Source organism: Pelobates fuscus, chromosome 2, assembly GCF_036172605.1.
Source record: "Pelobates fuscus isolate aPelFus1 chromosome 2, aPelFus1.pri, whole genome shotgun sequence".
Lineage (NCBI taxonomy): Eukaryota > Metazoa > Chordata > Amphibia > Anura > Pelobatidae > Pelobates > Pelobates fuscus.
The window spans coordinates 381555172-381699350 of record NC_086318.1 but is presented as its reverse complement, the minus strand read 5'-3'; the positions used below and the strand labels follow the sequence as shown (position 1 = coordinate 381699350).

Here is a 144179-nt window from a genome sequence, read left to right as displayed (position 1 = left end):
TACACCCCCTTAATTAATCCACACCCCCCTTAATTAATCCACACCCCCTTAATTAATCCACCCCCTTAATTAATCCACACACTCCCTCCCCTTTAATTCTTTAATGGCCATTATCCACCCCCCCTTTAATTAATTAAGCCCCATCACATAAAATGACTACTTACATTTTGATGATGCCTTGACCGACTGGGTGCCTCACTGCCCGGATATTGGATCCTTCCGCTGGATAGTTCCGTGAAGGCGGGCTGACGGCGCTGCGCACGACGTCATCACGTTGCGCGACGCCGCGGCCCGCAACACTCCTCCCCCTTCTCAACCTGGAAGTAAGTCCTGCCGGGCCGCAAAGGTGCTGCGGCTGTGCGCAGCCGCCGCAGCGTAATGATGGGGGGTGACACATGACACTGGACGTCATGGCACCCCCCTAGTCAGTGGCACCCGGGGCGGGCCGCCCCCCCCGCCCCCCCCTTAGTACGCCACTGGCAGGAAGTTATATCATGCCATGCGGAGCTGCCCTGATCAGTGTTACAGGCAGCATGAGGCACATGAAGCATTCCCCCAGGATAAAGATTCCTCCCTCCCTGGCCAAAGGGAGGGGGGAATATATATCCTTTTTAAATCTGTTTTTTTTCTTAATTAATAATGTTTTTAGCATTTATCCCCCCACTACTACCCCTTAACAGCTCCTATACTTCCCCCCCCCATCAACCACAGCCTCACTACCCCTCTACACCCCATATACCCCTGATCCATCTACAACTCCTATTACCCCCAGGTAACCACTACAACTCCTATTACCCCAAGGCACCCACAACTACTGCTTATCACCCACTGCAGCCCCCTATACGCCCTTGCCCCCACTACAACACCTACACCCTGCATCCACCACAGCCCCTACCCCTTGTGCCCACCACAACCCCTGCACCCACTACATTCCATACCCCCAGACACCCTCTAGATCCCCATACCCCCTGTACCCAATACAGCCCCTTCCACCCTGCACATACTACAGCCAATACCCTCCTTGCCCCCTCTACAGCCCCTAATATCCCATGCCCCCACTACAGCACCTTTTACCCCATTACAGTCCCTACTCCTAGGCACCCTCTAGGTCCGCATACCCCTTGCACCCACTACAGCCATTACCCCACTTGCCTCTTCTACTGCCCCTATTATTCCATACCCCCACTACAGCCCCCTGCACCCACTACAACTCCTACCCTCAGACACCCTATAGATGCTTTATACCCCCTGCACCCACTACAGCCCCTGTACTTATTACATCCCATTCACCCATTACAGCCCCTACCCCCTGCATCCATTACAGCCCTTACCCCACTACAGTCCCTACCCCCAAGCATCATCTATATCCCTATACCCCCTGTACCTGTTACCTCTACCACCCTGCACATACTACAACCAATACCCCCCTTTCCTCCTCTACAGCCCCTATTATCACATGCTCCCACTACAGACCCCTATACCCACTACTGCCCCTAACTCCAGGCACCTTCTTAATCCCTATACCCCTTGCACCCACTACAGCCCCTATCAACCTGCACATATTACAGCCAATACCTCCTTGCTCCCTGTAAAGCCCCTATTTTCCCCATTCCTATACTACATTCCCCTATACCCTCTGCACCCACTACAGCCACTACCCTCTGCAGCCCATACCCCCCTTACCCCTTAAAGTCATTATTAAACCCTTGCCCCCTCTACAGCCCCTCCCTAGCATCCACTACAGCACCTACCACTCTGCACCCACTACAGCCCCTACCCCAGTGCACCCTTTACAGACCCTCCCACCTACGCACCCTCTTGAACCCCTATACCCCCTTGCACCCACTACAGCCCCTATTAACCCCTGCACCCACTACAGGTCCTTACACCAGGCACCCTCTAGATTCCCTATACTCCGTGCACCCACTACAGCCCATACCCACTCTACAGTCCCTATTAACCCCAGCCCCCTATACCCACTACAGCCTTAGTGGTGGTTATTATTATTGTATTTACAATAACTCCCCTGCATTCAAGCACATTCACTCTCCGTACATATACACCCCTGCATTTACAGACTGTGAACACACATGACCCAGCATTCATAAACATATATCCATATGTTCACGTACTCTGACACTGCACACACACAAATTATTGATTCAATGCATCTCTATGAGGAGATGCTGATTGGCGCAGCATGGCATTTTGCTGCTCATGTTCAATTTCCTTCCAATGCTTTCCTATGGGAAAGTATTGGATTGTCTGAGATCTAATTCGATTATCTCAGCCAAGGAGAACACCCAGGCTTTTTAACGGGGGAAAGAGGGGGAGGGGGGGGGGGGGGCAGGGACTTAAACGTCTATTTTAAACCCATAGTGTCAGGAATACAAATTTTTATTTTTTGACACTATAGTGTTCCTCGTAACAGTTAACACCTGATTTGTAATTTAAGACGCAAAATTTGGAGGCCTGCATACCCTTTTATACGTATTGCCATGCTACGTAGACACATAAAAATTACTACCCTATTTAAAATCAAACAACAAAAAGGACAGATGTGGTCAGATTCAAGAAATCAAATGAAACTAACCGCATCTCTGGAAATAACTATAGCGGCAGTGTCTAGGATTATAATGCTGGCTGTCGGTAACAGGTGTAGCTGTGAACCGCTAAGGGTGTCACTATAGACCCATGAGCAGAAAAAATGCTATTAAATACCAAAATGAAGTATATACAAAAAGTTACTGCTAAATGCAAAAAATAAATAAAGTATATACAGTGGTACTAGGATTCCACGCCTGTCAATAGAAGGATATGTATAGGTAGGGATATAATGAGCCAAATGGCAACAGCAACTCACCCCTAATTATCAGCTTTAATATAGTGCACTATAAGGAGATGAGAAAAATCCCCAAGTCCCAACCATAAATACCTCCTATAGAGATAGTAGTAGATACAGGGTAAACAGAGGCTCCAAATGAGGCTAGTACAGGGGTGAAGGGAGATTGAGGAGGGTATGCAGTGTTAATAGCAGTCAAATTCGGACTGCTAGTTTTAAATTTAAACAACCTCTCTCCCTGTAAATCCTGTACAAAAAGGATTATAGGTCCCCAAATCACAACCATAAATACCTCTTACAAAAAAATACTAATGATAGGTAACAGGTGTAGCTGTGAACCGCTAAGGGTGTCACTATAGACCCATGAGCAGAAAAAATGCTACTAAATACCAAAATGAAGTATATACAAAAAGTTACTGCTAAATGCAAAAAATAATAAATAAAGTATATACAGTGGTACTAGGATTCCACGCCTGTCAATAGAAGGATATGTATAGGTAGGGATATAATGAGCCAAATGGCAACAGCAACTCACCCCTAATTATCAGCTTTAATATAGTGCACTATAAGGAGATGAGAAAAATCCCCAAGTCCCAACCATAAATACCTCCTATAGAGATAGTAGTAGATACAGGGTAAACAGAGGCTCCAAATGAGGCTAGTACAGGGGTGAAGGGAGATTGAGGAGGGTATGCAGTGTTAATAGCAGTCAAATTCGGACTGCTAGTTTTAAATTTAAACAACCTCTCTCCCTGTAAATCCTGTACAAAAAGGATTATAGGTCCCCAAATCACAACCATAAATACCTCTTACAAAAAAATACTAATGATAGATACAGAGTAGACAGAGGCTCCAATTGGAGCTAGTACAGAGGTAAAGGGAGATTGAGGACGGTAGACAGTCATAATAACAGTCAAATTCGGACTGCTGGTTTAATTTATAAAGCCTCTCTCCCTGTTAATCTAGCTAGACAGGCATAGAAAAGAAAGAGTAAATCAAATATACATTAAGTGATTAACATGGTGCTAAAACCACCAGTGCCCAGTGCTCATATCCGTGATATGAGGAAAAAACAAATTGCCCAACGTACGTTTCGGTGCTAAAAAGGAGCACCTTCGTCAGGGGCTAACATTAGACTGTTAATGAGTCTCTTTTATATGTGATGTGCCAGGAGGCATGAGTACCTTTGACCAATAGGAGCAGGGGGAGTGTGATATCAGCTGTACTACATTCACTCTAATCTCCAGGGTAACATGAGATGTTATTGGGGGCGGGGCTTGATGCCGGTCACATGGTCCGACGTGTCAGACCCTATCCATCTGAAGTTAGTGGGCGGGTCGTGAGATGAGATGGGCCGGCCAAACCCCCATTTAACCCCATATATACTGTGACAGCTCTAAAAACTCACAAACCCTGGATGTAAAACACTGCAGAAATGCAGAAAATGAATGTTCCGATATATCCGGACCTGGTACAGTCAATTCTGCATCCCTATGGTCCTATGTAAGGTATTCATGACAAAAAATTAATAATAAAGATGAAAAACATGACAGAGTAAAAAATAAAAAATAAATAAGTAAAGAAATATATACAAATCTACACTAAACACTACACGCTATATTACAAAATGTACAAGTGTATCAGGCAAAAATAAGCTTAATTAGATATAAATTGCAAATATGTCAGAGATCAATGGGGGTGTGGGGACATAGTATCCAGTCTGTTGCACTCAATCTTCGATGAAGGGTGTGTATGAAAAACCCTCGTTGAGTCCAGATGGTGACAATGTTTTAAGTTTATAAATCCCAAAACTCTCCCTTTGGAGTAGTTTTTTGTCTAAATCTCCCCTTCTTGGACCCAGGGTGACACTTTCAATTCCGCAAAATCTTATCCCCTCAGAAGACCCCCCATGATGGAGTTTCAAATGTTTTGAAACTGGGGTGTCAATTAATCTTTTTGGGTTAATAGAGGTCACGTGCTCCCTTATCCTCAGTTTAAACATACGGGAAGTTTTTCCCACGTATAATTTGTTGCATGAGCATGAGAGTAGGTATACAAGACCTTTAGATTGGCAATTGAAAAAGTGGCGAACTTTAAATTCTTGTGTCCCTAGGGAGTCTGGAAAGGTTTTCGAAGGACGGCGTATGAATTTGCACGCCTTACACTTTCCACATTGATATGTGCCTAGGACTGGAGACTTTAACCAAGAAATTTTCTGGGTGTTCGATTTCAGGTGACTTGGGACTAGGATGTCCCTAATGTTTCGTCCTCTGCGTGCTGTTACAGACGCCTTAGTTGTGATCACCTTCTGTAGGTGTGGGTCTTGGTGCAATAGGGGCCAGTATCTATCCAGGATACTCATAATTTGATGCCAGCCTGCATCATAATTCCCTATGCATCTTATGGTTTCTTGATTAGACTGGACGTTTTTATCAGTTAGGAGGTCTTTACGGTCTACCAACAGTGCACGTTTATATGCGGATTTAAGGCATCTGTTTGGGTATCCTTTTTGTTTAAATTGAAGCTGTAAGGTTTTTGCCTTCAATTTAAAATCGTCTATAGTGGTGCAGTTGCGTCTTAAACGCAAATACTGCCCTATTGGGATACCTTTTTAAGGGAGGGTGGATGGTGACTTGTCCACTCCAATAAGCTGTTGGTTGACGTGGGTTTCCGGAAGAGGGTAGATGTGAGTACCCCCTTGTCTGACAGACAGATAGTTAAATCAAGAAAATTGATTTGGTTACCACCTAACTCACTTGTCAGTCTCAGATTGATGGAGTTAGAGTTCAGAATGTTTACAAATTCTAGAAAGAGGTCAGGGGTGTCTGTCCATATGATCAACACATCGTCGATGTAGCGTTTCCATATTTTTATACACTTAGTGTATTTTGTCATGTGTTCATTAAATACCATTGTACTCTCCCACCACCCCAGGTGGAGGTTAGCATATGAGGGGGCACAAGCCGTCCCCATAGCAGTGCCTCTCACCTGGTGGTAGTGTTTACCCTGGAAGATAAAATAGTTATGTGTCAGAATGAAGGACATCAAGTCTTGGACCAGTTCATTATGTCTAAGTGAGACAGGAGGTTTGCTATCAAGTATTGCTCTAAGATGTCTTAGACCCACCTCGTGTGGTATTGAGCTGTAAAGGCTCTCCACGTCGAGACTACACAAAATAGCGTGGCCATTGATCTTAATTCCTTCGATGGTATTTAAAGTATGCTTGGTGTCCCTTAGATGTGAGGGAAGTTCAAACACTACTTTTCTTAATATCTGATCCACATATAAACTTATATTCTGGGTCAGATTACCTCTGCCAGAGACAATGGGTCGTCCCTTTAATATTGGTTGTTGCTTATGTACCTTCGGGAGTGCGTAAAAAGTGGCAGTAACCGGCCTTTTAACAAACATAAAGTTGTATTCGTCCTTAGATATGAGTGATAGTGACAGTGCCGAATCCAAGATTGTTTTTAATTCGGTTAGATACTTCTGTGTAGGGTCACATGTCAATACCTCATATGTCTCGCTGTCATCGATTAATCTATATACCATGGATATGTAATCAGATTTATTTAGGATGACAGTGTTGCCTCCCTTATCGGAAGGTTTAAAGATCACCTCATCCATTTCCCTTAGTTTACCCAATGCAATGTTTTCTTGTGGGGAAATATTGCTATTAGGTTGACTAGGGAGTTCTTTCGGATTGATCTTATCGATTTCTTTGCATGTTAGCTCCACGAATAAGTCTATATATTTAAAATCAGCCATATGTGGAGTGAACCGGCTCTTCTTTTTCAGATGTGTGAAAGGGGGTTGTTTTTGTATAGACTCATCATTGCATACAAGGAGATCCACTAGAGTATCCAGTGCATCTATATCAGAAACTTGTAGCCCTAAGTCTTTTGCCCTTTTTTCATCTTTAATGCGGTGGATTTTGTGAAGGGCCAGTTTCCTTGCAAAGAGGTGTATGTCCTTTGTCCAGTTGAACTTATCAAAGTTAGACACTGGAACAAAGGACATACCCCGCCTCAAGATTTGTATTTCATTTTTGGTGGGAGTGTAAGAGGATAAGTTGATTATTTGGTTATCTGGGGTTTGTGTTAATACCTTCTCCTTCTGAACTGTTGAGGGGGTCTGCCTCTGTTCCTTGTCCGAGGGGCTAGGCTTTCCTCCATATTGGGTTGCCCTAAAAAAGAGACCCCACCTTTTTTCAATATACTTCTGGTATTACGTTCAACCGGAACCGACATTCCCCCTTTAGAGGAATTTTCAGAGTCTGAACCACTCGTCTCATACTCTGATGTTGAAATTGGTTCAGAGAAACTCCTCCTAAAATTTCTGCTTCTCTTGTATACATTCCCACTCTTGAAATCATTATTATCCCTAATGAACTTGGAATGCTTACGAATTTTTATGTTCTGTTGGAATTTATCCAAGTTATCCCTACCTATACATATCCTTCTATTGACAGGCGTGGAATCCTAGTACCACTGTATATACTTTATTTATTATTTTTTGCATTTAGCAGTAACTTTTTGTATATACTTCATTTTGGTATTTAATAGCATTTTTTCTGCTCATGGGTCTATAGTGACACCCTTAGCGGTTCACAGCTACACCTGTTACCGACAGCCAGCATTATAATCCTAGACACTGCCGCTATAGTTATTTCCAGAGATGCGGTTAGTTTCATTTGATTTCTTGAATCTGACCACATCTGTCCTTTTTGTTGTTTGATTTTGTATATATGGGGTTATGCCCCTTCTTGAGACATCTGGAGTCTCTAATTGGTACACCAGTCTCTGAGTAGACACTCGGCATTACTTCCTCGGGTTATCCGGGGTTGTCGGCACAGGTGTACACCCAGAGACACTGAACTTTTTGTTCTCTGTTTTCCTACCCTATTTAAAAAGAAAAAAAAAACAACATGTATTTAACTATACTCTGAAGACTTACACCAGAGCTCACAATGAATATGCACACAGAAACATTCATTCACTTTACATGCACATACAATCAAATACACGGTACATCTACACCAACATTTATATTGGTCTACAGGGGGCCCAGGTCCTAATTTTGCCCAGGGGCCCTGACCACTGTAAGTCCGTCCCTGGCCACCAAGGACATCCATCTCCACTTTTAGGGGTTTACCGAGATACCCCTACACACCCAGGTTCCGAGCTACCAACGTGCTGGAACCTACCAAAACCAATCCAAACATACTATTGATCCTGAACTTAAAATATATCCCACATGCTGAGCCAACCTACCCTCCAATTTCTCTCCATCCCCCGCCACAGCTCAGAGCTTGACCTTCTTAAGCCACCTGAGCGCCCCCACCCCGCCTGAATAAAGCCTGCCAAAGACTGTCCTGAAAACCTAAATTCAAGAAATCAATGCCCACATTTGAAAGATGCACCTCATCACGCCGGAAATAACCTGGAAGCATCGCTTCTAACTCTCGGTGCCGAAACGATTAATGTAGACTACCATTAAGAGATTGATCTTGCATCGACATCTAGCAATCGCCGTAGGATCCCTAGCATAGCACCAGTGAAGACGCGGAACCATTTCTGACCAAATAATAGTCACACCCGGGGCCAACCCCCTAATCGTATCCACATCCCTCTTCATGCTACGCACCAATTCCCTCTAGGGCTTCAGCCCCAGATCATTCCCCCTGGCGTGAATCAAAATTAAATTCGATTGACCTAGCCTTCGAAACAGCTCAGGACAGACATCATTCTACCCAAATCCACAAAAACCGAACCAGTGCAGACAAACCAGATCCTGTGGAAAACCCAGCCGCCTGCCTTGGTAACAAACTGCGACTCTCCGTGCAGACCAATAGATGAAGGAGTGGCCTATCAGCCAGGTGACCCATCCTGTAGGAATAAAGGAAATAACTTACCACCATAAAATCTAACCAAACCTCTGTCCAAAATCCCTGAATCACACCAAACGATCAGGACGCACATAGGAACCTAACTGATTCCCACTCCCCGATCTTTTTCACCAACTAATCACCCAACACCAACCGAGCTGCCTCCATTGCCGCCCCGATACGAAAGGAATGCGTACTAAATTGCAACGCATCCAAATCCAACTGACCCAAACCTAAATGAAAAACACGAGCAAACTGAAACTTTTACAATGAAAAACCATCCTCATGTAAGAGGAAAGATACACCCAATGTTGGAATGGACTGCCTTGTACTCAGACAAGTGCAAGTACAAAGACATCAGTTTTCGAACACTGAAGATGAATGGCCTGGAGACCACCTCCCTGAAGCCAGCTACCACTTACCAGTTCAACGACTCAATATTCCCCAAAAAAGGCCCAAACAAAAGCAACCGAAAACAGCAAATCCTCATGACGAGAAAAACAAATACCCAGTAATACACTAACAAGCCGGTGAAGCAACGCAAAAGACACTGGCCTCCGAGAGTCTGGAGCCTTCTTCCCTTTCTGAAACCTCTAAGGGCATGACAAACCAGGAACTTTTTTGTCAGGTCCTCCCATCCATTTAGTTTAAAGAGTAAAGCCAAAGCTGCCAGAGAAGCCTCAGGAGCAAACAATTGACAAAGAAACCAAAACAGGGCTTAGAGACGAACTTCCCCTAAATGCTGCCCCCGTGTACAAGAAAATGTTCCTTCCCATGCATCCCAAACCTTACTGTAGGCAGCCCACGTGCCAGGCGCCAATTAATCCCTGATGAGGACTCCAAGCAGGAAGTCCCTAGCTGCCACATTTCGTCCGGACAAACCAAACCTTCCATCTGCACTCCCAGAGCTTCTGCCCGAAACCTCGCCCACTGGAAACGAAAGATAATCAGCAATTATGTTTAGGGAAACCAGGCACATGACGTGCATGAAAAACAACATTAAATAGCATGCAACTCAAAACAAAACGCAGAAGCAGTCGAACAACCGGGACCGAAGAAGCCGATAAGTTATTCACCACATCCACGACTGCCATGTTGTCGGTAAAGAAAACTACCTGCCTGTCCTTCAAAACATGCCCCCATAATGATAAAGCAACCACCAACGGGAACAATTCCTAATAAGCGTGCTTGTGGTCCAGTCTGCAGCCCATTTTTCTGCACACCATTGGCCCACGAAGTAGGCCCCAAAACCACTCCCTGACGCGTCAGTAAACCATTCTAATTGAGGCAATGAAACTGCCTCCTTCCGAAAGAAAAACCTCCGAATAAAATCATGAAGGAACAAGTCCTTCTTCATTGGACCCGAGACCCAGATAAAGTGATGCGGTAAGTTCACCCCACAGGTGGCCTTGACCAAGAACCGATTGAACATCCTACCCATAGGGATCACCCAACAAGCAAAATTCAGTCGCCCAATTAAGGACTGCAAAGCCTGCAGAGTCACTTTCTTAGATCCACGTACTTCCGCCATGATCTCACGAAGAGTGACCAGCTTATCCTGCGGTAATCGTCATTCACCAGCCAATCTCGAGCCCGAAGAAACTAAGGCATGTAGAAGGCCCCACCGTCTTGTCGCCCACCAATGGTACCCCGAAAACGTGAGCCACCCATCTCAGCGTCCTCAATCCAATTAAACAGGTATCCAGACCAGAGGGGCTGACACACAAGAAGTCATCCAAATAATGTACAACAAACTTGGTGCCCGCCGTCATCTTAACTACGCACTCCAAAAAAGTACTAAATTCCTCAAAGTAAGCACATGAGATGGAAGATCCAATGGGCAGACAGAGATCCACAAAGTATTTTCCATCAAAAAAGCAACCGAACAAATGATGACACGCTGGGTAAATGGGCATAAGCCGGACTGCTGATTCCACATCAGCCTTAGCCAATAACGCCCCAAGACCCACTTCCCTAACGCGTAGGAAACCGAACAGAACTTTTTACACACAACCCTTGGTTAGTCAGCAACGGACCTCAGATTATGAAAACAGCAAACAACCGCCCGCTCTCTAAATGGAATGACAAACCCTCCAGTAAACTCTTCCTGTAGCAGCGCCGCATCCTCTTGGTTTCCGTATCTGCTCAGCTACGAAAGCATCTCACCGGCGAGAACCCCAGTAGCAGTGGATGGGGCTGTAGCGCCTCCTGTACCCCCCTGAATTGGCAGATTTTCCCCGCTTGAAACAGCAATTGAAACTGTGAGCGCCCCCGCAACCTGAGCATTTGTGCTTAAATCAGCATGTGCCTCCCCATTTACACTGGCCCTCATTGAAGAGCCAGCAATACCCCTTTCTGTGAGCCGCCGACGAGGTGGAAGAAGAACCGGCGCCAGCCCCAACCTGAAAGGGGGCCGCTTTTTGTGCCATTCTCGGCTTCATCCACAACGGCAGGTCCATCTGATCCCACCGCATATCCAAATTAGCTGACAACCGCTGACAGAACTGTTCGTTGTACTGTCACCACGCGAGTCCACTGTACTTTCGATAGGATTTCCACACTCCATCTAAATAGCAGAACAGTTGCGAGCATTTATCAGGCGATTTCTCTCCCAGCACGCTAGCCAAGATGCAAAATGCCCTCACCAGTTGACAGATGTTTTAGGAATTTTTCCGATACCTAAGCCATTTATCCTCCTGTTCTTTCTTCAAATCATTCTTATCCTCCTCCTTCAAGTCAAGATATTCCTCCAAGGGGTGAAGAGAAAAAATGTCTACGAATTCGCCCTTCCATATCCGCTCTTTTACCTCAGGCTTCAAGTGGCAGCCCAAAGGACCCGCGAATGGAAACTGACACACACAAGCTCATTGATACACAGCCTGATAGACAAACAATCTCACCGATTTACATAATCTCATTGACATAAAAACACAAGCTCACAGATGCACACAAATTTGCTTACTGACAGACAATCTCACTGACACACACAGACAAGCTCATTGGTATACACACAAACGTAGTACAAACTCTGACAAGCACAAGATTACTACAGACAAGCTCACTGTCACACACAAACATGCTCACTTACATACACATGCTCACTTACACACAAATGCTCACTACAGACAAATTCACTGACACACACATGCTCACTACAGAGAAGCTCACTGACACATACAAGCTCACTCACTAGCAGCCACACACACAAGCTCACTCACTAGCAGGCGCACACACACAAGTGCACTCACTAGCAGGCACACACGCACCCATACGCTCACTCACTAGCAGGCGCACACACACACGCACAAGCTCACTCACTAGCAGGAACGCACGCACAAGCTAACTCACTAGCAGGCAGACACACGCACAAGCTCACTCCCTAGCAGGCACACACACTCACTAGCAGGCACACACACACAAGCTCACTCACTAACACACACACACACAGAAGCTCACTCACTAGCAGGCACACGCACACAGAAGCTCACTCACTAGCTTGCACACACACGAGCTCTCTCACTAGCAGGTGCACACACACACACACACAAGCTCTCTCACTGGCAGGCACACACATGCTCCCTCACTGAGCCTGCATCCTGCTGCTCCACCGTCCTGGCTGCGTATCCCGGGGCCTGCCGCAGCCAAAATCTGCACTGTCCTGCTGACTGCCGCCATCACTCTCTATCCTGGCTTCAGGCTCCTGCCGCATAGGGCTCGGGTTCCTGGTTTGCCATGGTTCCACTTCAGCTCCAGGACTCAAGCATTGTGGCGGCCTAGTCCAGCGCGCATGCCTCTGCGTCTGGGCGGCAGGTGCTGCTGCTCCCTCTGCCGACGTCCCCAGACGTTCTTCAAGCCAGGCAACACCACGCTCCCTGACAGCCGCTCTGACACCTTCCAAAATTGCCTCCATATCACTATCTGCAACCCTGAAATCCATCAGAAAGACAAAAAACTGGAAATCCACACCAGCCTCGTAAGGCCGGTCATGGCCAGACTGGGGATACAAAGCAGCCCTGGAAAAAAATCTATGCCAGCAGGCAGGCACACGCACACACACAAAAGCTCTCTCACTAGCAGGCACACACACACAAGCTCTCTCACTAGCAGGCACACACACACACACTCTCTCTAACTAGCAGGCACACACACACACACACACACAAGCTCTCTCACTAGCAGGTGCACAAACACACACACAAGCTCACTCAGTAGCAGGCGCGCGCACACAAACAAGCTCTCTCACTAGCAGGCGCACACACACAAGCTCTCACTAGCAGGCACACACAGGGAAGTTTGAGCCGCGAGGCAAGCAAGGCATTTGCCTTGGGCGGCACTTTCCAGGGGGCGGGAAAAAAGCCGCCCCCAAATGCCCTGGCAAATGTCTTGTTAGCTTTGCGGCTAACTGACAAGCCAGGCGGACTGGTGGGTGGCGCTGGCGGGCGGCCGGCGAGGGAGCACTTTCCCCTGAGCTGTATGACATCATATTCCGGCTCCCAGCATCACTCTGCGGCACGCGAGGGAGCTGAGCAGATAGCTCAGAGGAAAGTGCTCCCTCGCCAGCGCCGCCCGCCCGACCGCCCCGCAGCCCCACTAGACCCCAGGGAAAGGGAAAACCCCACCCCCCCAGCATTCCCAAAGGTAAGGAGGCTGGGGGGGTTAAATTTAAAAATAAAATAAAAGTGAGTGTGTAAGACTGAGTTTGTGTCTGTTAGTGTGTGTCTGTTAGTGTGTGAGTGTGTGTATTTAGAAGGCGGGGCAGGGGGGAAGGGTTGGGTGGGGTTGGCGCATGTGCTGGGGGGGCACCTGAGGATACAACATAAAACCAGGTTACACCACGGGGCTCACACACTCACACACACACACACAAGCTCTCTCAGTGGCAGGCACACACACACGCTCTCTCACTAGCAGGCACACACACACACACATATATATATATATAACGAACAATTCAAAGATAGCACTCCAGGGACTTAATAAAATGTAACTTTTATTTTTCTCACTAAAACATCAAAGGTGTCAACGTTTCAGCTTGATCCCCTCAAGCTTTCGATGTCCTGACGAAAGCTTGAGGGGATCAAGCTGAAACGTTGACACCTTTGATGTTTTAGTGAGAAAAATAAAAGTTACATTTTATTAAGTCCCTGGAGTGCTATCTTTGAATTGTTCGTTGAATTTTGGCTGACAAGCACCGGGCATTGGACTACGGATCAGGTGGAGTGCAAGATTATTTGTTTTTTTTTTTATATATATATATATATATATATACACACACACACACAAGCTCTCTCACCGGCAGGTGCGCACACACACACAAGCTCTCTCACTAGCAGGCGCATGCGCACACACACACACAAGCTCTATCACTGGCAGGCACAAACACACAAGCTCTCTCACTAGCAGGCGCACACACACATACACGCAAGCTTTCTCACTAGCAGGCGCACACACACACACACACAAGCTCTCTTACTAGCAGGCACACCTACACACAATCACTGTCATAGCTGAAGCTTACCTGACACTGGTAGGTAAGTTATAATTTTGTGGCCTCTTCCTTCCAACGAGGTCACCAACGTGCGGGAGGGCGAGGCTTGTGTGCGGGAGGCGGAGTGATCTTCGGGCGGCAGGGCTTGCGGGTGATGGCGGGGCATTCAACCCAAATCGCTGTAAACTTTGCAGGGAGACTGACAGATCTCCCTCTGGCCGCGGGAAGCCTAATTGCAGCCGCACCAGCCTCCAGCTCCTCCCTCTTTACTCCCCTAATGACATGAGTCTGATAATCAGGGCTGGCAGCCTGGCCCCAGGTGCCGCGGCCCACCGGGAAATTTCCCGGTATCCCGGTGGGCGATTCCAGCCCTGCTGCAATATGGCTGGCTGCAATATGTATCTGGCGTTTGCAAAGCTGCAGATCCAGATCCTATCCTGCCAGAGTGTCTGCAAACCGATCTCAGTCAAAGAGTTCTTCTTTAATCTGTTTTTTTCAGTCTGAGGTGGTGGCTGGGAAGAGGCCCAGTCAGTCAGTTCTGCTACCCTGCTTCTATTCTGTCTATGGCCCCTAACACCAGGAACAGGTCAGGGGGAGCGTCATTTCCGGCATCCTCTGTCTTCCCGCCATTTGGACCGGAATAGACGGCGGGCTCCTGGATCTCACCGCCACGCCGCCATCTTGTCCCTCAACGCAGGGCCGGCCTTAGGCATTTTGACGCCCTGTGCGAAAAATCTTCACAGCGCCCCCCCCCCCGTCATCCATGTATGCTGTAATGTTTGTGTTGTCTGTGTATGTGATAGTAGGTGTGATGACTGTGTGTGATATGTATGCTATGTGTGATATTTGTAATGGGTGTATTAACAGTGTGTGATATGCGTGTATTGGTTGTATGTGACACACACACACACACACACAGAGTCAGACGGCCATACACACACACAGGAAGACATCCACACACACAGACACACACAGGCAGACAGTCATACACACACACACAGACACATACAGGCAGACAGTCTCACACACACACACACACAGACACACACAGGCAGACAGTCAGTCATACACACAGACACAGACAGTAATACACACAGACACACACAGAGGCAGACAGTAATACACACAGACAAACACGCAGACAGTCATACACACAGACACACACAGGCAGACAGCCATACACACAGACACACAGAGGCAGACAGCCATACACACAGAGGCAGACAGCCATACACACAGAGGCAGTCATACACACAATCACACACACAGAGGTAGACAGTCATACACACAGAGGCAGACAGTCATACACACAGAGGCAGACAGTCATACACACAGAGGCAGACAGTAATACACACAGACACACAGTGGCAGACAGTCATACACACACACACACACAGGCAGACAGTCTCACACACACAGACACACACAGGCAGACAGTCAGTCATACACACAGACACAGACAGTAATACACACAGACACACACAGAGGCAGACAGTAATACACACAGACAAACACGCAGACAGTCATACACACAGACACACACAGGCAGACAGCCATACACACAGACACACAGAGGCAGACAGCCATACACACAGAGGCAGACAGCCATACACACAGAGGCAGACAGCCATACACACAGAGGCAGTCATACACACAATCACACACACAGAGGTAGACAGTCATACACACAGAGGCAGACAGTCATACACACAGACACACACACAGAGGCAGACAGTAATACACACAGACACACAGTGGCAGACAGTCATACACACACACACACACACAGGCAGACAGTCTCACACACACAGACACACACAGGCAGACAGTCAGTCATACACACAGACACAGACAGTAATACACACAGACATACACAGAGGCAGACAGTAATACACACAGACACACACAGAGGCAGACAGTCATACACACACACACACACAGACACACACAGAGGCAGACAGTCATACACACACACAGACACACACACACAGGCAGACAGTCATACACAGACACACACAGACACACACACACAGGCAGACAGTCATACACAGACACACACACACAGGCTGACAGTCATACACAGACACACACACACAGGCAGACAGTCATACACAGACACACACACACAGGCAGACAGTCATACACACAGACACACACAGGCAGACAGTCATACACACACAGACAGTAATACACACAGGCAGAGAGTCATACACACAGACACACAGAGGCAGACAGTCATACACACACACACACAGACAGTAATACAGACAGGCAGAGAGTCACACTCACCTGACAATCCCACAGTTACCTGTGGAGTTCATTGAGGAGGCAGTGCAGCTCCTGGTGACTGTTTGGTGGGGAAGCAGGGACTCCTTCCTGCTTCCCCTGCAGCAGTTTTCCGGCGCTTTTAGCTCCGCCCCCGCCGCACGGTAAGCTCCGCCCCCGCTGCAAATTTTAAAAAAAAAAAAAAAAAATTTTTTTTTTTTTTTTTTTTTTTTTTTTAAATCAACGGCGCTCCCTGCTCCATGGCGCCCTGTGCGGCCGCACAGCTCGCACACCCCTAAGGCCGGCCCTGCCTCAACGATGCCGCCAGTATCCGACCTCCTGCTCACTCTTCCCTGAACTGGAGAAGTCCTGGCAGTGATGATCCGCTCCCCTCGCTGCCGACCACGCCGTCTGGACACCAGACTCGGTGACAAGCTCGTAGGAGGCCTGGTACGCCGGACCCTCCTACCGCCCTCGGGCACATCCTCTACCGTCTCCGACCTCGTAGCTGACGCCGGGCCTCAAGACCGGCGATCACCTCCTCCAAGGATCCGGCTCCATGGGACTCCAGGTACGCCTGTAACAAGGCTACCACCGCATCTCTGGACACCGCTGCCATTCTCCCGATACCAGCTAAGTATTCAATGAAGATTTGAAATGGAGTGAAAATAGCTATTTGAGCTATCTAATTATCATAGGCGTGCGCACGGGGTGTGCCGGGTGTGCCTGGGCACTCCCTAATCCCCGCGGCATGCCTATGTATTGAGACCGGCAGGGGAGATCTCAGGATCCCCCTGTCGGCTCATGCAGAGCCGGCGCTATCCAAACGCCGGCTCTGCTCTCAGCCTCCCTCCCCACCGAGCCACAGGCAGTGACGGAGGCAGGAGAGGACCGGCGGAGCTCAACCAGCAGCTCCGCCGGGTTCCTCTCGCGAGATCTGAGCGTTGCCGCGGCAACGCTCAGATCTCGCGAGAGTGAACTCTAGCCCCGCAGGCTAGAGTTCACTCACCACTGGACCACCAGGGAAGGATGGCAGAACAAGGATCCCCCCTCCCAGGCATAAGGTAACAAGGGAGGGGGGATATTAACTGATCTGCCCCCACCTCCACTGGACCACCAGGGAATGTAGCAAGGAACAAGAATCCTCCCTCCCCACATAAAGTAAGAAGGGAGGGGGGATATTGAGTAATGAACCCCCACCTCCACCCCCCACAATCACCTACACACATAAAGCACCTACACACATACAGCACCTACAGACATACAGCACCCACAGACATAAAGCACCCACAGACATACAGCACCCACACACATACAGCACCCACAGACATACACAGCACCTACACACATACAGCACCCACACATACACAGCACCTACACACATACACAGCACCCACACACATACACAGCACCAACACACATACAGCACCTACAGACATACACAGCACATACACACTGCACCTACAGACATACAGTACCTACAGACATACAGCACCCACAGACATATACAGCACTTACACACATACAGCACCCACATACACAAGTGCACACACACACACAAACAGCACCCTCACACACAGTACATTAACAGCACCCTCACAAGCGCGCACACACAAACACCCTCACCCACATAGTACACTACCAGCACCCTCACACACACATCACACTAACAGCACACACACACACACACACACAGCAGTGTATGTGTGTGTGTGTGTGTATATATATGTGTATATGTATATATACACACATATATATACATACATACATACATATATATACGCGGCGTGTGCTTGTGCTTTAGGGTGCCCACCCTAATGCAATAGGCTGCGCACGCCTATGCTAATTATTATTATGCAGAATATAATATTATTGCTTTATTAATTTTATTACAGTCCTTGGGGAAGCTAGCAACACTACACCTCTACCCGGGAACTGGTGAGTACCCTCCCCTTTCTCCCCTTTTTAATGAACCCCGGGTGCCACAATGTATCCCCTTATCCCTGCCAGCAGTCATGTCCTCCCTTCCTTATGTTTCCAGGGAGGTACTGGACAGAGGTAGCAGCACATAGAATCTGCACCCTCCAACTGCTCCCCTCTTCAGAAACAAGTAGGTGAAATGTTCAATTAAAATGGCTTATCGCCTAAAATGTCCACTATATATATCAACCCTAAGCCCCACCCCTTAGACTAACTGACAAGATTCCAATTTCCATATGCTTGCCTCCTACCCATGTCACGGCCCATTCCATCTTTGCTGTTATATCGGCATCATTAAAGGAAGAAACACATAATTGTATAACACAAGCCAAGACAAATGGTTAGAAAACTGCAAACCTATATCTGTCATGGCAGGTTCACTTTAATTCCTTTTCTATCTCTTCCTGCTCGGATTTAAAGGGCCCTGCAACTCTGTCAATAAGAGAGGAGGTAATTATGGTATGTATTTGTTTTTCTTTTTTCTAATTTACAAAGTATACGATATTGTGTAAACTGTGTGTATTCTACATCTTACTGCTGCTACTAAATGTTTCCTCCTCAGTGGTCCCTCTAAAAGTTATGTTGAAGTTTAGCAGCGTTGTATTAGCTCAGCAGCAGCATGCTTTGTCTGTGTTTTCCTATTTAAGTTTGCTGTTGGTGGATCTGCAGTGTCTGTTTTCACCTGGATAGATGGCCGACTACTGAAGCGATACTTGTTTGCAGAGACCTTTGTATTTAGTGAGAAGAAAGACCAGACAGCTTACTTCCTCTCCTGGGCCAACATATACAGATCAGGCACCAGCGACTTTTACTAAGAGGTCCCCCCCCCCATCGGCACTGTCCATTATAGTCTTCCACTGTGTAACTGACCACGTCTTTATAAGGATTCCCCTGGATGCCTGTATGCTCAATCAATTGTCAGTTCCATTTTACCATGCCACCTGGTGTGTTCCATCCCTCTGTCTGTATAGAGCGAGGTGCCAAAGCTGACATCACAACATTAGGATGCTGGGCATGTTTAGAGATTTAAACATCTTTTGGGGTTGTAATCATTCTGTTGGTCTAATATAAAGGAGTACTCAAAGTAACATGACCACTACTCATGTATAATGGTTATATTTCCAAGAGTTTCTAGGTGCCGACTCAGTCTGTTTGTCAAAACCAGAAGTCCTTGACTTTGATAATGCAGAAGTGTAACTTGCACATGTCAGCGGAAGGGAGGGCAATCCCTTGGTTTCCAGGAGAACCCAATACATTCTATATAACATCTATAAAACAGTGTGACAAAAAAAACAAGAGACATGTGCATAAGCATTATACTGAGCTGTAGTGGTTATGGTGCTTAGAGTAACCCTTTACATCTAGCCCTTAGCACAGCAATAGTTAACCCCAAGCTCACAGATGTTTTTGAACTACATTTACCATGATGCATCGCCTAGTGGTAATCTCATCTAAAATACAGTAACTCCCCCCCCCCCCCCCCCGCCACCCAAAAAAAATAAAAAAAATAACCGAAAAACATATTCCTTTTTTTATTTTTTTTTAAGACCACTTCAAAGTCCCTCTGACCTCCTCCAAAGGAAAAAAAAAAGTGAAAAACACCAGCTGCTGCTCGTTTTCAGAGCTCGGTAATGCAGTTTTAGCGAAGGCACTGCAGCTTCAGTCCAACTTGTTGACCGGTCTCAAGTTGTTGAATAGCTCAAATACTTATCATATTTGTGGTCGCTCCACACAGCGGGCTTACTCTGTTGTGCATTAAAACGCAACTGGCTTTTGTCACTCTCTACTTTTCCAACAACACATCTAAGCACGTTTGTATCGTATTGTACATATTCAGATAGCATGTTAGTTTATAAATTTGCAGACAGACCTCTCTAAATCTACTGTGATTTCTATTCTCTGTCAAACTAATGTCAGTTATCATGCCCTATACTGAACCGCCATGAGACTGGTTAGTAGTAGTATCTAAAGAACTGATAATAATAGATAAGTATGTAATCATCTAAGAGAGGTCAAACAGTATATACTAGGAGAGACAAAAAGCCAATTCCCAGTTGTATTAGAGGTTGGCAAAGCATCATGGGAGTTGTAGTTCAACATTGGGGGTTCGGCTCTTTGACCATGTCTGCTATATACATCAGACAAATTATCTGTTTTGTTAAGTAAATATAATTTTTTGAGTCATTAAATATGTGTTGATAGCTAATTTTCCCAAGCCACAAATGTGTTCCAGTAATTCAATCTCCATGTAATATTCATTCAGTGAAGCATTTTGATTTCTTATGTACTTTTTATGCTTAATTCTATGCAAATTGACCATGTATTTTCTTACAGAAAGATCGACAGATGAAGGTCAAGTGACGACCCGTGCGGAGCTGCCGTCCCAGACTTGTTGGGTTCTATCCAAATAGCACCATGAGATGCCTGTTCGAAACCAGCTGTATCTCCAGTCATTAAAGGACCACTCTAGTGCCAGGAAAGCATACTCGTGCCCCCACCCTCAGGGACCCCCTCCCGCCCGGCTCTGGAAAGGGGAAAAGGGTTAAAACTTACCTTTTTCCAGCGCTGGGCGGGGAGCTCTCCTCCTCCTCTCCGCCTCCGTTCCTCCCCGTCGGCTGAATGCGCACGCGCGGCAAGAGCTGCGCGCGCATTCAGCCGGTCGCATAGGAAAGCATTCATAATGCTTTCCTATGGACGCTTGCGTGCTCTCACTGTGATTTTCACAGTGAGAATCACGCAAGCGCCTCTAGCGGCTGTCAGTGAGACAGCCACTAGAGGAAAAAGGGGAAGGCTTAACTAATTGATAAACATAGCAGTTTCTCTGAAACTGCTATGTTTATAAAAAAAATAGTTAACCCTAGCTGGACCTGGCACCCATACCACTTCATTAAGCTGAAGTGGTCTGGGTGCCTAGAGTGGTCCTTTAATAAAGGGGACAAATTGCAACTACAGATACAATCACGACAGAGACATGTTTTTATATTCAAGCACACACTTATCAGTAGTCCCTACAATGTCAATAGATTTGCTTTTTTTTTTTTGTTCCTTTGCAACAAACACTGTCCCTATGGCTCAGCTTCCACTGTGCAGGACATTGGAGAAAAAATTCTGGACAGTGTGGAGGTACATAAACACATACACATTCACACCACAGGCACCAGCAATCACTTGCTCATATACAGAATTGTCCCCTAAGTTCCAGTTTGTAAAAAATTAAAATTGAAAAATTAAAGGACAATCATAACCTCCATTTTTAATATTATAATTATTTCAACAAGTTTTGAAAGAAAAATTTAAATGAAGTATATGTAAAAAAAAAAGAGTGAGAGAAAAGCCTAATTACTACGTTTACTATACACTAATCAGACAAAACATTAAAACAACCTGCCTAATATCGAGTAGGTCCTCCTCGTGCTGCCAAAACAGCTCTGATGCGTCGAAGAATGTACTCCACAAGACCTCTGAACGTGTTGTGGTATCTGGCATGAAGACAGCAGCAGGTCCTGCAAGGTGGGGCCTCCATAGATCAGTTCAGCTAGCACACACCACAGATGCTCAAGGGTGCCAAGGCAACACTTTAAAATCTTTGTCATGTTTCCCAAAACTTTTCTGAACAATTGTCGCAGTGTGGCAGGGTGCATTATCCTGCTGCAAGAGGCCACTGCCATTAAGTAGGTGGTCCAGTTCTGAAGGTGTTTTCAGTGGTAGACAGGGGTCATCATGGGCACTCTGGCGGGTCTGTGTAGGTGCAGACCAGTCAGAATGCCCTTGATGACCTCTGTCCACCACCGAAAGCACCTTCAGAACTGGCCCATGGTGCAATGGAAGAAGTTTGTCTGGTCTGATGAATGCCTTCTTCCCATAGTGCATTGTGCTGCGCACCCAGCCATCCACCTGACCTAAATGAAAACGTGATTCATCAGACCAGGCAACCTTCTTCCATTGCTCCATGGTCCTGTTTTGAAAGTGCTTTCGGTAGTGGACTGGGGTCATCATTGGCACTCTCACTGGTCTGCGGCTAAACAGCCCCACATGCAGAAAACTGCGATGCACTGTGTGTTCTGACACCTTTCTATCATGGCTAGCATTACGTTATTCAGCAATTTGTGCTACAGTAGCTCTTTTCTGTGATGGGACCAGACTGGCTAGCCTTCACTCCCCACGTGCATCAATGAGCCTTTTGCACCTATGACCCTGATTTTTGTAGGAACTTGTATGTACGTAGTGGGGAATTATGATACCACATAACATAGATAACCCCAATAAAAAAACCCCAGTAACGACAGACAACTTAGTATGGATGAACAGGCCACAGCATTTATTAAAACATAAAGAAATTACTGCATAACACATCCATAACTTTATTTATTAAACTCTTCCTTCTGTTAGAAATAAATAAATAATCATAAATTAACATATATACATATAATAACAAAAACGTGCTATGCAGAGACCCAACCGTCCTTGCCAATAAACATCCAGTGGTTCCTAATCACCACTTCCTCTCACCTCCCCCCTCGTCATAAAAAATCCTTCCAATGCCCGCCATCAGCCGACCTTATCCACGCTCGATGGGCACGATACCTCAGGCAACCTAATGTTTAACCTTTTAAGCAGGGGAGGTTGAGACCTGAAAAACATAAAAACTTAGTCCATCCTTAGACATAACCCTTGAAACTTGATTGGCAAGGACATACCCCGCCTAGCTGTGACTGACTGAAACTAAAAAAGGGGTGGGTGGGCGGGAAGCTGTTTGCTGGCCCGTAACCCAAGTGGCACTGAGGTAAGACCTCCCCTACCCTAACTTACATCAAGCCTAACCCCTCCCATGCACACTTCCCAAGTCCCTCCCCTGTATCTATCCCCACACTCCTACATGTGCCCTTGTCCGCTTAGCTGCGCTCTCTCCCCAGGGCCTAACCACTGCATACCAGGAACACCCCACAAGACTTGCCCTTTTGAAGATGTTCTAATCCAGTCGACTAGCCATCACTATGTGGCCCTTGTCAAAGTTACTCAGATCTATTCAGTAGCCCATTTTTCCTGTTTCCAACACATGAAATTAAAGAGCTTCCTGATATAACCCACTCCTTGACATGTGCATTGTAACGATATAACCAATGTTATTCATTTCACCTGTCAGTGGTCTTAATGTTGTGGCTAATCAGTGTATGACAGGATCTTTTAGCCATATACATGGCATCTTGGGTCAGACAGTGGTAGTGGGTTGTAGTGTATGTAATTGAAAAGTTAGGGGATGAAATAGGGGGCTAGGGACTGTAGGAGGGTATGGGCTGTAATTGAGGGGGGGGGGTTAGGAAATTTAGTGGGAGATTAGGGGCTAAAGTAGGTTGATGGCTACAATTTGGGAAAGGGGTTGTGGTGTGGGTGATATGGGTTGCAATTGGAGGACAGGGGCTGTAGAGGGAATGTTATGGAGCTGTAGTGAGGGTATAAGGCCTGTGGTGGGGGGCATGGGGCTGAGAGGGGGGAACAGGGGCTGAGGATGAGGGGGGCAGGGGCTGAGGAAGGGGAACAGGGGCTGAGTAAAAGGACAGTGCTGAGGAGGGGAACAGTGCTGAAAGGGGGGGACAGGGGCTGAGGAAGAGTGGGACAGAGGCTGAGTAAGTGTCACGTCCTGCTCTGTTCCGTGGAGATGTCTGGCCTTGGCTTCTAGTATCCAGTACTCTTGTTACAATTCTTGTTTAGTTTTTCTTGGTTTTTGGTTTTCTATTCTATGTCTGGTTTTCTTTATGCTGGGATTTCTGGGTTCATTCCTTTAATCCATCCCTGGGATTCCCAGTCTCCAGGTTTCATTTAAATGTTTGTTTTATGTTGCCACACCCGTTTGTTTTCCATCATTCACTCTGTTTCAGTGTTCCTGCAGGCAGCTCCTCAAGGCTTCTGCCCTTTCTTGCAGGTAAGTGCTATATATGTCTTTTGGTTGTTTTAGCATATATTAGGCAGTGTAGGACCTGCCAGATATGGGGTACATTGGCATTGTTGGCAGGCTTATGCAATGTATGATCATATAGTGTGACTAAATCCCCATAATTTCCATATGTAGTACTTAGTTATTTCTCCTCTTGTTTTGTCTATGTTATCTTGTCTTGTGTTAGTTTGTATACCCAGTCCATGTACAGTCCTGTCCAGTCATGCCCATGTTATGTTCATGTTTTCCTTGTGTATATGTTATGGGTTTAGCTTACTATCCTTCTCTGGTTCTGGGTTCTATTAGTTCTGTCTTGTTTTCATATTTGGTGCCTATCTCTAGTCTTGCCTTGTTTCTAGTACTGGATACAATCTTGCTGCAGAGCCTCCCTATTCAGCTCCTGGGAGGTCTGCTAATTTCCATGCTCCTAGTTCCTGGTATCCGCTGAAGCTGATTCAGGGTCTTGGTATGTGGCTGCACAAACGCTGGTGCTCAACACCAGGGGACGTGCGGTTACCCTGCACCAGACCCTGCTAATCCCCCTCCACACTGTGACTCCTACTCTGAACATCAGGCATACTGGGTCCCGGTCCTGCTCCGCTGCCCGGTCAGTGTCTGGGTCCCGGGCACCGGACCGCCACCCTGACAGTAAGAGGGGGCAGAGGCTGAGGAAGAGGACAGGGCTGAGGAGGGAAACAGTGCTGAGGAGGGGTACAGGTGCTAGGGAAGAGGGACAAGGACTGAGGAGGGGGATAAAAAAAAAAAACTAAAGTGTATTCCCATCCTCCCTGAGGCTTACATTGGGCCAGGGAGGGGTGGGACAGGAGCTGGAGCCTGCAGCCAATTAAGTCGGCCGGCCTCTCCTGATTATGTTAGAAGGAGGGGCGTGGCTTCCTCTGCTCTTCCCTCAGACTCCCCAGCAGTCCTGGAAGAAGAGCAATGGAAGTCACGCCCCCTCCTCCTGACATCATCAGGAGTTCCGGCAGACTCCACTGGCTGCAGGCTGCAGGAAGAGTAATGTGAGTTGAAAAATCTGAGTCCCCAGCCCAGCCTTAGGGACGTGCCTGCCCTGCTTTCCTGACTGCATTGTGCCAACTGTAAAGTTTGCTAGAGGAGGGATAATGGTACGGGGCTGTTTTTCAGGGGTTGGACTTGGCCCCTTACTTCCAGTGAAGGAAAATCTTAACGCTACAGTATGCCCAGGGCCGGATTAACATAGGGGCTGATGGAGCTGCAGCTCCAGGCCTAGGCCCATGGAATAGGCCCATTTAAAAAAAAAAAAAAAAAAATAATAATATTTTTTTTTTTTTTTACACACTACTCTTAGGTTTGCCACCTGACTGGTATTTTACTGGCACAGCCAGTATTTGAGTGTGCCTGGCCGTGCCGGTATTGCAGTAATACCAGCAATACAAATGCAGGTATTTTTCTCAGAATATATGGAGATTACTCTGCAATACCAGCACCGGCCAGTAGGGGTCACTGTGTGTGAAGAGAGGCAGGGATAGGAAGTTACAGCATATCCCTGCCTCTCTCTACTACTCACTGATCCATGGTGGAGCAGCAACACGGCACAGAGTCCAGACAGCAGCTCTACAGTAAGTGAGGGATGGGGGAAAGGCAGCAGGGACACATGGGGACACTGAGACACTAGGGGACACTAAGGGACATATGGGGACACTGAGACACTAGGGGACACAGACACATGGGGACAAAGACACTAGGGGACACTGAGACACTAGGACACATTGGGACACAGACACTGGGTGACCTGGTGAAAACTGAGACACCTGGGGACACTGGAAAACATGGGGACGCTGAGACACATGGGGACGCTGAGACACATGGGGATATTGGGAGACACTGAGACTTGGGACACGGAGACAATGTCCGCATTTCTCCCAGTGTTCCCATGTCCCCCAGCCAGTGTCCCTAGTGTCTCAGTGTCCCCAAGTCTCCCAGTGTCTGTGTCCCCATGTCTCCCAGTGTTCCTATATGTCCCAGTGTCCCCATGTCTATGTCCACAACTGTCCCCATGTCTTCCAGTGTCCCCAAGTGTCTGTCTCCCAGCCAGTGTCCCCTAGTCTCCCAGTGTCCCCTAGTCTCCCAGTGTATGTGTTCCCATGTCTCTGTGTCCCTAGTGTCTTAGTGTCCCCAAATGTTTCAGTGTCCCCATGTCTCTCAGTGTCTGTGTCCCTAGTGTCTCAGTGCCCCCATTTCTCCCAGTTTCCCTAAATGTCTCAGTGTTCCCATGTCTCCCAGTGTCCCCATGTCTGTGTGTTCCCGGGTCTCTCAGTGTCCCCATGTCTCTCAGTGTCCCCGGGTCTCACTGTGTCCCCAGTATCCTAGTGACATGGGGACACACTGAGACATTGGGACACTGGGCGATTTTCTCTGATGTCACTCCTTGTGATTATACAAATGATTAACGCTGGTATTTTTTCCCAAGAAAGGTGGCAACCCTAACTACTCTTCACATACTCTTGCTTAAAGGAGCACTATAGGGTCAGGAACACAATCATGTATTTCTGACCCTATTATGTTAAAACCACCACCCTGGCCCCTTCTTGCCTCCCTAAGTATAGTGAAATATAACTTGTATTCAAGTCTGCAGCTGCTGGCTCTGCCTCTGAACTGACTGTCTGCTGACATCATCAGAAGTGGTGGTCTGAGCAAATTACAATACTTGCCCATAGGATTGGCTGAGACTGTCAACTAGGCAGATCAGGGGCAGAGCCATCACAAGTCCTACATAGCCCTGGCCAATCAGCATCTCCTCATAAAGATACATTGAATCAATGCATCTCTATGAGGAAAGTTCAGTGTCTGCATGCAGAGGGTGGAGACACTGAATGGCAGTGCTGCACAATAGGCAGTACTGCCCCAGGAAGCACCTCTAGCAGCCATCTAAGGAGCGGCCAGTGGAGTTATTTTCTCTGAAAAGACAGTGTTTACTGCAAAATGCCTGAATGGAATGATTCTACTTACCAGAACAAATACAATAAGCTGTAGTTGTTCTGGTGGCTATAGTGTCCTTTTAAGTTTGGAAGCTTAAGAGGGATGTATGGGAACAAAACTTGTGTGGACTGGCTGACAATAAAATTAGTTTAGGTAATTCAGACATTGGTCTCTCTAACACTGTGGCATGTCCCCTTTCTTCTACACTCACTACATACACCTTTTCTCTGTCTCAGACTATATACCAGGAACTTCTGCCTGCTAGTAAGAAAGTAAGGAGACAAGTGGACCAGCGAGTGCTAGGGGACAGTCCTTAGAAAGCATGGAGTGAGCGCATCTTTAGACGCATTTATGTCAAGCTCAGGGTGCTGCCTGCGTAGTATGCCTGCATGATTGGCGGGCAGCCTGACATGCATTCATGCCAGGCTGTCCTTCAAATTCTTTGGACAGACATGCCCCCTTTTTGGGCATGTTCTCCCCTTTTGGCAGGTCTGTTCACGTGATTCGCACCAGTGTCCCATCCTTTTACCCTGCCCATTGACTTCCTGCTTCACTGGACACTGCTGTTAGGGGTTATGGATTTACTTGAAAGATGAAAGCATAAATTAGAGAGAGATTAGCATAGAGTATGTGTTTTCTTATAGCTGCATCCTATGAGTTTCCCTCCAGCACCATCTCCATCAGATACATGACGCTTGGGAGGTATGACTGTTTAGTGTTTTTGGTCGATAAGATTCCGTAATTAGGCCCATCATAATTGTCAGCACCAGGCCCACTGTGCTCTTAATCCGGCCCTGAGTATGCCAAGACATTTTGAACAATGTTATGCTTGCAACTTGGTGTTATAGTTTGGGGAAGGCCCTTTTCTACTCCAGATAATTAAGACATTAGTTTGGTTTGGAAGAACTTGACTGGCATGCACAGAGCCCTGACCTTAGCTCCATTTAACACCTTTGGGATGAACTGGAACAGAGATTGAGAGCCAGGTCTTCTCGTCCAACATCAGTGCCTGACCTCACACATGCTCTACTGGGTGAATGGGAAAAATTCCCACAGAAACACTTCAACACCTTGTGGAAAGCCTTCAGTATGGAAACTGTTATAGCTGAAAGGGGGAGGGGGGAGACCATATACATATTAATGTCTATGTATTTAGAATGTGTCATAAACATCATTGTTGGTGTAATGGCCAGGTGTCCCAATACTTTTGTACATAAAGTGAATCTTAAATCATAGTTGACACAGAATATTTCTGCACCCTTTTTCTTTGCACTTCAATTTAATAATAATAATAATAATAATAATAACGATTATGATTATTATTATTACTAACAAAAGTTTTGGTTTATTAGGGTCACTTTTAACAATTACTGCAGCTACTACCTCCCTTTGTTATATTTAAATTTTTTTCAGAGATCTTCACCCTTTAGCCTGCATTTTAATGTTTATACTGTATTTATCAATTATAAATGGAAATTAGGTTCCTCCTCCTCATTTGACTAATTTGACTTGAATTAAGAGCTTTTAGTTGCCATTAATATGAGACTAGGGAATCATCAGCCTCTTGAAAAGTTTCTAATAAATTTATATGTTATGCAAATATGCAGTAGAATCAAGCCTTTGATATGTGTTGCTGGCAGTAAATAAATCTTTCAAACACTTTTTTATTTTGTTAGATTATGGTGGGAAGAAACCCACCTCCACCTAAACTGCAAAATCTGAAAATGTCACCACCAGTCATGATTGTGAGATTACAAGGAAACACTTAACAATATACTACATGGAGTAGGGTGATCCTTTGCGTTTAAACTTTCTTAGAATGCTGTCATGCAAGTTCTGTGTGTGTGCAACATTCATACGAAAAACAACTTTCAAATTCGTTGAGAAACAAAAGAGATGAAATTGTACTCTGTGGACTGGGCTCCAGAGCATCCCATAAAGCATCAGTAAAATTTTAATTTAGGGAGACCGTGAAAACATAGATTCGATTTGGTGTTCATGACACCACTGTTGAATTAATTTAACAAGAACAGGCTCATTCATGTAAGTAAGTAATCAAAGTGAATCCAAGTGAATTTCCAATTTAGAGTCAAATTAGTCAGACTGGAAAAAAATCTCAGGTATGGAATATAGTCATCTACGCTTCCAGTTCAGCTATTTTGGCCAAACTTTTTTTATTCACTTTGAATTCACTCGGAATTCTCTGTTTATATATTAGTAAATGTGTAAGGGACAACATGACCCTGGAATACTAAGAACATTAGGAGTGCATTTGATCCCTGAAACATTCTTTGGTTGCCATATGACCATTATGCCAATCAATCGTCGGACCTCCAAAAGACTGCTGCCCATACCATTATAAATCCTCCCCTATGTTTACAGTTTGCAATAGAAAGTGTGGGTTGAAGGCATTCTTTTTCTTTCTATAAAGGAACCCGAGCCACATATAGGCAATAGTGTGAAAGACGACTCATTCGACCATAATACTGTATTACATGGTTACATAGTTACATAGCTGAAAAGAGACTTTCGTGCATCAAGTTCAGCCTTCCTCACATTTGTTTTTTGCTGTTGATCCAAAAGAAGGCAAAAAAAAAACAGTCTGAAGCACAATTTTGCTACAAGCTAGGAACAAAATTCCTTCTTGACCCCAGAATGGCAGTCAGATTTATCCTTGGATCAAGCAGTTATTACCCTACATTGAAAGATTATATCCTTGAATATTCTGTTTTTGCAAGTATGCATCTAGTAGCTGTTTGAACATCTGTATGGACTCTGATAAAACCACTTCTTCAGGCAGAGAATTCCACATCCTGATTGTTCTTACAGTAAAAAAAACCTTTCCTTTGCCTTAGACGAAATCTTCTTTCTTCCAGTCTAAACGCATGGCCTCGTGTCCTATGTAAAGTCCGGTTTGTGAATAGATTTCCACACAATGGTTTCTATTGGCCACGAATATTTTTGTATAATGTTATCATATCCCCTCTCAGGCAATGTTTTTCTAAACTAAATAGGTTTAAATTTGTTAACCTTTCTTCATAGCTGATATGTTCTATTCCTTTTATTAATTTTGTAGCCCGCCTCTGCACTTTTTCTAGTGCCATAATATCCTTCTTTAGAACAGGTGCCCAAAATTGCACAGCATATTCAATATGTGGTCTTACCAGTGATTTATAAAGAGGCAAAATGATATTCTCGTCCTGAGAATGAATGCCCTTTTTCATGCATGACAATACCTTACTGGCCTTGGCCACTGCTGATTGACATTCCACATTGTTGCATAGTTTGTTGTCTATAACAATTCCCAAGTCCTTTTTGTGTGTTGGTATCCCTAATTCACTTCCATTAAGGTTTTAAGTTGCTAGTGTATTCTTTACGCCAAAGTGCATAACTTTGCATTTTTCAACATTAAATTTCATCTGCCATTTGAGTGCCCAGTCCCCCAGTCTATCTAAATCCCTCTGCAGCAAAGTAATATCTTGCTCACATTGTATTATTTTACAAAGTTTTGTGTCATCTGCAAACACTGAAACATGACTTTCAATGCTGTCTTCAAGATCATTTATAAACATGTTAAATAGAAGGGGTCCCAGAACAGACCCCTGAGGGACACCACTTGCCACCTCTGTCCAGCTTGAAAATTTACCATTAATGACAACTCTTTCTACTCTGTTTTTAAGCCAATGTTCTTCCCAAGAACAAGCATTTTCATCTAGACAGATTTCCTTGAGTTTGAACATTAATCTATGTACAATGCATAGGATCCAGATTTTGCGTTCCATATGTCAAGTTATCCATCTTTGTGAGTTGGTGTTGAATAAAAATTACAGCCCTACTATGAATCCCACCCACAGCAGGATTAACCATAGTGTGACCCTAGGTGGCTGCCTATGGCCCAGAGGTTAGACAGAGGTCTCAAAACCAAAAATTAGCTTGGCCTCATTACTATTCCAATGTAAAGAATAAATGCCCTCTGTGGCAGAACCGCTGCCTGTTCATGGATTTCCCTGTGTCTTTTCATGTGTTTCCCGTGTACTTTCGTATTTTGTGCCTGCTCTCCATTCGGGAGTGTTTCTACGAACGGAAGCCATTCGCCTCCCGAATGGTGTCCACCCTAATACCCCATTTAGAATGCTGGGTTAGCACGTTCACACCTCGCAACATAAGTGTCAAACCGCAAACGGCAAGGGAAACAATTAGTGAGTGCATCCCTGGGTGGCCGCCATTCGTACAGCCGAACGCCCACCAGGGGAGCATTCGTGGGTTGTTTCCCAACTCATACGTCTCCCGAATGAGGACCTCCCCGATGCCCTATTAGAATGTTCACACCAATTATTAAGAATATGTTCACACTCGCAACATAAGTGTTAAACTGCAAGGGAAGTAATTAATGTGCGCTTCGTATAGACGAACGCCGTCCAGGGGGAGCATTCGTATCCTAAATGGAGACACTTCCCTTGTCGAGTTTCACACAGGGACCTCACGAGCGGGGACTGGTCAAGGAAGGTACCGCTGCGAGGGTCCCTGAGTGCTTGTTGGTCCCTGCGAGACAAAGAGACCAGATCTTTTCCCGTGGGCGGGCTTTCCTGTGCCTGGTAGACAAAGGGATGGTCCCTTTTTCCTGTGCCTGGACTCCCAGGCACAGAGGCTCCTAGGAAGAAGACCCCTGGTGATAGGTGTGGGGAACCCTGTGGATTAGGTGGAGGGCTTTTGGGACAAACTGAATGGAGTCCCTTCCCAAGCTAGGAACCTAGGGAGGGGGAGGACCCAAGGATGGGACCCTGTATGTTTGTGAGGTTAACCCCTTGCATGGGGTGATGCATAAAAGCCGTGTGTGACCAATAACATTGTGTTGTACCTCCAGAACAAAAGTCTTGTCCACTTACTGGGTGGACATGGGTTTCTTTGTACTTGAAGTGGTTCCAGAGCGGTGGAAGGAAGGCAATAGCAGAGGCAACTGGTCGGGTTACCCAGGGTCTGCTACACCCTCCATTTATTCTTCACTTTGGGAAAACTGGAAACCTGCCCAGGACCCCTTGTGACCTTAATCATTCACTGATTCCAGCTTTAAAACTAGCTTACAAAATGTCATTTTTCCTTTTGACACTGGGTCACAGATGAACAGATTCAGATTGTGTTAAATCGTGAGGATGTACTTTTTGTGTAATTTGACAACTGTCCATCTATCCCTTTCTATGAGCAACCACTGTTACTATTTACTAATACAGGATCTATATGTGATATATGCTGTTATCATTTGGAGGTTATTTTGAGTTTTTTTTACATATAACGTAATGTCAGCTTGAAAAAGACCTTTCCGGTCGAAACGTTGCGTTGCATTCTGTCACAATAAATCTGCCTGCGGCTTGAAAATTGGAGTGCCTGTGAGTTTTTTCTTCTTGGATTATATAACGTAATGTTGGCATTTGTGTGAGCAATGAACTTGCAGTTGGAGTAATGTGTATTTGGACTCTGTTAGTTGCTTCAGGTTGCTTTGTGAATGTTAAACGCCACAACTCTGTAACTTCTCAATTACCACAGCCAAAGCATACAATTTAATTTAATTTAATGTAATATCCATTGTTCCTTGCAAACTATGACCACTTCAAATCGGGAAAGTGTCGTGGTGCTTGGAGTAACGTTTTAAGTTTAAAAAGATCTGTTAACTTTATTAAAAAGAAAAAGTAAATTTGTTTCTATATACCGTGTAATAAAATGCTCTGCATTTGCACAAAGCCCACTTACCTGTTTGTTAAGCTTATTATATGGTATGTATTATATATTATTTATAAAAAAGGCTCTATTATCCTGTTTAAACATCATATGTGTTATATGTTTAAAGGAAAACAGATAATGTGTCCTCCTTCACTATTTGTTGGACTATGGTTCTGGAAGGGAACATGAAGGAAGTTTTAATAGTGACCCTGGCTTAATGGTTTATTACACCATGTTCTCTATAAATCCATCCACAAGTAAGTAGAGTTTTGTTCTCTGTATTTTGGGAAATTAATTATGGCTTTTGTAGAAAAACTGTGGTATATATCTGTCAGAAGGAATTACTTTTCTCCAGCTGGCTGCTTGTGGTACAACACAAATTCACATTCAAAGATTTCAGTTCCCCTGTTTTTCCAGCTAAGATTAAAAAAAAAACTACTATAGCCACCCCATGGCTGTATATGCAACAAATTGGCAAAGGGCTAAAAAAAAATAATAGAGATAAGTGAAATAAATCATGGGTCTCTGATATAGCCACAGAAGCCAGGAATATGTTATAGCCGGTGGGACTGTTCTCAAAGTTCTCATAATGTCTGTTTTTGTTGCAGGTAACCTGTATCCCAAAAAATACATGAACATTGTCATTGTAGTTTATAGTCAAAAATAGAATATCATTTTATTTTTAATATATCTGAAGAAATCAAAATATGTACAAGAATTTTGTGCATATTTAAAAAAGAAAAAGAAAAAAGAATCATCCAATAATTTAGAACAACTGCAATTGTCTCGAATCTCGCAAAAGTTGAGCGTGAGCTTTTTGTGTGGAAGTTTTGATGGAATATCTGTGAAACATGAAGCCACAATTTACTTTTCAACCTATATTTCTTACACAAAAAAAGATGAATTATTGAAAAAAAAGGGCGTGCACAAAATACAAAAGCGTAATCATACCACGAGATCCCAGGCAGTAGGAATAAAATGACGACATAAGCATTACGACTGAGTATGCAGGTTTGTACTGGAATATAGGATCCAGCCATACCTTGTTGGTGCACACTAATGCTGGCCTCTCTGTTACCTTTCCGCACCAAAAAAAACCCATACGTATTTCATGCAAAATTAGTGGACATTGTAAATATACACCAATTTCTCAAGGATAAGGCCTGGATATTGCATGCACAATGCACTGATCAAAAAAATAATAACTTAAATTGATCATATTTTCCGTGCGCAATTTATTTGCAAACCTAAGTACCATGCAATCTGCCCTTGTCAGTTCTTCACAATATTTGGTTAAACGAAACACCCCAGTCATGCCAAACTGTAATTTCCTTTTGTATTTACACAAATATTCACATATGCCTATTTCATTTTCTGGTGTTAAAACTATGTTAGTCCCTCACAACACTTAACACTACTGAAGCTCTATAGAAGTGCTTCCCTGTTGGAAGTGAATAGCGTTTGCAATCTGCACGTTGCAGTGAGGTTCTTAATAATTTGCATGCTATGCCCTGTCTGTGCCAGGAAAATCATGCATACAATTCTAAATTACAAAACTGTTCCATATTGATAAAAGTAATGTTTTCAGATGGTTATAAATGTCAGGTGCGATAGTACCACTTTAAATAATTAAATTATTGTCTAATTCCTGAAAAAGGGGCAAATACTAATTGAGACAATTAAAGGAAAAAAAGAAAAAAATCAGAGATCAGAAAACCTTATCTAAATTTCCCTGCTAAACTCACCGTTGAAATAGTTTACAAATTGTCATCCTATTCAGATTAATTGATTTATGTATTGAGGCATCACCGAAGGGCCCAGGCTAATACGCTCTGTGAACATAGACTCATGCTCCAGATTGTTCTTTTTTATGTGTGGGCCTTGGAAAAGAAAACTGCACAACAAAATTGAAGGAAGCTTCCAAACTTCAATAATTATAGAATTTAGAATTGCTTGTTTTTAATTCAGCATTTCTGTCTTGTAAATGTCAAGTTTGTGTACACACAAACAACAATTCCTGTAATGGCTCTCACACTGTTATCTGTTTTATAAAAAAAAAAAAAAGCTTTTACCTGTATAACCCCTTTCTTGCCCATCTTCGGTGAAGATATCGCAGACTGGACAGTCACTTTTAAAGCTGTGGCTTTACATTATCGATCTGAGCCTACACTAGTGTAGGGAGGCTGGCAGTTTTTAATTCACATAATGTCTACAGATCCCTTGAAGCTCTTTTAAGCAAGTTATATGCAATCTTGACCACTGGACAGTGGCGTACACACAATCTATGGGGCTGTTAAGGACATAATAGACGATTTAGTAAAATGCCTATTTACTCCATTTAACTAAACAAACTCACATTATAATGATGACTACTCAAAATGGCCGCTATAAGCTACCCCTCCCGTCGACAGTGTACAAGATGGCGCTGGAATCTGGGGGAGAACTTTATCACACTAGTTCCACTGCGTTACGTTATGATCAGTAGGACGTGCTTTGACTAAAACCACTTAACACCTAACCAATTATTGATGTATTCTTCTCTGTTATCTATAATTATGCATATGATGCATTAGTGCTTTATAAGGGGGTCCAACCCCCGAAAATAAACATTCCTCATTTGATTCATTAACCAGAATCTTGTGTCCGGTGTGAATTACTCGGGAAGCGTGCACGCTGTATACCCTTTTAATCTGGACAGGGGCAGATACTCAGGATATCATCAAACGATTGGTTTGATTTCCCCAACAGGGCCCCGGTGCGAAACTGATCCATGGGCCCCCCCCCTTCCCTCCCCTCCCCTCCCCTCCCCACCAACAGACACACACACACTTACATACAGACACACATATATACACACATACATACGCACACATAGACACATACAGACAGACAGATACATGCAGACACACACATACACACACGACACACATACATACAAATAGACAGGCACACATACATAGACACATACATACAGACCGACACACACACAGATAGACATACACACAGACAGACACACAAGACACATAGATACAAAGACACATACAAACATGCAAACAGACAGGAACACATACATACAGACACACAGACAGACACATACATACAGACAGTCAGAAAGACACACACACACATACACACAGACACATATAGACAGACACAAAGACACATACATACAAAGAGACAGGCACACATACATACACGCACACACATACACACAGACACAAAGACACATACATACACACATACATACAAAGACACATACATACAAACAGACAGGCATTTATACATACATACATACACACACATACAAACACAGACAGACATACACATACAAACACACACATATACAAAATGTTTACGTCACCCTCCTGTTTCCCACCTAGGTTCAGGAGGGTGACTTTCCCAGAGTTCTCACTCTGACTCCCTCCTCTATTTCCTCCCGCGCGGGCTCTGTGTATGCTGGGAGGAAGTGACCGGGGCAGTCACTTCCTCCCATCATGTGATGTCATCACAGGGGGCCCGGTCACGCTGTTAAAGCGCCGCAGCGCCGACCGGGCTCCCTTGGAAATCCATAGCCATTGAGTAGCCCTAACAGCATTGGCCACCCGATGGACCCCTTGGACAGCAAAACATGGCGGTGGGCACCCAGTCGCTGGGGTCCGCAGGGCGGCCGGGCCCCCTGGAGTGACGGGCCTGTTCTCAGCCACGACCCCTATATGTAGGCCACTGCCACTGGACTAACAAATTGATCTCTTGGTTCGGCCAAATCCACACCATTAAAATTAATGTCCTGCCTTATTATTTTCGAGGCCCTCACCATACTCATAACCTAATAAGACCTGATCAACTTTCAAACAAAATTTTATTTGACAAAATAAACATCACAGAATAGCCCGAAATCTGTTTTACCAAAGAGAAGATCTGGGTATCCCAATTTCTATTTTTACTATATGGCTGCAATGGCTGACCATCCCAAGGCCCAGAGATGGTTGGATTTAGAATTCTTGCTAATGGATTCTGACTAACCTAAATTTTTCATTTGGTTACCAATACAGAGCTTTTCCACAAACCCAATGCCCACCTATATTGAACTCCATTTACATCAGGAACGCCATGTCAGCCAAATACTCTCTAACTACTGTCCACTTTCTGTTAATGCTTTTTTTCTGGTACTTCATCCCCAGACATGAAAGCCAGAGATTTCAATGGGATCGAGGATGCTGGTGTTCACCATTTTTTGCACTTCTACTCAAATAATACTTTTATCAGATTACTAGATTTGCAGAAAGTTACCTCTATATCACCCAGGGATTATTTCTCTTATTTACAGTTGATAGATTCTGCTGCTGACAGTCAGATTAAAAAAGCCTTGGCACCCACTTACGTTCTTCTTTACCTCCTGAGAGGCTTCATATGTCGGATTCACAGCAAAAAGGTCTAATTTCTACCTTATCCAATAATAACTGTGCTTCAGCTGAGTAGTGCAAAGTGACATACAATGACTCATGGAAGGCTGAATTACAGCACGTTTTGGAAGATAGGGGACTGAGAGTAGATCTTCTTCCAGGGTATCTTTTTGTGTCACATTACCAGAACAATCATATAAAACAATATTCAGATGGCACACAACCCCAGTCAAGTTGTTCCATGTGGGATACACTGCCTCGGGTTTATATTGGAGAGGTTGCTGTGAAAAAGGCTTGTAGGTTCGCATGTGGTGGACTTGCCCCAAGGTGACTCAAATCTTGGAGAAGATTAGGGACCTTGCAACAAATACTTTAGTAGACCAATAGGCCAGTAGACAAAATAATCTGTTTAACAAAATAATTCTTGCTACTCCAAGAGCTTTAGCTCACGGTTGGATATTGGATTGTGTTCTTACTATGAAGACGGTCACACTCAAACTTAAAGATAACCACCTTATGGACAAAGTCACAGTTCAGGTCCAAAACACTATGACAAATCTTAGAAAAGTGTGACAGTCCTCTAAGGAAGGATTAAATCGGTGAAACTCCTCTGTCCATATTGCCTGGAGGTTATGCTGTTCTGGCCGACAGAGTTGCACGTCTTTTCCCTACCCTTTTACACTAATCCCTTTTCCAAGCTTTCATTGCCCTTCCTCTCTATCTCTTTCCTTTTTTTCTTGTATTAATTAAATGGTTGTGTAACACTTCTTTCTCATTTGAAAAAAATCGCTGGAAACTGGTACATAATTATTCTGATGTAATACGCAATACAACTCTGTATGATTTGTTACTGTACATTGTACTCTTCGTAGACGAGATTGTGTTTTCTGTATCCTCTCTTGCAAACAAATTAAGAATGTAAAATAATAATAATAAATAGCATCATGTAGAGCACATCCGCTTAGAGATTAGAGATTATACTTATCAGGGAACTTACAACACTAAGACACTGGATATCACATGCACATTAGAAGACAATATTGCCTATCTTAAATATCATTTGGACACAATAAAACAATATCTATAACTTAATAAATAAACAAGTAGTCTTACACTCTCCCAGGTACTTTGCTCACAAATAACCTGCAACCCTCCCTACACCCCTTCTCCCCCCCATTGTGGTGCACGTAAATGCCCTTTGTGACCTGTAGCTAGGGCTACCTTTGTAGTGTGAGTGGTATAATTTTAAACTACAGTCTAGGTTGACTTCAGATACCCCGACTCAAATTAAATGCATTTAAAGGAGTTTGGTCTTATATTCATGCTGTGTTTATCTGCCTTTTGTTTTCTGTGAAACAAAATGCAGCATTAGCCTCCTCTTTCCCTCATATTATTGCTTCCATTTCCCTTAGCATGGCTCTGATATATTATGCAAAAAAATTAGAGGACAGTGATTGGCTGTGGGGCAGAGTCAAGTCAGCACCTCAATTCTCAATGATCTCTCAATTGTAGTTACATAGTAGTCAAGGTTAAAAAAAAAACAAAAAAACTAAAGTCCATCAGTTTCAATCTTGAAACCCTTACTTTTATGCTGTTGATCCATTTTGATGTTGCTATCTGGAAGGTATCCACACCTCCAGTTTTCTATTGGTCTATCACCTAGTGATGAACAGAGAATTTTTCCCTTTAAAAGTTAAGACAAAGGGAAGAGAGAAAAAAGGAGAGGGAAGCAAAGGAGTGAGAAGTCGGGGGGAAAGAGTCGGAAGCAGGCTAAGAAAGAAAAGCAGAGTCAGAGCGAGAAAGAAACATTCCTTGACACTTAGCTACCTGAGAATATCTGATGATAATGTCTACTCAACTGGTAATTATACTGGTTTCATTTAATTAATCTAATTTAATTACAATTTTCTAATAGCATGATATATGACTGGAGAAATCACGATCAGATTTCGATATTTAGAAATCTTAGTTAACTAAGAAGTATATAGTTATAACCATTCCATTCTGCAGATGGAATTAGAATAATTATGTAGTTATGTGATTTATCACATGTTAGCATATCGTGATATTTATCCAGGTGTATTGATTTGCTCTAAAATAAGATAAAATATCTGTTTAGGCAAGTTAAAATTATGCTTATAGAATATGGTAGATTACTCTTATTGGATGGTTCCAGGAAATGACTAATGAGCTGGTTTAAATGTTATTTTATTTAAAATTTTATGAGAATAGATCTTAATTACCTAGGAGGTCTAGCCAGCATTGAAAGGGTTATTCGAACTGTCAGCTAAAGTTTTTATGGCTATTCGCTAGAAGCTTTCTCTGTGTGAAACTTTCACTTTCTTTCTGTGAACTACCGTCATAAATCTTGTCTTGACAATTAAGACTGTGTTAGCCATTGGAATGTATTGCCATTTGTATTGCATACTCATGTTATACTGAATATTCATTGATTATTATCACGCATGTTATATATTATTATTATTATTTAAATTGTCACAATAAATTGTATCTATTTTTATAACAAATTGTGATTTTATTTATATGGAATACATTTCACTTACATGATAATGATCTTTGGGATCTGAGAATTGAAATAGTGGGCAATTCTCAACTGTTTACTATTATCATCCCATAAATATCCCCACAAGATGAGGCCTAGTCCCTACTATGTTCACTTTCTCCTCCATTCCCTAGGGCAGGAGAGATATAGCTTACACACAGGATACAGAATGCTCAGTAACCTAACAATGGATTACACCCCAGATCTGGAAAACACCAGTTTATTGCTCTAGGGTAAGTCAAACTAAAGCCACCTAAAGGCTTCAGAAAGGAAGTATATGAGAATATTTCTGACTCGTTGCCAAGCTGACGGTGCATGGCCACACCCCACTCAACTCCCAACATTTCAAATGGAGAAAGAACACCTTAATTTTAGGGATGTATGTCATCAACATGCTATCTTCCATCCCACTAAGGAGATACCACTTGGAAGACCTTCTCTTCATATGAATGGAGAAGGTTGACTATCTCATAAAAGTATTTGTCTGGGAGAGCCTCGTACAAGATCTGGGGCTACAGAGTCTGACATTCTGGCCTTCTGATTATTGGCACCTCAAAACATTTTTTTATTGATACATGAAGATGTTACTTTGCAGAAAGAGAAGGCATGTTTCACATCTAGAGCAAATAATGAAAAGGCTGAGAATTAGAAGCAAGAAACCAAAATAGAAAAATGGGCATCAAAACACAAATTAATATTTTGCCAGAAAAGTGCAAAAGCCAGGAACAGGTGTGTGCCACAGACTGGCCTGTCAATGGAGCAGACAGTATCTCTGAGCACAATAAGCCAAATTTATAAAAGGTTGCTTGTCATGGAGCTTTTTGAAGCATGTACCAGATGGTTGTCTGAAACGAAAAATCTAATTTTTGTGAATATGGGAAGATTAATGTCAAAGTAGGCTAATGTCAAATGGAATCTTTACAGAGGGCCTCTTGCCGTGTTTAAAACTGTAAGTAATACAGGTTTAATTATCATGGATGCTGTCAACATACATTGTATTAATCTCTGTACGGCATAAGAAGTTGGATGCATCAATTGAGTTTACCCTTGAACTTTCCTAAAGTTGTCCAGAGAATTCTTTTCAGGAATGTCTTGTCACGGTCTTGGTGAATTTGTACCTGTTTTGGGATGTTTTCCAGCATATCTATTAGTTTGGAGGCCAATGTTCTAGTTAGAACTATGCTCACTGTGGTACGTCTCAAATTACCCAAATATATTATTGTAACCTCACCTCTACACCAGTTGGCTATAAATACACATTTTATACTCTTACTGTCTTCCTTCCTCAATCCTGTTTGTTTTGTTTCTAATCCTGATCATGACTGAACTGAGTATTGTCATATCATATATTTACTGTTTTTTTGATTGTATTGTATCAATTGCATTTTAATATTGTGGTCCCTGAGGAAGTCCCTATTTTGTTAAAGGGGCGAAACGCGTAGGACCTTATTTATATTCATTTTATCTTTATTTTTTAATATTGAATTAAAGCCGCTTTTTCAAAACTTCACCCGGAGTCCTGTGTTGGAGTGAAAATATCCAGGGGATCTCCATATCTTCAGGGGAGGCACCTTACAAGCTTGAATTGTCGATATCCTGTGAGTGCATTTCATATTGTGCAGTGTTTATATTGTAAACTGTATTACACTATATTTTTTATTTTTATTTTTTTATTCATTCTTATTTAGATTAACAGCCGGTTCCCTCGTTGTGTTTTTCCATATATTTACTGTATTTGTTTCCCTAACTTTGTTCCTGACAAATCTGGTGCAGTCTGCCTGAAGGCAGGTCCAGAGTCTTACCATCATTACGTTCCTAAATTTTCAATACAAATACAAAGGCAAGGAATGGCAAGTGTTCCAGACTATAGTTAAAAAACAGATGTCAAAATAATGAATGATCTGGTTAAAGGGGTATGTTTAACCATGTCAAATTCGGTACAGCGGGTTAGAAAGATAAAATGTAGACATTGTCTATGGATTTGGCCATGTACTGTCCATTTACCATTTTAATGAGAAGAGTGTCCTTGGCTGCATTTTACGTGGATGGGAGTTAGGTAAGGAAGGAAATATTGTATATTGGGAATGTGTGGGTGGACGAGATGTATTTAAGACTGTTGAGTTTGAGATGATGAGTCTATTATGGCATTGGATAATGTAATTGATTAGATCTTCAGGGCTCTGGAGTGGACTATGAAGCTAGTTGGTGAAATGATTATGGTGCATTATATTTAAGCTTTGCCTAAGACCTCAATAAGTCTAGGGCTGCTTCTGTACAAAGTGGGATTGTGGGATGCCAATATACATTCACAGCATACAGCAAGTACAGTGTTTAAAAATAGACCCATAACCCTTTCCCAAGTATGGAGACAACACCAATTGCAAAGACTAGAAGGTAAGACAAAGGGCCTCCATAGAATTCCATGACTCGGAATCTTCTACTTAATGGCGCTTAAACCTGCATAGTGATAGAGCCGCTTAACCCCTTAAGGACACATGACATGTGTGACATGTCATGATTCCCTTTTATTCCAGAAGTTTGGTCCTTAAGGGGTTAAAGCTCCACCCATTTCCAAAGTTTGTCAAAGATCACACTCCTGATAAGAACAAGTAATCCCTATTTTTTATGAATAAGTAAAGAACTAAGGTGAATAAAAAAAAAAAAACATCCTTAAAACAAGGGAACATATGGCACCTGTAAAGGGGTAGGATTTATAAGAAAGCAAGTGAACAGGCAGTTCTTGAATTTCATGTGTTAGAAGCAGGAAAAATGGGCAAGTGAAAATATATGAGTGACTTTGATAAGGGCCAAATAGACGACTGGGTCAGTGCATCTGAAAAATGGCAAGTCTTGTGGAGTGTTCACAGTATGCAGTGGTTCGTACCTACCAAAAGTGGTGCAAGTAAAGGCAACCAGTGTCAGGGTCATGGGTGCCCAAGGGAGTGAAGGATAGCCCGTCTGGTACGATCATACAAAAGAGATACTGTAGCTCAAATTGGTGGAAAACTTAATGCTGGCCATGATAGAAAGGTGTCAGAATACACTCGGAATTGCAGTTTTAGCCACAGACTGATCAGAGAGCCGGTGATGATCTCTGTCCACTGCCGAAAGTGCCTTCAATGGGGACTTGATCATCAGAATTGGACCATGGAGCAATGGAAGAAGGGTGCCTAGTTTGATAAATCGCATTTTCTTTTACATAAGGTGGATGTCATGGTGCACGTATGTTGTTTACCTGGGTAATACACTATAGGAAGAAGGCAGACTGGCGGAGGTAGTGTTATGCTGGGAAACCTTGGGTCCTGGTATTCGAGTGGATGTTACTTTGATATGTATCACCTACCTAAAGATTGCTGCAGACCACATTAATAATTGTATGTTTCGGTTCTTAAAGCAACCTAACATGGAGGAAGGCCTTAATAGAACCATAACCCTTTCCCAAGTATGGAGACAACACCAAATGCAAAGACTAGAGGGCCTCCATAGAATTCCACGACTCAGGATCTCCTACTTAATGGAGCAGCAATGTATACACTGCATAGCTACTGCTATGAAAATAATAAAGAAAAACAATATTCCGGCAATTTTTCAGTTCCTCAGTGTCCATTTATTAAAGTGCACAACTGATACAGAGTAACGTGTCAACCAGTAGATGGTCTTTGTCTACTTGGCTGGTTATCGGTCTTTGACATTTTTTTTTTTTTTTATATATTTCCATTTTCTTTTCCTTATGCCCTTCATATCTCAGTTATTATACTTCCCCTTTGCCACTTGCCTTTAATAATATATATCTTTTCTTCCTTGTCCAGTTATCAGTACCCAGAGCCTCTATGTTGTTCTCCTATGCCCATGCTGCCTGCAGTTTGCACTTCTGTGCCTTCTTTTGACTGATGGAATCATAAGTAAATTAGCTTATTAACTGAAATAGAGCTTTGCCTAAATCTGCCTGAGGTCACAATCCCCATGTGAAAACCTAGTCCATACTTTTTCTTATGTATAACTAAAATATTAAGGTAAAGTTTGAAGAAATTAAAACAAGGAGGGAATAAAGCAAAACCTGCATAGTGACAGAGCCGCTTGAAGCGTCACCCATAGCCAAAGTTTGTCAAAGATCACACTCCCGATAAGAAAAAGTACGGTAATCCCTATTTTTTAGGAATAAGTAAAGAACTAAGGTCAATAAAAAAAGCAAATCTAAAAACAAGGGAACACAGAGGGACAAATCAGGATTAAAACCAAAACCTGCAAAGTAACAGTGCCACTTTAAATCAAAATGTTAATTGATAAACTGAGGGTTATAATGAATTGACTACTTCATATTAACCTGCAAATAAAACCAATTACAGAAAAAAAGTTGAATTCTTAGAACAATATAATAAGTCACTGCTACAACACCATCAAGGAGTGAGTTAACTTTCCATTTTAAAGCCAGAGTGTGTATTTCAGAGAGAGAAGCTTCGGTAATTAATCTCAGCCTTATGCTGTCTAGTAATTAATTAAGATGCAAGTGCCTTTTATACATCCTGTGCTGTTTAGTCAGGCTTTGTACGCTGAGCAATGGAGGCAGGTTGTGGCGTACTGCTATGTGGACTTTCTACCTTGTTACTTTCACAGATCGGAAGCTGATAAAACACCAGCCCAGCCCAGCAGGTCTTGGACTCTCTTTAACTCCCTGGAAGCATGGATGGATTCCCTCACACACTAGGGTTACAAAGCCTTGAAAAAAAAATAACACTTTTTTTAGTTTCTTTATTTAGCAATGGTGGTGGTATATACACTGATCAGCCACAACATTAAAACCACTGACAGGTGTAGGGAATAACATTGATTATACCATTAAAACGGCACCTGTAAAGGGGTGGGATTTATAAGAAAGCGAGTGAACAGGCAGTTCTTGAATTTCATGTGTTAGAAGCAGGGAAAATGGGCAAGCGAAAAGATATGAGTGACTTTGATAAGGGCCAAATAGACGACTGGGTCAGTGCATCTCCAAAATGGCAAGTCTTGTAGTACTGTAGTATGCAGTGGTTTGTAGCTACCAAATGTGGTGCCAGGAAAGGCAACCAGTGTCAGGGTTACGGGTGCCCAAGGCAGTGAAGTATAGCCCGTCTGGTACGATCACACAAAAGAGATACTGTAGCTCAAATTGGTGGAAAACGTAATGCTGGCCATGAGAGAGAAGTGTCAGAATACACTCTGAATTGCAGTTTGATGGGGCTGCATAGCCACAGACCGATCAGAGAGCCAGTGATGGTCCCTTTCCACAGCCAAAAGTGCCGTCAATGGGAACTTGATCATCAGAACTGGACCATGGAGCAATGGAAGAAGGGTGCCTAGTCTGATCAATCGCGTTTTCTTTTAGATTAAGTGGATGTCATGGTGCACGTATGTTGTTTACCTGGGGAATACACTACGGGAAGGTAAAGTTTGAAAAAATTAAAATAAGGAGGGAATAAAGCAAAACCTGCATAGTGACCGAGCCGCTTGAAGCTCCACCCATTGCCAAAGTTTGTCAAAGATCACACTCCCGATAAGAAAAAGTAATCCCTATTTTTTATGAATAAGTAAAGAACTAAGGTCAATAAAAAAGCAAATCTAAAAACAAGGGAACACAGACGGACAAATCAGGATTAAAACCAAAACCCCTTCACGGCAATGGTGTTCACTGATAGCATTGACCTCTTTCAGCTGGATAATGCACCCTGCCACACTGCAAACATTTTTCAGGAATGGTTTCAAGAAACATGACAAAGAGTACAAGGTGTTGCCTTGACCTCCAAATTCCCCTAACCTTAATCCGATTGAGCTTCTGTGAGATGTGCTGGAACATCAAATCCAATCCATGGATGCCCCACCTCACAACTTGCAAGACTTAAAGGATCTGCTGCTAATGTCTTGGTGGCAGATATTACAGGACACATTTAGAGGTCCTGTGGAGTTCATGCCTCAATGCATCAGAGCTGTTCTAGCAGATGGAGGCCTACATGATATTAGGCAGGTGGTTTTAATGTTCTAGCTCAGGGGTGCCCAAAAGGTAGATGCTAGAAGTTGTAGAACTACAACTTCCATGGTCATTTGTATGCCTTTAGAATGCCTTTAATATGACAAAGCATCACGGAAGTTGTAGTTTTTTTTTTTAAACATTTACCTTTTTAGGGACCCCCGTTCTAGCTGATCAGTGTATGTATGTACAGTTGTGCTCAACAGTTTGCATACCCTTGGTAAATTGGTAATATATGTACCATTTTTAAAGGAAACACGAGTGAGCAGGCAAAACACTTTTCTTTTATTTCTTAAGGGATTCATATTTAACTGTAGGTTATAACAGAATTGCACAAACATAAAACAAAACATGGCAACAAACAAAAATATCAAATGACCCTTGCTTAAAAGTCTGCATACCCTTAGTTCTGAATACTGTGTATTGCCCCCTTCAGCATCAACGACAGTGTGCAGTCTTTTGTAATAGTTTTCTATGAGTCCCTTATTCTTGCAGGTGGTATAGCTGCCCATTCGTCTTGGCAAAATGTCTCCAGGTCATGCAAAGTCTTTGGTCATCTTGCATGAACTGCATTTGAGATCTTCCCAGAGTGGCTTGATGATATTAAGGTCAGGAGACTGTGATGGCCACTCCAGAACCTTCACCTTTTTCTGCTGTAACCCCTCAAGGGTCAACTTGGCCTTGTGCTTAGGGTCATTGTCATATTGGAATGTCCAAGAGTGCCCAATGCGCAGCCTTTGTGTAGTAGAATGCAAATTGTCTGCCAGTATTTTCTGATAACATGTTGCTTTCATCTTGCCATCAATTTTCACAAGATTCCTCGTTCCTTCAGAGCTCATACACCCCCAAACCATCAGTGAGCCACCACCATGCTTCACAATGGGGATGGTATTCTTTTCACTATAGGCCTTGTTGACCCTACTCTAGACATAGCGCTTGGTTGTGACTATAAAGCTCTATTTTGGTCTCGTCACTCCAAGTTACAGTGTGACAAGGTGTTGTCAGGCATATTGTCATCAAGCTTTTTTGTGGCATTGGCAGTAAAGGATTCTTTCTGGCAATTTGACCATGCAAGTATTGTCGTATTGTGCTTCTTGAAACAACCACACCGTCTTTTTTCAGAGCAGCCTGTATTTATACTGAGGTTACCTGTGGGTTTTTCTTTATATCCCAAACAATTCTTCTGGCAGTTGTGGCTGAAATCTTTCTTGGTCTACCCGACCTTGGTTTGGTATCATGAGATCCTCACATTCTCTACTTCTTAATAAGTGATTGGACAGTATTAACTGGCATTTTCAAGGCTTTGGATATCTTTTTATATTCTTTTCCATCTTTATAAAGTTCCATTACCTTGTTACGCAGGTCTTTTGACAGTTCTTTTCTGCTCCCCATGGCTCAGTATCTAACCTGCTCAGTGCATCTACGTGAGAGCTAACAAATTAATTGACTATTTATACACAGACACTAATTGTAATTTAAAAAGCCGCAGGTGTAGGAAATTAACCTTTAATTGTCATTTTAACTTGTGTGTGTGTCACCTTGTGTGTCTGTAACAAGGCCAAACATTCAAGGGTCTGTAAACCTTTGATCAGGGCCATTTGGCCGTAGCCAAACAATTATGTGATAGAACATGGCTTCATATGATCACTATCATTTAATAAAATATTTTTTTTCCATGATCAGTCATATTTTCAAAATCAATGCCAAAATTTCACAATTTCTGCCAGGGTATGCAAACTTTTGAGTACAACTTTTGAGAACCAGCCCCGCCACTTGTGCCTGGAGAGGATTGCTTGCCAGCCTCTTGCCATGTGATTATGGTCCCTGGGACATTTAGGCATAATGGATTTTTGTTGTGCTGCTGCTGGCCCTTTAACTCCCAGAGAAAGGATTTGTACTTTTAAATTGGCACTTCGAATGCCGTCGAAGTGGCTGCCATTCGAAAATTGAACACGTGGCGGCAGCCATTTTAATTTAGTCGAACGCGGTCAGTGGTGCGTGCCCTTGAATCTATGGAACTAAAATCGGCTACACCTTTGCACGAACACCGCTGACCGTTACCTTCAGGAACTTCGACGCTTTCGACTGGAATCGAAGTGCGTTCGACAATTCGAACGCAGTGTTAGACTGGGCTATTTGCACGAACAGTCCCGTTCTTGCATTTGAATGGGACTTAGACATTTTTCAGTGTGGAATTGACCGACCGCACAGCCCAAATCTATGAAACTCTTTTGGGCATGAAAATGTGCTTGCGGTCGGTCAAATAAGACTTTCCCTTAACTTTTTAACCCCTGAACCGATTGCCCTGATTTTTGAGTATGTGTTTATTTCCAGCATGCTGATTATGAAAATGTATGTGAATGGCATGTATATTTTAGAAGTTATTAATATTTTGTAAAAACTGTATTCCTCCGGGAGGATTTTGTGTGGGAGTGTCTGTGTGTATTGTATGGATTGATTGGTTGTTCTGTAACACCCTGTGGGCAGTACTATGTTTGTGGATTGGGAATAAAAGAGGCTGTATGTGCCAGTACAGTCAGATTTAGCTTGACCCTCAAAACAAAGTGTTGTCTCGTTATTGGGGGAATTGGATTGTATGCTGACTGCCAGGAGTGTAAACCTTTCGTATGATTTTTCCTGTTCTGCTGTTTCCAGTGTTCATGTGTTTCCAGTTCGGGAGATTGGTGCTTGCAGTAGCTGCCTGTGCATCTGGAAAGGGGAATATCGCCTAAACGGTTTTTAACCTCTGGTGAGAAAAACGGTCCGTTACAATATATATTCCAGCTGCTGTAATGTCATTTTCCTAAAATATCCAAAACATGTTATAACTCTTGATCTCTAATGTGCTCAATGCAGTTTCATGGGTTTAACCATATTTATCCTATGTTAGAAAGGAAGTGGAGTAAAACCAGGCAAAGGTGAAAGTAGAATATGGGTGATACTTCTTTGGAACAGATGATAAAATATAAAATGCTTAAAATGCAAAGGCATCATGGAATGCCCATGTTCCACTCAATGTCATTCCTTCACAACAAGAAGGGCCTGATTGACTGCAAATAAAACACAAACTATTACAAATGTTAAAAGGAATATTTAACTCATAACATTGTTGGTCCAGTGCCACTAATCTTTGAGTTGCTACCTGAGTTTGAAAGGAAAGTCTGTACAATCAATACAGCACTTTCAACTTAATCTCATGTTGTAGTAAGTGAAAAGAAAATAGTTGGTCTGGGTTGGAAATCAAAGTAGATCTGGGTTTATACCCACTTAACCCACTTGCCCCCATCGCTGATATGCAAGCACTGGGATAGGACAGGGCAGGGTGCATGTGCCAGGACATTCCCAAATATTTCCTGCCTCAATGTGAAGTCATTGCAAAGCTCACATTGACATATCTGTGCTTTTAAGCCTTTTTGATGTGTGCAATCAACCTAAGAGCACTGCCTAGGTCCTAGAACCTAGGATGCATGTGTGAGAACTGCACAATCGCATCTCTCACACCCACAAGACCCCAAAAGAGCCAGGGTCCAGTTCACTCCGTTGAAGTATTGCCCTAGCAATAACAGGCAGGAAGCACTGGTCTAACCTGCCCCTAAAGTTTGACCTATCATTGCTGCCCTGGTTTTGTCAAACTGTTCCAAAAAGGTTCGACAAAAAACAAAACATGGGCCTGTATCCACCGGCAATTTCCATTATAACCACTACAATGAGCTGCAGTGGTTATAGTTTTGTAGAATGCTGACAATGCAATAAATTACCACAATTAGGCTCTTTAGATGCAATATTTACAATTTACGTGGATGCTTAAAATAAACAAAAAAATATATTGTTGCTTTATTTAAGTCCTTTTTTCAGGTGCTTTGTCAGAGCAGTGATTGACAGTTGATTTTCTGGTATTTTTTCCTTTTGTAAACACCCATTCTTAAATCAGTACACAAAGTGTGCCGTGCCTCACCTCTATTGTACTGATAATACTGTTTGTACTGTTAGGAATTTCACAATATGTATCACTTGTTCTGAATCTTTAAAGAGCATCTGTCATTTTTTTTTGAATTGCAGAATTGTTATAATTTTGTCTGTATTTTGCAGGGTTTTATTCTTCTAATGCTCCTGTTTTTAAATTATTGTGTACCAGTGCTATTAATCTATACCCATTCTTTCTGAAAACATATTAGGGTCCAGCTAGATATGAAAATGCATCCTTTATCTAAAGTGTAACTATCATTGTACACGCAGCCTAGAAATAATTTTAACAGCACACAATTAATTTATATATTGTGCTAGTAAAAATCCAAGCAGATGTATAGATTTTAAATGAAAACTTTTTTTTTAAATTGAACTCTTCTCCACCTGTCAATCAATTCTCAGCTTAGATCTATAAAGGGAGGATTGAGTGACAGGTAAGAGCCAAAGAACGCTCCAACAGGTAGCTATCCCAACAGGTAGCTATCCCATGCTCCCTTACAGTCTGTGTCACTCTGTTATGTACATGTTGATGCCATGTCAACAGTCTCTTATACATGGTCAGTTGTGCCAACAAGATGTAGAAGCAAGTCAGGATTTGGTAATGATGGTTACAGTATACCCCGACATGGTACACTATATACCTAAACATAGCGGCACTGGCACATTGTAGAGGAGGTCAGTAACCCTTTCAAAGTATTTGAATTTATATGTTTTTTTCTTTATGATTTTTTTTTTTTTAAATCTTTATTTTTGTGTGCATAATAGTACAGGAAGCCTTGCAAGGCCACAATAGCATTCGCAGGTGCAAAAAAACAAAAACATAATGTTTACATAGCCTCGGTAATAATGCACATTTTTTGTTATTAACTAGATTATTACAGTAATTTTTCTTTATGATAAAGTATACATGTGTTGCTTTACGACATGTCAAAGGGTCATGAATGATTCACTTTGAAGTTTTTACTGGCCTGGAAAGACCTGTTCATGCTGATATGCTGTTAAGTATAGTCCTTGACAACTAATTGTCAGTTACGATGCAACCAATCACTACCAAAAGTGCTATTAGGAAACTAAACCTCACATGTTTGATTTGATTTTACTGCATGTAAATTAATAGAAAAGCCTAGCCAATCACTTCACTTTAGTATACCTCAAAACATTTTGTGTTAAATTATTAAAGGGACAGTTCCTCTTTAAAAGGGTGCCTGGGGACCCTACTCATTAACCCCTTAAGGACACATAACATGTGTGATATGTCATGATTCCCTTTTATTCCAGAAGTTTGGTCCTTAAGGGGTTAAACTAAACACCATGTACTGCAAATACCGTACTAGGAAGTCACTGTAAAGGATTTCCCTGTATTTACCTGTACCCATTCGGTTATTTCCTCTCCCTGCTAGTTAAGTGACTTTAACCCCTTAAGGACCAAACTTCTGGAATAAAAGGGAATCATGACATGTCACACATGTCATGTGTCCTTAAGGGGTTAAAGTATTCGTTTTATTTCTGTGTTTGGGAAATGTATTCGTTCTACCGAACGGAGACCACCCTGGGTAGCAATCAGAACTTAGAACACCAAGTAACCACGAAAACCGCAAGGTAATTTAGTGCTTCTAGGTGGCCGCCATTCGGCATACGAACACGTGGCGAGATCAAAGGATGGCGGCCATCTTAAATCTCCCGAACGCTGCCAGCTGTACTTACTCGTGGATTGCCTGGAACCATTTTCGGCATGGAAGTCACACGAACACCCGGTCTCCATGGAAGTCCCGTCTGACCTATTTCCACTCACAGTATCAGACTGGCGTTCGGGAGTTTCAATCAGCCGAATGAGGGGAGCATTCACATGTAACCAGATACCGTATAACCAGGGGCATACCTAAAACACACAGTCACAGACAGACAGTCACACACACACACACACACACACAGAGTCACACAGACAATCACAGGCAGTCACTAACACAGTCGCAGATAGTGTCACACACACACACACAGTCAAAGACAGTCACAATCACAGTTACACACTCTCTAAACTTACAGTAAGCTTGGGCTGGAGGAGGAGTGGATTCAGTCCCTCTGGCTCCTGTGTTGTAGTTGGGGAAGCAGGGACTCCTTCCTGCTTCCCCTCTGTGTGCAGAAGAGAGAGGCTGCATGTAGCTCCGCCCCCGCATCTGGCTTGGCTCCGCCCCCACGGCCAATCTGGCTCTGCCTCCAAATCTCCGTGCAGCCAGGTCTCCTGCTTCCTCCCAGTCCCAGCCTCTGCGTGTGAGCTGTGTCGGCTGCCCGGTGCCCGGTGCCCCTGCTGTTATGGCACCCGGTGCAGCCACACAGCTCACAGACTCCCAAGCCTGGCCAGCCCTGATGGCACCCCCTTGACTGAAGGCACCCGGGGCGGACCGCCCCGCCCCCACCCCCCCCCTTAGTACGCCACTGCGTATAACTGTGGTGGTTTTCGTGTAATTCTGTACGAACGGAGACCGGCTCTTGCTACCAATTTCATGGAACTCTAACTCGGATACAACCACATGGCGAGACGGTCAAACTTCCACACGATGCGGCACGAAAACTACTGAACGGATTTTCGTGCAATTTGGATATGTTACTCCTAGTATCCTCAGCTACCCAGGGATGGTATTCCTATGTCATGTATAAAGTATATTTCTAAAAATGTGAAAAATTGTTAATGTTTCTGGCCAGCAGATAATTGAGTTTAGTATGTTGCTGAAACTCAATTATCTAGCCTTGCCCAGAGGAGGAGTCTGTTACTGTATAAATTGAATGCCTGTTGCTTCCAGTAAATCAGTCTTGTTCCAGCATTAAGCTTTGGCTTACGTGTGGATTATTTGGCGATACCAGCGTTATTTTACCCTGTGGATTATTGTTGCTATTCTGCTATTGGGAAAAAGGGAATACCTTTGGTTATTAGGATCTACAGGGGATCTACATGGGACCTCTGTTCATTCGTTTGAAGGCCAAACTGTCCCACACCATGTGTTGCCCTGCAAACACCCCCTAGTTAGGTCGGAAAACCTGACCCTTACATATTTTTATGTATTTTACCTGTTTGCCTGCGTGTCACTCAGTTGTGTAGTTTTCAATTCAGATTTTGAGACACTGAAACCTGGAATCCCAACGTGAAAAGTCCTGTTTTAGTGTAACAAGTTGGCTATAAGAAAGTGCTTAGTAAATGAACATCCTGCACTATTTGTAATACCAAACCATTTTGTTTTCACACTGTACCCAAATGTACTTAACCTTGGCAGTACAAGTTACTTTTAACTTTGTAGCCAATTTTCCACTAATGAATACACTTGGAGATTTTCCTTCAAGATGTCTTTTTCGTCTCAAACAGAGTTATTTACTAATATGAAAATTTTCGAAAATTCTAAGTGAATTCAAGGTGAATTTAAAATTTTAGCCAAAAATAGCAGAACTGAAAACATTTTCTAAGTCAACTATGCTTCCGGTTTGACCATTCTGAATTCTTAACAATTGTCACTTTAGTATTTAACTCTGCAAATGTACAATATGTTTGCAAAGTCTTTGCAATAAGTATTTTTTTGGAGTAACCTGTTGATAATATTAATGATAATATGTTGAAATGTTTCGTTAATTAAAATTTAGTTTCGGACCTCCGACACACGTTCAATTGATGAATCAGCTTATCTGAATTGTTTCCATGAAAAATATTTGGGGAAACAATTCGGACAGACCAAAAGGCCTAATCATTAGTCTGACAACACTACAAGAAAATTAAACATATGCATTGGAGAAAATACCCTTACCGTTACAAAATAAGTAAACATAAGGAAACCATTTATTTTATCACAAAAAAAACAAGAAAAATCTGCTTTAAATATGACTACTTGAAAGGTTTTTGTGTGCACTGTGCACCAGGATATGTAAAGGAATGTATAATGTTTGGGGTACATGGGGTACATTGGTCTAGTGACCAAAAACCTTTAGCTTAATGAAGCAGTTTTGGTGTATAGACCATGCCTCTGCAGCTTCACTGCTCAATTATCTGCCATTTATAAGTTAAATCACTTTGTTAAAACAATCCTAGTCACACCTCTCTGCATGTGACTTACACAGCATTCCTAAACACGTCCTGTAAAGAGTCATCTAATGTTTAAACTTCCTTTATTGCACAATCTGTTTAATTTAGAATTTCTTATGTCCTCCACTGTTAATAGCCTTCTAGACCATGCAGGAGCCTCCTGTGTGTGATTAAAGGGACACTATAGTCACCCAGACAACTTCAGCTCAATGAAGTGGTCTGGGTGCCAGGTCCCTCAGGTTTTAACCCTGCAGATACAAACACAGCAATTTCAGAGAAACTGCTATGCTTACATAGCAGGGTTAAGCCAGACTCTAGTGGCTGTCTTCTGGACAGCCACTAGAGGCGCATCTGCGACGCTGGAGGCATATTATGCCTCCATCACGCAGCGCGTCCATAGGAAAGCATTGAAAAATGCTTTCCTATTGACAGCTTGAATGCGCGCAGCACTTGCCGCGCATGCGCATTCGGGTCCGCTGACGTCGGCAGAGGGAGCTGACGTCGGCAGGGGAGGAGAGGTCACCAGCGCCGAGGGAGCCCAGCGCTGGAAAAAGGCAAACTGCTGAAGGGGTTTTAACCCCTTCAGCCCAGCGGGAGGGGGACCCTGAGGGTGGGGGCACCCTCAGGGCATTATAGTGTCAGGAAAACCGTTTAGTTTTTCTGACACTATAGTGATCCTTTAAAATTAAATTTACAGAGCAGAAGATAAAAACACTTTTAAAGTAAGTTAACATCTGATTTTTTTCATGCAGGCTGTGACAATCATAGCCAGGGGAGTTGTGTCTATGGCTGCATGGACAGAAACAAAAGTGATTTAACTCCAAAATGGCAGAGAATTAGGCAGTAAGACTGCAGGGGCATGATCGAGCACAAAAACTACTTCATTAAGCTAAAGTTGTTTTGCTGATTATAGTGTTCCTTTAACTCTCAAACATCTGTTCTAAACGCATCTATGAGAGACGCCATAGCAATTCAGATCTGACCAGGTACGGTTATACGAAAGCCCAGATTGAAATGCCCGGTTCCCCTGTGTTTTGTCCTTGGTACACTCTAAATCTAGAATAAAATACTACGCTTATTCTCACTTAAACAGGGTGCAGAGAGAAGAGGCATTAAAATGAAGAGGTACATTGTAGAAGTAGTTTGTATATTTAATATTTTACATTGCACCCACATCACTTAGTTAAACAGCTGTAGCACAGGTGCACACATATCTGATCCATGCTCAGATCCAGCTTGTACTAAAATAAATACTGATTTAAAGGCTAGTGACTTTCAGTGGCAATAATTTATTGCAAGTGCTCTTCTTGTACTTAGCCCTTAAATTGTAAAAGTATGAGAACCTACCACCGATCACTCTCACTGCTTCAACAGGGAAATGGATACCACAGGTAAAAAAAGTATTTCTTGAATAAAATTTAAATGTTTAGACGTAGGGACCTTGTAGTCAGGATTTCTTAGTTTCGGCTGATCACTGTACTCCACTGCAAAATATCTTTCATAGTTAATTACTAAATGTAAAGTGTTAGGATTTTGTATTTTTTTTTTTATTCTTTATTTTTGCCAGTTTTAGCAAGGTTAGCAAATATAGTAATAAACAGGCAGGGCTGGCCTTAGGCCTTTAGGCGCCCTGCGCGAAAAATCTTCACAGAGCTCCCCCCACCCCTCCCATCATCCATGTATTATGTAATGTTTGTGTTGTCTGTGTATGTGATAGATGTGATGACTGTGTGTTATATGTATGCTATGTGATGGCTGTGTGTGATATTTGTAATGGGTGTATTAACAGTGTGTGATATGCGTGTATTGGTTGTATGTGATATTTGTGCTGGGTTTATTGGCTGTGTGTGATGGGTATTTAATTCAGATAAAAACATTTAGGCCTGTGTGTGAATGCAAGTGTATATTTTTGCAGAGTTATGTGGCTGGCACACATTCCCACAGTCAGATGCACACAGTTATACATATACACTGTCAAATCCATGCACAGTCGCAGGCAGATAGTCACATAAACAGGATCAGGCAGAAACACACAGGTAAAGGCAGTAACACACATACACAGTTACAGGTAGATAAACACACTCACACACAATTACAGGCAGACACTCACACACAATTACAGGCAGACAGCCACACACACACAGCCACACATACAGTTTTACACACGCACAGCCACACATACAGTTTTACACACACATACTTACATGCAGACCGTCACACACACACACACACACACACACAGCCACATACATACATACACAGGCAGACAGCCACACACACACAGGCAGAAACCCAGACACACGCAGACAGCCACACACACACACAGAGGCAGGCAGCCATCCACACACACAGGAAGACATCCACACACACACACAGGCAGACAGCCACACAAACACACACAGGCAGACAGTCACTCACACACACACGCAGACAGTCATACACACAGACACACACATGGTCACACACACACAAGCAGTCATCCACATACACAGACACACACACACAGGCAGACAGTCATACACACACACATGCAGACAGTCATACAAACATGCACACACACACACACACACACACAGGCAGACAGTCATACACACACACACAGGCAGACAGTCATACACACACACACAGGCAGACAGTCATACACACAGACACACACACAGGCAGACAGTCATACACACACACACACACACACACACAGGCAGACAGTCACACACACACAGGCAGACAGTCATACACACACACGCAGATGCACAGAGGCAGACAGTCACAGACACACACACACACAGGCAGACAGTCACACACACACACACACACACAGAGAGAGAGAGAGACAGTCACAGACAAACACATACGGGCAGACAGTCACAGACACGCAGACAGTCACACTCACACTGACAATCACATAGTTACCTCTGTTCATTGTGGAGGCAGTGCAGCTCCTGGAGACTGTTTGTTGGGGGAAGCAGGGACTCCTTTCTGCTTCCCCTGCAGCACTTATCCGACACTTTTAGCTGCGCCCCTGCCGCACAGGAAGCTGAGCCCCGCCGCACAGGAAGCTCCACCCCACCACAATTGAAAAAAACAATTCCGGTCGGCTGTGTGGCTGCACGGCGTCCCCTGCTTCATGATATGCGTGTATTGGTTGTATGTGATATTTGTGCTGGGTTTATTGGCTGTGTGTGATGGGTATTTAATTCAGATAAAAACATTTAGGCCTGTGTGTGAATGCAAGTGTATATTTTTGCAGAGTTATGTGGCTGGCACACATTCCCACAGTCAGATGCACACAGTTATACATATACACTGTCAAATCCATGCACAGTCGCAGGCAGATAGTCACATAAACAGGATCAGGCAGAAACACACAGGTAAAGGCAGTAACACACATACACAGTTACAGGTAGATAAACACACTCACACACAATTACAGGCAGACACTCACACACAATTACAGGCAGACAGCCACACACACACAGCCACACATACAGTTTTACACACGCACAGCCACACATACAGTTTTACACACACATACTTACATGCAGACCGTCACACACACACACACACACACACAGCCACATACATACATACACAGGCAGACAGCCACACACACACAGGCAGAAACCCAGACACACGCAGACAGCCACACACACACACAGAGGCAGGCAGCCATCCACACACACAGGAAGACATCCACACACACACACAGGCAGACAGCCACACAAACACACACAGGCAGACAGTCACTCACACACACACGCAGACAGTCATACACACAGACACACACATGGTCACACACACACAAGCAGTCATCCACATACACAGACACACACACACAGGCAGACAGTCATACACACACACATGCAGACAGTCATACAAACATGCACACACACACACACACACACACACACAGGCAGACAGTCATACACACACACACAGGCAGACAGTCATACACACACACACAGGCAGACAGTCATACACACAGACACACACACAGGCAGACAGTCATACACACACACACACACACACAGGCAGACAGTCACACACACACAGGCAGACAGTCATACACACACACGCAGATGCACAGAGGCAGACAGTCACAGACACACACACACACAGGCAGACAGTCACACACACACACACACACACAGAGAGAGAGAGAGACAGTCACAGACAAACACATACGGGCAGACAGTCACAGACACGCAGACAGTCACACTCACACTGACAATCACATAGTTACCTCTGTTCATTGTGGAGGCAGTGCAGCTCCTGGAGACTGTTTGTTGGGGGAAGCAGGGACTCCTTTCTGCTTCCCCTGCAGCACTTATCCGACACTTTTAGCTGCGCCCCTGCCGCACAGGAAGCTGAGCCCCGCCGCACAGGAAGCTCCACCCCACCACAATTGAAAAAAACAATTCCGGTCGGCTGTGTGGCTGCACGGCGTCCCCTGCTTCATGGCGCCCTGTGCGGCCGCACAGGTCGCACACCTCTAAGGCCAGCCCTGTATACAGGTGATACTCGAAAAATTAGAATATTGTGCAAAAGTTAATTTATTTCAGTAATGCAACTTAAAAGGGGAAACTAATATATGAGATAGACACATTACATGCAAAGCAAGATAGTTCAAGCCGTGATTTGTCATAAGTGCGATGATTATGGTTTACAGCTCATGAAAACCCCAAATCCACAATCTCAGTAAATTAGAATATTGTGAAAAGGTGCAATATTCTAGGCTCACGGTGTCCCACTCTAATCAGCTAAGTAAGCCATAACAACTGCAAAAGGGTTTCTGAGCCTTTAAATTGTCTCTCAGTCTGGTTCAGTAGGAATCACAATCATGGGGAAGACTGCTGACCTGACAGTTGTGCAGAAAATCATCATTGACACCCTCCATAAGGAGGGAAAACCTCAAAAGGTAATTGCGAAGGAAGTTGGATGTTCCTAAAGTGCTGTATCAAAGCACATTAATAGAAAGTTATGTGGAAGGGAAAAGTGTGGAAGAAAAAGGTGCACAAGCAGCAGGGATGACCGCAGCCTGGAGAGGATTGTCAGGAAAAGGCCATTCAAAAGTGTTGGGGACTTTCACAAGGAATGGATTGAGGCTGGAGTCAGTGCATCAAGAGCCACCACACAGACGGATCCTGAACATGGGGAGCCATGTCATCTGCTGGTGTTGGTCCACTGTGCTCCATTAAGTCCAGGGTCAACGCAGCCGTCTACCAGGAGATTTTGAAGCATTTCATGCTTACTTCAGCAGATGAGCTTTATGGGGATGCTGACTTCATTTTCCAGCAGGACTTGGCACCTGCCCACACTGCCAAAAGCACCAAAGCCTGGTTCAATGACCATGAGATTACTGTGCTTGATTGGCCAGCAAACTCGCCTGACCTGAACCCCATATAGAATCTATGGGGCATTGCCAAGAGAAAGATGAGAGACATGAGACTGAACAATGCAGAAGAGCTGAAGGCCCTGGTCTTCCATAACACCTCAGCAGTGCGACAGGCTGATGCCACGCCTCATTGAGGCAGTAACTGCTGCAAAAGGGGCCCAAACTAAGTACTGAGTCCATATTCATGCTTATACTTTTCAGAGGTCCGATATTGTTCTATGTACACTCCTTGTTTTATTGATTGCATGGAATATTCTAATTTACTGAGATTGTGGATTTGGGGTTTTCATGAGCTGTAAGCTATAATCATCGCTAATATGACAAATCATGGCTTGAACTATCTTGCTTTGCATGTAATGCATCTATCTCATATATTAGTTTCCCCATTTACGTTGCATTACTGAAATAAATGAACTTTTGCACGATATTCTAATTTTTCGAGTATCAACTGTAGTTCACATTCACTTATGTGAAAATAGTCGCACACAGAACATTGCGATATCTTTTGAGCTTTGAATCCAAGTAACATTGCATTAACATAACAGTCTTACATAAGGATTTGGAAGTCGCAAACTAAGTGGCAACGGTTATGTAGGTCTCAGCTATATTTGTGCTAATATTGTATGTGACTCTAAGTTAGGTTTTTGTACCCGCCTTATAAGGGTTTGTCCTTTTGTTGTTTCTTGTATATGTGTTTCAATGCGAGTTGATTGAACGATGAGTAGTTTTAATCCCATGGAGAATGGGAAGAGGAACGAGGAGAGGTGACAGGAGAATAGTAGGGAGGAAGATAGAGGAGGTTCACAGAAAGTTACAAGATGAAGGGGAGTTTCGGGTCGTAATCGGAATTCATTAGCAAGCAGGCCAGCGGGGCGGAAGGGCAGAGGGCAGCCATGAGGTACCCTCCGGGCGCCCGAGACAGAGTCCAGGTGAAGCACTGAATCCCTCACAGCGTCCCTGAGTAAGCTTCCCATGGCTCCCAGATTCGAGTACTAACTTCTTTAGTGTCCCCCTGACATGAGCTGTTAGTTTTTCCATGCGCTAGTTATCCTTAAGTTTATTGAGTACCGTGGCCATGGTTGGGGTCGTGGGCTGCAGCCAAATTTGCGTAAAGGCTCTACGGGCCGCTGATGTAATGTTGCGTCATCTCTGGTACCGCCCAGCTTTCTATTTGTCTAGATAGCAGGGACACCTATGGGTCAAGACTAACATGTTTTGTAGGATCTGGGAGGCCAGCCTCTCCACCTCCTTCCAAAATGTGGCCACTAGGGGGCAACTCCACCAGATGTGGTGGTATGTAAAGTGTTAGAGAATTTTATGGACCAGTCCAGGCAACAAAATCCTTTATATGAATTAAGTGGTTATGGTGCCCAGAGTTCAGTGGTGCCTTCTTAACTTTAAGTGTTAAACCATTTTCAGGTTAACACTAAAGTAGTGTCCCCCATGCGTCGGTCGAGCTTCCTGTACTCTGCAAACTCTCAAATACTGAACTTTTTTGAAACATTAATCGCAATTGACCGCCACTGATAGGCTGAGAGTATCAGCTCGTGGCTCCATCATTCACTACTATTCAAGTAAATGCCTCTGCGTTTGAGAGCCATTTTAAAAAGGAAAAGCCCTTAAAAGTAATAGGTAGTTTTGGTGATCAGGATGTAGATCCTTTAACCCCTTAAGCAGGGCCGGCCTTAGGCATTTAGACGCCCTGTGCGAAAAATCTTCACAGCGCCCCCCCCCCCGTCATCCATGTATGCTGTAATGTTTGTGTTAGTAGGTGTGATGACTGTGTGTGATATGTATGCTATGTGTGATATTTGTAATGGGTGTATTAACAGTGTGTGATATGCGTGCATTGGTTGTATGTGACACACACAGAGTCAGACGGCCATACACACACACACACACACACACACACACAGGCAGACAGTCATACACACACACACACACACACAGACACACAAAGGCAGACAGTCTCACACACACACACACAGACACACACAGGCAAACAGTCAGTCATACACACAGACACAGACAGTAATACACACAGACACACACAGAGGCAGTCAGTCATACAGACAGTAATACACACAGACACACACAGAGGCAGACAGTAATACACACAGACACACACACAGTCATACACACAGACACACACAGAGGCAGACAGTCATACACACACACACACGCAGACAGTCATACACACAGACACACACAGGCAGACATAGGCGTGCGCAGCCTATTGCATTAGGGTGTGCACCCTAAAGTACAAACACACGCCGCGTGTATATGTATGTGTGTATATATATATATATATATTTATATATTTATTTATACACACACACACACTGCTGTGTATGTGTGTGTGTGTGCGTGTAAGGGCGCTGTGTGTGTGTGTGTGTGTGTAAGGGCGCTGTTTGTGTGTGTGTGTGTGTGTGTAAGGGCGCTGTGTGTGCTGTGTGTGTGTGGGTGCTGTATGTGGGTGTGGGTGCTGTGTGTGTGCTGTATGTGTGCTGTGTGTGTGGGGGTGCTATATGTGTGTGTGGGTGCTGTGTGTGTGTGTGGGTGCTGTATGTGTGTGTGCTGTGTGTGTGTGTGTGCTGTATGTGTGTAGGTGCTGTGTGTGGGTGCTGTATGTGTGTGTGTGCGCTGTGTGAGGGTGCTGTATGTGTGTGGGTGCTGTGTGTGTGGGTGTTGTATGTGTGTGTTTGCGCTGTGTGAGGGTGCTGTATGTGTGTGGGTGCTGTATGTGTGTGGGTGCTGTATGTGTGGGTGCTGTATGTGTGTGTGGGTGCTGTATGTGTATAGGTGCTGTGTGTGTGGGTGCTGTATGTGTGTAGGTCCTGTGTGTGTGTGTGTGTGTGCTGTATGTGTGTGTGCTGTATGTGTGTGTGCTGTGTGTGTGTAGGTGCTGTGTGTGTGGGTGTTGTATGTGTGTGCTGTATGTGTGAAGGTGCTGTATGTGTGTGTGTGCTGTGTGAGGGTGCTGTATGTGTGAAGGTGCTGTATGAGGGTGCTGTATGTGTGAAGGTGCTGTATGTGTGTAGGTGTGTGTGCTGTATGTGTGTGGGTGATTGTGGGGGGTGGAGGTGGGGGTACATGACTCAATATCCCCCCTCCCTTCTTACCTTATGTAGGGAGGGGGGATTCTTGTTCCTGCTGCCTTCCCTGGTGGTCCAGTGGAGGTGAGGTGCCGTTTAGTTAATATCCCCCCTCCCTTGTTACCTTATGTAGGGAGGGGGGACCATGCTACCGCCATCCCTGGTGGTCCAGTGGAGAGTGAACTCTACCCTGCGGGGCTAGAGTTCACTCTCGCGAGATTTGAGCGTTGCTGCGGCAACGCTCAAATCTCGCGAGAGGAACCCGGCGGAGCTGCTGGCAAGAGCTCCGCCGGTCCTCTCCTGCCTCCCTCCCTGCCTGTGGGTCGGTGGGGAGGGAGGCTGAGAGCAGAGCCGGCGCTCGGATAGCGCCGGCTCTGCATGAGCCGACAGCGGAGATCCTGAGATCTCCCCTGCCGGTCTCAATACATAGGCGTGCTGCGGGGATTAGGGTGTGCCCAGGCACACCCGGCACACCCCGTGCGCACGCCTATGCAGGCAGACAGTCATACACACACATACAGACAGTAATACACACACAGAGGCAGACAGTCATACACACAGACACACACAGGCAGACAGTCATACACACAGACACACACAGGCAGACAGTCATACACAGACACACAGAGGCAGACAGTCATACACACACACACACAGACAGTAATACACACACAGAGGCAGACAGTCATACACACACACACACACACACACACAGACAGTAATACACACAGGCAGAGAGTCACACTCACCTGACAATCACAGTTACCTGTGGAGTTCATTGTGGAGGCAGTGCAGCTCCTGGTGACTGTTTGGTGGGGAAGCAGGGACTCCTTCCTGCTTCCCCTGCATCAGTTTTCCGGCGCTTTTAGCTCCGCCCCCGCCGCACGGTAAGCTCCGCCCCCGCTGCAAATTTTAAAAAAAATAAAAATTTTTTTTTTTTTTTAAATCCCGGCCGGCTGTGCGGCCGCAGGGCGCCCCCTGCTCCATGGCGCCCTGTGCGGCCGCACAGCTCGCACACCCCTAAGGCCGGCCCTGCCCTTAAGGACCAAACTTCTGGAATAAAAGGGAATCATGACATGTCCCACATGTTATGTGTCCTTAAGGGGTTAAAGTAATTAAAAAATGAATTTGAATTTTTAGGCTACAAGAGTTGAAACTGAAAGTTTGGTCTACAAAACAAAATGCTTTTTGAATTGATTTAAAATTTCTGACAATTTATCCTTTAGTAAATAAACTTGCCTGTGTAATATAAATCAGCAAAAAGTTTGCAATTAACCAGAAAGAGCTAATATTTACAGTTTAATGTATTAAAGCAACGTAGCGAAAAAAAATATTCATGCTAGTATTTCTTTTAACGGATCCATGAGATGTACGAATCTGGCTATGAGTATTGAAAAGAAGTGTAAAAATTAGCTCCAACATAATAAATTTGCTGGTTTAAAGCCTTAAATGTAGTAATGATATTAGATATTTTAGACCAAAGAGAAACTGAAAATCAGCCGTTGTTACTTTACGAACAGCGTGATTACATACACGTTATTAGTTTGTTAGTATGGAGTCTGGCAAACGTAAGGACAGGGTTGGGAAAGTTAGCAACTGGCCTTTTAGTTGTGATTGTTGATAAATCCCTGTCGCTACTTGTGAAGCTGCCTCTACCTCCTTAAAGTAACAAAAGGTGCATTAGCAAGTAGCGACTGGCTGGAAAAAGTAGCAACATCTATGGCAGAAATAGGATTTCTATGCTTAATATACTTAATAAATACCATTCCCTGTCACTATTTCTATGTTTCTCAATGGAAGCTCTGAAAGCTTTCTATGTCAGAGTAACTGATTAGATACGGACACTATATATAATAATAATAATAATGCATACACTAATTATTTATGGGCTTTAACCCCTTAAGGACACGACATGTGTGACATGTCATGATTCCCTCTTATTCCAGAAGTTTGGTCCTTAAGGGGTTAATGCATGATTTTATGTGAATTTTGAATAAATGTATTTATTTCCTATCGAATATATGGAAAGGTTGCAGTTGTTAGATACTTGACTTTTTCTCTTTAAATGGCAATATATGTATATTTCTAAAGAACACATTAAGAGAAAAGGATGGTCACTGCATGACAACACGATCACTAATTTTACAAGAGCTGTATATTTGTTTACGTCTAACAGAATCAGTGTCTGGATTTGATAACCTCTGGTTGAGCCAGAGGAGCCTGTGAATGAAGCTAGCCCACAAGTAGCAGCAGACTGGGTTGTGTGAGGTCACATCACAGTTTGGGCTACCCTCAAATCATTTAGGGACACTGAACTTGAACTGAACCCTTGGCCAACACACAGCCTCGATTGCCCATATACACCTTCTCACAGCTCCAGGACTGCAGCAATCAACGCAGACCTGTCTGTTTGTCAAGTCCTATAAAATTACTGTTTGTACACAAACAAATCATGCAATAGATATGCTCATGGGTAGTGATCAGGCACATCGAGGGCACAATTTAAAGAGTAACAGTAGCAGCTTGAAGAAAATGCAATAAAGATAGCAGTGTGCATTCTTTCAATGCATTACATGATTGCTACCATAACTTAGTGTGATGATATGTTAGTAAACTACTCCACAAATGAGTGTGTGTGTGTTTTCTAATTTTTATTTTATTGTGTAAACCACTACACACCAGTACCCCTCCCATTTGAAATATTGCACCAGATCAGAGAGTGAGATTTGACAGGTCAGCAGTGATCCCTGGATCCAGATTACTTGCCAATGCACACAGCCTTGCAGCAAGCAGATTTGCATTAACATAGCTTGATCTCTTGGGACAAAGACACATGTAACTGATATGTGAGATGCCTCCCTGCCATTGGCCAGCCCCTCCAAGTGGGGCATGTGCTGTGCTGTGCTGCTTGCTGCTGCTGTCTGTACTTTGTAGCTTTACTCTAGAGCTGCAGATCAGAGCAGAATCTGGGAGGAGGAGGACAGGGGAGGGGGGAAGGGAGAATACAGAAGGAGGGAGGAAGAGACAGAGAGCTAGAAAGGGAGGAGGAGTGAAGGGGAGTTCTGTAGGGACAGAGGAGGGGCCCTGACGTGAGATACAGGGCAAGGAGCTTGCAATAGCTTTTCTTCACGTCATATTATTTCATGGCAAGTGCTGGGGAGAGCAGGCAGACTCACAGCCAGTGGCTTTTACTCCTCTCCCTCCCCACCTCCTCCTCTCCCATTGTATAATGCTTCTCGTTTCGAGCCAGGAAAAAGCACTGGCTTAATCGTGCAGACAGATCAACATATGGAGCTGGTGCTAGATTAGGGGAACAGGGGTCGATCCTGATGTTTTAAACCTCAGGTGAAACTGCATGTGGTAAGTTCCTGTGGGATTTTTCCTTATTTTCCTATTGCCACTAACTCTTGTTTTATTGTATAGTGAGCTGCATGTCCTGTGTTCCATGGCAGTGGGGAGCTCAGAACGTTGTGTATGTCTGTCCTCCAGCGTTGGCATGTCTTTAATGGCTATAGATACTGTATCACTGTAAAGTTCCATCACTTGGATTAATCGCTACATAGCGTGAAAGTAGTTCTAAGAAGTGCTAGGTTGGCCTCACTGGTTAAGAAGAGATCTTTGCTTTCTTTTCTGCGAGCGATGTTGTCAGTTTTATTTTATTTTTTTCCATTACTGCTTCCTCACCCTCTTGTCAAGTTATGTTATCTCTGCCCACCCCTTGTGTATTAACTTCAGCTTGCCATGTTAAGCTTTGAGCTCTATTATGTCATGTGAACATGCTGCGTTACAGCCACTGCAGGCGCTACCTGCTTCTAGAAAAACGTGATCGTGAAGCAGTTGTCACTTGGAGACTAGCTGGAAAATACAATCCGATGACAACCTAAGAAAGGCTCCATGACACAACTTCACTGCTAGGTCCATGATATTTTGTAACAGATCTTGTAGTTTGGGCACTTTTCTTGAAGTTTGAAGACCGTCATCTTTCTAATCTCCTGTCTACAGTTGCTCATCTTTAACATATTGTCATTTATTGGGTGATTAAAATTTAAAAAAAATTAAAAAGTGTTGTTTCTGTCTTGTGGCTAAAATGGAAGTAAAAACTTTTTTTTTTTTTGGTGTCGTTTTGCTATTGCTGTATCTCTGTGTCTACAAGTAAGTTAAGTGGGTGGGAATATGTGTTGATGCCAGGGGATGGGGGCGAGGATTTCATCTCTGAATTGCATGATTTGAGCTGTCTGGCATTGTCAGGGTTCAGTGTTGCACTTGCTGCATTTTAACATTATTCCTGTTAGCAGTGAACACAGTAGCCCTGGCTTGTAAATAGTGTAATGGCCAGTGCTGGCAGTGCTGTGTGTTCTTTTCAGACTGTAGCAGGCAAACAGTGGGTATCTGCAGTTGCAGACAGATGGCCAAACTCATTTTGCCTGGACCTTTTGTCTACAAGTAAAGATTCTGGAGACAATTGCAAGTGTGCAGGCTCACTTTAGAATGGATGTGTTTCAGCAGGATTCCACCTCAGTATGGCAGTATCTCAGACACAAACAGGTTCACATTTGTGATAGTGTGGAGAGTAAATTGATTGTGTAGTCCTATAACTCTACCCAAATCTTCCTGTGGGGTTAAAGCCAAGGGTTATAGGTCAGGCCCACACCCAATGATCTGTGTGAAATTCAGGATTTGTATGGAATCTTGTGTATGTATAAAAATATATATGTATATCAGACATAATAAGCATTCAATCAGCTGGCCATTGTGGTAAAATGACAAGAAAATTGCAACATAAAATAAATCGAAGGGGGTGGAAGGGGATCTCCAAATGATCTACTTCTGTTAATTGACAGTTCTGGCCGAAATCTTGCGATTACCTTGTCTATTCACCGCAATTAAGCGTTTATTAAGTAAATGATGTAGTGTCATCCTTTCACTTGGTTTGCGGTACTAAAGAACAGGAGAAGAAACTTTGCTCACATGTGTCTATTGCAACTATGGCCCAAATTAGCCCAAGCTATTGTCGAACTATTCCCATGATGCTTTGCCAGTAGTTCTACACAACCGCCTTGAAGTCATCCCTGATATAATGCTTTTAGCATCATCTTAAAAGTTGTGTGTGTGTGTGTGTATATATATATTTTTCCCATTTTATTTTCCATTTAGCCAAAAAAGTTTTTTTTATTTAGAACCGTTCAAAATATGGTGGTCAATTGCATCTATTAAAAGCTTATTATACATATTTTTTTTGTACTTTTAAATAATACAATTATGCTTTAGGATTGCTGAAATTAGGATATTTGGCTGTTTCATATTTACATCGTATTGCACAATCAGGGGTGCATGTCTTCTGTTGTTTTTATAAAAAAAAAAAACACAGTACTAAAGTGTTTGCTCAAAAATAAATGTAATTTGTGCTATGATAAGAGGCTTTGTCAGTCTTGCTGGCAAATCACATGTGGGTTGTAGTTTTAAAACAGCTGTTGTTTTTTTGTTTACCTTCCTCTGTTCTAAGGAAAATCTCTGTGTACAGCAGTCAAGAATGACAGACAGAAAATGGTCAATGTCTGTTGTGTACATTTTGGTCTAATTGTGAACCCCCCCATCACCTTCTGGCCTATAATTCAGTGAAAATACATATATTGCTTTGCCTCTTTGACATGATAGCTGGATAGCTTACATTATATCTGAGTTTGTAAATACAAGTGGCATTGTCAAATCTTTTTGAGTCATAGCTATAATATTCACTAGACAAATTGTCTACTTAGGAGCCACAACAAGAGGTCTATGGTATCTCTATAACCCTTGCACTGTTTGTTTGTGGGTTAGAGAGATAGGATATTGGCACCTTGGCTACAAGTAGCTGTGGGTCTTTGTTTTGGTTTCAATATATAATTTTTACAATTTTAATTTTAGTTAATATTTTTAAAGAGCCAAAATACTTAGTATTTCTGTATAACTGGTCAAAAACAGGCAATAAAACACATACTACGGTAATACAAAAGCAGCAAGTATCCCTGTTGTGGTCTTAAAATCTTGCAAAGGCCCTATTTGCAGCATTTCGCCCTATATCAGAAATAGTCAAGAAAGAAAATTCGAATTATACAGTGCTGTATAAATTTAGCAAGGGGTAAATGTATGAAAATTTAGTTTTACAGACTTGCAATGTATATTTTTTTAAAATAAACTTGTAATTGGTTGATTTGATTATATTTTCACAAAATACATGTTTGTTCTGCTTTCGAAGAAAATCCTAGTTTGCTTTCGGTTAGTTTACAAATAATTTTAAGCTATAATTAATATCGTCACGTAGATTTAATTTCCTCATAAGTCAAACTGTACCTTAATTACTAGTGTGGACTTCACAAGACGGAAAAGGAAGTTGTAAAAAATAATTTTTTAAAAAAGGCTAAAGATTTCAGAAGTTTTTATGAATTCCCATTCATTTCTGTAAAACTTTAATGCTCATTACTGGTGTATCAGCAACACTACAGGTTTTATGAACAATGCAGATTATTTTTCCTATAATTTATATTCAGCAAAATGAATATTACAAACATCATTATTACTCAGCCTTTTTTTTACAGTAAAGAACTAACTTTTAACTAAAGCAAGAAGAGTGTCAATGCATTATTGCAGCTGTGCGAGGTAGATTATTATATCAAATAAATAAAAACTTTTGTGCCTGAAGGGGACATTTTATTTTCCAAGTTTTTCACCATGATAGAATCTTTGTAAAAAAAAAAAAAAAATGAAGATATATAATGCTGGAATTTTACTGATATTTCAACGTATTCAGAGGTTATACATATGGCTAGTGAAAAAACAACAAGGCAGGGGAATGCCATAATCAGCTGTCAGCTAACTAGAATAATAACAGCTGACATTATAGACATCTTCTGACGATGCAATAGATACTTTTGACATAGCTGCATATGGACGGGAAGGATCATTTGTGGGAGACCCTATTGACATGCGCTGTTTTGGGGGGACTTCCGTAGTCCACCATTTTGTACTCTTGCTGCAGCTGCTTGACAGAGAATAGTGGAATTGACAGAATGTATGAAAGAGCCTGTCTTATGAGACAGTCATAGATGAGCTCTTGGACCAAATGCAGGTTACAGATTTGTTTCAGTCGTATATTTTAACCACTCAAATAACTGGCTGATACCTCCAGATCAATGGTTTTCCGTCCATTCCTCTAGGACACCCGTTATTGCTTTTTTATTAGATATTTCCGTCTGTAAGATGCTTTGAGAACTGGATTGGAGCTGTGGGATCTGTTAGTGCATGGGTTGTGGTGGTTTAACAAATAACATGAAAGATTTTGGCCCGAATAACGTAACTGAAAAACTAAAATCTCTTCTGAGGCTCAGTTGGATATCTTTCCCAATTTCACTATTGTTTTGGTTTGTAGAAACTCATCTAAACTTGCTCTTTCTTGAACAGTCCCTAAATGCTTCATACGAAACAGTAACAGTTCTTATTACTTTGTTCCGTGTATTGTAACACGACTGTGAGAGTGCTGCCACTTGGCTCTCTTTTGTGTCTGTTACCGCGCTGAGCTTTTGCTGTGCTTCTGATTTTTGTACATTTACCAGGCTTTCCTTTAAACTTACTATCACTTAACTTTTTATTGGTAGTTTGAGCTCTGTCCTTTGTTTGTGCCCTGCTAGATGTACTCTGTAGGAGTGCATGTACCACAAATACACACACCAAAAAATCAAGTCTTGTAAAAGGCTTCCTGGTGTGTTTTGATCATTCTTGCTTTATTAGCAAAATAGAGTTACTCATCACGATTCTCTTTGCTTTGTGCAATTATGTTAAAAAAAAAAAAAAAAAAAAAAAGGTTATTTACATTTCCAAAAATCTGTTCACAAACGCACACAATTCTGGTAAAGTTAGCACAAAGCTAAATGTGATGCTATCTTGTTTTTTAATTGGGCTGTTTAAGTCCATTTATAGGGGCGGAAAGTATTAAACATTGTAAACATTGCATGAGTTTTGTAGTGGAGAAAGTTGATTCTGACTGTTAAAATAAACTCATATTGCCAGACTTCTTCCCAGCGCTAGATTATCAGTGGATCTCTAGAAAGCTTTGAGGAAGTGAAGCTGTCCGATAAAAGTAATCTTATCTAATCAGTATTAAACCAAAACAAATAGTGAAGACTTGGCTGCTATTGGGCAATCTCATCACCGGAGAAAGGGCCCAGCTAGTGATCAATGATGAGGCGCGGAATCCATGGTGGCATCACATCTCTGCCCAGCAATGCCTAGTCCACATTACAACCATTCAGTCATTACTATTTAAACATGCAGTCATTGCTTTCAATTATAATTAACTATTGGACAACACACCACTAGTGATAAATTATTATTAAACAGTTACTCCAATCACCATGGTAATGCCAGGACTCGGAGTACCCTGGCCCAATTCCCTGGTAATAGGGCAAACCGTTAAGCACTGATTTGCCCCATACCTAGACCACTGCCGAGCTCCGAGGCTACCTTGTGGTTTGGGGAAGCACCTCTGGCTTCTGCAGAGCTGCAGAAGCCACTATCATTGCCATTCATTGGTTAAGAGCATCAGCTGACCACGTTCAGCCAATAGCTGACATTCTCTGCAATTAAATTTGCACAGAATTGACAGTATTCTAGTGTTCCGGGCTGGCTGATGACAACTCAACAATATTACACCTCCAGCAGTTAATGAGGTAAACTCCGTGTGTGCAGCATTTCATAGTGAATTGCTACACATACAGACCACAGGCACCATAAGCACTTTAAATCACAAGTGGTCATGGTGTTTGCGTTCACCCTTTAATAGATATTCTGTTCTGCTACAGCAAGCACGAAGTGGCGCATATATATATATATATATATATATATATATATATGGTGTTGGTTCTTCTTGTATGTATTTATTTAATAGAACTTACTTGTCTTTAACCCCTTCAGGACCGGCCTGTTTTTGCGATGTTTGTACGTTAAGGACCAGAGCAGTTTTAACACTTTTGTGGTGTTTGTGTTTAGCTGTAATTTTCCGCTCTCTCATTTACGGTTCCCATACAAGTTATATATTGTTTTTTTCAAGACAAGAAGGGCTTTCTTTACATACCAGTATTTATATTATGTCATATATTGTATTTAAAAAAAATATTGAAATATGGTGAAAAATAAAAAAAAAAACATGTTTTTGGACTTTTACTTGAAAAATCTTTTACTTATCTACAAAAGCTAATGAAAAAAACTGCTAAATAGATTCAAAATTTTGTCCCGAGTTTAAAAACACCCAGTGTTTACATGCTTTATTGCTTTTTTTTGCAAGTTATAGGCCTATAAATACAAGTAGGAAATTGCTGTTTCAATATATATATATTTTAAATGTATCAATAGTGACATTGTTACACCGTTATCTGTCATAAATCCCCGAAACACACCTAACATGTACATATTTTTTTAAAGTAGACAACCCAGGGTATTTAAAATGGGGTATGTCCAGTCTTTTTTAGTAGCCACCTAGTCACAAACACTGGCCAAAGTTAGCATTTATATTTGTTTGTGTGTTAAAAATGCAAAAACCGCTAACTTTGGCCGGTGTTTGTGACTAAGTGGCTACTAAAAAAGGCTGAACATACCCCATTTGCAATACCTTGGGTTGTCTTCTTTTGTAAATGGTATGCCATCATGGGGCTAATTCTCATTCCTTGGCTACCATACGCTGTCAAATGCAACCTAACCAATCTGACAAATTTCAATAAAAAAAATCAAGCCTTATATTTGACCCTGTAACTTTCACAAACACTATAAAACCTCTACATGTGGGGTACTGTTATACTCAGGAGACTTCGCTGAACACAAATATTAGTGTATCAGAACAGTAAAATATATCACAGCAATAATATCCTCAGTGAAAGAGCTGTTTGTGTGTGAAAAATGCAAAAAACTTCACTTTCACTGACAATATCATCGCTGTGATATGTTTTACTGTTTTGAAACACTAATATTTGTGTTCAGCGAAGTCTCCCGAGTAAAACAGTACCCCCATGTACAGGATTTAGGGTGTCATAGAAAGTTACAGGGTTAAGCACAGTGCTAGCAAATTAAATTATCTGGACTTTTGGCCTGGGTTGGCAGGCAGGTCCCTCAAATTGCAATCATTAAAATTACTTAATTAGGTAAAAATATTACATAAATATGCACGTAGAATTTTAATATATATACATATTTATATATTTGACGTCTACGTGTATATTTATGAAATTATTAATGTAATTTTGTATGTGGACATATGTATATTTCGTATTATTTTTATTTATTTATTTATACATAGATATATATATCATTACATTCTAAGTGTATTTTGATATAAATATATATATATCAATATCAAAATACTGTTAGAATAAAATTGAATATATATATATAATTTTTTTTAATTATTAAAAATTATTTTTATTTTTTGTTATTTATTTTTATTAACATATTATTTGTATTTTATAATAATATATATATACCATATATATAGTTATTATATATATTGTATATATTCGTGTGTAATTTAAATATAAGTGTATTTTTATATTAATATACGTATATATAAATATAAAAATACACTTAGTGTGACATTATATATATGATACATATGCATATATTATATATATAGATATAATACATGTATATATATCATATATATATACACATATTATAATTTTTTTTACACTGATTGTTTTGTTTTTTAACTTTATTTAATGATTTTTTACTTGCAGGGAGACTGCCTGTCAGCACAGACAGTCCCCCTGCAGGCAGATACAAAGACCCCTATTGCGGTCATGTGATCGAGTGATCACATGGCCGTGGGGTCCTGATCTGCCATGGGGGGACTGCCCGGGCAGACAGGCAGTCCCCCTGGACCGAGTGGAGCACTGATCGCCGCCGTGGGACCGACGGCGATCAGGTAAGTAGCCCAAAACCGTTATGACGGTTCAGGACCGTCAGCGGTCCAAACGCACGTTTTACCGCTGACGGTCCTGAACCGTCAGCGGTCCTGAAGGGGTTAAAGTCACACGGCAATTTGGAAAATACCACAAACACTCCCATCTGAAAGAGACCCCGAAAGACCCTGAATGCAACAGATTCTTGCATGTACCCAACACCTCTAAAGTTGTGATTATTCATTAACTAACCATGAAATAATTAGTACACCATAGTCATCTTCACATTAATTTCAGTGGGAAATGTCTAAGCAAGCATGCAAACATGTGACCTAACACACATACATGCTTATTTTCATGCAGCTGCCCATTCACATGGCCGAGTGTGCGAGCAAGCCTCACTCATTCCAAGGGGAATTGCTGAGGTTGCGTAATAGTGCAAAATTGTATACAAATTGCTTGTTCACTAATTATTCCGACAACACTAAAGGAATGCCAGAAAGGTGATAAGTGTAAAATGCAAAAAAAAACAAAAACAAGCAGACCTTTTCCCCCCTTTTTTTATGTATACACATTTTGTTAGAATTAGCAAAAAAAACAAAAACAATAGATGCTTATGCCAAGGTTCTCTGCATGGCATTGTCTCTCTTGCCTTAAACGCGTCAATTTTGTATTCATCTTGTGAAGCAATGCATTATTTTTATTTCAGTCTAATTTTCAGTTTACTAAATCACTTGCGGAAATTGCTATCAGCGATTGAATGTGAAGGAATATTTAGTTGAGAAGACCACCAGGTCTTTCATTACATATGCACTAAGTGGTATTAATCATGATTTTCATTTATTTTTTTTGTATTGAATATGTTTTCATGTTTTATAGTGTGCTGTCATGACTTGGAGCTCGCCTTACATTTGTGTATGTTGCCTCTATATATTTGTGAGCTGTATTATACATAGACTTGGCCATTTTATCTTAGATTTTCTATTGTTAGATTTAAAAAAATATATTTTTGTTATTCACGATATGGTGCATCTCGTTCATTCTCATAAACGACCACCCAACACCGACATCACTATTGCATTGTTAACTAATATATCACGAGACACTTATGCATAAATTGATGTCTGAATCCAGGCGCCAAAGCCAACATTTAGAAGTCAGACAAATGCTAATTAACATTGTTATCAGGATTGCAGTAGATGCTGATTGCAGACTGCACCTGAGCACTGCAAGAGATTATGTACTACAAGTGGTCTAGTGGTACAGAGAAGGCCGCAGCTAAGGAAGATAAACTGGCATGCTCTTCATAAAGTAGCAGAAAAAGACTACTAGGGCTCTGAGTCATAAAGGCGGCCAACAGTCTTTAGGGTGGCCAGACTACACTCACAGTTCTTGGAGAACATACACACTGTGCATACAGAAGTACCTATTTGCATATAGTAATGCTCTCTCTTATGCACGTGTACATAAGTGGGGTCATCACACACACATGTGTACATAAAGTTATATTTATATACATTCCGTGTATTCTTGATTATATCATACAATAGGAGGAACCGACTGGTGCAGTTAGAAGGACATCTACCCCAAGAGAAGTAGCATACATAGCACATAGTATACATGTTCTGGTGCTGCCCCAATTAAGTCTATTGGGCGATAGATAAGGGGACTCATGAAGTCTGTATGGCCAACTCTCACAATATATATAATTCACAACTGTGTCAGAATGTTATCCTGATTGGTGGAAATCAATATGAATGTGTGTGCCTGTGTGTTCTCTTTTGATCTGTATGCCAAGATACCTGTATATGTGGCTCTCGGTAATGTTTTTTAATTACTTTAAACTCCATTATTATTCATTGTCAAAGTTATGAGTTCTGTATTCTACATTATACCTAATGTGTGTTTTTGCATTGATAATCAGTTTATCGGGAGATCCGTGTATGATTGTACATATTATTTTGTATGTAACAGTGCATTAATCGAGGGATGGGCTTTTGCAGAGCCACGCTCATACCATGGGCCTGCTGTGCATAAGCCTGTTCATCGCAAGTGGTAAATAAATAATGGTTGCAGTGATTTCCCTCCTCTCTGAGCACTGTTTTCTGTATGCCGGACACAAGAAGAGATGGCTCTCATTGCAACAGTTCTTGGCAAAAAAAAGGAATCATAGCATAGAAAGCTGTCTAGTTACATGTTACAGAGTCCAAAGATCAGCAGCTAAAAAGGAGCAAGGTCCATTTAAATATAGACGGCCTGACTGCATTTCCTACATTAAGTCTAGTGTACTGCATTTCTAACTTGCCCATACATAACCCATTCAATACCAGATGGCCCTATATTCCCTAAAACAGTGAGGTGCAAACTGAGACAGTCGTATTTCACTATCTCGGTAATTTAATAGGTCAAAATGGTAGACATACTTTATTCAGTAGCTATTTTCAGCATTCATATTGAGTATCAGTTATTTTAGATTTATACCTATTTACATTATAAAATTTATTAATATATCTTTCTTCCAGATCATGACAGATTGATAAATATTATCCTCATTGTAGCAGGCAAAATGTGGAACCCAGAGAATGATGCATTGTACTGTGTACATGTTGCGATCCAAGTTTCCTTAATCCAGATGCTTTCCTGCATTTGTGACTGCAAGGGCCAAATAAATGAGAATTTAAAAGATGCATGCAATTACTCTATAAATGCCAAGGCTTGGCCTGCAGTTGTGGGAGGGGCATGTTATCCTATTTAAACCCCCTACTCACCTCCTCCGTCCCGTACGTGCTCTTAGCGATTCGCAGATCCCCACCCTCCACTCCCTCTATCTATACTTTTCTTTACACCTCATGGGTGGGCCCTCTTTTATTACAGGCCTGCCGCGACGTCGGTTCCGGCACACCTCAACCGACTTATCTCTCCCTAGACTATGCTACTCTTCATACACTTCCTAAATGGCCCTATTTGCCCCTCACACAAATTTATTTTAAACCATAGAACCCATTTGCAGTTTCTGTAGGTAGGACACCAACTAATATTTAGGATAATTTCTAATAATGACTTTTTGACCAGGTCAGTTCTGTGATCATGTAAAATCTTGAACCTTAGAAATATATGGAAATTTGTATGTGAATTACATAGGTAATGCTCTATCCTAAAGTACCAAAACCACAAAACAGAAAGTAACAAACTTTCCTGTCTATGTTTAGTTTAAAGGGACACTATAGTCACCAGAACAACTACAGCTTAATGTATTTGTTCTGGTGAGTATAATAGCTCCCTTCAGGCATTTTCATGTAAATACTGCCTTTTCAGAGAAAAGACAGTGTTTACATTGCCCCTAGGGACACCTCCAAGTGGCCACTCCTCAGATGGCCACTGGAGGTGCTTCCTGGCTCAGGGCTGCACAGTAGGGAGCACTGCCGTTCAGCATCCCCACGCTCTGCATCTTAATGAGGTGACCCTGATTGGCCAATATGGCATTTGGCCCCGCCCCGTGCCGATTTCCTCCAATCCAATGCTTTCCCTAATGCTATTTCGATTATGTCACCTGCGCTGCACTGGAATGAGGTGAGTTTTATACTTTTATAGGGGGACTAAGGGGGGGCAAGCCACCTAAATGGTGGTTTAGCACTTTAGGGTCAGGAATACATGTTTGTGTTCCTGACCCTATAGTGATCCTTCATTGTCAAAATATACATTATATATATATATATATATATTATACATTATAATGCTGTAGATTTATCTAAAGTAGAGATGTACTTTATAAAGTTAGCTAGGGTTGCTTTATAAAGTTAGGTAGGTTCGAAACGTTGCTGCTTTTGCCCCAATAAAGCTGCTATTTTTCAGTGCCTGAACCGTTTTTTATTCTGTAGATTTATCTAAAGTCACACAAACTCAGCAATTCTTTTTTTCTTTCTTCATTTTAAAGTTTCTTAGCTTCTCCATGTAGGTACTAATCAAGCATAGTCTCTTTAAGAGCACCTGGTGTGCATGTGTGATGTGATGACATATGATAGGGCTTACAACTTTAAATTTCTTCTTTATTCACAAAATGTGTAGTAGGTATATAAATCTCAATTTTCATTTTGTGTTTTATGAATTTACTCTATTGCTGGTGTAATTTAGTTCAATGTTCATTTATACCGTTCCCCCATTTGTGGGTTTCCATGCAATAGTAAATCTATGTTTGGGGAAGTTTTCCAGAACATAGATTTGTGGGATTTTATGCCCTAGTGAACTGTTCTATGTTTGGGGCAACTCCACCGAATGTAGACCTGCTTTCTTGTACATGCTTGCCACTGTTTCCCCCCAGAAAATTAGGACATCCCCGAAAATAAGGGGGGGGGAGGAGGGTGGGGGAGGATATTAATATAAGACCTGGTCTTATTTTCAGGGAAAAATGGTAGTAGCTGAAGCGACAACGGGCACATGCATGCACTCCCCCACTGCTCCCCTAAAGCTTGTCAATGTGTGAGAGCATAATTGTATCATACGTGAGTGCAGAGACATGGATTGTAATATAAATAAATGCAGAGCATTTGAGCTATGCATCGGTATGCATGCATGGATTCTCTTTTATTACTCATGTGAAGTTAACCTTCTCATCTTGGATAGCAAGCAATATTAAAGAGAAATTGATGTAAAAATGAAAATGAATTAAAATGTTTTGTGCTACTATTTTTCAGACTATATTCAGTTTTATGTATACTGTGTGAATTTTCCCAATATGTTAGAAAAGATGCACAATTATAGATGCAATAATCAGCTGTTTAATATTTTTATCAAAAATACTCAGGAGTGGAGATGTATGTAGTATATTCTAGCCAACGGGGACCATTCAGGCAGGATCGCGTTCCAAGCCGCAGTCAGATGATGTTGCTGAGTATTTTGCCTTTCTGCCAGTTTGTGCAGTTACATATAGAAATGTGCATACTAACAGCAGAGGTCCATTAGGACCTGGTTGGGCCTGCAGGATATAGCTTCAGAAGGATGGCATTTAAAGAAATTCCAGGGTGGAGTTCTAGAAACAGAGCAATTACCATGGCAACCAATTAAATGCACCTCATTGTTTCATATTTAGCACTTTGCCACATTTATTCTCGTTAAACCCTGTTTTGTTCATTGCATCATTGGAACGCACAGAATAATCTTTATATTTAACTTTAAAAAACATTGTAATATATATACCGGTAACTTTAATAAGCCCCCTATTTAAAAAATATATATATTATCGTCTTTAAATGTACATTGATGCAATGGATAGACTCCTCACTGCAGCCCAATCCACCCTTGCTGAAGTCATTAAGATTAATGGCTCAAATGCTTCTCTTAAAGAATCATTGCTGACATATGGCGCATGCATCTTAATCACCGTAATTAGCCAATCCAATGCTTCTTTATGAATTCATTGCTTCTTATAGAGAAACATTGGATGCACAGCTAGTGTCTGGTGTCGACATACTTTGCATGCTGTCTCTGGATGTGAAATAGATTCAATAAGTTTCAGGCCCGTAGTTACTGCCGCCATGGGCTTGGGAATATGGAAATATAAATATTGCCATTTCTCAGAATCATGTACAAGGCTTCAGGGGCAACGTCTATGGCCAATTCACTTCATTAAGATAAGGTGAATTGGGTGCTTAGAGTGTCCCTTTTAATAAACGCTCTGCTATGTGTGTCCCTTTTAATAAACGCTCTGCTATGTGTGTCCCTTTTAATAAACGCTCTGCTATGTGTGTCCCTTTTAATAAACGCTCTGCTATGTGTGTCCCTTTTAATAAACGCTCTGCTATGTGTGTCCCTTTTAATAAACGCTCTGCTATGTGTGCTACCTTTTTCCAGTGGTAAGATATTGTCAGCTTTGCTTGCATTCATATACCAAAGATCTAATTTTTTGTCGATGAAGTTAATCCAGCGGATTGACTGATTGGTTGATTAATTCATTGATCTGTGAACCTGTGATCATCTTTGGCTCCCTTCCAAGACTTGGACTTTTAGGAAACTTTGTGATTAATCGGCATGCGTGCATACTATCCTTTTATATCTCTATGTATTTTAATCTTACGCTCTATGTTTACTTTGCATGAAAGCTATTTATAATACAGAAGAAACCACAAGTACAATATAAATTCGGAATTTGTTGGCGCTATATAAAAATAATAATAATCAACGTAATATTATACCTTAAAATTGTTTCATCAACCACATCTTCTCTATATAAATGTAAATACCTATTGCTGGCTGTCACTTTACATGCTCTCTGCATGTTACCTAATGATTAATATTATTTTCTATAATATCTGCTATGCCAATACATTTTAAATTGAATAAAGAAAGAAAAAAAAAAAATTGGCCATTCATTCATTAATCTGGTATTGATTTGCATTACAGTAACATACCCAGGAACTAATATTTTCTACGTATTTATATTTTTGTGCGTTCTGATTCCTAATATTTTCCACTGTCAGTGTGTTTGTGTGTGCGTGTGTGTGTGCTGGCTGAAACATTTTTTTTTTTTTGACAGTGAACTGCACCATAAAAAGGAACGCCCATATGGCTTGAGGTAAACTATGCAGATCACTGGGGCTGGTTGCTGGAGACACGGTGGAGGGACATATTTTTTTTTTTCTCTCTCTCTCTCTCTCTTTTTTTTTTTTCTTCTAAAGCGTAATGAAAGCTTGCTACAGCAGGTCTGACGAGTTTTTATTGCCTTGAGGGAGAATTGTGAAGAATAGTTAGTCCAAAGCATTTGCACCTATTTCATAACAAACATGCTATATCTCCCTTCTAGTCCCTACAACGTGATACATATTCTGAAATATCTATTTAATTTAATATTTATTTCTTGAACTGGTGTTTTATTGGATACTGTTGTGTGTATTTAGCAGAAGATGAGGTTGCGAGCTACTTGGAATCTGGGATACAATCTATAAGTCTATATCATATCCAGAAAAGTGTAGTGTCCCTCCCACCTGCCTTTTTTGATTTTAGATCCCCCTCCCCCCCCCCCCCCCCCCCAGATAAAATAAAGTGGATAAGCAAGTTAAAAATACTTCTTGATCAGCGGACTTAGTAAGCCCTTTTGTGATAACATTACATATCAGAGATGTAAGATTTTAAAATATTTCGGTCACAGAGTAACACTTAGAATATGTGAAGAATGAGGAAATTGATACAGAGGAGCTGAATTGTTCTAGGACACTTTATTCGTATATCAAGATAAGTGTTTCTGTATTATTCGAACAAATGTAACGTAACCATACCTATCTTTGTGTTCTTTTTTTTTCTTCCTACTATCCCAAATATAATGGTCTGTTACAAAACAGAACTCAATAAAGTTGAAAATAAATGTAACAAATGTATGAGTAAATGTTGAAGAATGCAGTGGTTAAGAAATTAGAAAAGTTATATGAACTGATTCATTCAAAACATTGTTTTAGGCCAGTGGTTAATGTAGGTGTTGGCCGCTTAAAATACTTTGCTTTATTAAATATAGACCATTTATACGGTTTTAATGCAGCTTTTTCATTCGTAATTTTACAATTTATTTTTACAATACATTCTCATTTGCCCGTTTCTGCACTAGCCATTCGGAACTTAAGAGCTCTGCAGCTTTTCTTTAGAGACAGCAACATTTCCCTGGAGAAACAAAAACTACAAACACTTGAGACTTAAAGGGACACTATAGTCACCAGAACCACTACGACTTAGTGTAGTGGTACTAGTGTCTAGACTGATCATGCCTTGGCTTTTTTTTTAACGTAAATGCTGCTTTTTCCCAGAAAAGGCAATGTTAACATTGCTACCTAGCAACACCTCCAGGTACAATAACTCAGACTGCCACAAGCGGTGCTTCCTATCTCATTGCTGTACAGGGTTGAACACTCCCCATAGAGATGCATTGATTCAGTGTATCTCTATGAGCAGATGCTGATTTGCACAGTGCTTTGCCGCGCATGCCAATAGCCTCCCAATGCTTTTCTATGGGAGAGCATTAGATTGGCTGAGATCATCTAGATCAGGCATCGGCAACTTTCGGCACTGCAGATGTTTTGGACTACACCTCCCATGATGCTTTGCCAGCATTATGGGTATAAGAGCATTATGGGGGATGTAGTACACAACATCTGGAGTGCTGAAGGTTGCCTACCCCTGATCTAGATTGATGACCTCAGCCATGGCCAGCCGTGGCAAGACTTACGCAACGAGTGAGAACAAGTATGTAAACCCACCCTCTAACTCCACTATAGTGTTAGGAATGCATGTTTGTATTCCTGACACAATAGTGCTCATTTGACATAGGGAAACAATAGTGACCTTCCACTTGTCTCTAGTGACTGTAAGCAGTTCAGGCGGATATTTTCGGCATGTGCCACCAACATTGTAAGCTGTGATGTGGCCATTGGTAAAAGTATATGTAAAGATACATACCCTCATTCATCTACTCCTTTGACAACTTCATTTTAAAGCAGTACTTTAAGCACCACAACCACTGCAGGTCATTGTCGTGAATATGGTGTACATGTGTGCCATTTATTAGTTTTATGTTAAAGGAATACTATAGGGTCAGGAACACAAACATGTATTCCTGACCCTATAGTGTTAAACCCACTATTTAGGTGGCTTCCCCCTCAGCCCCGTTAAAAGAAATTAAAACTCACCTTATTTCAAGTGCCGCACGGGTCTGCCGGTGCTGGCTCCGCCCTAGATCCGCCTCCTTGATTACATATTCAGAACTGCTGATTTTTAGCCAATCCAATGCTTTCCCATTCGGCCAATCAACACTTCTTCGTAGAGATGCATTGAATCAATGCAACTCCATGATGAAAAATCAGCGTCCCCATGTAGAGTGTGGAGACGCTGAAGGCACTGCTGTCTACTGTGCAGCACTGCCACAGGAAGCACCTTCAGTGGCCACTTGGAGGTATCCCTAAGGGCAATGTAAACACTGCCTTTTCTCTGAAAAGGCAGTGTTTGCATGAAAATGCCTGAAGGCAATGATTATACTCACCAGAACAACTACATTAAACTGTAGTTGTTGTGGTGACTATAGTGTCCCTTTAAATTCTTTCAGAGCAGATGGAGAAAAAAACGAAACAGGGTTCTCCACCTTGGATGACATATTAGTATTATTATTATTTATAAAACACCAAAAAAACAAAAAAAAAACACAGAGCTGTACAACTGGTGGACTAACAAACAAGTGTTTGCCGACCAGATCAGGACATACAGAAACAGTATGTACTGAGGGCCCATCTGAAATCCACTGACATTCTAGGCCAAGATAGGCTGAGAGTCCTGGGCCCTACAAGATCACAACAACCTGTTTAGTTTGTTGCCTTTTGAGAATGTCTTTGTTTCCTTTAGCCAGTATTGCCAGGAGTGTATCTGAATGCGTGGGTTTTCCGATCACAGGGAGAAGCTATTAATCAGGATAGAATTTACATAGAATGGAACTGTATAACAAAAAGCTACCTAACATCCCAGTTTTACACACTGCTGTAAACTAATAACAAAATGTGTGCGTGCTGCCTGTCCAAAGACATAATCGAGCCACACCTCTGGAGCCACGGCCACACAAAGCACCACCCTTTACAATAAACCATTAACCTAAACTGGTATTTAACTTCCTATAGTCCCTTTCCCTGTTAAATTCTCCCATTCAGCATGCAGTCCCCATGCATCCCCAGTACAGTTTACTCTGAATTTCAGTGTAGTTCCTTCCTCTACCTTGTACAGTTCTCTCATTCAATATTTGCAATTTTGATATCATGATGCTATTTACAAAAAATGCTTCCCTCTTGGCATTTGGATAGTTACAGGTTAAAGAAACACTATAGCGTTATTAGTGCAAACCTGTGTCCCAAACGCTATAGTGCAACTGTCCATAGTTGTGTTAAGGTTACCCCCCAGTCCCCTGCCATAAAAAGTTATAAAACAAATAATTTACTTACTTTTTATAGCACTGAGGCTCCCTCTCTGTCCCCCATGACGTTATGGAGGAGGCATGGCCTCATATATGATGGCTCTATCCAATGCTTCTCATAGAGTGATACACACACATTCAAGATTCCCAATAGAAATGCATTGTATTCAGTGCTTTCCTATGGGCTTCCGTGTCACATGACAAAAATGGTCTAACCGATCGTCCAGGGCTGCTGTACCTCTTCTGCAGAGAGAACTTGCCGGCATATCAGTTATGGACTGCCCCTATGGTATAGGTTCTCTTTGTAATGGCACAAGGGAGCAAAAACAATTTTTAACCTGAGCGGGGACTAAACGAAGGGCAAGCTACTGAGTTTCTCTAACACAGTAAAGGAGGAGACTATATTTAAAAGAAGAAAAACTACCACAACAAGAGGACATAGTCTTAAATTAGAGGGGCAAAGGTTTAAAAATAATATCAGGAAGTATTACTTTACTGAGAGGGTAGTGGATGCATGGAATAGCCTTCCAGCTGAAGTGGTAGAGGTTAACACAGTAAAGGAGTTTAAGCATGTGTGGGATATTCATAAGGCTATCCTTACTATAAGATAAGGCCAGGGACTAATGAAAGTATTTAAAGAATTGGGCAGACTAGATGGGCCGAATGGTTATCTGCCGTCACATTCTATGTTTCTAAGCTTTTGCCCGTTCTCATAGTCCTTATATTCTCTGCTTTTTTTCACAGTAGTTTAAATGTTTTGCATTGCATAGTTTAAAGGACAGAGTACACTGCACTCAGACTATAGTCTCCCTTTACATTTGAGTTCAGCTTGGTAAGGGTATGCGTACATGCTTTAAAAATAGCATGATCTGTTGTTTGAAGACATCGCACAAAACACGTTAAAGCTGCTTTGTCACCCCTCAAAAAACGTTCCTCCGTAGACAGCAGTGTTGTACTCTCGCACACTCCCTGGTTATGTCCCAGCATGACTTCTAACCTCCCTTGCAGATACTAGAGGTCATAGAGGATTAGAGTGTCCCCTTCTCCTGTCTCATGATTGTGTCTCTGCCCGATGATCCCATCCTGTCAGAACCGACCAGCATGTGATGAATATTTGATCGTTCATCGAAACATGAATAGTGCCTCCTGTACAATCCCTATATGCCTTGACATTCCACGTACCTTTGAAACTAGCTAATTCCTATATAGCTTCTTCCCCTAGTATGGTATCCTAAAAACCTTTTGACTGGTGCAGTATTCACTTTGTGTTTCCTGCTGTTTCAGTGTATGAATCCTGTCTGGATTTTAGTTCCATAACTTTACTTTCCGTGCTATGAATACTCTTTAACCCGAAGCATTCATTCACACACGCGAGCATCTTAACGAGAGAATCAGACTTTCCTATTTCAGAAACCCAGCCTGTTCTATGCCTGAACTAGCACTGATATGTTCCCAACACCTCTCCTACCTCGTTCTTCTTGCATACTCACTCTTTATTCATCATAATAAGATTCTTGCCTCTCATACATGAAGCCATGCAAACATTTTGTTTTGCCTCCAATCTATTCACATTAGACTACAAAGCATAACTCAACATTTACATTCCAAAAAGACAAATCGTGACACTTTAATTTTAGGTGTGTGTGTGTGTGGAGGTGTAGCTGGGGGCGGGGGTGTACAGAGAGGTATTATTTGACTTACTAATAACAATTTATACAACTAAAGTGTAACTTAGAATAAAAACAATATAATCTTATTGAAGCAGACTAATTTCTTTAAACCTTTTGTTGCAGTTTAGACACATGTCTACTGTGAGTGTTATTGCTGTCTCACATAACTTCAGACTCTCCAAGAATAATGAGTTCCTACAAAAGAGGGACATTAGGATAAAAAAAGTGGTCAGCTGGAGTTGGTAGCGAAATAATGATTGTCCCTCCTAAGTAGGGACACTTTGGAGGTATGACACAGTCACCTAGGCACGTTTGTGATGTTCTGGGTTCTAATTTAAACAGTACAAATTAGGAATATAAAACTTTTTAGCTTTTTAAATTCCGTATTACAAGACATTTTGTGGCACAAGTCGTGTGAGCTTTGGTTAAATAGACTTGTAGTTCAGTTGAAGGCACCCCATGGGCCCCCCTTATTGCCCAAGCTCTAATAATGCCCATCCAGCACTTAATGGCAACCAGGAAAGGCTACAACATCTTCCCATCTATTGCTATTTTTTCTTCTGTTTTTCTGTTTTTTTATTTTAATTTGGGTAGTTATTTTTTAGCAAAACGATTTTATGAATACTTGATGGTAAAAGGTGAAAATAAAATATTTAGATTTACGTGGTATTTTGTCTTCAATTTACACCTGTTGCAAATAATGTCTATTCGAAAATACAATGCATCCCGACACGCAGGGATTACCGAACAGTAAAACACAAGACATAATTGCTACATCACTGAACCACATGACACTGCTATACAATTTTAAGGTTAAGTAACAAAACAACCACAGTTTATTTCCTTTAAACATTAGCTGTGGTGCACAGTATGCTAAACTGAATTCCAGTGGGCTGAGTACTGTATTGTTTGGAATAAGTTGATCAGGCCCTGCTTATTAAAGAAGGGTCCTAAAAAATATGAAAAAATACTCATTGCAGGGCAGTGATGCAATGTATGAACTACACCGGTTTGCATTTAAAATACATTCATTTAAAATATTAACATAAAATTCCCTGTCTTATGTGACAGATCCCACTATCCCTGAATTATTATACTCTTAATTTCTGCTGATTTGTTACACTGGGTAGTTCGATATATGGGTTTCACTGAACATCTGAGACCCATCTGGCTTGTATACCGAACAAACTACCGAACAACCAGACCACTCAGGGAAGTCGTGTGCTGCTCATTGACCCTCTTCATCCTTGTTTGCACCTCGGTAACCGCAATTACCTCAACATTCTGAGCGGTCAGCTGGGTGGCCGTAGTTCGTATGGACAAACACGTGGCGGCGGCCATCTTTTGCAGTGTTTGGTCGGCGAGTGCATGAAACTCAAATCGTACACTTGATGTCGCGAACACAGCTAGAACTTCAACTTCTTTTAACCCCCTAAGGACACATGACATGTGTGACATGTCATGATTCCCTTTTATTCCAGAGGTTTGGTCCTTAAGGGGTTAAAGTTCGGTAAAACGGGTGAGAATTAAATGACATTCGGTGGGAGCAAGCTCCCGTTCGGGGGATCTATACTGAATATGCCCACGAACCATTACGTTCAGTACTTTTGTTGTATTTGGTACTCCCGAAAGACACCGACCGCACAGCCTGATTTCATGGAACTCTTTTGGGCAGGATCCTCATGTGTGGTCAGTTAAACTATGACTTCCATGGAAATCCCTGAACCGATCTGGGTGATTTTTTGACATGTTGGTCCCCCAGATCGGGGCTATCGTGTTTCGGGGGTACGTTGAAGATATTGTAAAATGTATGTTTTCTGTGCTTGGAGATAATTGAGTTTAGTACAGTTCCTGGCTCAATTATCTCTCAGGCACAGGGGAGGGATTACACTGTTTTGTGTAGGAGTGTCCTGGACCTGAGAGCCAATGTAAGTACAGTGTGTATTTTGTCATAGTCCCCTCTCAGGTCCAGTGTGGAATGCCCCTGGAATATGTAGGAGAAAATCCCTTGCATATAAGGCCAGTTGTGGCTACCAATAAATCAGTTCCTGCTTACCCTCAACATAGAGTCTCATCTCATGTTTGTTTAGAACAGCTATACCAGCTATGCCGTGATTTGGATTATCGTGTTTGGGATTATTGTAGCATCACTCTGAATAGGGGGAAAGAATATCTCTGGCAGCGAAACCCCTCTTCCTCTCGGGGTGGCCGTCACATCTTAGAACTAGGAAACTCAGATTCGAATCCTGATAGAATGCAAGCTTGTTTGAGCAGGGCCTTTTTCGCCTTCTTATATCCTCTTTCTATATTAGTAAAGAATTGCGGTATATGTTGGCGCTGTGTAAATGCTTATAATGAATAATAATAACTAGCTGTTATGCCAGGCAGTAATTTATATAATTTTTATATATTTTATAAAAGAGTCATTTTATTATGGACGAAGAGTAGGTGCAGTGAAATAATAAATTAGCTACTGCAAGGTTTGGAGAGGGACAGTATGGTCACTAAAACAACTTTAGCTTACTAGAGTCGTTTTAGTGTATAGATCATACCTATTAAGTCTCACTGCTCAATTCTCTGCCGTTAAGAAGTTAAATCACTTTTGTTTCTGTAGCCCTAGCCACACCTCCTCCACAGCCTGCATGGAAAAACATGGTTTCACTTTCAATCAGATGTAATTTACTTTAAACGTTTTTATCTCCTGCTCTTTGTTTGAACTTTAATCACACACAGGAGGCTCCTGCAGGGTCTAGCAAGCTATTAACAGAGCAGGAGATAAGACATTTTAAATTAAACAGAATTTGCAATAAAGAAAGTTTAAACATTAGATGAATCTTTACAGGAAGTGTTATGAAGGATTTGCAAGTCACATGCAGGGAGGTGTGACCAGGGCTGCATAAATAAAGTAATTTATTCCTAAATGACAGAGAATTGAGCAATGAGCATGCAGAGGCATGATTTATTCACCAAACCTGCTTCATTAAGCTAAAGTTGTTTGGATGACTACTTGTTATCTAAGCAATTAGTTTTTTCTCTCTCTCTGCTAGTGTATGTTGTGTTTTTCCGTTTGTGTTGTGTTTGCTTTGTCTGTGTTTTTATTTTATTTTTATTCGGAACGACGTAATAAATAATAAACTGTGATAATAGAGAAGCATGCTTTTCAGAATCTCCTAGATTCAGCATGACAGATTTGGTACCTGACATACAGTTCTGTTTTTATTTTATTTGTTTGGTTTTGTTTTCACTTCTTCTCTGGCGTCCTACTGCCTTTTCTGAAAAGACTCTTCTAGGACATTTCTGGCCACTGTTGTTGCTTGGACAAGCCCAGATTAGCTGTGTACAAGGGCTGTCTTATAATTTGGCAGGCATGTGCTCAAACACAAAAAAACAAGTCCTGCGCTCAACCTCCTAGCACTCCTGGGCAGCAGCAATAACCATAATACACATTAGCCCCAATACATACAGTAAAAACCAAAGAAAAAAGTTACCTGTGCTCTCTCCCAAATCCCTATATATATTTCAACAAATGGAGGTAATTTAGTTACTCCAATGGTCATTGGAGGGAATGCCCACCTGTGCTCAAACACCCTTCCGATGCTTTCGCTAACACCTCTTATCCAGATCCATAATCTATGTATCTATGTATCTCAAAAAACCTTGAAAATCACCTTTTTTTACTTTCAATAAAAATCCAAATCCTGCATACATATCAGCGCTGCTTTTTGGTCTTTCACCACCAGAACAAAGTGATAGCTTTTCCATGGCTTCCTGCTATGGTCTCAACAAACACATTAATATTAATAAACTAATGGAAAGCTGCTTGCATGTACAGTGCAGCTGCGCCTGGCCTTTCTCTGACATATCTGTACGACCGTTATTGTTGTACAAGTGCTTATTCCATCCATGTCTTGAGATATCATCCAATATGCACGCAAACATGTAATGTTATAGATGGGTAAATGCTCAATATAGAATGTGTTCATCCAATACTGCATTCACAAGTATGTGTTATTCATTGTTAAAGGAACACTCTAAGCACCAAAACAACTTTCGCTTAAAGGAACACTATAGTCACCTAAATTACTTTAGCTAAATAAAGCTGTTTTAATGTATAGATCATTCCCCTGCAATTTCACTGCTCAATTCACTGTCATTTAGGAGTTAAATCACTTTGTTTCTGTTTATGCAGCCCTAGCCACACCTCCCCTGGCTATGACTGACAGAGCCTGCATGAAAACAAAACTGGTTTCACTTTCAAACAGATGTAATTTACCTTAAATAATGGTATCTCAATCTCTAAATTGAACTTTAATCACATACAGGAGGCTCTAGCAGGGTCTGGCAAGCTATTAACATAGCAGGGTATAAGAAAATCTTAATTAAACAGAACTTGCAATAAAGAAAGCCTAAATAGGGCTCTCTTTACAGGAAGTGTTTATGGAAGGCTGTACAAGTCACATGCAGGGAGGTGTGACTAGGGTTCATAAACAAAGGGATTTAACTCCTAAATGGCAGAGGATTGAGCAGTGAGGCTGCAGGGGCATGTTCTATACACCAAAACTGCTTCATTAAGCTAAAGCTGTTCAGGTGACTATAGTGTCCCTTTAAAAGGAATTCTATAGTTTTATGTATACAAAAAAATGCCTAACACTATAGCGTCCGTCTGTCTACATGCCTCTCCCCCTTCTTCCCCCCGCGACCATGAAAAGTTTAAAACTCTTTCTTTTACTTACCTGTTTCCAGCAATGAAGTCCCTTGACACTGGATCAATCTCTACCTCCTCCATCATCAGCGATAGAGGGAACCTAATGCGCATGAGCAGGGATTTTCAAGACGCTGGAAGTTCTTATGAAAAAAAAAGGACATCCAGCGTCGTTTCACAGAGTTAAACTCTGTGAAAGAATAAATAAAATAAATAGATAAAAATCAATGGTGTGCAAAACACAATATGTGTAAGTACACTTGCTATGATAACCTAAAAATTTTAAAAATCCTGTATAAAACTGTACAATATATATAAATAACATAAAGCTAAAATCGGAATTGCACTCACAAAAGTAGAATGTATAGAACACCTCTCATAATGAGACCTTTGTGTGCACTGGATCCAAATCTGTAGTAGCGTGGAAGGACTTGCCATCAGCCTGGGTTACCACTCCAAAAACTTTTTATTTCAAAATTTGATTAAAAACAACTTGAAGTAAAGGCATTCACGGCTCCCTCAAGCGAATACACAGTCTCTGCTCGTTCTGACATTCCTCCGAATCTGTCTGTCAACCGCCTTATCCAATGAGCTCATGCTCTTGGGTACTCCCTTAGCATATGATGCAAACGCGTTTTGCCTCTCCTCTCAAGGCTTCTTCAAGTGCATGTGAAGTCCTTCCTTACACTGCACCATTTATATACCAGCTCCTAAACTATTACCAATCATGCTTCAAGTTATAACAAAACCATTATCTTCTTTCAATGTCCACATAATTTTTTTTAATATAATTATAACAAGGATTCAGAAAGGTATGTTGTATATAACATCATTAAGAGGAATTATTATCAAAGTAAGATTATTAAAATAAACTAAGATTGTTGCATGTATAATACATTTTGCAACAAAAGGCTGTGCCAAAATTTCCCTATGCTTGTGGGAGCTTCCAGCCTGCCCGTGGTAATTCCTTTGGTATATGAACCACGTTAAAATCTGCCCTTTAAACTCCAGTTTCTACATGGGTAATTTTTTGTTTGTTTGTTTTTGTTTGTTTATATTAGACAAGTGGTTTAGTATTTACAGTTGTTTATTTTAACTGTCACAAATGCATTATATCTTGTGTGTATATTTCGGCATTGACCATATAATACCAGTATTTTGCCTTCGTAGAATTCCACATCAATACTGAAACATCATTCACTTTGGTTGTTTATTAAAACCATTCTTAAGCTTCATGAGAAATAAATTGCCATTTTTTTCCCTTCTCCCCCCAGGGTTATCTGGTTTGAGATTCTCATGTTTCACACATTTTCCCTAAGCCTCGTTAGTAGAAATTATCTGTGCAGATGGGATTGTTCTTTGTAAAAAAAAAAAAAATCTTTACGAAGGTAGTGACAGGATGAAAAGTCTCTTGATATGCTTTTGTCTACATAGTTGGTAAATGATATTGAAGTGTCCTTCAACCTGCTACACTTTCTAGTATCCAAGTTATCTCACTTTGTTTTATCTCCGCTAATTTATATAACTGCTGTGTATAAATTAATCTTTGTAGTCAAACTATGGTAACACATAGGAAGCTTGAAAGGTTGGTGTTGACCAGTTAAGTGGGATGAATTGCTGAATGTGTCCTGCTACATGTGTGACCTCTTGACTAAAGTGACTACTTAAATAGAGTACGAGTGTTACAAAAGCCTCTTGTGTTCATGATACATTATAGAAGCAATCTATTTATTTTTTGTTTTTTAAGGACCACCTAAGTCACCGAGGCCACTTCATCTCAGTGTTTACCATGAAGGCTTAAACACACCTCCAGTGGGTGTCATACTGACAGCTACTGGAGGTGCTTCCATTGCAACAACCGAGTAAACTCGAACACGTGACGCTGAACATTGATCAATGTTTTTGTGTGGGGAATCTTGGATACGTGCTCTGCATTTGGCGTGCATGCGCATGAAGCCTCCAATGCTTCTCGACGAGGAGAAGCATTGCATTGGACCATCACTGGAGGAGCCATAGATCCTCTGTGATGTTGCGAGAGGAGGAGAGGTAAGCAGCACCGAGGGAGCCTTGGCGCTGGAAAAAGGTGAGTAAAACCCTTTATTTTATTATTTTTATGTCATTACGGAGGGGGACGACTATAACCAAGGACAGAGACACTAAAGAGTTAGGAACACCGGTTTGTATTCCTAACGCTTTAGTGATTCTTTACATTATTTAGTTAATATATATAAGCAGTGTCCAACTTTGATATTATTTATAACATTAACACTGGCTTACTCAATCCCTGGCTAACCCTGGCCCTAAGTAACCATAACAACTTTTTAGGAGACTGGTTGATTGATCAATGTGAGAGCCAATCACAGCAATCTTCTTGCGTTAAGTGACAGCCAAGGCAAGTGACTATTCTGATTGGCTTCCCGAGTTATAAGACAGCCTGATAGTCAAACAATTACTTTTGCTGGACTGCCTCCCTAGTAGCCCATTGACAGCTGATTCTGCCATGTACTTCTGCAGCCAGGCATCAACTGTCAATTACAGCATAGGACTACTGTGATTGGCTTTGGCAGCGGTCCTACAGAGTGTAGGAGCCATTTTGGGCTATTACTAAGGACTGTTAGCCACTTGATCACTTACCATGGAGGACCTTCGTATGGCTATTTTGTGATGTTTCTCTAGTTATCAAGAAATAGGCTGATCTTCCCAATACCAGCATTCCGAGTGCATCTGTTGCGGTGGGGTTACTTGTCAGCTTTCTTATGTAAAAAGTGACATCATTTGCAGCAGTATTTGTGGAGCGAAATGGATTACAGTGGGTTGTGAGGGAGGAAGAGAATAAAAAAATAAAACTAAAGATTCTCTAGCATAACTTTCTGTAACCATACAATTATCTCAAATATTTTTTGCATTTGTAGCAGTTTACGGTAAACATCACTCAGTTGAATTGTTTAATGGTTTGATCAATAGCTTTTTAGAGAAAAGTAGCCAGAATTTCATGTTACAGGACCCTGGCCCATAAGAAGTCCTGCAAGTATTTAACAGTATACCCTTTGACCTCTCTAACCCAACTCGTGCCAATTACTCTGGATATGGCAGATATGACTAACCTGTTTAGTTATCTCAAAGCATATTATTTTTATGGCCTTCTCGCGTCTGTAACAGAGCCTACTGAGGGGTAATTAGTATTTTCGGTTGTCTGCTGTGTCGTGTATGTGCAAGTCACTATCAGGACCAATACTATATGAAACATAACAATGGTGTAAATCATAGTGAGCAGTTCAAGTCAGGGCCCCTCGACTCTCATGTCTTCTGGAGATAAAGGGCGCTGTTCTCTCTGGGTCCCATGCATGGGAAGTAGGAGTCATGGGTGTCTGTGCTCTTGCAGGGATCCCCGGGGCTTGCAGGAAAGTGTTGGATTCCGATATTGTGGATATTCTTCTCGTGGTGCCATCCTTGGTTACCATCAGGGTTCTCGGAAATGTCCATCTGTATACAATACAGTTGGCTGGTGACTGGTGCCATTGATCAGCGCCGTAGCAGTGTGTTACGAGTTAGATCCTGGAAGAAGCTGTTTTGAGAGGATTCAAAGGTGAGCAGAGTTTTTCCACAGACTGCAACCATGATGCGATTTTTGTCAGAGAGGGAGTGACATCTTATTATGACATCTTGGGAGGAAAAAGGTGGTGCTTGCCTTTGTTTTTGGATAAAAAAAAATCAGTTGAATGTAAGCTTCTAGGCGGTATAAGGGATGCAGTGAGGCACCTGAGGTAGTGGGGTAGTTCCGTGGTGTCTATGGAGTCTGGAATGCCCCGAATCTTTATGTTTGTGTGTCTGTGATGGTCCTCTGCCTGATCAACCATGGCTGTTAGGGTATCGTAGGAGCACTGCATCAGGTTAATAGATTTCTTTAGGCCCTGTACCTCCTGCCTCAGATGCAGGATGTCCTCCTCCGAGGCCTGTGTGCACGCAGTAACTGTACTTATTGCAGTTTTGAGCAGTTTAAGGTAGCTGTCTCATATTTTATAATAAATCCTAAATGTCTTGCTTGGTAGCTGGTATCTGGTTATTTTGCTCTACCTTCGCTGTCTGTGAAGGTTGGGTTGGGGAGGGCTTCCTCATTTCCTCCAAAGGCCGTTCAGAGCAGTCCGAGCTCTCATTGCGGTCAGACGAGGTCGCCATCTTTGTGGTAGTGGAGCGCTGTAACATTGTGCTGATATCCAGGGTGTCCTTACTCACACCTGGTTGTGATTTTTGGAATCTCCTGCCCATTTTGTCCGTGTCTCGAGAGGGTGGTGTGGCCCGAGGTTGAGGTAAGTAATGCGTTGCCTCCGTCAGTTCTCGCACTCCCAGTGCGACCCGTGCGGTGTGGTACTTCAGATAGGCCCTAGATTGCCTTTGGGTTTTCCTGTTCAATTGTGGGAACAAAAAAGGCATCTACTCCAGCCTACACCTATGTGGTATCAAGATAGGTGAGTTCACACTTGGATGATAGAGTGGGGCTGCAAATTAGCTTTGTTTAGTCGCTCGCTATCCGGAGCTTCAAGAGGTTGCGGCCAGTTTGTCTTTTTGTGTTTGCAACATTTGTATTTTACAGGAATCATGAAATTTTACTGTTAAGATTCCTCTATAATGTTTTACAGCTCTATCAAATGTTATCCTTTTTATGCTTATTCCCGCAATTTGTTATCTTTAAGATCCTTGTAAACTCTCAATAATGCTCATTAGTAGTAACAATAATTTTATAAATATAGGCTCAGCACAATATCTCTGGAGTCATGAACAGGCCATCAATGCCACGTCATGGCTGTGGGTATATCTGTGTTACCCACAGCAGTAGAAATGACCAACTTAGCAGGCACTGTGTGAACCTGTTACCACTAAGTAACTGTGGTCTCCAGTGGAATTCTGATGGTAGAATTTTTGGTAACTGCTGTATTATCGGCAACAAGTAACTGAACGTGTCGATGATTGTTAAATGAGCTGCTCACATGGTGTTTAACACTCACAGTATGCAATTCTTTTTAACACCTTCTCCTCCAAGATTCAAACTGAGAATTCTACATTGATGCTCTTTGGTCTCATTTGTGATTCACGTCATCCACACTTCCTTTCGTCTCAAATATTAGATTGTAATCTCTCTGGGCATGGATCCATTGTGCAATGAAATATAAACTTTATAGACTACAAAACGGGGCTGCAGGCAGCTGGAGAGACGGTAATATGAAAAGCACTGATGCCTGCCTGAATTACACTGTACCTGCAGAAGTCAAATAAAAATAGAAAATATCAATAGTGCTTTCTTCTTTAGGAATTTTTCAAAACAGTGAAACAAGGCAACTTTGTATTATACAGTTGGCTAAAAGTATATTTTGGAGACGAATGCCATTTTGACATCTACATTTTAAGAACAATGTCCATACTTTTCACAAAGTGGGATATTACTCTTGGCGTAGAATTATTTATTCAGCGTGAGATGGAAGCGCTTTTATTCTGTGTTCTTCCGTTACTTTGTCTGCACACTGCACAGTTTGTTAGTGCTTCGGCATAGCGGCACAACTCTACTAGAGTACGGAATTGTTTGCAAGGGACTGGTCCAAAATACCCACAGAGCCATGCTTCTGTAAAAACATTTTTTGCTCTGTTGGATAAGTTAATGAGACATTCACCAGTTCTAAAAATCTACATGTACATGTGCGAGTGGATCTTAGAAGAATGCACAGAAAAGGATAGAAAAACTGTACTTTTTTTTTTTAAATCAAACAATATGCACAGAATTGATATTATGTTGTCTGAACTCTTTTTCCGGCAGTAAAATGCTGCACATGCAGTCTCCAGGCACTATAACCACTTCAAGGCACTGACGTGATCATAGTTCCTGGAACAGCCCTTTAACAATACAATGCCAATGAAGATATTGATGTATTGATCGACAATCTAGATGAAGGTTTCTCTCTCTGAAAACCTTGTGTTTAAAGATATCTCCGATCGGAAGTATTTAGCCAATGGAATAGTTGAGACAAATACTTTAAAATTCATTATCTCTGCTTAACTTTTCTTTTTGTTTTAGCGATGGCTATAATAAGTGTATTTCTGGCTGTAATATAACATAATGCTATGAATAATTCCTATGCTATTTTGGTGGAGCTGCTATGTTTGTGTGTTTGATTCATAGTCAAGAATAAGGCATTTAAGGCAACATCACCTGTTAAACAGGAAGTGGCAGTTCATTTGACCTAAAAATAGAATGATTATCTCTAAAATAATTTTATAATTATAGGCTACAATGAAGTTTCAAGCCATGACAAATTTTCTTTTAAACAAGTGTGTAGTATACTCAGTATATAGAGATAGTTTTGTATCTTCATAATATATGTGTCTCTGTGAATAGCTGTGTTGAGTGATGAGCCCCAGCAATTCTAAGCTCAAAAAGTATATCTAATGCTAATATTGAGTACGCTAGGTTCCAGATTGAATAAAAGGGACTCTCCTTGCCCTAAAGTTCTGGGATGGTAGACAACAGAGCATTACCACCCCTCCACCCCCCAAAATATAAAAATATCATGTAAGAGGAACTGCAAAGTAACACTTTGTACATACATTGCTATGTGCACAGAGCCATCTTAAGAAGGAGTTCAACCTAGGCTTGAGTGACCAGATGTCCCTGGTAGGGGGCAGCTATACAAAATGGATGCTGCACGGACTCCACTTTTGTGTTTAAAACATTTTTACTAGCCAAGGGCCACCAAAATTACAAATTCTTGGAACAAACTGACAATTCACACTATGTTACATAAATTTAAAGAGTCCCTATTGGATAACGTAGTGGAAACTTCTAAATATGGTGTATATGATTCATATGGTCTCTGTGTCCCTTAATGTTGAATTACTGGTAGGACGTAAGCATTTCTGCCTCTGAGTTATGGCTGTTCTAGGTAAGATTAAATGTGTCTCTTAAAGGTACACTCTAACACAAGTACATGGTATGGTGTGCATCGATTTCACCTATAACTTTAGCCATAGGACCCGCCCCTTCTGCCTCTGACATGAGAGAAGATCTACTTCCTCGTTAGTCAACCACACTTTGTCCAATGTTTGCATGCTGAATGTAAATGCTACGTCGGTGCACACAGCAATTGCACATCTGATGTGTGTAACTATGGCTGGGGTCAGGACCAAATAATGCATACACAAGGGTTTATGGGATAAGTCCATGTACCAGAGAGAGAAACTCCTGTCTGTTTTGTTTTCTCACTGTCTGCTTACAGGGCTTCAGCAGAAGAACCATAACTATGAAGACATATTTTTTTTTTCCATTTTATCAATGAATTAAAAAGGGCCACTTCCAACCTCTAGGCACTCTCCAAGTTAAATTAAAATCGAATGTATTATACTAGTACTATGTTTTTTCTCTAATATTTTTATATTTTCTAAACAAAATAATATTCCTATTTTAGCCTCAAATAACTCAATCCACTTATATGCAAAATTACTATAGTGATACCAATAGAAGATATTGCTTTCCCATCTTAACTAGAATGTTGGTCCTGGTCTACAACGATCTGTGTTGTTTTTTTCCCTGAAGATACCTTGTTTTTCCCAGTGCATTGTTCAACAGCAGTAAGTTAGATCTGGAAATTCCAAAATAGGATGATAAGCAGAGGTCTGTGCCAAATTGTAGCACTCTGGTTAGTTAAAAGTTTGTATCCAGAGAGAATTTATGGTTTTATTCCCTACTCTGGGACTTGTAGAGAATTGACAAGGGAATGGCAAAATTTAGTCTAAAAAGCCAATTTGGGACAAAATAAAAATCTGAAACTGCTACTTTATTCATTCATGATATTTGGCCTAAATTTCGCAGTTTCTCTTTGATTCCTCTAAAGTCTTCTGCTTAGGTAATAACACCGTTAGAAAAATAAAAGAAAATCTGCTCATATAGAAATAACTTTAGCAGTCATTATTTAAAAAAAAAATTCAATAAATTTATTATGAACGACAATAAAAAAGTGTATTTTGCCTATATACTAAACACAGAAAGAATTCCGAATGTTACAGACATGTAAAGATTCATGTGCAAGCCAGTTATACTATTTATACTATTTATATGCCCTTTTATATTATATTTATGTATTTTTAACACAATATCACAGCCATTGTTCAGAATATTTCAAGGTAAGAAGTTGCTCCGCAAAACGATTTGTATTTCTCTTGGAACCAAAAATTTCAGAATACTGCCGTTTTTCCAGCTGGAAAAGATGTTTTCAACTTCATGCAAAACTCTACATATGTATTTATTCAGAGGAACATTTATACAAAGGGAACCTTGTTTTTAGATCGGTACATTAAGTCGACTGGAAATGGACATAAGTTTCATTTCTGAAATGTAGCCCTTTGGTTCTCCGGAGGCACTTTGTTTGTTTGTGCGTCCGCCTTGTTATGGTGGTTATCAGTCTGCAGGCATTGTGGCTGGCTAAGGCTCGTGCTCGTCCCCCGAAATCACGGATGTATGTAATTGGGGACTAATTTGATGTCCTCACTATTTGTGTTGAGATATTAACACATTTATAGTTTTTGCCTCATTTTCACAATACTTGGAAATTTACTTATTCCACCTATGTATAGAGAGAGACCTGTCCCCACACTCTAAATACCAGGCATTGATCTGAACCCAGCAGCGAAAAAAATCTCTTTTACCGTCCTTTCAGTTTTAAAACCTGCGACGTCTTGGTTTAAAGAAAGTATGTCCTTCCAACCCAGGAATCAGACTTTACAGACTTTGGTAGTCGGAGTGTGATAGAAACACGCCCACTCCAAACGTCTAGGCTGTGGAACAAGAAGAAAAAGAAAAAAAAAAACTTGCTTATCTTTCTTTTCCGCAAACAGCATGAGGGAGTTCTCCTTTTTACTAGTAATTGCACTGCTTACAAAGTCAAAACAAAACAGAAAGCTGGTCTTTGTATATCACTGTCTATAGCCAATTCATGTGACATCAGAAGGTTGCTCTATGGGATTCACAGGACTTCAGGTTTAAGATACTTCAGCACATACACAGTGGTGGACCTCATTATTATTTATAAAGCGCCAACAAAGTCTGTAGCGCTGTACAATAGGTGGTCGAACAGACATGCATTTGCAACAAGGTGAGTTGGACGCACAGGAACAGAGGGTGTTTAGGGCCCTGCTCATTCTCTCATGAAGAGAAGATTGTGCTGCAGAAAGTTTTTGGGCCCATTATAGATCAGGGGAGACCCAAGACCTATGGGTACATTTCCCATTCTTTGCTAGCTGGCTCCTTGCAGGACTGTATATGTGTTTGAATGAAGGTTTTTTTTAATTATTGTTAGCATTTATATAGTGGTAACATATACAGCAGAGTTTTATAGTTATACAAAGGGGATAGAGGACCCTGCGCAAACAAGCTTATAATATATGAGAAAAAAACGTGGGTTCTTGGTTGTAAGGCAGTGATAGCATTGATCCAACACTCCATTTTTATACGGCCTATGTATGCAAATGCAGTGTTTGGTGTTTGAATGCAGGGGTATATTTACAAAACCACATACTCAGTAATACAAATAGACACACACCCTGCCACACATGAATGCACACACATTGACACACACAGATGCTGTTAACGGACTGTGACACTCGTTTGGGCCCCCAATCTGGTGGCTCTTAGTTTGAAGGCCAACCAAAGTGCCCCCCACTGAGCCCTGGAGTGTGTGCACCCTTACTAGTTCCTCCACTGCATGTGCATAAATAAACAGAAGGCTGTGATCTTTATAAAATGCTCCAGGGTGGTTCCATCTATAATGTCTCTGTAATATCTACAGCTGTAAAACAGATCCATTATAGGTTCAATAAACTGAGCATTGACCAAAGAATTTTACTTTTTTTTTGCGTTGGTGACATTTCTTAATTCAACCATTTTGGTTTAAAAATCCATTGTCTATCCTGACAATTCTTGGTTTATTGAATAACCCTTCCTGTAAAGCAATGAAATACGACTCAAGTTGTTAAAGGAACAGTCCAATGTTGGAAACTAATACATTTATTTTAAACATTGGGGTGTTCTGGTTTCCATTGAATACCCTCTGAATATATTACATACCTCCAAATCCAGCAGCGGAAAGCCCTCAGTAGATCATCACCAGTCTCATACTTCTCATAAAGAAGAATTGGGATACAGGGCTCGTGCGGCAATCACTGTGATCTCACATAGAAGCATTTAAATGAGTGCTTCTTTATAAACTTACAAGACCTTGGCTGTCCCCTAGATGGTCGAGAGGCGTTACCAATGGAGTTTATAAGAGAAAATGGCACTTTTTAAAAATAAGACAAACGAAAATACTGTTAATTCCTAAAACACTTTTTACAAGCCGACGTGCTTTAGGGCATAATGTACACGTTTTGTTATCTGGCTTTGTATATTTTTTATTTGTTACAATTTTAAGAGGTGTGTAGTGTAGCGCATTTCTGTATTTACATCTTCTACATTTGGTGTGTTTTGATGAATACTATTGAAATGAAAACTTTATCTTTTACCCCTTTAATTCTTTCACAATTAACATCCCAAACTTGTCCTTCTCATAGAAAAGGATAACAAACTTCCACTTTTCTCTTGTGGGAACATTAGCAATCTATTGTTACTTAAAGGAACATTTTCCTTGTCGTTTTTAAAACCATGTTTATTCATTCAACTGCAGATAATTTGCCATTTTAATATTGGCAAGTTCTGTGATGACTATGATATGTCTTGTGTGTATATATAGGAAATCAATGACTCACTGCTCCAGGATGTTACAATCTGTTTTACAACTGTAGATATTACAGAGACATTATAGATATTGTACATTGTAACAAGATGAATGTAGACAGAGGTGATCCAAGGCTTCCTGACACACATTTGCACAATTCTTATTTATTTATTTTCTTACTTTAAAAAAGTGCTGTTTTCAAGAGAATTCTGAATTTTTATAATATTCCTAAATTTCACCCTCTCAGCTGTCAATCAGATATCACAAATCCAAAAGCAACGCTTGGGATTTCTGTGCATGCACCCTGTCTGGCAATACTTCTCTGTGAGAAGCATCACTAATTATGACCTAGACAGATCAAAGCTTTATGGGATAGGGCAGACAGTACACTCAACAATATTTCAGCATTATAAGTAAAGGTATTTATTTATAACAACGCAGTGTTCCTTGAATGCATCAGTAGGGCAAAGGGCAAATACATACATTCACTGCGGAGGCCAATTGGGTGGCTGTAGAAACATTCTTCACATACGTACACCTTTTAATCTACACATTTTCTTTTGATTTTACCATCACTATATATAGATTACATGTGTGTACCCACCTGAAACTGACCTAGTCACCCACAATTTTTTAGTTGATGACAATTTTAATTTACAGTGTACTTAAAATGTATTTGGGAAAATGTCAAAGTGCTAACTGGGCAACCAAAATTTACATCATGCAGTCATCCGAAGTGTTCCTGATTTTCTAGCGCCGTTGTCTGGATTAGAAAAGGGATTTTTTTTTATTCTGTGCCAAACCCTCCCTATTCTTGTATTCAACAACTTCTAAATTGACTGACATCTTGCACTTCGTTCAAAAGACACCAATTTCTTTTTTTATAAAGTGTCTCTCCTTTATCCAGTAACAATACTGTTATAGACAGTGTTTTGCGGTTTGTCACATCAAAGGCCTGCAGCAGATTTATCAAGTGAAAATCGTTATTGCTGATAATGTGTTAATTAAAGGGTTAAGGGCATATCATAATAAGTTTAGTTTTTGCTGGACAGTATTAAACATAGTGAGCAGATTTTCACCCCAATCCTTGCAAAATCGGAGTGTCCGATTAGGCCTGAGAGTGGTGGGAGCCTGCACAAATAGACTGATGTGGGTGGGTGTGTATAGTGTGCATCGCAGTCAAAACCCTGTGTCTGAACATTAATAAACAGCAAGGGCTGCTATGCCCTCTGGGCTCGAAATAGCACAGCATGCAACAAGGGAGAGGAGAGCCCGGCACAAGGATGGAAACAGTAGTATCGGATTACAGTTTCAAAATATCGCTGGAGCACATTAGCCGGCACTACGCTATTAACTCGCTTTTATAATTACATTGCTTATATGTTAAAGAAGGTTTTGTCTTACTTTCCAATTAACATGATGGCACTGTTGGGACCACGTTAAAAACATGTGGCACTGGGTTAAACTCTGATAATAATACTAAGATGCTTTAAAAAAAAAAAAAGTTGTTTTATAGACTTTTAAAAACATTATTATTAAGACTATGGACTTGTACTTCATTACTTTGTTATACGTAGTAATGTGTCTTCTAATCTTGGCTTTTAATCAACTGCTTATGGGTTTCTTTGGAGACACTTTGTGTTGTTTTTATCAGTAGTGACATTAAATAGGTATAAATACTATGTGTTGTAATAAATAACATATCAGTGGAAGGCCTGTTCGTGTAGTTTTGTGTCAGACTGTTCTAAGAAGGGCCTTCTGCAGAACCTGTCTTGTTTTATAGCACCTGTCATAGATTTATGTTTATAGGAAATGCTGTGATCGCAATTGCTGAAGATTCTTTTAAAATATGGAGCAGGAGGAAGTCTGTGCTATCCTTGACACTGCAGTTGTTGATAAACTACATTTCCCATGATGCTCGGCCAGGCTTTAGGCAGAGTGTGATGGGAAATGTAGTCTGCATCTATAGGCAGTGCCAAGCTTAGCCATCACTAATAACTGTTTCCATGTGTATATGCATTGGGCTAAAAGTCTAAAGAAAACACTAAATAGATTGTTAGTTCCCTCGCTTTCTGCGTTGCGAATACCCCGGCCTCTCTAACAGACTTCCATTTCCTGATCAATGACTGCGTCCAGCATGGCTTCAACCCTACACCCAGCTGTCACAGGGATTGTATAAGATATGCATGCATTTTCTCTCCCCTTGTCACTAGGTTGAGTCTCTAAACTATTTCAGTGCTAGGAGTGCAAGAAGTTCTGGAGCAGAATTCTTTTTTTTAACTGTTCATCCCTAGGCCAAGATGTAGTTATACGTTAGGTACTAAATGACTTAAATCCAAGAAAAATTACTACATCATAATGTTAACTAGAGGTTTCCAAAACAACTATGCTCAAGGGCAGGCCCCCAGCATATATCTGTGAAATGTCCTGCATTTTGCAGGGCAGTCCTGATTTTGGATTCCAGCCTTGTTTCCCTGTTTTGTTTTCTCTAGGGATCCCAGAGAAAGTCCCATAATGCATGGTGTGAACGCAGTGCCCGGCATTTCTACTAGTGTGAAAATATTGGCTTTGGTTTTGTAGGTGGTTGGGGTTTTTTTGTTTTTGTTTTTATAGTAGCACGACTTTGCTGACACCAGCAGATGGAAAAAAAAGTACCTGGCGTTTATTGTCTTGAATGTTTATAAAAGTTACCAACAATGTGATTAAAACCAGCATGGTATATACTCTGATCAGCCACAACATTAAAACCACTCACAGGTGAAGTAAAAAACATTGATTATATTGTTACAATGCACCTGTCAAGGGGTGGGCTATATAAGGCAGCAAATGAACAGTCAGTTCTTGAATTCAAAAAATAATTTGTTGGATGCTGGACTAATGGGCAAGCTAAAAAGATCTGAGTGACTTTGACAAGAGCCAAATAGTGATGGCTAGGCGAACGGGTCAGAGCATCTCCAAAACAACAAGTCTTGTAGGGTGTTCCCAGTATGCTTTGGTTTGTACCTGCCAAAAGTGGTGCAAGAAAGTACAACCAGTGAACCATTGTAAGGATCATGGGTGCCCAAGGCTCTTTGATGTACGTGGGGACTAAAAACTAGCCTGCCTAGTCCGATCCCACAAAAGAACTACTGTAGCTCAGTTTGATGAAAACCCTAATGCTGGCCCTGATAGAAAGGTGTCAGAACATACTGTACATTAGTTTGCTCTGTGTGATACTGTGAAGCAGCAGAACGTTTAGAGTGCCCCCTGTCTACCTCTAAAAGCATCTTCGTTGGGGGCTTGAACGTCCGAACTGGACCAAGGAGTAATGGAAGAAGGTTGCCTGGTCATATGTATCACTTTTTCTTTTAGCTCAGCTGGATGGCCGGGTGCATGTGCATCGCTTACATGGGGAAGAGATGATAGCAGGATTCACTATGGGAAGAAGGCAGGCGAGCGGAGGTAGTTATGTTCTGTGCAATGTTCTGCTGGGAAACCTTGGGTCCTGGTATTCATGTGGATGTTACTTTGACATGTTCCACCTACCTGGAGATTGTTGTAGACCACGTAAAACCGTTAATGGCACTGGTGTTCCCTGATGGCAGTGGCCTCTTTCAACAGAATAATGCACCCTGCCACACTGCAAAAATTGTTCAGGAATGATTTGAGGAACATGACAAAGAGTTCAAGGTGTTGCCTTGGCCTCCAATTTCCCTAGATCTCAAGCCGATTAAGCATCTGTGGGATGTGCTGGAACAACAAATCTGATTCATGGAAGCCCCACCTCGCAATGTGCAGGACTTAAATGATCTGCTGCTAATGTCTTGGTGCCAGATACCAAAAGACAAATCCAGAGGTCTTGTGGAGTCAATGTTGTGACGCATCAGAGCTGTTTTGGCAGAAATAGGGGAACCTACACGATATTAGGCAGGTGTTGTAGCTGATCAGTGTATAGAGAGGCACTGAGGCTAGTGGTGTTGTGCAGAGAGGCACTGAGGCTAGTGGTGTTGTGCAGAGAGGCACTGAGGCTAGTGGTGTTGTGCAGAGAGGCACTGAGGCTAGGGGTGTTGTGCAGAGAGGCACTGAGGCTAGGGGTGTTGTGCAGAGAGGCACTGAGGCTAGTAGTGTTGAGCAGAGAGGCACTGAGGCTAGTGGTGTTGTGCAGAGAGGCACTGAGGCTAGTGGTGTTGTGCAGAGAGGCACTGAGGCTAGTGGTGTTGTGCAGAGAGGCACTGAGGCTAGTGGTGTTGTGCAGAGAGGCACTGTGGCTAGTGGTGTTGTGCAGAGAGGCACTGAGGCTAGTGGTGTTGTACAGAGAGGCACTGAGGCTAGTGGTGTTGTGAAGAGAGGCATTGAGGCTAGTGGTGTTGTGAAGAGAGGCATTGAGGCTAGTGGTGTTGTGAAGAGAGGCATTGAGGCTAGTGGTGTTGTGAAGAGAGGCATTGAGGCTAGTGGTGTTGTGGAGAGAGGCACAGAGGCTAGTGGTGTTGTGCAGAGAGGCTTGAAGACTATGGTGAGGCCTAATAGAAAGCAGTTGTTGGTGGGGGATTCCATCATAAGAGGTGTGGAGATGGACAATGGTGGTCTTGTGAGGTGTCTTCCCGGAGCTACTGCTCACAGAGACAGGAGACGTATCTGTAATATTGTTAAGCAAGCAAAGCAGGAAGGGGAATTGGATGTACTTGTCCATTTAGGGACAAATGACTTGGCTTGCAATGAGGTTTCAGAGGTTAAGGAAGTTTTTAGTGTTTTTGCCAATGATATACGGCAGGTTGCTTCCACATTGTCATTCTCTGAAGTTCTGCCTGTGCATAACACTCAGAATGACAGGCGGATGCGTATTAGGGACTTTAACTTGTGGCTTGGTGAATGGTGTCGGGAGCAAGGATTTGGCTTTATTGCTCATGGTAGCTCTGTTTGGAATGGAAATAAACTGTACAAAAAAGATGGTTTGCATCTTTCTCAAAAGGGAACAAATGTTCTCAGTGAGCAGTTCAGAGGTTTTGCTAGGATGTATTTAAACTAGGAGGGGGGGGGGGGCAAAAGGGTGATAAAACATCAATCCAATTGTCCCCCAAAACAAGGACAGAAGGTGCCTGTAGCAAGTGTGTTAAAAAATAAGCTTAGAGTCATGTCTACAAATGCTCGCAGTTTAGGGAATAAGATCCATGAACTTGTGGCAATAATGGCAACTGATAGTGTAGATTTAGTCGCTGTTACTGAGACATGGTATAATGAGAAAAATGACTGGGACATAGCAATACCAGGGTACTCTTTATACAGAAAAGACAGGGAAGGCAAGAAAGGGGGAGGGGTGGCCCTGTATGTAAAGAATAGCATAAAATCTAGCCTAATAAAGGTTAGTGAGGCGAACATAGAGTCAGTTTGGGTTACGTTAGAATTTGGTAATCACACAGTAACTCGTGTAGGTGTGATTTATAGGCCCCCAGGACAAATTGAAGAGTTAGATAATCTACTAGTTGAAGAAATAGCTAAAATGACAATGAAGGGGGAAGTTATCATCATGGGTGACTTTAATCTTCCTGATGTAAATTGGAAAACAAAAATAGCTACTTGTGCCAGGAGCACACATATTCTAAACTCCCTACTGGGATTGTCTCTAAAACAAGTCGTTGAGGAGCCAACTCGTAAAGAGGCCATACTAGATTTAGTGTTAACAAATGGAGATTTGGTATCAGATATTACTGTAGGTGAAAGTTTAGGATCCAGTGATCATCAGTCAGTGAGGTTTAATATAAGAACAGTGACTGAGTCACACCACACAAAAACAAAAGTTTTAGACTTTAGAGAAACAGACTTTTCCAAAATTAGAATATGTGTAAAGGAGTCATTATCAGACTGGAGCAATTTAAATGGAGTCCAAAAGAAATGGGATTATTTAAAAGTTGCACTACTGAAGGCAACAGAAAATTGCATTAGGCTTGTCAGTAAAAGCAAAAAATTCAAGAAACCACTGTGGTACTCCACAGATGTAGCCAAAATAGTAAAAAACAAAAAGTTAGCATTTAGTAATTATAAAAAAACCCAGAGTGAGGAAGACAGAATGACCTATAAGATTAGGCAGAAAGAGGCTAAGCAAGTTATAAGAGCTTCCAAATCACACACAGAAGAGAAAATAGCACAGTCAGTAAAAAAGGGGGACAAAACCTTTTTTAGATACATAAATGAGAAAAGAAAAGTAAAACAAGGATTAGTTAGATTAAAAACAAAAGAAGGAAGGTATGTAGATGAGGATAAAGGTCTAGCTGACTGCCTCAATGAATATTTTTGTTCGGTATTTACAGATGAAAATGAAGGAAAGGGACCTCAGTTAAGAAAAAGGATAAATGAGTCATTTATTACACGTGAGTTTACAGAGGAAGAGGTTCTATTTCAACTGTCAAAAGTAAAGACAAATAAGTCAATGGGACCTGATGGAATACACCCAAAGCTATTAAAAGAGCTTAGTGGTGTACTAGCAAAACCATTAACAGATTTATTTAACCAATCATTGATAACAGGAGTAGTCCCAGAAGATTGGAAGTTAGCGAATGTTGTGCCCATTCACAAGAAAGGTAATAGGGAGGAGTCGGGCAACTATAGGCCAGTAAGCCTTACTTCAGTAGTGGGGAAAGTGATGGAAACCATGTTAAAGGATAGGATTGTTGAACATCTAAAAACACATGGATTTCAAGATCAGAGACAACATGGGTTTACTTCAGGGAGATCATGCCAAACTAATCTTATTGATTTTTTTGATTGGGTAACTAAAATGATAGATCAGGGTGCAGTAGACATTGCTTACCTCGATTTCAGTAAGGCTTTTGACACTGTTGCACATAGAAGGCTTATCAACAAACTACAATCTTTGAGTTTGGATTCCAATATTGTTGAATGGGTAAGGCAGTGGCTGAGTGACAGGCAACAGAGGGTTGTAGTCAATGGAGTATATTCGAAGCTTGGGCTTGTCACCAGTGGGGTACCTCAGGGATCTGTACTTGGACCCATTCTCTTTAATATTTTTATTAGTGATATTGCAGAAGGTCTTGATGGTAAGGTGTGTCTTTTTGCGGATGATACTAAGATATGTAACAGGGTTGATGTTCCAGGAGGGATAAGCCAAATGGAAAATGATTTAGGTAAACTAGAAAAATGGTCAGAGTTGTGGCAACTGACATTTAATGTGGATAAGTGCAAGATAATGCATCTTGGACGTAAAAACCCAAGGGCAGAGTACAGAATATTTGATAGAGTCCTAACCTCAACATCTGAGGAAAGGGATTTAGGGGTGATTATTTCTGATGACTTAAAGGTAGGCAGACAATGTAATAGAGCAGCAGGAAATGCTAGCAGAATGCTTGGTTGTATAGGGAGAGGTATTAGCAGTAGAAAGAGGGAAGTGCTCATGCCATTGTACAGAACACTGGTGAGACCTCACTTGGAGTACTGTACACAGTACTGGAGACCCTATCTTCAGAAGGATATTGATACCTTAGAGAGAGTTCAAAGAAGGGCTACTAAACTGGTTCATGGATTGCAGGATAAAACTTACCAGGAAAGGTTAAAGGACCACTCTAGGCACCCAGACCACTTCAGCTTAATGAAGTGGTCTGGGTGCCAGGTCCAGCTAGGGTTAACTAATTGTTTTATAAACATAGCAGTTTCAGAGAAACTGCTATGTTTTTTAATTAGTTAAGCCTTCCCCTATTTCCTCTAGTGGCTGTCTCATTGACAGCCGCTAGAGGCGCTTGCGTGATTCTCACTGTGAAAATCACAGTGAGAGCACGCAAGCGTCCATAGGAAAGCATTATGAATGCTTTCCTATGTGACCGGCTGAATGCACGCGCAGCTCTTGCCGCGCGTGCGCATTCAGCCGACGGGGAGGAACGGAGGCGGAGAGGAGGAGGAGAGCTCCCCGCCCAGCGCTGGAAAAAGGTAAGTTTTTACCCCTTTCCCCTTTCCAGAGCCGGGCGGGAGGGGGTCCCTGAGGGTGGGGTCACCCTTAGGGCACTCTAGTGCCAGGAAAACGAGTATGCTTTCCTGGCACTAGAGTGGTCCTTTAAAGGATCTTAACATGTATAGCATGGAGGAAAGGGGGGATATGATAGAAACATTTAAATACATAAAGGGAATCAACACAGTAAAGGAGGAGACTATATTTAAAAGAAGAAAAGCTACCACAACAAGAGGACATAGTCTTAAATTAGAGGGACAAAGGTTTAAAAATAATATCAGGAAGTATTACTTTACTGAGAGGGTAGTGGATGCATGGAATAGCCTTCCAGCTGAAGTGGTAGAGGTTAACACAGTAAAGGAGTTTAAGCATGCGTGGGATAGGCATAAGGCTATCCTAACTATAAGATAAGGTCAGGGACTAATGAAAGTATTTAAAAAACTGGGCAGACTAGATGGGCCGAATGGTTCTTATCTGCCGTCACATTCTATGTTTCTATGTTTCTATGGCTGGAATGCTATAAGGATGTGTTTTTTTCTGTTTGTTGACTAAAATTCCCAAGTTTTTTCCACATACATATGTAAATAAAACTCACCTTGCCTGCCCCTCCCAGCGGACCTCCAGCATCGATGTAACCATCGAGGGGTCTTTGAAAATTCTGCAAAGTCCTAGACAGTGACAGTGCCACTTTAAAGATATATCCTTATGAATAATATTGCTGTGGAGCTCTGTTTTACACTCAGACAATATGGAGATCCTAGAAAGCAGGGACATTAGATTAAAAAGCGGAACAGAGCGATTTGGACCCAAAATATGGTATGCATGCATTGTGTGATATGTTTGGGTTATTTGGTGAGTGGGCAGTCCCAAGCAAGGCCACTAGCATTCATTTCTGGCAGCTGTCTGCAAAGAAACATAAGCGATCTTCATATAATCTATATATTTGTTGGCACTTGCACCAGCATAATGTATATAGATTAATAGGTTGATTTACTAGACGGCGTAAATAGTCGCACTGCTCCTAAATTCAGTTATGCTTGGAAGTGAGTTTAAAGATCCATGATATTTACTATCACGGCTCGCAGGCTGGCTTCCGAGCGTAACTGAGCTCAGCCAGTGGATATATTTCCCAAATGTAAGTACTAAGAAAGCACACGGAAATAGCAGGTGTGAGTTTACCAATTATAACTGCAGACAGTGACCCTTTAGAATTAGTGCAAATTGTAAAGCAAAAAAAAAAAAAGGTCTAAGGTGAGTCATTAGCATATCCTAAAAGAGAACCCTTAAGGGGTTTATCTTATCAGGGATTAATGAATGCCCAGAATTTTAGTAACACTCCAAGCACCATAACCACTACAGTATGCCCTCGTGCACTCCCATTGCTAGTAGTAGTTTGACTTTTAACCTGTGGTCAACTGGAAGCCACTTCTTGCCTTCACTGCAAATGAGAACTCTCAGCTCTAAGCTAAGTCTGGTGATTCAAGGCTTAGCCTATTGACTGTGAGTGATCAACTGACCTGCACTGAAGTACTTAGCTCAGTATAGCTAACAGAAGCTCATTGGGTGTAGCTTTCATGGGGTCTGCCGAGAGGAGAGGAGTGAATGGGACCCCAAGGTAAAATGTCAAACCAAAGCCGCCGTTCCTACATACCCTCTTCACATTAATAATAATAAGGTGGGTCTTTAAAAATGTAAACAAAAGAAAGCAAAAAACTATTTTATATTTAACATTTTAAGTCTTGTTTTTGTCAAACTTGGTTCTTCGGCCCCTAAAAAGACTGAATAAAAGACCATCAGAACGCATAAAAACTGTTTGAAATTAAAGAACACATGAATAGCAAAACAAACAAAAAAACAAACAGAAAAAGCTGTAAAAAAAATAAAAATCTTAATTGCAATTCAAAAAAGGTGTATGTGGGGCCATATGGGCTCCTTATAAAGTGTTGTTTTGTGTTTGTACAGCACGTCATTTGCAATACTTTCTCAAGAAAGGCTAATGTCTTTTCACATATACACAATTAATTTAATTAAAAATAAAGGCGGTGTAACGGACCGTTTCACTCACAAGAGGATAAAAACCGTTTAGGCGATAATCCCCTTTCCCATAGACCAGCAGCTACTGCAATCACCAACTGCCCGAACTGCAAACTGTACGAATTCACCAACTCTCGAACAGCAGACACACGAACCCTGGAAGTAGCCGAACAGGAAAAGCAATACGAACAGCTTACACTCCTGGCAATCGGCATACAGTCAAATTCCCCCCAAGAAAGAGACAACACTTCACTTTGAGGGTTAAGCAGGAACTCATTTACTCAGGGCTACCCGCCCAGTATTTATGCAGGTCTCCCACCTGGTGGACACTCCCCTAGGGGACCAAATGGAAGACTGTAACAAAGGACAGACATACACCAATTACAGACACACAGCAGTAAAACATTCCCACACTGCATCCTGATCTCCTCCCTCTATCCTGGAGATAATTGAGAATAAATTAAATTATCTCCCAGGACAGAGGCAAAACTCCATTACACACATGGGGATACAAAAGACAGTAAAATACATTAAAACATATAATATTACATTTCATACATAAAATACAGACATGTCACATATCCCCAGATAGCTGGGATCTGAGCGCACCACGCTACCGAATAGCGCTCAGATCCTATTCACACAGTTCAATTGCCATGGAGCCAAAGTCTCTAATCACACGAATAGGCTCCATGGCATAGCTATCTGGGTTCACATATTCACATACACAAAATATCGAATGAGCCGGTGTTCGGTTAAACTTGTACGAATATGAACCAGGCGACGGACGGCTCAGCGGTGTTCGTGCAAATAAGTGTCCGTTTTTAGTTCCATAGAATCTTCGCCGAACACCGCTGGCCTTTTGCACGATTAAAATGGCCACCGCCTCGTGGTCGGCAACCGAACAAAGACCACCCTGGATTCGTCAATTAAGCTGCGGTTAACCGCAGCTTCAGGGAGGTAAATTGACGGCTCCCAGGTGGTCGCGCATTCGTTAGTTTGTTCGGTAGATCAAACCTACCGAACACCCTGGCAGAAACGCACGAATATGCCTTCCTGCAGGGAAAATAAAAGGTTTAACCTGCAGGACCATAGTCCAAAGGGAGCAGGCGAGCAACCAGGCTTCTCCAGTTTACAGTGGCGAGGTTGGTTTCGCCACAGGCGGGAAAGAGAGTACATATGTTTTCAAAGTATCAATGCTACCCCAGTTTGACAAGCGATTAAGATATACTCAGTTTATATTGGTCTCTATTGTAATGGTGTGGCGGCCCCTTTAATTATTTACACTTTGCGTATTTAAGTTATGCAACAAATATTCAGCGGAGATTGTATCACAAAGTTAACATTTTACTTTTTTTTTATTAAAAATAAAATAAAAACATGCATGCATAACAGAGAGAAGTTCTTGGAAAATGACGGCAATTTAATGAAAGTTTTTCGCAGAGGAAAAAAATTGACCTTTTGCCCATATGTAGTTATGAATAGGCTCTTGTGCTCCCTTTTAAAGAAATGGCTCTGCTTATTAAACAACAGTCCTGGAACACTTCACATAGAAACACAGTGTACTCATTCACATGCAAAAGAGAAAGGTTTGTGTTTTAAAATAATAATATTACCAAACGTCAAATACATTTCACTTTTAAAGTTACTTTATTTTATTTTATTTTGTTGTTTTTTTTCTTATCTATATATTTTTTTATAAATACAATGTGTAGGGTCAGCACCAATTACTATAGATGGCTCCCCACTAAGGGGTTCATGAGATCTTTCATAGACTCTGGTATTCTTGCACATGTGAAAATGTACGAAGCCTTGTCTGCCAGGAATTGAAGAAGATGGAGGCACCAAGGAGAGAGAAGAGGAGGTGAGATGTCCCATTGTACAGCGCTACGGAATCTGATGGCGCTATATAAAGAATAAAATAATAATAATGTCCTTCAGATATAGTACCATGTCTCATGTGGGGTCTTTGCAGAATTTCAACATGCGACATATCTGCTGTAGAGAGGTACAGCAGTATAGAAGTGACCCATTAAGTTTCCCAAGATAATATATTAAAATATGTTGTTTCTAAACATTTTCAGATATTCCTTACCTATGCCCAGTGCACAAGCAAGCCAAGGTAGCAGACAGCCCTTCTTCCCAGACCAGACAGAGATTCATCCAAATAGGAGCCCCATAGTCTGGTCTTTAGGGTCAGGTCCTCTAGGTGATTCACAAGAGGTTTCTGACATATGTAGTTCAGTCTCCTACCACAGTTTAATTTGTTAGATCAGATAAGGGAAAGTGTCCACTGTACTGAGAGCAACTATAGTTATGTTTGTTTACTCCATTTGTGCAGTGCCCAGTGTTCTCCTGAGACACAGGCAAACAGTCTCTGAGACATGTGAGGGTATTGAACATGGTGTGCACAAGTCATGCCATTTTTGTTGAAATGACTGTGGTTGTAAGACACTGTGTGCTGCTACAGAGTTATTCAAAGCACCGTAACCTTTTCTATAAGCATAGACCCCAGAGTGACACTTTTAAGAACCTGCATTTTTGTTAATGGATCTGAGTAATGAAACTACAGAACTATAGAAGTATGTGTCCTCAAAAATTCTACTTGGAATGCTTAAAATATCACTGTTTAGTATATATGCCCCCAATGAAAACATGCATGTATTTAATAAGGCATATTTTTATTGGGGGTATATATAAAAACTATTTGCCAAATCTGCAGATCTCTTTTGTCTGCAGCCTTTGCAAGCTGTAGGAGGCACTTTCTGTGGCTGTCCAATCATAGACTTCTCAATACAACTCAATGAGAATTGCTCTGGGTCATTGCTGCCTCCTGAATTTAGCTCCACTGTGTTAACCAAACCAGGAAGTACCAGGACCGGTTGTCTGATTGATAGTCAGGGGGTGTAACAAGGTAAAAAAAAAAATTAAAGTGCCAATTTCTATTGAAATCTGTACTTTTTGTACAATTAAAAGAGGAAAAACTATTTGCATATAAAGCATTCCAGCAGGCTATGTATGGCGCTTTAGGGGTCTGGAGTGCCCTTTTAATATTTGTGTCAAAATCGAAGAGCTTACCCCCATTTCATATTTACATTACATTTATGTCTCTCTACTCATCGTCATAATTGTGCTGAATATTTTTTTCTGATGCAACCTGTACCTTACCAGAATGAACTAGCATACTACTGCATTGGTTTCATATCTTTAAGTTACAGTTAAAAGTAGCTCCAATGTTTATTTGCAGTTTACAGAATCCATTTCCCGTACTTCAGTATCGTTTCAGCTTCATGATCTTCTCCACAAATCATGACACTTTGACTGCCTTCCACATTCCATCAAAGCACGGCAGGTGAGACACATGCCATCTACCTGTCAGTGAAGATGTAACAGTGTGAACAGGTTTACCTTAATGCTCCTCTGTGTAGTGTAATCTGATGCCGCTGGTTGTCAGCTCTTAGTTGTCAGAGGTTTTGTCTTCTTGCTGTGTGTCCAGTAAGTATTCCTGTCTTGTCTCGGCATGGGTCGAGGTGTGTCACTGCGGCTAACATGAAACAAGCAAGCAGCAGGTTTAATGTGCCTCTGTTTTCTGATTAGAAAAAAAATCAGATGCAGGTTCACAACAATTTGTGGCAGAACCTGGTATACTGTGAAGATGATGTACATTTTAAATACTCTAAAAGCTGAGGGAAGAGATTTCATGGCAAATGCAACCCAGAAACAATAGTGTTGTGTTTAGCCATTAATGGCTTAGGGTGTCCCAGTCCAATTCTCTTGCTACAACCCTTTGGCAAGTGAAAATGTACTTTTGGCAAGTAGAAATTCACTCCTGGTAAGTGTGCCACTGACTCTCCAGGCTTGCACTGGTAACGTTTAAAGCCTGCCTAGTATTAGGACTTTATATTTTAAACTCTGATCTAGTCTTTTCTGCATTTAAGCAATTGTTAACCTCAATAGTGTTCTATATATTGTATTTATTTTTGCATAAGAGTTCTCACTGCGGAATTTTGATAATTCAAAGTTAACTCCCAAAGTCCCGGGGTAGGCAGCTGTGGCAAAACATTGTAGTATGGTTACATTCCTAACGCACCCGGCTAGATTATCACTAAACTAAGGAATACAACATATGTTCATATACAATGTTAGCACATTACATTTCCATTATAGGATGTTTAATTCAAATAATTTTACTTGAAATCCTGTCTGTTTGACTTGCGTTTGAATTAGCTACATGCTTTCATCTATAAAATGTGCTAGCCATAATGCTCACTAATGTTTCAGTTAGTGATTGGGACCCAATAATTGACCAGCAAGCTATTCTGAAACAAGCACATCATACTTATTAAAATATATAATTAGTTTATGACACTGGTGGCGCCAGTATCTTTTTAAGGAGATGGCTACATGCTGTAAAAAAGCAAACTATAATAAAAAAATCTTGCTAGGATGACACACGTCATTTGTAGGCAGGTGCCTATGTCAGAGATTGACACACGTAGCACGGGATGTGGACCAATATGTTCTCAAATGAATCTAACTTTTATTGTTACATTTTACATGTGTTGTAAGTGCTGGTGAAGGTGTAAGTGTTACAGAGCAGGGGGGATTTAACTGTTCAAGTCAGCAGAGAATCGAATCTCACCAGAAATAACCCCCTCCCCCCCAAAAAAAAGGGGGCAATAAATTTGGTGGTAGCTTGACAATGATACAGAAGTGAAATTTTACTTTATGAACAAACAAAAAATGAATGGGCAATAAGGTGAAAAAATAAATACAATTCTGCGAACCAGCAAGTCTCCCCGCTGAACCAAGTCACATCATGGCAGTATTGAAAATATGCATACGTAGAAATGTTAATGCTAACATTGCTATTTAAACAAGGCCAGCAAGTACTCTCTGCCAACAGGATTTTTAAAATATTAATTTTAGTGTATATTTGATTAACTCTTTATTTACTAAAATTTCCAAGTTTGGACAGAATCTACATAAAAAGACAATAATATTAATTTATTAATAAAGCTAGGTCAATATAAGATTTATAATGTTTGCCTATCTTTTATATTGGATATGCCATTTATATTGTCAAGTTAAATGCTAATGGGCTTGCTGTCGAGATCCTACTAAAACAATGATGGAATGGTAGGAAAATTTTTAATCTCATGAGTTGCTGGCTAAAGAAATGATGGACAGTTCAGCTCTTCAGGATTTCATATGTGGATACTATTCTGGATAGGATTTAAAGGATCACTATAGGGTCAGGAGCACAAACATGTATTCCTGATTCTATAGTGTTTAACCCACCATGTAGGTGGCTTGCCTTATTTCCAACGCCACGCAGGTCTGCCGGTGCTAGCCCCACCCCCTTTGTGACATCATCAAACAGCCAATTTGTAGCCAATCTAATGCTTTGCTTGGAAAGCATTGTACTGGCTTAAATCGGCACAGGGGCGGGGCCAAATGCCGTTTTGGCCAATCGAGACCTCCTTATAGAGATGCATAGAATCAATGCATCTATATGAGGAAAATTCAGCGTCTCCATGCAGAGCGTGGGGACGCTGAACGTCATGGCTGCTTTTTTGGCAGCCCTGACCCAGGAAGCACCTCCAGTGGCCATCTAAGGAGTGGCAACTTGAAGGTGTCCCTAGAGGCAATGTAAACACTGCCTTTTCTCTGAAAAGGCAGGGTTTGCATGAAAAAAGCATGAAGGGAATTATTATACTCACCAGTACAACTACATCAAGCTGTAGTTGTTCTGGTGACTATAGTGACCCTTTAATCGATTCCTGTTTACTGGTGGTTGCCTTGACCAGAACTTAGTTTTGCAAATATCAGATGCTCTTTCACGGTTGTATGAGAATACAGGAAACGCTGTGTGAATTATTACTGTCAGTAGTGAAACAGAGACAAAACGTGATTGTTGGGGAGAGGGAGTATTTGATGTAAGACAAAAGAGGGGCTATCTTCGTTTGGGGGTGAGCTGAGGTGTGAAATATGGAGACAATAGGTATCATGCGCAGGTTAAATGCAAAAAATGGACAACATTTTTTTATTGATTTATATATTTTGCATAAAATTAGCATGAATTAATTTAACAATACATTTTGTAACTTAACACTATTTTAGCATGATGGCTGACCACAAGTTTACACACATGATGAGATGTTCACGTTGTTTTGTACAGAATATATATTTTGTATTTATTTGTATTCACCACATTTATCACCGCTATAACTGCTGTCTTGGTGAGGATATTAGATGAACACGTATGGGAGTGATTTATCATGGTAGTCTAAAGTACTAAAAGTGGGGCAGTCACCATGGAAACCACAAGGCACGTTCCATTGGTGACTCCTCCCCTTTCACATTTTTGTATTACATTTTAGAACAGAACACTTTGATAAATCTCCCCCATAGCTGTGATTTTTTTTTTTTTTTAAATTTACAAATTTTTGTAAATTTTGTAAATGCAGCTGGATAGTACGTGCCCCCCACTACTCCTCCTGCTCCCCCCCTCAACCCAATGATGAATGTGGTATTGTGAGTAGTGCAATGATTTTGGAGAGGGCTGAAATGGTTAACTGGAAAATAAAGCTGTGTTGGTTGTTTGTTTAGAGAGGAACAAGTGTTAGTGAAAAAGATGGTTGTCCCCATAACCGCAGCTAAGTTTGAGAAATATATACTCGGCATGCATTGGTTTTGTTTTGTGGTAAATATTTTATAACATAAAAAAGATTGTGTGCATGTTTTGATTTATTTATATATATATTTAACTGACTTTTGATTTCCCATAGGCAAACTGCTCTATCTGGTCATTTCCTGTAAAAGGCTGACAGGAAACAAACCAAAAAACGAAACTTCCCCTCCAGATTAATAGCCTTACTACTGTTGCTCATCAGTCTCTTATGTACTACCAGATAGACGACTGTGTGTTGGAAGGAATGTCCGCCTCTTTAACATCTGTAGTGGCTTGTCATGTCACAAATATGTGTTGTTCCAGGTTGTATACAGTAATTATCAGTGGTGATAGCCTTGGCAATAAGTCTAAACACAGGACACACACCACAAGAAATGCTAATATAAATATAGTTTTATTATCAATAGTAAGGGACAATAACAAACGTATAAAAAGGCAAACCGAAAGTGGTATGGCTAGAAAATAAACATACGCCAACACAGCTCACATCAATCGCTAACCAGACACAATACTTGAGGAAGGCACCTGAGGGTGCCAAAACTTTGTGTTTTTTTTTTGGTGTCTTGTGTTTTGTCTGTGAGTTGTGTTGCTGTCTGTTTATTTTTTAGCCTCATCACTTTCTGTTTGTCCTTTTATATGTTTGTTATTGTGACACTATTTATAATAAAGCTAAGCTATATTTATTTTAGCATTGCTTGTGGTGTGCCTCCTGTGGTACTTATTGCTTTTTTTTTTTCCTAAACCCTGGGGTTTATCTGCTTAGGAGTGCACCTGTGCATTTACATTTTGGATAGTATTTACTCTTCTATGTGTGCTAATTGTTATTGGATAACCTTGGCAACCCACTTGTTTGTGAACTACCTATCCCATAACCCTAAGCCAGCCAAAGGGAGCTACCCAAGTCAAAAGACAGTGATAATGTGATTAAAGCCCCACTGATCCTTATACTCCAGTCACCAGAATATTTTATACTCAGTGCATGGGTTATGGTGTGAGGATGTTCCCAGTCTCCCTCTACAGATTTGCTTATAACTGCAGCAATTTACAGATATCACTGCAGATAAAGGCTTGTGCTCTCCCGCCGGTAGGCGATATCACCAAGCCATAGAGGGGTAGGTGGAATATCAGTACTTGTAATTATAGTATGTAGCTGCTGAAACTTCCCAAAAATATCACCAAGCCATACTTTCTACACTCGCCATCCTAATATTGATACAGTGTATGCACTGTACAGGTCCCTACCCGCCCAGAAAGGCTCCTTCACAGGTTAGTGTAAAAGCGCTTCAGCCACAGCCGTGCATGTTTGTTAATCTAGTCACATTTAATCGCCTTTTCTGAAAACTGTGAAAGGAGTTGTCAAACGTTCCCATTATATTGCGAATGCAGGAGGGCCGGGCTTTAGCGTTTCCAGGAGAACCCCCATCTTGATTTAACGACTCTAACAATGTTACAAAAAACTGTGTCATGTGAATGGCCGCTCTACAATTTTTTGACTCTGCTGTTGTTAGAGGTAAAATTCCATTGGGCAGTTTTCAATATGTGGAGACTAGTTAATCAATGCAGCAGATACATAATTAAAGTATTAAACTGTTCTAGTGAACTTTTACAAAGCATCTGACCTTTCCCTCAGACCATTATATCACGGAACCCTGCCATCTCATTTCCTATCACTCCCCCGTACAGTGTTACGTTCACATCATTGGTTCTTAATAAGGTTTTTCACTGAATCAGAATAAGGAAGATACAGTACTCGCTGCAAAATATATTTGTTTTCTTCCTCTTGTAATATCTTTGAAAACAAGAAGGTGGAATATCACATGACGGTCTTGTGACCGATATTAAAGATCCCCTTTTAAGAAGCAATGTGTGTAGTGTAAATGGCAAATTAATTCACTCATTTTCACCTGTTAACCTAATGCAATAGATCTCTTGCCATCAGAGAAAATTCGAGAATATTACCGCATTGCATGCAGCCTGTAACCTTGTCTGACCCACAGACACAGCGCACTTAGTAGCATACATGTTTTTACTTGAAAGGGCTACTCCAACCACCATAACCACTTCAGTGATTTGTAGTGGTCCTTGTGATGGATTCAGTATGTGCAATGTTTCAGCTTGAACCATTGCACATACTGAGATATTCTTAATTGCGTGCTGGGGGCTAGTTGCTCCCCCAGCACACGTGACATTGGCAACCCAGAACTGAATTCAATTCTGTGCATACATTACGTCTGTTGTCAGCACTCACTGCACACAGACAACACACGGGCAATCCCTCCGCGCCCCCTCCATTGCCGGCTGTTCTTTTATTTTTAGAAGCAAACCTCCCTTCATCTCCCCACTCCCTCTGCCACCCTTCCCTTGCCAGTCCAGACCGCACTCATGCGCTCTGAGCCGGTAAAATGGCCCAATCACAGCCTGTGATTGAACCTCATGTGGCCCCAGTGATGTCTGAAAGTGGTTCGAAAAACAGCGCTGGGAGCTTTGCCAGGTGCTGTTTTTTATGTAAGTAAAACTTTTTACAGGTTTTAAAGGGCACATTGCACCAGGAAGGTCCCCCCTCTCAGTATGTGGAACAATGTGTGCTAAAACTTAATATTTGTCCTTGAAACATTAAAATTAATGTAATGAAACCTGTATTCCTAATGTATTTCTATTTTTTACACTTTATATATTTATGCTCCCCACTAATGTAAATAAAATTTGGAAGAATATAGTTTTACTTACCTCTTTTTCAGTGCTGAGATTGAGACTTTGCAGTCGCTGGACCTGCCTCTGCGATGCCATGCCGTAACTTCCTGCATCGCAACGCTGAGTTAAAGGGACACTATTGTCACCCCGAACACTTCAGCTCAATGAAGTGGTCTGGGTGCCAGGTCCTTCTGGGGTTAACCCTGCCTGCTGTAAACATAGCAGTTTCAGAGAAACTGCTATGTTTACATTTGGGGTTAAGTCAGCCTCTAGTGGCTGTCTTCCGGACAGCCACTAGAGGCAAATCTGCGATGCTGGAGGCATATTATGCCTCCATCACGCAGAGCGTCCATCGGAAAGCATTGAAAGATGCTTTCCTATGGACACTTTGAATGCGCATGCGCATTCCGCTCCGCTGACTTCAGACGGGGGAGCTGACGTTGGCGGGGCAGGAGAGATAAGGGAGCCCGGCAGTGGAAGAAGGTGAGTAACTGAAGGGGTTTTAACCTCTTCAGCACCATGGGAGGGGGACCCTATATAGGGTACTATAGTGTCAGCATAAACCCGATTTGTTTTCCTGACACTATAGTGATCCTTTAATGTTGGAGGTTAGCTGTCACAGACAAGTTTGACTGGGTTCTCACAGGAAAAGCGGCTCTAGTAGCTGTCTACCTGGCGTATCTTCTAAACTAATGTCTTACATTGCAGGGCTAAAACTAAAGGACCACTGCATCCAGACCACTCCATCTAGATGACGTCTGGGTGCTTTTATTGGTCCTTAGACAGAAAATGTCTCTGCACCTCTTATTGTTTGTTCTTTGGGGATATCCTGCTGACCCCAAAAAGTTTTTATTTTTAATTTTTCCTTTAAGTAACAAATTCTGGATCCGTCTTGTTAATTTGAGAACTGACAGCACTGTTTTGTCCTATTTGTTTGTACTGATAAATTGGTGTACTTATTGTATGTCTTTTTCTGTTAGTGTTGTGGATATCTGCACGTTAACAGTGCTGTCAGTGCTACAGCAATATGTAGGCAGATAATGCTCAATGAATGTTTCGAACCTATCGCTTTATTTCGAGGAGGGAGGGAGGGACGGTAAAACAGGTTTGCGTGGATGTAAAGCATATGGGATATGTATGAGTGTTTTAGGAAAAAATGGCCTGGCATTAGATCTCGGAGCAGCACACTGAATGGTTTGTATTTATTTATTTGTTTTTCTAATGCAGTCTTCATTGGGTGTAGATTTTAGAAGTAGCAAAGTGCATTAAATTACAGAAAGTACGAGTAAAGATCTGGCGTAGATTTAGTTTAATTTATTGTTTACATCACAAAAACCATCAACTCATAGCAAATAAAAATCAACTGTACATTCTTTTAATACCGTTTTAAAATGTGTTACAGTGTCTGTAGCGGAGTACAAATATTCAGGAAAAGTAGAAAAGGTGTGATTGTGCTTCTGAGATTGACAAGACCCTCCCCATCATTTAACTCAAAGGATCATTAATACTGATCAAAGCATCACAATATTTTCACCCTTCACTTTGATTTTACATTTACATTTACGAGTGTTCTAATTAGTTACTAAGTGTCCAAATACAAAATCAGACATGGTGCTCAGAGCAGGAAAATCAAACATTTTCCCAGAAAGTGATCCAGATCTGTGTCTGGGTATTGACTCATGTTGGACTATATGGTTTGTTTAGGAAATGTAGACATGTCTTGCGCAAACACTATACCAGACTTTAGAAGTTGAGTGATGGGTTTTGTATGTTCTAAGTGAAGTAAAATACCTTTTTGTCTCATGTGTAAAGTAGTCCCACATTAAACCGGTGGTTGTTTGAAGAATAGACAGTCACATGCAGGGGAAATGAGTCATAGCTTCCTAAATCAGGGAGATGAACCGGCCTTCTGGAGACTAGTATGAAGCCACTTTTATCAAGTTAAGTTTCTTGCCTAAAGAGTTTACAATCTCTGATGTATCCACTTTGAATAATTATTCATATAGTTCTTAAATGGAAATTACTAGTCAATGTCTTAAGAAATCCTTTTGTGGTTTATTCCCTAAACATGGGATTGTAGTGAATTGAAAGCCAAATGGCACAATTTAGGCTACCATAGCCAAGCAGATGATAGCCGATTTACTTATATTTCCAGTATGGTTGTCAGTTCAGTACAATTTTGTGTTTAGCTTTTGACATAAATATCAAAATAACAGTGCTTCTATTTCAGATTGTTTACATTGTTATATTTTATTCTGGCAACAGCCTCATTTTAAAATGTAATGTGTCATTGAAGGAAATAAATAAAGCCTTTCAATGATGATGATATAGACGAGGATGATACGTAAATTATATTTTAACCTGAATTTTGCTTCACTCCCACAACGCCGAGACGTAAATCAAAACCCTTCATGTGTAGACAACATTTTAACCCCTTTAGGACACATGACATGTGTGACATGTCACGATTCCCTTTTATTCCAGAAGTTTGGTCCTTAAGGGAATAAAGGGACACTATAGTCACCAGAACAACTACAGCTTATTATATTTGTTATAGTGAGTAGAATAATTTCCTTCAGGATTTTTGCATTTTTCAGAGAAAATGCAGTGTTTACATTACAGCCTACCGATAACTTCACTGGCCACTCCTTAGAAGGCTGCCAGAGGTGCTTCCTGGGGCAGTGCTGCCATTCAGTGTCTCCAACCTCTGCATGCAGACACTGAAATTTCCTCATAGAGATGCATTGATACAGTTCATCTCTATGAGGAAATGATGATTGGCCAGGGCTGTGTTTGACTTGTGCTGGCCCTGCCCCAGATTTGCCTCCTTGACAGTCTCAGCCAATCCAATAGGGAAGCATTGTGATTTGCTCAGAACACCACTTCTGGCAGGTCAGGCAGACAGGAGCAAAGCCAGGATCTACAGACATTTATACAAGTAAGATTTTACTATAATTAGAGAAGCAAGGGGGAAACAGGGGGGCTAGATGGTGATTTTAACACTGTAGGGTCAGGAATATATGTTTGTGTTCCGGACTCTCTAGTGTTCGTTTAACTGGGTTAATTAATAAAGTGAGGAATTAATTAAAGGACTAATTAAAGGCCAAAATAGCTAAACTGGAAAAATGATCTAAGTCAGCTATGCTTCCAGTCCATTGAAACAAAGTTGTTATGGTGCCAGGAGGTTCCTGGCACTCGCTCATTTAAAGGGGTTGAACTGTTCTCAAACAGCTTAACCCCAAAGTCTTTGCTCAGCGCAATATCTCCCTGCCTCTCTGCCCTTCCATTTTCTAATTATCTCTAAACCTGGAGGCTTTTGCAGAATTGGACAGCTGTGCCGCTGATTGGCTGAGAGCTGTCAGCGGCTTTCGTTATAGAGCTTTTTAGAAAACAGAAGGGCAGAGAGTCAGGGAGATTAGGTACTGGAACAAAGACTCTGAGGTTAAATTGTTTGAGAGTGGTTTAAGGTGAGCTAGCACCAGGAACCTCCTGGCACCATAACAACTTCATTTTGGTAAATTAGTTGCGTTGCGTAAACTGTTTCCTTAAGCGATTTAATAATGTGTTTATAGGTGTTAAGCTACCTAAGGTTTAAGATGTGAGATGTGGCTATACTGCTCCATGTTACAAATGTAATATATTATTTTAAAGCAGTTACACACATTTCTTAGGACACTGATGTATGGAAGAACATTTAGAGGAGTTAAGTTAAAGGGAAACTCCAGTGCCAGGAAAACGATCCGTTTTCCTGGCACTGGAGGGTCCCTCTCCCTCCCACCCCCCAATTACCAGTTGCTGAAGGGGTGAAAACCCCTTCAGTGACTTACTAGGGGCAGCGACATGTCCCACGTCGCTGCTTCCTCCTCCCCCGCCACTCCTCCTTCTGCTTACGTCGGCCGGTGGGCGAGACTGATCTCGCCCGCCGGCCGAGGAGACCTAATGCGCATGCGCGGCAATGCCGCGCATGCGCATTAGCACACCCCATAGGAAAGCATTGAAAATGAATTTCAATGCTTCCCTATGGGGAATAGAGCGACGCTGGAGGTCCTCACACAGCGTGAGGACGTCCAGCGACGCTCTAGCACAGAAAACCTGTGCTATAGAGCAGGAAGTTCCCTCTAATAGACAGCCACTAGGGGAGGACTTAACCCTGCAAGGTAATTATTGCAGTTTAAAAAAAACTGCAATAATTACCCTTGCAGGGTTAAAGGACCACTCTAGGCACCCAGACGACTTCAGCTTAATGAAGTGGTCTGGGTGCCAGGTACCTCTAGGATTAACCCTTTTTTTTTTATAAACATAGCAGTTTCAGAGAAACTGCTATGTTTATAATGAGGGTTAATCCAGCCTCTAAATCCTCTAGTGGCTGTCTCATTGACAGCCGCTAGAGGCGCTTGCGTGCTTCTCACTGTGAAAATCACAGTGAGAGCACGCAAGCGTCCATAGGAAAGCATTGTAAATGCTTTCCTATGTGACCGGCTGAATGCGAGCGCGGCTCCTGCCGCGCATTCAGCCGATGACGTCGCGATCAAGATGGAGAGGAGGAGGAAAGCTCCCCGCCCGGCGCTGGAAAAAGAGGTAAGTTTAACCCCTTCCTCTCTCCAGAGCCCGGCGGGAGGGGGTCCCTGAGGGTGGGGGCACCCTCAGGGTACTCTAGTGCCAGGAAAACGAGTATGTTTTCCTGGCACTAGAGTGGTCCTTTAAGGGTAGTGGGAGTCGGCACCCAGACCACTCCAATGAGCAGAAGTGGTCTGGGTGCCTGGAGTGCCCTTTAAGTTACTTTCCACCAACCTGCTAAAAAGTGCAATGGCATTCCAAATATCTTAAGTTACGGTAATGTATGGAAATGTTTGCATGTATGTATGCTATATTTGGCGGCAGACTTTACTGAAATATCACAGCTATACATACAGAATAATTTGTTACGTATTTTTTTGGTATCTTGTTTTTTAATACACATAAAGAGACATTCCAGGTTGGATGAGACCCCCACTTTCAATGCATTATGATGCATTAAAAATATGCAAAAAAATCTTTATAAATTAAGACTGCTTCTTCTTGCTGTGTGTGCTTCTCAGATCAAGAAGTAGCTGATACTATCCATTTATTGTCAGTGGGAGTACAGAGAAAATCTCCAACCATGCTCTGCAAAGGTTTATGGGATATGTAGTTCAGCACTTCATACCATACTCCGTGTGTAGGAGAATAAACAAAAGACTCAGTGAGAGAAAAGATAAAGGGTCCTAAACACGTGTTTCATCCAGTGTGCCGTGCTGCAATGCATTTTCCCCTGGGGCTGACTGAGCATCATGGGAAATGAAGTCCAGACACATCTGGGGTGCTATGTTTTGTAGTTTTATCAGTTTATCAGTAAGAAAACGAATTTCCCAAGTTTGCTAATTTTAGGCACCTTGCAGTTACTATACTATGACCATGATATCTTCAAGAATATAATAATATATGTGCAGATAGCAAAGCTACATTGGTTTTTTAAAGTTTCTATCCTAGCAATTCTGTGCTTTACTAGTAAAACCCTCTTTTCACTTTGGTGACTTTCTGTTTTAAACAGCAACCTAAATATCCGTGTTTATGTCATGCTCGCAGGAAATGTTATGTCTGTTGTTTTCCTTTTTTTTTTTAGTATTTTTTTTACAGATCAGATAAAATTAAGTTCTAGAGGTTTTCACAGACTCTAGAGTCGAGGCCTGCAAGCACGTGCCAAGCCAGTGCCTTTCTATGATAAAAATAGGAAAATCAATCTTTTCTTCCCTGATTCGAGCTTGGAAACGGCTCCTTTTCCATGTCCACCACTGCCCCCGTGCACTGGGGGGCTGTCTCATTGTCTTTGCAGTTAATCCATTTGACAATCCTCTGGGGGCAGCCAGTACAGTGACAGAATCTCACTACTTAGGCTGCTACAACTCAATTAGATGAGTATATATACACTGCAGAGAAATCTAGTTTATTTCCTCAACGGCAGATGGATGCTATCGTGTGTTTTTTTTTTTTTTTTCTCCAGCACCTCCTATTCTACAAAAGAGATGAACATGTGTTTTATCTTATAGATCAGTCTTTCAATAGTGCAATGTCTATGTCCCTACTGCCCTGATGAGGCAGGGGATAGTACAAAACTCCCACCAGCATCCAGAAAAGTAATTCTGGGACCAGATTTAGCCTACGTATGGACTATCCTTTATCCATAATTACTTGTCTGGGTAGTTAAATGACTCAATATGGACTGTCCTTTGTAAGCACAAAATAAATCTGTTTATTAATTGCCCTAATGGGGAATGTCGGTGCTCTCTAAATTAAAGACTTACTCAGGCACATATATTCCCTTTATTAAGGGAGAACACTTCAACTGAATATGAGTTCAGAAATACACTCTTGCCTTGTTTTGGGTTCGTGAAGCTACATCTTTTTTTAGAATCCTTTATATTTCCCCAGATACACAGATTCACATCTTGATAATTGCATAATTAACTATTCTGGATCAGTAGAAATGCTTTAACTAAAGAGGCACTGCAAATACTATAACTATGTATGATTCGTGAAGAGTATGGTGTCAAAGAACACCTTTGTTCCTGACTCCCTACATCAGGTACATTGTAACAGCTGTGTTTTCTAAAAATCACAGCTACAGTTCTTAGGCCACCCAACACTCTGTGGCATCACAAGGGAAGTCTGTGGTACACCCTATATACACAAGTTGATGTACACTGTGTACAGGAAGCGCTGGCTATTGCTGGAAAGGTCCTTGTTAAATTTACTGCAGCCATACTCATGCACATGTATGACTGACTTAATTCGTGAAAACATAGATTGAAGGTGTTCTGCAAGCTAATAGAGACACACTGCAGTTTATATTGGCGGATAGAGTAGACTCATTCATGCGTTTTCATTAGTTAAACTACACATTATTTTTGAACTACTGTTCATCAGGAATTATGAGATATGCATAATTGGGAGGGCTAGGATTGACTGAGAAGCCTCATCCAGTTCCTGGCCTTTGCAGATTTGCAGCAATGACATTTTGAGGGTGTTTCTATAAATGTTATTATAGCCGTTTGGTACTTGTTTTTTTATGTATTTATTAAAACATGAATATCTTCTCTCTTATTTCTTGCAGATATATGTTGGCTAAGGCAGGAAAGCGAAAGTTTGACGAGCATGAAGATGGGCTGGAAGGCAAAGTGGTGTCTCCCACAGACGGACCATCTAAGGTGTCCTACACTTTACAGCGCCAGACTATCTTCAACATTTCCCTCATGAAACTCTACAACCATCGGCCACTGACAGAGCCAAGGTTGCAAAAAACTGTTTTAATAAATAACATGCTTAGGCGAATCCAGGAGGAACTGAAACAAGAAGGTAGCCTAAGGCCTATGTTTATCAGCACTTCTCAGCCTACCGACCCTCTAGGTGACACCTACCAGGAGGCTCAGCCTGCATTCAGCCATCTTGCCTTGCAGCCTGTTCAACCTGACCTAGTAAGCACTACACCACTAGAGTCTTGCCTCACCCCAGCCTCCTTGCTTGAGGATGACACGTTTTGCACTTCCCAAACAGTCCAGCAGAATGGTCCTATCAGCAAACTACCATCACCTCTTCCAACACCTTCTCCGCCTTCTGTCCAGCCAGTAAAAGACAGTTTTTCCTCAGCTTTGGATGAAATTGAGGAGCTTTGTCCAACATCTACCTCAACAGAGGCAACAGCAACAGCACATCTCAAGGATGAATCTGTTGCGTCTGGCGCCCTTAAGCCTGAGGGAACACAAGAGAGCAGAACAAGTGAGCCAAAACTAATGGATTCCCTTCCTGGGAATTTCGAGTTGACAACATCCACTGGCTTTCTTACTGATCTGACATTGGATGATATTCTTTTCTCAGATATTGACACGTCCATGTACGATTTTGACCCTTGCACATCTAATGCTGGAACAACCTCTAAAATGGCACCAGACGAACTTCTGAAAACATTATCTCCTTACAGCAGCCAACCAGTCACCCCAAATCAGCCTTTTAAAATGGACCTTACAGAATTAGACCATATCATGGAGGTTTTGGTTGGGTCCTAAATCAAACTTCACTCAAACAGATTTAAAGCACTTTGCATGCGTACTCTCTTGCCTTTTGAGAAGAAGGAATAACAAACAAACAAACAAAAAAACACAACAAAAACAAGGATTGTGATAAATGTTGCATTAAGCTGTATTGGAGTGCCTTCTGTATGATCACTTGGAGATATTTTATAAATAATTCTCCAAGGATAATCATACCACAATTCTCTAAAGATTGCATATTCCAAACCATTGAATAACTCGAAAACATCAGTTTGTTGTATATGTTAAGCACAAGAATTACGTTGGGATGGGTGGGGGGTGGTACTGCTGTAAATTGCATGTGCATAATTGTCTATTTTTTCAATAAGTTTTATTGCAAAAGGTAAAAATTTTATTATTTAGGTAATCAGAGCCCCTTTTTGGCATTTTAGTCCTTTTTAGGTTAAATTATAGAGTTAACAAATGGAGGCATTAATTACCGCTTTTACAGAAAAAAAAATGTACAAAAAAAAACCCAACAAAACTTGCATATACATGGCTGCTTAGATACCGCTGTCCAAATGTTTTTTATATTTTTGTACAGATTCTGTCATTTATAATGTTTTTTTCTAGGAAAAATGGGGAGAAAAAAAAAAGAAAATTGGTGTTTATACACAAACAATTACTTTTGTTTCGGTATGAATTTCTTCACCACTTATAATGTACAAGCTAGGCCTGAAATGTTATTACACACCATTGAATTATTTTTTTGTCTATGGTGTGAAGAAAATATTTAATTGAAACTCCTATTATAAAAAAGGAGAACAATTTCACCACCAGAGGGCAGCAACAACTTAGCCTAACTGTGAGTTGCACATTGTTTTTGGGAGGGGTGCGTGGGGTTAAGGAATGGCCATAAAATATTTTGTCATCTTATTGAAAGTATTTATTCCACATTGATAAATTTATTTATTTTTCACAATCAATGTTTTATACGATCCCCATGGATTGCACAGAGGGAATTATTTAGATATTTTAGGTTTGACCAACCATGTGCTCAAAGGATTTATAATAATTTTTCACCACTCAGTGTTTTTAAGATCTTTTTATTTTTTATTTATTTTTTTAAAGTACACCCCATTTAATTTTTCACGGCATCCCCTTGGCAGATTAACTTGTCAGTTTGAGTGGGGTGAAGTATAATGCTTCTCATGGTAACAGTATTTTTGACGTCACACTAAAATTAACAATCTCTTCATTTTCCCATGTTATGTGGTTTGTTTTGTCGGAGAATTTCATTCTAAAACAGGGGTGATGAACTGTCCGACATCCCACTTAGGATTCAGCTCCCATAATTATCACAGCTCAAACCTGTAGAAGACCTAGAGGATTATGGGTGTTGTTGTAAATCGACATCCAAGTTCTGAAATGTTCTGATCAGGAGAATGTCTTTGTTCCATTAAGTTAACCCTTTCAGCATGATTGGAGTAAGAAATTATCCGACACACTCAGCGTATAATAATCGCATACTTTGACTGGCAATCTGTACTGGAGAAATATGGAAAACTGATACCCCTCTTGCTTACGGTCCATCAGTGTTGAAACTAAATTTGCTGTCCCATATGCTCTGCTGGTGTATGTGTCTTTTGACTCATATTTTGCCCCATTTGACAGTGTATATGGGGAAACTAACAAAAGCTAAAAGTATTCTTACTGGTTAAGTATTTTGATAATTTGTCAGCTTCTTATTGTAGTGGTTATGGTGCAATGAGTTCATGGGCACCTTTACCAGTTTTTCCGCCACACCTTTTTGAGCCCTCACCCCACCCTGACAGAGCTCCCATACTATCATTCACCTCCAAAGTTGATTCGCATAACCAATTGCATTTTGTATTTAATGTGCACTTGCAGAGCAGGTGGGGTGTGGATGCCAGGTGGAGCCACGGCTTATGTTGAACTGCCCCAAAATATGTATAAATAGCACTCATAGACTAGTAGCACCATAACCATTATAATGAGGTGTGTTTAAAGTGTCCCTTTAAAATTATAGGTATAGCATAAGAGTAGACATCCACCTAGATTTCTTAACCTTTCAAGCTTTAGAGCAGATCAACAACATCTGGTGATCTACATTTAGCCCACCCCTGCACTAAAGTATTAAGTTAATGTTTTGTGAAGGTGGAACAGCATGTTTAACCCTTTCTATATCAGTGGGGTGCCACCCTTAGTATTGCCACTTTATTCGAGCCCAGACACAAAGTCCTCATTTTAAGTAGAGAAGAGAAGCGTTTTGTTTATTATTGTTATACAGCTGTTAAAAGAAAACATGTCTTTTTGTTTTTACAGTTATGTGATGTTAGGAGACAGGGAAAGTCGAGATTTCCTAATGGACTCCCTGGTCACCGTGTTGGGTATACTCCCTATATGTTTTGAAAAAGTACATTTTAACACTGGTAGAAAAAAGGCAGTCCTCCATGTTGCGGAACTTCATCTCCCATGATGCTTTGATAAAGAATTCCAAACACCATGGGAGTCCTATAGGCTTATTTACTAAAGTAAGAGTTCAAAGTGAATTTAAAATGTATGGTTCAAATAGCAAAATTAGTTCTCCAAGATGGCTATGCTCTCAGTCCAGCTAATCTGGCATTACATTTGAAATTCTCTTTGAATTCACACTTTAGTAAATATCCTCGATACTTTCTCAACTTCTAGAGGACTGCCTATTGGCTGTTCCAATCCCAGAACCTGCCACTCCAGCAATCCAATCGTTAATCTCATAAATTCTTCTGGGAACTTTACCAGTAAGTCCATGTAATACGTCTACTGCATGTTACAGCTATGCCATGAGAGGAGCATTAATATGTAACCAGTACAGAATCAGTTATTTTTTTATTTTTATATAAATTAAAGAAACAATATTATTATTAACCAAATAACCATTAAATCCTTGGAGATCTTGTCTTGGAATGTTACTACCCATTTCGCATTAGTTAGACTCTTGACAATTTGGTAAACGTATAAAACATTCCATGCCAGAAAAGGACCTCTAAAGACCACATTATGCCGATGGCATGGGCTGCCAGTAGCTGTTATAATATAAACGGTTAATATACGCCATATTAAAGATATAGTATGTCCCTTTAGATTTTTTCAGCCTTGCAGATGATTAACTCAATAGTTTTAGAGCAGGTGTGGCCAAATCATAGTTGGTAGTCTACAAAATTCATGGGGATTTAACAGTCTTAAGATTGGCAAAGCCTTAATAAAATTTGGACCTCTACAACGTGTGGAGAGTTGGGACACTTTTTGGCCAGTCCTGGTTTAGAGATTATTGTACTTTGTCACGGACAGTTACGATCCTGCTAGAATTTTAGGATTAACCCATGCACCTAGCATGAAACAAGTCCTTCTTCTTTACCTACTGCACGACGGTATATGTTACAGACACGTCTGTCTCTCATCTCTATCCTGCAGTAGGACTTCCACTGGACGAAATTAGTCACACAGTATGTCAGTGAGGAAGACAAAGCTTCATTTTGTTTATGGGTGGTTATATCCAGTATGATATAAGCGGTCATCACCACAATTATTTTTTTCATATCATTTTATATTATGAGCATTTCATAAAAAAGATACATTCACTCTTCAGTAAAACGTGCTATGATTTGAACAAATATTTCCTTATTCTCATAAATACAATACATATGGTCTAAGGAAAAGAAAATCAAATTTTCTTCGGAGGGTGCAAATATAAATCTGAAGATGGCTAAGGCAATGAGATATATATATATATATATATCAGGACCAACCAGTTCTAACCCTTTAGCTGTAATTTTGACTACAATGTAGAAGACAGTTAAGGCTTGATCATAATGGGGGGGGGGGGGGGTGAATGAATTGTCTAGGACCAGGTCAAGTTCCCCAACAGCTCAAATTCTGTTGTTGGGATATCCTGTATCTCTCTAAAATATATTTAATCAGATTTAAACCCAGTCTAAAACACTGTTTAGATTCCCAGTGAGCAAAGCAAACCTATCACATTAAACAAAACGACTGAATAAAAAAATCTGGTCAAAATAAACCTTTCTGTATGTTACAACTTACACGACATGCGTGACTGATAGTATGCCCACATTATCATGACCTAATAGGATTAAAACATTTTTAAAATACATGTTTTCCTTTATATTGTGTTGTGCTTTAAACATTGAACTACCCAGTGTGCACCTGACTGGACGCCATTTTCTATTTTGAAACGATATACGTTGTTCTATAAAAAAAAATTGTGGGAAACAGGAGATAGTGTAGAGTAATGCACAAAAATGCCATATGCTTATTGGTGTTTAGAACTGGTAGCTTGAAATCTATTATAAATTTTTTTTATGTTTTATTGTCAAGTTAATATTTCATCTTCAAATTGTGGCTTCCACCATCCATACGAGTGAATGTTCCTTTTTATTAGGAAATGTTTTTAATTGGTTTCACCCCATGTCTGTGCAGTATTTATTATACTTTAGCTCTCTGTATGGTACTTAGATGTTAACCACAGGTCTCTCGAACATATATATTTTAGTACAGCAAATGGCTTCTTTAGAAAATACTTTTTATATTAATTTATTTAAAAATTTTAAATTATGTTTTATGTTCTGGCAATGGCAAACTGGTATCTGCTCATTTCTTGACATTTTATTAAGATTGGATCTGTCTGTAAAAGGCATTTGGGATCTTGGAATCTCCAAAAAAAATACGTTGCACAGTCCCGTAACAGTGAAAGGGATTGCATGACATTATATCTGTGCAGAAAAATGTGAATTCAGTTACAAATAATTTTAATAAACGATATAGTTTATTTTATGTTATTTATTTTTATAGCATGTATGTATGTATTGGTTATAAAGGCATAGACATGTTATTTGGTTGTTGAAAGGAAGGAAAAGGCCAATGTAATAGGTCTGCTGAGATATTTAAATATATATAAATATATATATATGAAAGTATATATATATATGTAATTTATAATAATGTTAAGAACTATATAAAATTAAACAAACTATGTTTATGCAGTAGACGAGGTGGTAGCCATATTGGATCAAAGCATCACTGCTGATAATTTGCATATAGTGGCTTAATTTGTCTTGCTGGGCTCTGTTCTATATTAGTTGATCTTGCAATAATGCCCCTTATTTTTCTAAAGCAAACAAAATTATCTGTTTTCCTATTTCCCTTTCTCCAGACCACTATACAGAAAAGAGGTATATTGCACTTCAGAATTTGATACATTTTCAATTGAAATGAACAATGCAAACACCATAACGACTACATCACATTGTAGTGATCATGGTGTCACTAGTGCTCTTGCACCTCAGCAGACTGTGGTGGTTATGGTGTTTGGATATGTATTAGGTTACTAATACAGCAAGCAAGTGCAGTCCTATATTGTTCTACTATAATAGTTGGGGTACTGCTGATGCTCAATCCAATCATCATTTTTACAAAGTTTATCCCAATTTCGAATAGCTTTTCATTTCACTTTTATTAACAATTACAAAACGGCAAGAATCAAAAGTCCTTTATCGCTACCCCTTTTTCTAGAAAGAGATTATAATTATAATTTTATTTAATTATTTTTTTTTTCCCTTTCGGTGCGTCTGTTAATTTTTTACATTTTTATAATCACCTTCTTAAAATGAATGATTTTGTTTTTGCTTTATCTCAGAACACATATGCAAGATAGCCATGTTTGTGAGGCTTATTTTAACATATGTACAGACAAACTTTTAAGACGTGTATAATCACTGTGCAAGATCTGTGTTTATAGACACTGTTGTGCAATGATATGACAAGAATTGAGCAGATCCAATCAGCTTTGATTTTTCTTTTTCCTTTTTTTTTTTTTTAAAGTGGTTTTATTTTCTCTTAAGTTATTTATTCCTGTTTTGTTTTTTTTTCTTTTGTAAATATATTTATTTTATTGTGAAGCTAACATCTGAATTGTAGCATGTACAGAATGTATGGTAGGAATCTACTCTTTTTTAGGAATGTAGGTTAATTTCAAAAGAGGGTGTGAGGTGATGAAAATGGCCGCCTTACCCTCGAATAAATGCACAATTCACACAATTTATGTTTAGTATCAGTGGGTGGTTTTCCAGCATTCTGGAGAAATTGCATTACATTTGTGATTATTTCCTTATAATTAATTTGAATAAATAAAAAACAACAACCCTAAGTAAGTAAATGTGTATTTTTTTAATCAAAGTAAAACCTCAAGGGGTATCATCATTTTTGTATTGGTCCTGTAATTATATAGTTGCCTCGTAATCAAGAGCTATGAAACTCTATTCTGCTCACAGCACCCTTAGCCTAATATCGCACCCAAAGTTAGACAGGTTAATGTAGAAGTCCAATACCCCACTAGCTGAGTAGCACAGGGGCAATGTTTTTTGTCAAACTGTTCCAATCCAATTTGACACAATCCATCCGAAAGTCTTGTAAACACCATACCCACTATAACTTATTGTAGTTGTCATGGTGCTTAGCATGTCTCATTAATAACAATTTATGAACAGGCTTTCTTGAAGCCTTACCTACACCATTTAAAGAGATCCATTTGAGACTCAGTGACTCCCCATTCACTAAACTGGATTGCAAAAGGTACACTTCTTTGCAAGCCAATGTAGTGAATGGGGAGTCACTGATTGACTGAAAGTGGTCAGCTGATGCTTTCAGCTAATCAGCGGCGCGGCAATCCACACTTCCTGTAAGTAAAAATTCAGAAGCCGAATGCTGCCTGGGTAGGAGCTGAGACCAGCACTGGAGGCAACATTGGGTTTAAACCACTTAAAAACGGTTTAACCCCTTGTGGTAAGAGAACCTCTGGGGGCCTACTGGCACCATAACAGCTTCATTTAGATGAAGTTGTTTTGGTGCCTTGAGTGTACCTTTAAGTTCTCTGTGTCCAGTTCATCAAATAATGTTACCACATACATATGGTAAAACAGTAATGATTCAAAAGGAATTACTTTGTTTAGTGTAAATATGTATTATTCAATCTACAACCCTTGCCACCAGTAAATATCAGTGTGTTACAAACAAACATACATAAAACCTCTACTTAGCACATGCATTAATCTTAGCACATATTCAGAAAGCACTTTAATATATTTCATTGCCATTGTCAATTAAATGGCATTACCCCATAATTCTATTTCTCTAACTTGGGAACATCCGGTTCTGGTTCAGTACACAGAATTCCCTGCAAGGCAACTGTAAGAAATGTAGTCAAATATCAGCTGAAATGGAGGAACAATAGACAGCTCTGCAGGCCAATCCATCATAAAACTTCTTTAGATCATGAGTGATGCTTCCAAAAATATATATATTTCTAGTTGTCCTACCAGGGTTGAGAATTACCGTATTTATTAGAGTATAACGCGCAAAATTTTGTACCGATTTTTAATTTAAAATTAGGGGTGCGCGTTATACTCGAATAAATATTCGAGTGGGTGCTCCGATTATACCTCCCAGGACCGCCGGGCTCATTACAAGCCCGGCGGTCCTGGGGGTCGAGCAGCAAGCGTTTACTCACCTCCGTGCAGCTCCTCCAGCTTCCCAGTGTAAATCTCGCGAGACCCGCGGCCGTCAGAGCTGGCCGCGGGTCTTGCGAGATTTACACTGGGAAGCTGGAGGAGCTGCACGGAGGTGAGTAAACGCTTGCTGCCCGCCCCCCCCAGGACCGCCGGGCTTGTAATGAGCCCGGCGGTCGGTATTATCGGAGCATATTTATTCGAGTATAACAAGCACCCTAATTTTAGATTAAAAATCGGTATAAAATTTTATACCGATTTTTAATAGAAAATTAGGGGTGCGCGTTATACACGTGTGCGCGTTATACTCGAATAAATACGGTACATTGAAGGACACGGTCAGAAATAGAATAAATATGGGTAAATTAAACCTCCAATTCTTCCCCTAATTATTTGCGTTTGAATACTGGAACACCAAATCACATATCTCTACTTTGGAATATTTGCGAGAAATGTGGGTAAATTTTGTGAATTGAGCAGTGCATGAAAGTTGTTCTTTTCTTTTCCCTTTCTCTTTTTCGAAACAAAGGCTGTGTTTTCCTCCACCAGACCTTAGAGCTGTGCCTTTTCTATGCAATATTACAGACACGTCTGATAACAGATTACTGTATTCACATGTAGGTATGGGCTGTAAGCAAAACAATTGTACATGGAAACAAGCAGCCTCTTTTGTAGTTTTATATTCTACAATAAACATTTAAAAGAAACCTGCCAGTGTGTCGTGGTTTACTAAAGGTCTAGAATAAAGATAGGTGTATGGAATTAATGGAGGTAAGTGTGAAATTGGACTGGTGTGCAAAGAACCTACGTCTATGGACCTCAGAAAAAAAACAGGGTTGCTACTCGATTGGGTTTCTTACACACTTTATAGCAACCAAACAGACCCTGTTCCAATTAAGTTAATAGAAACATAAATACTACACAGGGTCACGCATTTAGAACAGAAGAAAGGAGATTTAGTCTAAGGCAAAGGAAAGGGTTTTTTACAGAAAAATGTGGGATTCTCTGCCTGAAGAGGTGGTTTTATCAGAGTCAATACAGATGTTTAAACAGCAATTGGATAAATACTTACAAAAACACAATATACAGGGATATACATTTTAATTAGTGGGGTAATTGCTTCTTGATCCAAGGAGATACCTGACTGCCATTCTGGGATCAAGACAGATTTTTTCTCTAGTTTGTTGCAAAATTGGAGGCGCTTCAGACTAGGTTTTTTTGCCTTCTTTTGGATCAACAGCAAAAACAAATGTGAGGCTGAACTTAAAGGATGCATGTCTCTTTTCAGCTATGTAATATGTAAACATGGACTAAAGAGAGTATTTGAAGGTTTATTAAGCTGGGATAAAAAGCAGGGGTGAAGTTTTAGATCAATTCTATTTTATCCATGCTTGGTTTCTAAAAAGAAAAATCTTCTGCAACACACATCATCTAAAATTCCATTAAAATCGTTCGGCTGCTCCTCTGTCTAGAGAAGGATGTAGAAATTGCCTAATTACTCTTTAGGGGAAGGCATTAATCAAAAGGAACAGTCGAGGTAAAAGAAAGAGTCCATAGGACAACTATTATTCAATGCTTCATAAAGTAGGGATTTATAGAATGGTGGGAAAAAAACAAGTCATTTGTTTAGTTTTTATTAAGTAGAATTGTTTGCGGTGGACATGGGTGATATAGGAAATGTTCTCTGGTCTGACAAAACCAAAATATAATCCATTCTACACCCACTGATACCGAGACAGAAGTGAACATTAAATGTGTTTGAAACTAAGGGGATTAAAGTACCAGCATACAGGCATCTCAGAATGAACAAAATAGGTTAACAGTTATACAGTTATGCTCTCCACATCCGCAGAATGGTTTCAGGCCCTAACTCTTCTTCCACCTGTTCAGTGAAGAATGCCCAATTGTCAAGAATACAGGTTTCACTTAAGTGAGATTTGTCAGGAGTCCAAAAATCTTTATGAAATACATTAACTGTGTTGGAAAATCACAAAAATTCCAACTCAGTCAAAAAATGTAATTAGAAAAAGTATGGACTTCATGTATTTTTTCTTACACTTGACCTGTAAAGCTACCTCTGTCAAGCCCTCAGCAGTCACTAGTGATGGCTGAGGGGAAAAGGGCTTTGTCTATGGAGGCTCTAGCGAGATCCTTCATAGACATCAATTTTGGTCTCTCGTGCATGCTTGAGCAGAGCACTGGCGGCTTCTAGCAGATAAGGCGTTAGGAGCTGAATAGGATTGTGCTGCAGAAGATGACATTAAACTCACCTTTCCCTCTACCCTGCAGCCACCACACTGCCAGCCACAAAGGGGGTCCTTTCAAAATATACGAAAAACCCTGACAGATTTGCCGTTTTAAGGTCAAAATAGCTGAAATAGAAGCATAGCTGATTTGAAAAATTCCTAAAAATACTCATGTTGGTGAATTGCCCTGCCTGCTATGAATAAAACTCCTATTCACCTAATTAAACCTCCACTGATTGATCTTGTTCTTGGTTTTGCACAAAAACCATGTCTGGAAATAATCCCATACCAACGAGTGGTCTCTATCCAACTCCCCTCCCCCATGCAATCCCATTCATCTCAATTTGTGATTCACATTTGCTGAACTATATTATATGTATTTGTGTTGGGAAAATGATTCAGCTTTTCCTGGAAATAAATAACAAAATTGAGTTTAGCATTCCACAGATTCTTGACAATAATTACAGAATTATTTTTATTTTTCCAGCATACTTTGCATTTTCATTTGGGTTTTATTACAAAAAAGGTTGGTGCATTTTGATGTAAATCAAGTACAATTATTGTATAGAAGCACATTATATGAACAGGATTATATCTATCACCTATCATCTGATGCCTACTTTAGTATTAGAAATTAATAGACACACTTAAACTAGTCTATTAATGGTATGAATGACAAGCAGTATGCTAAAATGTTCTCTGTGATATATAAAAAAAAATTTAATACAGTGGTTCCCAAACGTTTTAGGTCCGCGGCGCCCTTAATATTGTCCGCACACAGTTTGGAAACTGTTGGTTTAATAGATAAAAGGGCATGTTTTTAGAGTATATTTTAAATAACGCAGTTTTATTCTTTACACTGAGCCAAAGGGGAACTTAACGTACCAAAGAATAGTCAGAATACTTGCCGAGGTCGGGGACACAGAATCGGACACAACGATAAGGGAAAGCCAAAAGTCAGGAATACCAGAATACAGGGAAGTCAAACAAAGCCAAAGTCAAATAACCAGAAATAAACGCTCAGGAACATGCTCTCGGGCAATGAGGAAAAGTTAAATTGTGTTTAAATAAGCCCTTTACAAATTTGATTGGCCAAAATCGGCCTATGAACCCAGAACGTGCATGCGCGTCTCCCGCGTGACGTCGCACGCCGACGTTGTCAGTCAAGTGGACAGACGTGGGGCTATAATTTGCCATGGATCTTCAGCGGCCGGCGTCCATCATCATGTTGCCGGAGTCAGGTACACAGATGCACGGCCGCGGAGTGCAAATACCGCACGGTTACACCTCCCTTTTCTAGTGTGTCTTCCAACCCCCTTTTTGTGTCTCTTAGCTTCAGCCCTTGTGTCTCATTCTTACCCCAACCTTTTTATGTGTCTCTTACCCCCAGTCCATTTTTGTGTCTCATTACATACAGAGACATGCAGGCATACAAAGACATACATGCATGCAGAGGCATACTATCATACAGACACATACATACATACATACAGAGACATACAGGCGTACAGAAACATGCATACAGAGACATACATGGAATACAGACACATACATGCATACAGAGGCATACAGACACATACATATGTACATACGTACATACAGAAACATACATACAGAGACATAAAGGCATATAGAAATGTACATACAGAGACATAGCGTCATACAGACACATGCATACTTACAGGCATACAAAGACACATACATATATACGTACATACAGAGACATAAAGACATACAGACATTCAGACACAAGCATACATTCAGTTACATACATGCATGCATACAGAGACATACATGCATACATACAAACATACAGAGACATAGATTTTTTTTTTTTGGCAGACACCAGGGTAGGAGGCTGAGCTGGGTTCTGTGGGCGGTAAGATCTGCACTCGGCCACACTACAAGAAGTAACCGTCCGGAGGGGAAGGCAGTGCACTCCCCTCCTTCTGGTCAGCCTGACATTGCGCCCCCAGGGCCGGTGCGCCTTATGGTAGCGCCGGCCCTGTGCTGAACACAAATATGTGTGTTTCTGAACAATAAAACATATAAGGAAGATGATATAATCAGTAAAAGTGGAGTTTATGTGTGAAAAATGCCCCCCCAAAATAAGAAAAGTAACTTTGGCCAGGTTTTGTGATTGAGTGACTACTAAATAAAGACTGATATACTCCATTTTAATGACAATAGGTTGTCTACGTTTGCAAACGGTATGACGTGATAGGGGTGATTCTCATTCCTAGGCTGCCATACATCCCAGGCAACCTAGGCCGAGCAAATCAACCTGGCAAATTTCAATGTGTAAAATTAAATGGGAAAACCCTATAATAAACCCAGTGACTTTCCAAAACCCCATAAAATATGCACATGGAGGTACTGGTGTACTCGTGAGACATCTCTGAACACAAATATAAGTGTTTTAGAGCTCTAATGTATAATGACTATTATATCATCAGTGAAAATGCAGTTTTTGTGTGACTTTGGCCACACTTTTTTTATAAAGATGCACTGTAATTTAGTATTTTTTTAGATTTTTTTTTTATTTAAGCATTTTAAACAAAGCAACATGCGTGAGAAGATAAGGGAAAACTAAGCAATAAACTAGGGGATGGGTGGCAAAGGTGTAAGGAATCTATAACCCTTTTGTGTATATTGTGGTGAGCTATACACTTGGTGACCAATAATATATACTGCATATCATCAGTCAAAACTGTATTTAGAAAGCTGGTCTCACCTCATTTTCACTAATAAGACATCACAAATAGAGTAATCTGGATGTCCCACCCAGGAATGGAATCTCCAGGACAGCTGGTTCAGTGATCCCATGTCTATTACTCATCCAGCTAGCATGGGGTGTTGTGTTTATTTATTTATTTAGTTTTTTCTTTATTTATTTTATTGATGTTAACATCAACAATATTTATAACAGCATGTACAGTTTATAGAAAAAAAGGCACAATTACATTTTTATTTGCCTGAAGCTCAAGGAAGCAAGATGGATTGTTAGTGTAGGAACCACTTAAGAGGTTTGTCTTGACATGGCAGGTGGACTTACATCTAACCAGGGCCGGACTGGCCCACCGGGATACCGGGAAATTTCCCGGTGGGCCGTCGGCACCTGGGGCCGGGGAGATATTAAGGTGACCTGCGGCCAGGGCCGGCGCTACCATAAGGCGGCCCAAGTGGCCGCCTTAGGGCGCACCGGCCCTGGGGGCGCAAAATCAGGCTGACCGGAAGGAGGGAAGCGCACTGCGATCCCCTCCAGCGGACGACCTATTGTAGCGTGGCCGAGCGCTACCACGGTCGCAGGGGGCCCGGCCGCCCCTGCGACCCGGTATGTACCCACTGGGCCAGCCTCTTCCCCTGGGGGGCCCAGGAGCCGGCCACCTCAGGGCCCCCGAGGCTGGCCCTGGTATCACCGGGCGTCCGGTTCTGCGGGCGCGCGAGGGAGCACTCTCCCATGTGTGCTTCCTCTTCAGGTCCCTCGCGCGCTGCATACTGATACCGGAGCCGGAAGATGACGTTATCTTCCGGCGCCGGCATCCCTACGCGGTGCGCGAGGGAGCTGAAGAGAAAGCACACATGGGAGAGTGCTCCCTCGCGCGCCCGCCCGCCAGCCCGCCAGCCTGCTTGCCTGCCTGCCTGCCTACCTACCTGCCCAGGAGCCCAGCAGCACCACTGGACCCCAGGGAATCCCTTCAGCACTCCAAAAGGTAAGGAGGCTGGGGGATTAAATTTAAAAAAAAAAACATGTGTTAGTATGTGTGTCTGCTAATGAGTGTCAGTGTGTGTGTCTGCTAGTGAGTGTCAGTGTGTGTGTCTGCTAGTGAGTGTCAGTGAGTGTGTCTGCTAGTGAGTGTGTTACTGTGTGTCTCTAACTGAGTGTGTTTGTGTGTGTATTAGTGAGTCTGTTTGATGTCTGTTAGTGAGTGTGTGTTTGTCAGTGAGAGTGTATGTTTTGTAAGTGAGTGTGTATGTATGTCTGTCGCTGAGTGTGTCTGTCAGTAAATGTGTGTGTCTGTTAGCTGGTGTGTATGCATCTGTTCGTGAGAGTGTGTGTCTTCTGCACTTACCTTTCTCCAGCGCCGGACTCCCTTGGCGCTGGGGATCCCTCCGCCTCTCAGCTCTGAATGCTCTTGCTGCTCACGCATTCAAACCACGCATAGGAAAGCATTACTCAATGCTTTCGTATGGACGTTCAGTGTCTTAGAATAGCGGAAGCTCCTCTAGCGGCTGTCCGTGAGACAGCCACTAGAGGCTGGATTAACCCTCGGTGAAACATAGCAGTTTCTCTGAAACTGCTATGTTTTCAGCTGCAGGGTTAAAACTAGAGGGACCTGACACCCAGACCACTACATTGAGCTGATGTGATCTGGGTGTCTGTAGTGGTCCTTTAAGTGTGTGTGCATCTGCATGCACTGGCGTACATACCGCGTTCGCAGGGGTCACAGCCCTGCAACCCCTGCGACCAGGTGCCCGCCGCCATGTGTTGCGGCCCCGGCCTGAGCAGAGTAAGTGCGAGGGGGGTGGAGGCGGGCCCACGGATCAATTTTCGCACCGCGAGGGGGGGGGTGGCGGGCCCACGGATCAATTGGGCCCACGGAGCAATTTTCGCACCGCGGGGGGGGGGGGGGGGGGGGCGGGCCCACGGATCAATTTTCGCACCTACCCTGGTATCTGCCGCAGGCTATGTGGAGGGGGCGGGGATATGAATGACATCATATCCCTGCTCCCTGTGTACCACACAGCGCGGCTGGCGCCCTGTGATGGGGCTGGGCTGCAGGACAGGACTCCAAGGAGCCGGACAGCATGCACCCAGGGGACAAGATTAAACTGATGTAAGTATGTAATTGTGTATGTCTCTGTATATATGTATGTATGTATGTATGTATGTCTCTGTATGTATGTATGGCTCTGTATGTATGTATGTCTCTGTATGTATGTATGTATGTATGTCTCTGTATGCCTGTATGTCTTTGTATGTATGTTTCTGTATGCCTGTATGTCTCTGTATGTACAAATGTAAAGGTTCTAAACGATGGAGTAGCACTCGTAGTCCATACTGTAAAGTTTCTAAACAATGGAGTAGCACTCAGAGTCCCTACTGTAAAGGATCTAAACAATGGAGTAGCATTTGAAGTCCATACTGTAAAGGTTCTAAACAATGGAGTAGCACTCAGTGTCCATACTGTAAAGGTTCTAAACAATGGAGTAGCACTCGGGTCCATACTGTAAAGGTTCTAAAAAATAGAGTAGCACTCAGAGTCCATTATGTAAAGGTTTTAAACAATGAAGTATCACTCGGAGTCCATACTGTAAAGGTTCTAAACAATGTAGTAGCACCCAGAGACCCTCCTGTAAAGGATCTAAACAATGGAGTAGCACTCAGAGTCCATACTGTAAAGGTTCTAAACTATAGAGTAGAACTCAGGTTCATACTGTAAAGGATCTAAACAATGGAGTAGCACTCGGAGTCCATACTGTAAAGGTTATAAACCGTTGAGTAGCACTCGGAGTCCATACTGTAAAGGTTCTAAACAATAGGGTAGCACTCAGAGTCCATACTGTAAAGGTTTAAAACAATGAAGTATCACTCAGAGTCCATACTGTAAAGGTTCTAAAAAAAATTGAGTAGCACTCAAAGTCCATACTGTAAATGTTCTGAACAATGGAGTAGCAGTCAGAGTCCATATTGTAAAGGTTCTAAACAATGTAGTAGCACCCGGAGTCCCTACTGTAAAGGATCTAAACAATGGAGAAGTACTCGGAGTCCATACTGTAAAGGTTCTAAACAATGGAGTAGCACTCGGAGTCCATACTGTAAAGGTTATAAACCGTTGAGTAGCACTCGGAGTCCATACTGTAAAGGTTATAAACAATAGAGTAGCACTCAGAGTCCATACTGTAAAGGTTTAAAACAATGAAGTATCACTCGGAGTCCATACTGTAAAGGTTCTAAAAAATTGAGTAGCACTCAAAGTCCATACTGTAAATGTTCTAAACAATGGAGTAGCAGTCAGAGTCCATATTGTAAAGGTTCTAAACAATGTAGTAGCACCCGGAGTCCCTACTGTAAAGGATCTAAACAATGGAGAAGCACTCGGAGTCCATACTGTAAAGGTTGTAAACAATGAAGTGGCACTCGGAGTCCATACTGTAAATGTTCTAAACAATGGAGTAGCACTCGGAGTCCATACAGTAAAGGTTCTAAACAATGGAGTAGCACCCGGAGTCCATACTGTAAAGGTTCTAAACAATGGAGTAGAACCCGGAGTCCATACTGTAAAGGTTCTAAACAATGGAGTAGCACTCTGAGTCCATACTGTAAAGGTTCTAACAATGGAGTAGCACCCGGAGTCCATACTGTAAAGGTTCTAAACAATGGAGTAGCACCCGGAGTCCATACTGTAAAGGTTCTAAACAATGGAGT

The 144179-nt window shown here is 41.4% G+C and overlaps 1 protein-coding gene across 1 annotated transcript; it reads left to right on the top strand.

The window, feature by feature from the left end:
* The first annotated feature begins 65706 nt into the window (after positions 1 to 65706).
* SERTAD2 (SERTA domain containing 2) lies at positions 65707 to 129381 on the top strand. The gene is made up of 2 exons (XM_063443775.1): positions 65707 to 65910; positions 127008 to 129381. The coding sequence occupies exon 2, from the start codon at positions 127012 to 127014 to the stop codon at positions 127954 to 127956; it is 945 nt and encodes a 314-aa protein (XP_063299845.1). The 5' UTR covers positions 65707 to 65910; positions 127008 to 127011; the 3' UTR covers positions 127957 to 129381.
* The last annotated feature ends 14798 nt before the right edge of the window (positions 129382 to 144179 follow it).

Excerpts from the sequence above, each read along its gene's own strand:
- SERTAD2 (XM_063443775.1), top strand. The coding sequence starts at position 127,012 with ATGTTGGCTAAGGCAGGAAAGCGAAAGTTTGACGAGCATGAAGATGGG.